This window comes from Rhinolophus hipposideros (genome assembly GCF_964194185.1).
Source record: "Rhinolophus hipposideros genome assembly, chromosome: 1".
Lineage (NCBI taxonomy): Eukaryota > Metazoa > Chordata > Mammalia > Chiroptera > Rhinolophidae > Rhinolophus > Rhinolophus hipposideros.
The window spans coordinates 30,680,281-30,802,176 of NC_138047.1; the positions used below are offsets into that span (position 1 = coordinate 30,680,281).

At 38.7% G+C, this 121,896-nt stretch overlaps 4 protein-coding genes across 10 annotated transcripts in view; 1 reads left to right on the plus strand and 3 right to left on the minus strand.

Moving 5' to 3' along the window:
- FRYL (FRY like transcription coactivator) overlaps positions 1–617 on the plus strand; it is a 241,985-nt gene extending 241,368 nt beyond the window's left edge. For all 7 annotated transcript variants that reach the window (XM_081049753.1, XM_081049752.1, XM_081049754.1 and 4 more), the window contains one exon: positions 1–617. This exon is cut by the window's left edge and continues 1,512 nt beyond it. The gene's annotated coding sequence lies outside the window, so the exon portion shown is untranslated.
- Positions 618–3,761: 3,144 nt separating this feature from the next.
- On the minus strand, positions 3,762–7,801 carry ZAR1 (zygote arrest 1; the record flags this gene model as incomplete). The annotated part of the gene is made up of 4 exons (XM_081051414.1): positions 3,762–3,905; positions 5,322–5,396; positions 5,480–5,572; positions 6,866–7,801. 4 exons carry the CDS (start codon positions 7,799–7,801, stop codon positions 3,762–3,764), a joined length of 1,248 nt encoding a protein of 415 aa, XP_080907540.1.
- Positions 7,802–8,651: 850 nt separating this feature from the next.
- SLC10A4 (solute carrier family 10 member 4) lies at positions 8,652–14,306 on the minus strand. Its single transcript, XM_081045161.1, has 3 exons — positions 13,456–14,306; positions 12,494–12,704; positions 8,652–9,704 (listed from the first exon to the last, which is right to left on the minus strand). The coding sequence occupies exons 1-3, from the start codon at positions 14,052–14,054 to the stop codon at positions 9,192–9,194; spliced, it is 1,323 nt and encodes a 440-aa protein (XP_080901287.1). The 5' UTR covers positions 14,055–14,306; the 3' UTR covers positions 8,652–9,191.
- A 30,118-nt stretch (positions 14,307–44,424) lies between these two features.
- Positions 44,425–119,031, minus strand: SLAIN2 (SLAIN motif family member 2). The gene is made up of 10 exons (XM_081053952.1): positions 118,363–119,031; positions 88,686–88,834; positions 82,112–82,276; positions 80,092–80,253; positions 76,587–76,946; positions 76,002–76,139; positions 67,370–67,447; positions 48,804–49,122; positions 45,490–47,484; positions 44,425–45,427 (listed from the first exon to the last, which is right to left on the minus strand). The coding sequence occupies exons 1-9, from the start codon at positions 118,749–118,751 to the stop codon at positions 47,418–47,420; spliced, it is 1,827 nt and encodes a 608-aa protein (XP_080910078.1). The 5' UTR covers positions 118,752–119,031; the 3' UTR covers positions 44,425–45,427; positions 45,490–47,417.
- Between the last annotated feature and the right edge of the window lie 2,865 nt (positions 119,032–121,896).

Below are 121,896 nucleotides of genomic sequence, written 5' to 3' on the forward strand. Positions count from 1 at the left end.
AGACTAACTACCAAAACATGCAATATACTTATTCACTGTCTAAGCCTGTAGCATAACATGAACTGGAGTCTCTGTCCTTTTTTAAATAGCATTTTGTAAAAAAAAAAAAAAAAAATGAATGTAGTCCCACAATTCCTCTGATTTGAAAGGAACACCTTGTATTTTTTATATGCATCTCTTATCCACTGTGACCTTTCTTTTGAACTGGGCTCTGCGATTGCAGAGTTTAGAATGTAGACATGAAATGCTTAGCTTTGCCTTTTCCTGGGGGTGTGGACCCTGCCAGAAATGTCATTGTGCTCGAGCGTGTTAACTGAAGGCATTGCACTCGCCGTTGGACTGCTGACTACAGTTCTGTTACCTGTACAATTTGTAACTCGTCACGGCACATTCATAATCACTGTATTTTTGGACCCTGATAAAAACAAGTATTTTGATGGTGTTCCGGTACTGTAAATGGTGTCCTTTAAATTATTTAATAACTTCTGGGTGTGGGGTAGGAAGAGAGGGCTGGTGTCCAGAGATACACCACACTTTACATCCTTTCTTACCATCCCCTATATTCCTCACCCTGCTTCTATCCTTTTTGTTAAAATAAAAAGCATTGTAGCTGTTGGTTTGTGTTGTATTTTAAGAAATGGTGGATGAGTATACTGTGCATCATTCAGAGATTTTCCCTTCATATAATCGTCCCTCAACAGGGGAGAACGAAATTAGTTGACAAACCAAACCTTTCAAACAGTTCAAATCATATTTATTTATATGCAACTAAATCTATTAATTTATTAATATATTAAATACTTATTAAACACCTTATTTAGTTCCAACTCAGAGCCCAGTTTTTGCTCGTACAACCTTTTTCTTTTATCCACTAAATTTTATCATTTTTAAATAGTAAGTTTATAAAAATAACACCAAAAGAGAAGAGATTTAGCAGATTTAGATTTTCCTCACACTGCTTCTAAAATAAAGGCCAAAGGGTTTTTACACACCGTAGAAAATACTTTCTACTTTTGTGATATAAAATAGAGGGTATGGGCACAACCCACAATCTACCTTAGATTAGGAAGCAGTTACATGTTCTCTTGGAACAGGCTCACCAGTGCAAAGTAAGCTTCCCTCCTTTAGGTGGGTGAGAACTGCTTATACACCACACCAGCATGACCTAAATGGAAGAAAACAGGATATTAGAATCAGTGTAATTATTGTTGTGTTTTACGGCTTTATTCAAATCCACTGTCACTTTAGCAAATGTAGGACGTGAAGAAAATTAGAATCACTTCTCTTGTCACCCAAAGATAATAGTAATTTGGAGTATTTCCTTCTAGCCTCTCAATCTCTCGCTCAAAAAAAATTCATTTTATACATTTCTGATTGTACACATACAATTTAACAGTGCTTTTCATTGCTAGAATGTTAACACCATAACTTGTGACAAAGACGATTTTGTGCCACTTTGTCCAGTGTCTGAATGCCTACTAAGTAAACCATAGTTTGATCCTTGCTTTCCTCAACTCTAAAATAAGATTTGCTGTCGTATTAGGAAAATTAATGGCAAGCAGAGTTAAAGAAGGATATAACTACCCGTGTTAATAGCCAGCGAATTTCTGTTAGAACCCATTGCAGTATCTTTCTGTTGTTCCCTCATTCATTCAGCAAATGCTTACTGAGTACAACATACTACACACCACTTGCATGCCATGTGAGTCAAATGAGTGTCCTATTCCTGCCCTTACCCTCAACCAAATAAATCAGTGACAGGTGTCAGAATGAAACACATCACCAACCCCTAGAGTTCTTGTCACTCGTTACTCTGGCCCCACCATTTTATCCGATCTTTGCAAGTCTTACTAGTATATGGGCATCCACTGTACAATGATTATTTCTTTTTAGAGGTGAATCTGTCACTGTCCCCCACCACAGCTTTAAAATCTTTCAGTAGATTCTCACTGATGAGAGATAAAGAGCAGTCCTGAGCAAGGTCTAAGAAGTCCTACTAGACATAACCTACTATCATGTCCACCCCTGTCCTCCAGAGTGTTCTACCACAGGACCTTTGCACATGTTAGTTTAGTCTGGAAAATTTCTCCTTCCTCTCTTCACCTAATTCAACTCATCCAAACTTCAGCTCAGCTGTAGTGTTATTTTTTTAAAGCAAGTCTGACCTCTCCAAGTCAAGTCCTCTATTACAGGCTCTTAACTACCATGTTTCCCCGAAAGTAAGACCCGGCCAGACAATCAGCTCTAAAGCGTCTTTTGGAGCAAAAATGTAAGACCCGGTCTTATATTAATTTTTGCTCCAAAAGACGCATTAGAGCTTTTTGTCCGGTTGGGTCTTATTTTCAGGGAAACACGGTAGCTCTTCAATGTTCACATGGCAGAACCACCATGTTACTTTTTTTCTAAGCAGAAATGAATGGCCATCTACTGCACTGTAAGCTCTGTAAGTGCAGACACCACACCTGTGTTTTTCTATAGTAAGTGTAAAGCTGACTCAACTGCTGGTTTTCACACTTCAAATCCATAAGCAACATCTGGGGTGCTTATTAAATGCTTCAGATAGTGATTTAGTGGTGGTAGGGGCCTAAGAACATGCATTTTTACAAGCACCTTCCTAGGTCCATATGGATGTAGATGGGCCTTTCTCCTTGTTATAAGGGCTCTAAAGACCTCAAACTCGTTTTAGGTTCTTTTATTCCTTGCCTTTATACAAAAGCATCTAAGATGTTACCAGACTTACTTTTATGGCCCCTCTAAGGTAGTAAGGGTTAACAAACAGGATGGTTAGAAAATTGGAAAAGGCATAATTAGCACCTGTCCTATTACGTGGTTTCTGGACCCATTAAACCAATTGTCCTCAACTGATTTCACTGGATCCCCTGAGGCTCTCACTAGTCAGGAAGTGCCTTCCCTGACCAGGAGAGCTCTGGGAATGGGGCCTCAGTGTTTCCTTGGGAGTCATATAGCGAGCTATGAGGTGCAGTTAGGATGAGACTCCCTATGTTAGATGATGCAAAACACTGGCCAGCTACAGAACTGCAAGTTAAAACAAAAGTTAAACCTGTCTGTCAACTCACTTGAAAATCTTTTAGGTATACTTATGCCTATTTTTGAAAAGTTACCACCTGAAGGCCATTTGATGAAGTTATCTAACATCTTAAAGAAGCTGCCCTTAGCCACCTGTTCCAAGCCCCATCTGTGAAATTGTGATTTACTGTTTTATTCAGCTTCCCTCCCCCAGGAGTTTAGTAGTTAAACTAAACAGATCACCGGCAGCACTGAAAGTGCCGGCCACAGCCAGCCAGCCACTCAGGGCTACCCCCAGCTGGCCATCCATGAAGCCATGGCCTTGCCTCCAGCTCCTTCAGAAGCATGATGTTAATGGTCAGATGGCTTCTCTTGCTTATAAGCTGCAGACCCACATAAGCAGTAAACTTTACGTCTAGGACCACCTCTAAATTGTATCTCACGGGATTAATACAGCTCAGAGCCTGGCTGCTCCATAGGTGATGAACGAATTATCAATGAACAGGCCCAGACTGTTAGCACAGGACAAGCTCTCCTAAACCTTTATTTAAAAAAATAAGATTGTGTGAAATCTAACACTTGCTTTGCAATACTTTTATTTAAAGGCTTTGTCAAAAATACAGCCTTTCATGAAGTACTTTGAGAAGGGAGAGGAGGAAAGGAGATGGGGCATGGACAAAAGCTCCCTTGTGTGCTCCACTCGCAGGGTCTGCAGGACGGGTGTTTACACTCATTTAAATGATATATTTGAAGCTGAAAGTGCTATCACAGGACAGGCGTTTGCCTTTGCATCTCCCACACAAATCTTGACGATGGGGCCGTTTAGGGTCAACGTGGCGAAGTTTTACTGAGCAGGAGCATCTAGTCTGTTTACAGCTCTGAAAAATCAAAGTAAAGCACATAAAAAAAAATCCTTGGTGACTTCCTAGAACTTCAAAGGATTTTTCTCATCCATTCAAATACTTAATGCAGTCTAAGCAAGGCCCCTGTGCTAACCTTGCCCGTCTACGTCCCTTCTGATAGGCAAGGCTAGGGTTACAAATGGAGGGTGTGTAACCATCTGGTGGGCCCACATTGCACAGGATTTAGTTCAGAATTGTGAAGTTTCTTTTGAAACACAATTTTCTCATTGCAAGTCTTTTCCTGTACTTCAGAACAAACAAGTAGGGGAGAGGAGTTTAAAAGTACTGAAAACAAGGAAAACCATTATGGGAGGCTAGTGACCAAGAGCAAGCTGTGGGTCAGGCCTGGCATCCATCAATGGCTGACCTTGCCTCCCCACCCCAACCTGCAGCAAATGACCTCAAGCTGAGGCAGAAGGCAAAACAGCAACTGCTGAGCTGAGAGCTGAGTGGTTAAGACATCCTACTTTAGAACCTTACCCTACTCTGTCATGATCTAAGTGAGTCTCAACAGTTTTCCATACTTTCCACCCAACCTATGGCAATAATGTTTTCAACATCCAACTTGAACCAAGTGCGCTGATTAGGCTCTTTCAGCTGGGAAGTCATGCTCCACTAACTGATAACTGGCAAGTTTAGTCACCTCTTTCCTTTGATTATCGAAGCCCCTCAGCATAATTTTTGCTTAATTAATTTTTTTTATTTTTGCTTCATTAGGGCTTATTTTCAGGGAATGTCTTATTTTTTTCATGTACAGCCATCTCTACTCATGTCATCTTCTGGAACATCACCATAAGGTACGAAATGTGTCCGTCTGGCTGAGATCTTAACTGGGGCTTATTTTCGGGGTAGGTCTTACTTTCAGGGAAACACAGTAGTTAATAGTAAACAAGCAACGTTACCCCTTATCCCCATAAGCTGGGAAACTTAGATTTCCTTGAAAACAAACCATCCTCCTTTTATGCGCTGTAAGACAAGACTGAACTTTAAAACTCTGTGCTTATACTTGAACGTGGGTATATGCTTCATGAAAAGCACTTAGGCAAAAATAGGCAAACTTTACCACCTCATGTTAGTAGAAAGGGATTCTATTTTTCATTTTGCTTTCTCTTACATTAGCCTGAGCAGCAGGTAAGGCACACACTCTTCCATATTGCAAGTGAAGTAACAGTCTCTAAAGATGTTACCATGACCAAGATGTGTAAGGGCAGAAAGAAACTGACACCGAGACCCCGTTTCGCAGTTGAGTATTATTTCTAAACTCCCACCAAAAAGCTGTCAAAACCTGGAGGTCACTGAGAACCTAGCCTCGTCTGGGAAATGCATTCAAGAAACTACACCAACACGCCACCACCACCCCATTCAGACACAAAATGAAAACGTGTGACTTACTTGACAGGTAATATCCTCCACTCGGTAAGGGTTGTAAGACTTCTGACAAGTTCTGCAAAACTGCTTGAAATAAACCTATGATGAAAAGAGGAAAAACTTAAAGCAAAACCCTCTTGACCCTTTCGTCAAAAAGATGCAAGTCGTGTGGTATCTCTTACCTTGTTAGTGCCCTGTACACACCACACATAGGCACTTTCCCATCGGATGTTACACTCCTTGCAGTGATAATAGCCATATTTCTGCTCTAAGAACTGAACAAAAGGATACCAGAGTTGAACCAACATGACATCTGAATTATCCTTCATTTCAGAAGCTGGGAAGGATCTATTTGACACTTAAAACTGCCGACTTCATTCCGGGTCATGGAGGGAAGTAGGGTCAGGTTCAAATCAGTCTCTACAAGGTAGTAATCAGGTGAGCTAATAATGACTTAACTAAGCAGATAAGCAGGCATGGGCCCAAAAGAGTTTATAAGTTTATATGCAGATAAACTTGGTTCGTAAAGCAAATTAATTGACAAGTTATTAAGGAGGTGTCTCCGCTCAGATAGGCAAAGGAAAAGCCAAACATCTAGGGTTCTCTAAACCTAGAGATTCTTTAGGGTGGCCTTTTCTCTGTGGGATAAAACCAGATTTTAGAACATACACATATGGAAGTGGTTAAGCTAAAGAAAAGGAATAGCACTCTGCATCCCAAAGTATTTTATGGTGTTCACCCAAGATTAAGTTCTCTGTGCTGCTAAATTTCCACCAAACAGTAATGCTAGGAATCTACATGGTGGATAAGCCACAATTCATGTTTAAGATGAACTAAAGCAGTATTGCTTTATTCTTAAGCTTTCTTCCCTCCCAATGAGAAAAGTTACTAACAAGTTTGGAGAGTTAGGCCTATAGAATTGGAAGGAACTTTGGAGAGCACTCAGAGCAATTTCACAGGTGAGCAAACCCTGACTAGGGGTGCTTTTTAGGAGAAAGGCAAGATCCTGAAAGGCTCTAGTAGCTCCAGCTTCCAGTAGAAGCTTCGGAAATTTGGGCAAGAATCAGGGGTGAGCTGACCAGCACCCCAGAAGTAGATCGTTATGGCTTTTGCCACATTAAATTCAAAAATGTGAGTGGGATCTTTGGGAATGACTCTCCGGCCAGCAAGTTCACGTTCTGACGTTCTGCTTCGTACTCAGCCGGTACCATCCACACGTGCAATCTACGCAACTCCGCACCCACAGTCTGAGTTTTAGACAGCAAACACCCTCGGGATAAGAATGTTAAAAGGGCGTCTCCCTCGCCAAGCTGTGGAGCCCACGTTTTAAAATCGCCGTGAACAACAAGCAGGCCACAGCTAATTCTACTGTTGGAGAAAGAGGACACGTGTAGCGCTCCGCGGTTGCAGGGAGGCACAGCAACGTGGCCGGCCCCGAGGGAAGCCTAGCGCCCCCACGTGCCCGGCCTGAGCAGCCCCAGGGCGAGGGCAGGAACGGGAACCGGAGGAGCCACGTCCCGGGGCCGCTCTGCGCCCCCGGCCGGTTCCCTGGCCCACGGGGACCTCACCTGGAAACGCAGGCGCTCGCTGCCCGGCTCGGGGCTCCGCGGCGACGACCGCTCGCCCCCGTCGTCCTGGGCCCTTCCCGCGGGCGGCGGCTGCTCGGGGCTCCTGGGCGCGCGCCGCACGGCCGCCTCGCCTTCCCGGGCCTCCGGCGGCGGCGGTCCTGGTGCGTCCGCCGGCTGCTCCCTGCTCGCCCGCCCCGCGGCCCGGGCCTCGGCCGCCTCCTCCGGAGACTGCGGCCGTGGGGGCGCCTTCCTCGCCGCCCCCTCCTCCTGCTCCGGGCCTCGAGCCCCCGGACGTGGCGGCCCCGGCTCTGCGCCCGGCGCCCTGGAGCCCTGCTCGCCCGCCGCGGTCTCCGCCCCTTCGAGGACGGTGGTGAGGCGGCGGGAGACCACGGGCGAGTACACGGCGACGGTGCGCGGGAAGCGCGGGGGCCGCGGGCCGCCGCTCGGGGGGCTGCCCTGCGCGGGGCCGGGGCGGGCGGGCTGCGGGCGCGCGGAGCCGCCAGCCGCGCCCTCGGGGCCGGAGCCCGCGGGGCGCCCGGGGGCGCGGGGCCTGCGCGGCAGCGTGCGCCGCCCCAGCGAGCACTGCACCGAGGCGTCGCGGCGCGGGTTCACCTGCACGGCCATGTCCCGACTGCCCGCCCTGCGGGGCCGCGGGGCCAGGCCCGGGCTCACCTGCGACAGGAGGGCCACGAGCTGCGCCCGCTGGTAGCTGTCGAAGTACTCGGCGGCCATCAGCTGCCCGTAGCCCGGGAAGGTCGGGGCGGCCGCGGCCGAGGAGGAAGGCGCGAGAGGGTGGTCCCCGCCGCGGGGCCGCCCGCCGCCCCCGCCCGCCGAGCCCTTACCCTTGGCGGTGGGCGGGTAGGGGTACGCGTACGAGTAGGCGGCGCACGCCGGGAACATGCAGCCGTCCAGCACCTGCTCCCCCGGGGCAGCCATAAGCGCAGGCCCAGCCGCCCCCTCCCGCCGCTGCGCCCTAAATAGGCGGCCCTGCGGGGGCGGCCGGCGCGGCCCCCACCGCCGCTCACCACGCCGAGCTGCCCCCGCACCCTTCCCGCCACGGCTCGTGTCCCCGCGTCCCCGCCGGGAGGGCTGCTCCCCGACCTTCTCTTTGGAAATTCTCTCCACGCGGAGGTCCGCGCAGGGATCTGGAAAGAAAGCTTTCTCGGCGATCCAAGAACTTTTGTAAGTGCACTTGCCCGAGGGAAAAGGGACTCCAACCAGACAGAACTATCTCCGGGATTAGCTGAGCCAGGTGGTCCCTATAACTTGATTGTCCCAGGGTGTGCGCCAGCCGGACGATGAGGCGAGGCTGGGTGCCTCTGGATAGTGAGCAAAAATGCAAAGGTTTGGGGAACTGCTTTGGGTCTGTTACCTATAATCTCAGATTATAGTTTATTTAATTATCTCAGACGGGCCCTGATAAGTCTACCCCTTGCACCCTTTCAGTAAGTGTGCAGGGAAAGCACTCTAGGGCATCCGTATCTAGGCTTAATTGTCTTCTCCTTTGGAGCACGTGCTCACTCCCACACGCGCCCCCACCTCAAAGGGGGATCTGAGGTACTGTTGAGTACCAGGAGCTACTGATGACTATTGCTCTCCTCTGGGGCGGAGAGTAGTTCTACGAATTTTCGTAATCAAATCATCCCTCCAAAAGATAAATTGATTTGGGGTGTGCTAACGTAAATGCAGAAGACCAACTCAGGTCCCAATTGAAAAGGCCTTGTCCACCGGAAATATGGGGGCTGTTCTTTATCAATAGATACCAGATGAAGTAATCAAAGTCGTTAATGTAATTTGTCTCTGATTTGATAAAATTTGACAATAAATTTCTATGTTTCATTGTTTAATTGACCTGCTTTGGAATTTTTCTAAATACAGGTCAAAATTCAACACTGTCAGATATTCATAAGTTGAGTGAGCACACTTTTTTTTCACAATTACATTAAATCAATTATACTTTACAAATATAGCTTGCTTTTACTCATATAAGATAGTGCACCAAAATTCTACATTTCCAAGACCCTGCTTTCTAAGAGTTTACATATTTGAAACAGTCATAGAAATTGGTGATGGTGAAAACCAAATAGCACATCAGGCTTCCCTTTAGCAGCAGTCCAAGTGCGAGTTGTATTATGAAATTGATTTGTAATTTGTAAAAACACTTGGTTACTATACCAAGGCAACCTTATAATGGGAAGATCAAAACTGTTATAAGTATGATAATGTGAGCCAATTGTTATCCTTTATGTAAACCATATATACTACCACAGACCATAAATATGAAGTACTATTTCAGCAAGACAGAAGCTCCTGTGTGTCTCCATGTTTAGACAGAAGTCTGAGTAGTTTCCATCATAATTAAATTATCTGCTTTCACTGTGCCATAGGATGTGTCTGCCATTTCCTCTTCTTTCAGTTTCTTATAAGAAATATCTGTATCTTCATCTTCATCTAGAGGCTCCCGCTTGTGCAATATTTCACTTCCATACATTTTATATATTAAAACAAAAATCCCTGCTTCCGCAGACTGGAAAAGGGCATAAAGCAAGGGAAACATGTACATACTTCCGATGAATCGTGGTGGAAAGGCCAACTTGAGAATGGCAGTACAGAGCTGCACATTTTGGCTACCTGTTTCCAGGCACACAGTCCTCCTGCAATTGGGTGGAAGATGGAAAACAGTAGCTAAGCCGTAGCCTGAGGCATAGCCTGCCAAAGGCATAAAAATTGCTACCACGTAAACAGCTGCAGGAATTGTTGCCAGCAGTTCAGGTCCTAACATAGTGCCGGTCATTATGAATAGGACCACCAGCGTCACTAGCAGAGACCACAGGGAAACCTAGTAACAGAAAATGGATAAACAAGCCATCAAAAATAAGATAGTTGAAGGGGATATCAGGCAAGAGAATCTTAGGCCCTTGGAAGCAGAGACATATCTAGTTTGAACTCCCACACAAAACAGAGATCTTTGCCCTCAAGTCTTTGACAGTATTTCTAAAGGTGGGTAGATCACCTCTTCAGGAGACACAGAGACCCATGTCGCCCAGGGTTAGCCTTTTGGAAGCCTGTTCTTATGTCTAGTGACAATTTGCCTTCTATAACCATGAGTCATTGTCTTGGATAGGCCCTCAGAAGCAACATAGTAGACCAGCTACTCCTGCAAAACAGCCTTCAAAAGTTTACAAAACAGGTACGTAGGGAAGGCTACTCTTCTCCAGGCAGACTGTCCCCAGGCTTTCAGCCTCCATCATATAACAGAGCAGTTAGAATTGAGCCCAATACACCAGGTATTGTCTGATGAATGGAGTGAACAAAAGGACATTCCTTTTCCTGAACAGGACCCCATGTTTTCCATAAGAAATTAGTTCTGGTTTTACACCTGAGATAACAGGCTATTAAAATTTATGAAGCCAAGTGTGTGATATTTTTAACCTTCACAATACTTTATGTCTCAGAATTGTTAGCCCTATCAAAATAATTGCTAACTCTTAGATTATGTAAGAGAAAAAATGTAAATGTCAGATGTGAGCTATTCGTTGCAATTTTGCCACTCCCCCATTTTTCATCTGTCCGTGAGAAACCTGTAAATCTCTAGTGATGTTTAGGAATTATTATATATAATAGATGGGTTTTCGATATAAAATAACTGACTATAAAATATTGTGTCATCATGATATCTGATTGGTACATTTCACTCATTCAAGTAAGACAGGCTGTGTAAATAGCAAAGTAGAAACCTAAAAATTCCTCTTCTAGTTCTCCTTCAGTTTGGTAGTTAGCTTGTTTTTTCTAAATGGGAGGTGAGGGGTATTTGTGAGGGAGACTACAGCTCCAGAATAATAGTTTAAATGTTGCTTCTGGTTCCCAGGGTATCTGGGAGCAAACCCCTTTGGAGTCTGAGGGATTGGCATATACAATACTTTATACTTTTTAAAAATTATTTAAAATTTATCTGGATTGTGAAAAAGGTCACCCTAGAGGATGCTGAAATAATTATTATATAAGATACTCATGCTACCAATGTACAATTGGCAGAAACCAAACCATTATAAATAAAAACTTATATGAAATTTCAAAGTGTGCCCACATCAAAAGCTTTGACAGGAAACCTGATTTTTCACTGTGAAAATATTGGCTCCAAATTATTCTTTGCACTATTTTAAATCATTTGGGTGAGCACTGATATTGAATGCTCATTTTAAAGTTTTCGCAAAAGTGTAAAACAGTTATAAAGCATATCTTATGACTGCGCTGGTTAAGGAATGGGGGAAGTTCAGCTTAAACTCAAAGTTAATCTTATCGAATTGCCTATAATTCAAATATATCTATCTGTTTTTAGCTTATTTGAATGGCTTTCTCTTAGAATCCTAAGGTTTTATAGTAACTACCATCCCATTAATTGTAGTAGCTTAATGATTAAGCATAAATGTTCTTAATGATCTCAAGATTATCTATGGATATGCTATATATATAATATATAAAACATGTGTATTTACATGTACATGTATATTTATTACATTCAGAATATGTGTTTATTATAGAGCACAATTTCTTTTACTCAAGGCTGGATATACATACAGAAAAGAATCCTCTATGTTTCATATTAATAAAGTTAGCCCTTCTGTATAATCAGATTACTTTAGAAAATAAATTAATATAAGTGAAACACAAAAGACTGTCTTATTAAATCTACATAATTGAAAAAGTGGAGTGACTCTTTTTCTCATCATTTGTCTAAGGAATGTGTATGTACATTTTACAATAATTAGTTCTTTATTTTATTTGACCAACTTCCTAAACTGAGAATCCTGTTCATGGTTTACTCTTATTTACTACTCTTTTTGAGTTTTCAAAGAAAGCTTAATTTACAAATATTTAATTATTTTCTCCAGTCACCCACTGCAAAATCTCTCCTAATACAAAAAGCATCCATTTTTAAAAATAAAGCAATATTGGAAATATTGCAAAAATAACAGAAATCTTCATTCTTTCACTACCTTTGGAAACCATATGAAATATTGCAGTGGGGAAGGTAAAAGAACATGCACAAATTTAGAAATGGCAATATATTGCATTATTTATCTAGGACCTAATTTTATTTTATGCTTTAAAGCCCATATTTTGTGCATTCTATTACGTTGTCATGATGTAGCTTTTAAATTACTTTTGGTCTTATTAGTGTCAACTTATTTTTAGAAAATTAATAAAACATTCTAAAGGAACCGTCTGCAGAGTTTCTCAGAATTAGAGTTCCACTTTTAAAAAACTAATGCATTTCTGAAATACTGTACAAATTCTATGAAAATAATTTTATTTCACCTGCGTTTTTGTAATACATGAGTTGTTAGTGGAAAATGTTTCCATTTTATTGCACTGCCATCTTTTCCCCACATGATCTCTCTCCTTCTATGAGTACTGATAGTTCTCTTGTGCTGCTTTTAATTAATCTGTGTCTTGATTAAAGCTATAATTTGCAGCATAAACTTTTTTTAAAAGTTTATCTATGCAAAGGCTGCCACGTCCTTTTCTTCCTCACCCCACTTTCCCAAACTTCTTAGCGTTTCAGCCATGGGTCAGAGGCCAAGGACTCCCAGTCTGCCCACTATATAAAGAGAAAGGTGACCTTACCTTCACGATGTAGTCAGCCACCCGGTTGTATTTATAGCGAATGAAGACGCCCAACCCGATTGGGATGAGAGTACTGCAGAGAGTCAGGGTGACGGCCCCTAGGGGTAGCAATTGCACCAGAGGGGTGTTGATCCAAGCCCGGCTGTAGATCCACAGACACAGGGGCATCAAGACCAGGGCCAGGAGCGTGGAGGAGATGGTCATGATGATGCTGCAGAAAGGGAAGGAACAGAGGTCAGAAGGGGCTGTGCGCCAAAGAGCCTGTCTCGCACCTGGGTACAGGGGGAAGAGGGAAGGTTGCAAGTGTCCCTCCCTTGAAGTCTGGGGAAAACCTACTGCATCTGAGGGGTGTGCCAAGAGAGCAGAGCGTCTAAGCCCAACTGAAACACGAACCCCAGGCAGGGGGAAAAAAAAACTCAGAACTGCTGCCCCTGGCTTTATAAATCCTATGAACTGGCTACAGTCTGGATGATCTTGAAGGCAAGGAACATTTCTGTTTGCTTTTTCAAGCCTCCAAAGCACCCTGTTAGACATGCTAAATACTACTTGTTGGATTGAACTCAATTACATTGCTCTCTGTATGCGATTAATTACTCCTTATTGAGACCAATGGCCCTATTTTGCTTTTGCATTTTCAGCTTGGTTTGCCAGTTGCCTCTGTCTTCCAGTGGCTGAAGCCCTACCCTGGCAGCCCAGCCTTCAGGGAGGATGATGAGCGAGCTGTGGATGACACCCCAAGGCCCTGAGAGCAGCTCTGTGCCCGGCTAGATATTCGCCCACGACACGACCTCGTCACGTCTGCCTTGACTTCTAAAGCCCGGCGTCAACATCTTCCTCCACTTGCTTCTTCCCTCCTCCGTGCGCCTCATTCCCACCACCTCTCCTTCCTCTCTCCTCAGGCGTGAACCCACGGCTGCAAACGCGGTTGGTGGGGATGAGAGAGATAAGAGACGGTTCTGTACCTGAGGTTCATGTCGCCGTCCACCAGCAGGGACATAAGGTTGGAGAGATTCCCCCCGGGACAGCAGCCACACAGGAGCACCGCCACGGCGGCCACCTCGTCCAGCGAGAAGATGAGCGCCAGCAGGAAGGCGAGCAGCGGCAGGAGGCCGAACTGGCAGAGCGCGGCCAGCAGCGCGCCCACGGGCCGCCGCACGTGCGCCCCGAAGTGGTTCACGTCCACGGTGCAGCCCAGGCCCAGCATGGTGATGCACAGGGCGGCGCCCACGAACACGTTCAGCCCGTGGCTGAGCGGCGTGTCCCAAAACGGGTGCTCATAGGGCTCCCAGGGCCGAGGGAACGGGGAAGCGCCCAGGTGAACCCAGTCGCCGTCTGCGAAGCTGCTGGTCGTCGGCTCCGGGGTCGGAGAGGGGCCTGGGCTGCCACCGACGCTGGGACCCGGCGCGAGCCTGAGCCCGGGACTGGGGCCCGCGCGGGAGGCAGGAGTGACAGGTAAGTCCGGGCTGGGGCTCAGGCTGCTAGCGTTGGGCAGCAGGGTGTAGTTGTCCGTCTGCAGAGAGGACGTGGCGAAAGGCAGGGTGACATTGTCCATGCCGAGCATGGCGCGGGCTGCAGGAGGCTTCAGGTCAGGCTCCTGCCCGCGCTGCGGACTGGATTGCTGCTCGCCCCCCGTGCGCGCCTCCCTCCCGTCAGTGGCCGCTGTCCGTCTGTGCGTCCCTCGGTCCGGTTCCCAGTCTCGGCTGAGCGCCGCTGACGTCTCCGCGGCGTCGGGCACGGCGGGTGGGTCCCTGTCTGCCACTTAAGACGGCGCAGCCCCCCGGGGTGAACCCAATCGTGGCGTCCCCGCGCCGGCAGGCCCCGCCCCGCCGCCAGGCCCCGCCCCGCCGCCAGGCCCCGCCCCACCGCCAAGCCCCGCCCCACCGCCAAGCCCCCTCCTTTTAATCACCAGTAAGTGGTTCTGTTCCAGTGCAGCCAGGGGCAGAACAAAGACCTGACAAAGGACAAGAAGAAAAAACCGTGCCTGGCTGCCGATCAAGTTCTCTGATGGGCTCTGCCTCTTTGATAATGAAATCTGGAGGCCCAGGCACACAGGGAGAGAGAGGAGGGGAAAAACTCCGCTTATCTATGCACGCACGCACATAAACCATGTACGCTGCACAAATAGCCTGCAACCCTGAGCATCAAGACGGGGGCCTGACTTAGTACGAGCGGTTCTCTGGTAGGAAGACACACTCACTGCCTGCCTGTAATTTGCAGACAATTTTTAAGGAAGATTTTTATGTTTAGACTTAAAGTAATCACATTGGCGGTTTTTGAGCCAGGTCTTAGGCAAGTGCGCGTGCATTATTTCATCTGGTTCTCACAGCAGAGCCCAGGGAGAGAGACTATTAGGTCGATTTTTACATACAAGGAATCTGAGGAACAGGGAAGTCTTTGTCTCATCAACCAAACCCACAACTACCTGGCTGAATGTGAACCACTATATATCGTTCAGTATACAAGGAAGAGCTCGGCTAAGGAACAGCTCTGTGAAAAATGTGTGTTTTGGAAGTTATTGGCAGATGGGGAGAGGCTATTTCAGGGATCATAGATTTATGAAGTGTTGTGAGGATTGCCCTGGTATGAGGATTAAAGGACTGAAAAGAAATAAAGTGGCGAGATTCCCTGTGTCAGACAGGTGTAATCCCCAAATAAATCAAATGCAGAGTTCTTGGGAATGGAGACTCAACGACTTTAAGTCAGTCACTAAATGCATCATCCATCAACAATGGAAAGGGGCCTCTGTGCATACGGACAAGGCAGAGCCATTCAAGAAGCATCTGGCTGTCCGGAATGACCATAAAGTGATAGCCAGTTGAGTTGTGAAAACCAACGTGGGAATTTCCAGGCTGAAGTCAAGGGTCAGTCTTAGCTCAGGGTCACCCTGCGTGGAGCTGAGATCCTAGAGTGAATTCTTCCTCCTGAGGACTTGTCCCTTCTTCCTTTTCAGACACCAGAGGAGACTGGGTGACTTCCATTTTTCAATGGTGGACTGAGCCCATGCGTGTGTATATTTTCTCTTTCCCCAATTTCATGACAATGACAGAGAATACAAAAAAGACTAAGTTCAGAGCATATTGCATTCTTAATCACAAATAAATTATTTATTTCTGCTTCATGAAACCATAATTTCCACAGGGGCAGTGCTTCTACAAGCATTTAGGAGAACAACGTACTACCCTCACACTTTCCCAAAACACTAAGCCTAAGGCAACAATGCAGTAACATCTATAGAGCTTTGAAGGAAGTGGGTGTGACCAAAAATAGTCTTAAGTTTTCATTTAGGCTTATGTGAGCAAAAGAAACATCTTCAGATATACAGGGAAACATGCTGCTCAAATACCTTCATTAACTGAGTATATCTAAGGGAGACACGTCAAGAAACAGAGGAGATAAGGAGGAGGCTCTGCTGAGCCGCAGGATGAGATAAGCTAAGAACATGAATGGCAGAGGACGAGCAGAAGCCCAGGTCTGCAGGCACCACTCCTATTTGTCCTTCCCTCACGTTAATGATATTAAATCCACAATGAAATTAAATAAGCAGTAATTAGAGGCAGACCAACTCATCCAACTGGCTTCTCTCGGGGTTTGGGGAGGGATTTGGGAGGTGTTTTGTGCAATGGGTGAAGAGTTAAAAGCAGAAAGGGATGCACTTGGACTGTAAATCGGCAGGGCCACCAAACCTGCAGGCATGCGGGCTTCTTGGGGCCGGCAGACCTGTTGTTTCACCTGCTGATGTGGTTACTGCCAATGTGAAGAAAGCAGACGTCCTTGCCTCCCCTCTTCTTTCTGATCTCCTTCACTATTTAGGAGAAAACCCCAGGATCAGGAAAGAGCTCATTCTCTAGGCGTGGTGAGGTTGAGAAACCGCTTGGTTCACTTAGCTTCCCTTTACTCTTGCTGCCACCAAGAGGTCTGGCCCAAGCAGAGGGGAGAGACTGCACTGGAGAGACGACAGCATAGCATCCAGAAAATCTGCTTTGGAGGAAAATGAAGTCAGAGGCTGGTTGGGCATCACATACAAAATCTAATTCCAGATAGGTTAAAGAGTTAATTATAAGAATAAGAAGAATACAACAAGATAACAGAAAAAAAAATATTGGCTAGTATTTGTCTCATCTTTGGATAGGGAAATACTTCCTAAGCAAAAAAGTAACAGAAGAGATCATAATGGGAAGCTCAGTACATATGGCTACATAAAAATTTAAACTTTGCTGTGGTAAAAACAGCATTGAAAAAATCAAAGAATATTACAAAAAGAGAAAAAATATTTGCATCATATGTAAAACCAAGAACTAAGATCATTGAGTTATAAAACAATTTTATAAGTTAATAAGAACAAACAACACTATTGGAAAAAAGGTAAATGATATGAATAAACATTGAAGATCATAAGAAGGAATGCAGTATACTTAAAAAATATATATTTACACTCACTAATAACCAAAGAAATTAACTTGAAATAATTAGATGCCATTTTTTTTCAGTATTTTAGAAATTGAAATAAATGATACTATATTGTGGTGGCAAGGATACCATCAACTGGATACTCTCTCTTCCTGCTAGTGGTATATCCTTTCTAGAAGATAACTTGGTAGGAGATGACAGTATTCCTAAGAATGTGCATCTCCTTTGACCCAGTATTTCTATTTCTGAATGTTTCTCCTAAGGAAACAATCAGGGAATTAGCGAGAGAGAGAGCGAGAGAGAGAGAGAGAGAGAGAGAGAGAGAGAGAGAGAGAGAGAGCGCTACACTGAATGCTTGCTACCATCTTCTAAGGTTATAATCATGGATCATCTCATTTAATCCTTACAGTCGGCTTAACGAGGTTAGAAATTTGCCCAGTCACCCCCTAGTAGGGTAGAGTCAGCATTCAAACCCAAACTTTTTGTATCCAAATCCTATATACTCAATGAGATTTGAAGTGGTTCAATACATTAGAGTGCACTAACACGGGAGACGGCTGTGCAGACACTGTCGTGCTTACAACCAGAGTTCTTAACCTCGAGTCCAAGGATGAGGCCTGCAATGATGCATCAACTTTTCTGTACATGTGCCTTTGTTTTCCCCTGAAAAGTGAGCCCACGGCTTTTCTCAGGTTCCTCAGAGGGTCTAAGGTCTATTTAGAGGAGTATTTAATGGTAAGGTGGAAATTGCTGTGATAAAATCTTAAGTGATGAAACAAATTAAAAAGCTATAAACACACACATTCAGTAAATTCTGGTAAATTTATTAAATTTATATATATTTAGAGGGAATTTTCCCAATGTACGTTATATCTGAGTGGTAGTATTAAACATGATTTTATTTTTTTCTTTGTATTTTACTGTGTTTTCTAAATTTCTGCCATAAATATATTTTATACTCAGAAAAATATAAATGTAATTTTTTAAAGTAGGAAATCCAGAGGAATATTTGGCATGAAAGTCTGAATACTTTAAGTAAGCCAGGGCCTAGACAGTCACTCACAGTGTATTCAAGGCACGTTAAAACCTGCTCAGGTGAGGGTAAAGGGGATCAAATATATGGTGATGGAAGGAGAACTGACTCTGGGTGGTGAACACACAATGGGATTTATAGACGATGTAATACAGAATTGTACACCTGAAATCTATGTAAATTTACTAACAATTGTCACCCCAATAAAATTAATTAAAAAAAAAAAAAAAAACCTGCTCAGGAATGTCTGCGTGGTCAAAGGGACCAGGCAGGTAGAGGTCATATTTATGGAAGCCTTACAGGTAGAGCTTCCTGTATCAAACAAAAGTACAGGATGCCCAGTGAAATTTGAATTTCAGATCAACAACGAATAAGACTTTTCGTCTGGCAACCTTACCTGGAGAAAGATGATGATTAGAGAACTAAAGTCGAGTGGTGGCGTCCAGGACTAAGAGCTCCACGTGGTTAGGAGACAAAGCCTGAACTGCAGGGAATGGACCAGTGGGGAAAGAGGGAGTAGCGTGCACCAGGGATGCAGTGTGGGGTTTGGTGAAGAGACAGTGAGGCCCCGCCTCGCCCCCTGAGGAACTTGGCCAGGTGCTAGGTGGAAAGGACAGCTGAGGTTCCAAGTTCAATATGTTTTGTAGCTGAGTCATAGTTTCATGTGAGTTGAGGGAAGATGCTGATATACACAAACACTATAGCAGCAGTAGTTGGGGAATAAAATGGTTGTAAGGTGGTGGCTCTAAAGGGGACTAGGAAGCCAGAAGTGAGCCATGGGGAGGACCCGAGGAGGGGGGAGGACTCCAAGGGTATCCATCCAAGTGGAGGAAGACGTTTACAAACACGCCAGTGCTACATGAAACTGCTCAGGTCCCTGCACACACTCCAGTGTAGTGGGTCTCGATTGTTTTGCTCCCCAGCGCTCCTCCCCTATTCTCCTGGGAGATGGACCCTTCCTTTGCGGGGAAGTGCACCTTCAACAGCTCTTAATGTGAAATCCAAATGTCCTTTCTAAAGGACCCTACCTCTGAATTGTCAGTGACTGGTTAAGGGATGGCCCCCAAACCCATCTTAATAGAGTTGGGAGTAATCCTAGGCAGGGGTAAGTTTTAATGTCAGTTTGTGAGGAGAAATTCACGTACAGGTAACGCTGTCCTGGAAAATCCTTTAAATAACTATAACAGTATAATTATCTTTTTTTTTTTTCATGAAGAACACGATGACGTCCCTTCTCCCCACCCCTTACTCCCCCATCCCCAACCACCAGTATTGACACAAATGGCTGTTTCTTCAGCTGAGTACCAGATGAAGTGGTGGGCTTGCATTTAGGGGCTGCGTTATATGAAATGACTCCCTGGGCCTTTGCTCCAGGTCCTCAGGTCATGACAAGTACTGGGAGCTGAGCCTGGGCTCCGGAACAGCAGAGTCACACCTCTGGGCTCACACTGTGCTCTCCATCCTCAGAGGCTGGCAGCGTCACCCATGCATATCCATCATCTCTCTCTTGCTTCCCCCCATTTAACTCTCACAGCTGAATTTGTGAAAGTTAAACTATGCATATGATGTGACACCAGGAGCCAATATCCTAAGCTCAGCGACTAATCCAGGGGTGAAGAACCATCCACAACCCAGGCTGATTAGGGTCCTTCTTCTGAAAAGGGCCATGGGGAAAAGCCCTTTTCTGCCTTGCTAAGAAGTTGGCACGTTATGAGCCCAGAAACTGACACTAACCATGGATCCATTTTATGAAATCACCCAACCTGGGAGAATCAAGCCAAAAATAAAAGCCCAAATAAAGCAGCTGAGAGGTGAAGAGAGAAAATGAAGGCAGCACCAAGTCCCTGGTCCGAACCTTCCCCAAACACCCTTCACGTTCCTGGTTATGCGAGCTAATACAGCTTCCCTTCAGCCAAGCTAGTTTAAGTTGCCACTACAGGAGTCCCAAAATAGTAAGACCATTTTCACTAAGTGGGAAAAAATTAAGACTTAGTTAGCCAGTAATTTTACGGATGGTGATTGGGAGTCAAAGTCTATTGTTTTGTTAGTGTTAATGTAACCACATTCCTGGGTTGCAGCCCCAAGCTCATGAGGCCATGGGAAGAATGGGCTACATTAAGTTTTACACAAAAGAAGTAGTTAGTTGTTGACAGGTTAACCTATCATCAAGGCACAGACAGCTTCCCATACCTGGACGTGATCTTACTGAATACAGATAGAGTGCCTTATAATTAACCTAGCTCTTGAAGTGATCTTCGTATCTCAAAGTTAGTTTGTGCAACTGCGGCTTCCAAACCTTTTGCTATATTATTTGAAGCTATGATTCTTGTGTCCTCGCATGACTTCCCTCAGCCTATCCTGCTCCCGGATAACAGTCATCTTTGTAAAAGTACCACATCTCAGCTGCTCTCGAATCACGTGACTGACTCACCTGTGCACTTCCTAGTCCTTACCAGAAAGCATCAGTCAAAATGTTATTTAATCCAAGTCTTCCTTTTGTGTATCTCAAACTATACGAGAGGAGCCCATAGCTTTCCACGCGGCCCTCAACGATTTAATAAGAGTTTGCTTTACGTGAAAAGATTGTTCTCTTTCTCTTTGCTCAGCTAATCTTCTGTCCTTTAATCAAGCCTATCCTTGTTTTCAACGATTCTGTAACTTTCCAATCACTGCCAACTGACCTGAGAAGTGAGGGGTCCATAGCTTTCTTGAAGTTCTAACATTTCAACATGTTTTTGATGTGTGGAAGATGCTAGGATCTTCACATCGCAATCTTTGTATGGCATCAAGGCTTGTACTAGGAGACATGTGTCATCTGATAAACTGAAAAGGAAGAAAACAATACCTACAAAGCTCTAGCAGGATATTAAACCGAGAATTTATTTGATCTAAACATGAAAAAAACTCCAGTGATTTTTTCCAAGGCTCCCACATGAAAAATTACCTCTTGTTAAATAACTAGACAACACAATAAATAGCCAAAGTGAGATGACAAAAAAAAAGTTTTATTAAAATTAGATTCCACTAATTGGTTTGGATTTAGTTTCTTTTAAAAAAATGTTCCGTCACTCCATACAGAGTAGAAAAGGCATTAATATTTTTCAATTTAGGAAGTGTTAGTTTGAAACATTCTTTAAAGCTGGATTTTTTCTTGGAATGATTTAAACTTCTTGCCCATTATACATAAAGCAAATTATAAAATCAACCTCTTGTTCACTCATTAAACCTTGGTAAGTAATGACACGTGTTGGTAGAATAGTAATGAATGCTGGTTTCATATAAGCCTAAGAAAAGACTGAGTTCTGTTAATAATTTTATATTTCATACATTCTTTTCTTACTCTCAATATTGAATGAATATTGCCATTCAATAGATCTGAGAATTATGACCGATTATGACCTCCCAGGCTGCTGTCATTGCTATCCATTGCCCCACGTTGTCTAGAATATTGATTGGGGAATAGTAGACAAGGTCACTGCTTTCCCCCCACCACTTCTACAAAATCATACTGAGAGGACTTAATTGGAGCTGGAGATGGGTGCTTAAAAATTGGTACTAGTATTTTTATCATACTTAGGCTCTCTCTTAACTAGCCAAATATAAATGACTTATCCAAAAATCTGATATTTTGGAATATATATGACACACACACATACATTAGATATATATGTATTTAATATACATATGTATATATACATACTTCTATTACTACAACCTTCAGAGTTGTCTGTAATTAGTAGACATGTATTCCTAAAATTTCAGATTTCTTTTAGTAATATTGTATTATAACAACTTGACTCAACAATGGTGTATTAATCTCCCAGTATCTTGCTAGACAGTAGAAAGATAGAGGTGAATATAAGGTAATGTTTCATGTTCTCAAGGACTTTGCTGCTCCATCGAAGCGTACAGCTAAGTATATACATGCAAGGCATACCGTCACGGACTGTATATATTCAGCTTTAAGCAGAGATGGGGGAGATGAACTCTGGCTGTGGAGTCTGTGCCTCGCTAACCAATGAATACTCGATTTTCAACATGGGAAGGGAGGCAAAGGATGTTTCAAGGAAGCGGAACAGCTTGAACAAAGTCGTGCGAGCATGTTTCTTCCACTGGGGGAGCAGACAGTATACACAAAGTGGCAAGGACAGGAAACAAGATTTGGAGGCTAATTATTTAGGGTCCTTATTGCCACGTAAAGAGTTTGAACTTTATTCTGTTGTCAGCAGAAAGTTAGCTAAGTTTTCTATTCAGGGAAGTGACGTATTCAGATTCAAGACTCAGAAAGACAATTCCAGAAGCTCTGGGAAAATGGATACGAACAGGCACAAAAAACAGCATGGGAGTCAAGCTAAGAGGCTGTTACAATAAAGCCAAAGGAAAACACAGCAGCTCATGTTAGAGAATAAGCACAGAAATGGAGAGGAGACGATATATTTGTGGTGAAGGAGGGAGATGATGCAAAGCAAAATTAGGCTCCAATTTGGAAGACTGTTTGATGGGAACAATATTAACTGAGATACAGAACCTAAGACAAGGAGCAAGTTTAAAACTCAGGTTTTAGATGTGTTGGGTATAGGATGTTTGGAATGTCCAGTTGGTGTCTAACATGCAGATGAACTTTTGTCCTGAAGCTTATGGCAGAGAATTCGGGAAATCGACATAAATTATCTGTCAGATTCAGGGCATTGTTGCACCTCCACTTTCTGGTAATTTTGGTAGGCTGAAAATCCTTCTTTTACAAAAAAATACTCAGATATGAAAATACGCTGCATAAAAAATAACAAACATCCTTTAAAAGATTTAGACAAGTCCCCAATAGTATAAATGGAAAACCTCTACATACATCTAATGAGCATTCCAGAAGGAAAGAATGTACAAGAAGTAATATTTTAAAATGTAATAAGGCTCATAATACCAGCATGGGTCAGGGAGCTGTGTCCTACACAACTAGACTGAGAAACAACGTCTTGAACTGGATTTTTTGAAATGGCCATCAGAGCTGTCATCGTATTACCCTTTGATGTCCTGAATGTCATCAAAATGTCTTCCTTTCAATATTTCCTTTATCTTATGTAAAGAAAGAAGTGTTTGGGGGCCAGATCAGGTGAGTAGGGAGGGTGTTCCAATACAGTTATTTGTTTACTGGCTAAAAACTCCCTCACAGACAGTGCCTTGTGAGCTGGTGCATTGTCGTGATGCAAGAGCCATGAATTGTTGGCGAAAAGTTCAGGTGGTCTAACTTTTTCACTCAGCCTTTTCAGCACTTCCAAATAGTAAGCTTAGTTAACTGTCCAGTTGGTACAAATTCATAATGAATAATCCTTCTGGTATCAAAAAAAATTAGCAACATCGGTGCAACAGTTCGTGAATTTAATTGTCAGACCTCGTATGTGTTTTTTTGGCTAGAAATACATACACTCTTTCCCTTAAAATTTACTTCAAATTTCACTGCCTCCCTTTAACTCCCTTTTTTGTTTTCCCTATTAGATTTAGGTGCTGTCTACTTTGGTTTCCCAGATTACCATTATGGCCCTCTCCCATAGCTGTAAATATTTTTTGAAGCCTACCTTATCCGATAGACTATAGGTATGTTACTAGCAGGAGCTCCACTAGAGCTGTTTTGTTCCCTATGCATGCCTTTGTATGGCTCCTATCCTGAAATAGGCCCACTCTGAATATAATCGAATGAATGGGCAGATGGATTAATGAATGGATATGTCTTATCCAACCAATGCAGAGGGAATCAGGAGTGTGGCTTCAGTGTTGTATCATCATCTGGTGACAATGTTCGCTTCTGTTAAATTGGCTCCGATTCTGGTATTGAAAGTGGAATTATTGCCCAGAGCACACTAACTGTTCTATTTTTTTTTAATTAATTAGATTTATTGGGGTGACAATTGTTAGTAAATTTACATAGATTTCAGGTGTACAATTCTGTATTATATCATCTATAAATCCCATTGTGTGTTCACCACCCAGAGTCAGTCTAACTGTTCTATTTTTTTAATGCTGTTTTTCAGCAGCAGGGTGTTGCCAATCATTTTCATGAAGCAGTCTCAGCAGCTCTGCTCCAGATGACCTGATGTGAAACTGTCTGGGCTGTGGGTTGGAATATTAAATGACATTGTGTTTCTGCAGCTAGCTGAGCTGCTTGAGTCACAGCTGCAGTAAAAACATTTTAACAAAATTAAAATCTCTGTGGAGGAGGGGAAAGCAAGAATAAAGAAGGTTGGGCAGAGTGCTGAGATGAGAGCAGTGAATGGCAAGAGAGACAGACATTAGTGTTGCCTAATTTCTATATTTAATTATAATAGGAAAGTAGATACTAAGACTGAGAGGTCTCCCTTTAGGATTTATAATAGTCTAAAACTCGTTCCCCATTGAATTGAAAAAAAAAAGATTTTTCCGGAAAATACATACACTAAATTGAAAGGGTCTATGGGGCAAAGAAATAAAATCTATCTCCTACGAGAGCAAATTGAAATAGATCAATTACCTCTTGTCCCTTTCTATTTCCAAACTAATGAATTCCTTTTTTAAAAGCTTGGTTCTGTGTGCTACTGGGTTTGACACGAAGAAGGATATTCCTGATGTGTGTCTCACGCAAATGGAAAAATTACTATGATGACAAAGTATTGTTGCTTCTGTAAGGAATCAACATAAATAATTCTTGTTCATATAAAAAAACTAGAACTTGAAAGGCATTTGTGGTAAGTTAGAGCCCCCAGGAGCACATTACATTTTACATTTACTCAAAGGAGTACTTGCAGTGTCACCTTGAGCAAAGAAAAGAAAATGGAATCTAAAAACCCTAAAATATAAGGTAGCTTTCTTTGGTGTGCTCCATTAAGAAAGGAAGAAATAACTTGTCCCACTTCTTTCCAGGCCCTGAGGGCACAAAGGAGAGTTAAGACAAGATCTTTGCAACACAGCCACACATGTAAAAGGATGAGATAGAGCAAAATGTGAGGGTATCCAAGAGCCCAAAGGCAGGAAGAACACGTGGACCCCAGCAGAGATTAGAGAAGGGCACCGAAGGTCAAGAATTGCTTTTCTCCCTGGTTCTTTTCCTACTTCCAGGAAGAGGAACAGCACGTGTGTGGACACAGAATCATGGAAGGTCTGCTGTGTTCAGGTGTGAGGGGACTGGAGTCCTGGAGGGGTGGGAGGAGGAATGACAAGAGGTGTGTGAGAGAAAGAGGGGTAAGCAGAGATGTCTTAACTCTGTACGCTGTGAAGGGCTGAGTATATAAGCAAAGAGGGTGATATTTTAAAGGAAATTCTCTCTGGCAGCAGCAACATGGAGGCCAGCCTAAATCCATGACTCTCAACCCTTTTCCACCATGTCATCGACATTGACATCTTCCCATGTCCTCATGTGTAACTAACATTGGGAATCTCATCCTCAAGAAGGCAGATTGAAATGCAAGTATGAGCATGATTTGGCTCCCAGTCATTTTACACTAAACTTATCACAAGCTTTGGTACTTCAGTCATTGCTAAGTTATTTGCAATGCACCTCATAATTGATACGGAAAGAGTTGTGATGCCATGGTTCAGAACTGCTAGAGCAAGGATGGTCATCTGTGCTGCACAGACACCTGGGGGTTCAGGGGCAGTGTGGGGACTAGGGGTATCTAAGAAGACAGAGTTCTGACCCCCACTCCAACCCCCACCCTTCGACCAGAGCATCTACGCTTTTATTATTATAGGTCTTTCACCAAGATTTTATTTCAATAATATGTTCTACTGCTTAAAAAAAAAACTTGTTTGCAAAAATGGAAAGATATAGGGGAGATTGGAGGCAGATAAATCAAATAGGAGATAATTGTAATAGCCTGTGTGAGAACTAATAATTTCAGCTAAATCTAGTAAGTGCCCTGTGGGTCCCTGACAGTCTCCCTGGTCACCTGCTCTGGGTGCTCCAGGAGTGGCCCCTGTGTTGGTTGTGTGTGCCCTCCTGTTATAGTTGAGCCTTGATTGTTATTGGCACATCAGTGAGTGGGAGTGACCCTCAGGCTGATTGGCTGTGTGGTTTGGCTATATTTACAGCTGACAGGCTGCTGTGTGGGGGGCTTACCCCACTGAGTGGGCTTTGGTCTAGTGGGCTTTGGTGTCTGCTGAGACTGCCCTTTAGGTATGTCACTTGTGGGGCTAATTGGGCAGTGCTTTGCTGTGGTCTGAAGCCAACCTCCAAGTATGTTGGTTCTGGGGCCTCTTAGGAGGGGCTCCAGTGCAGGCCCAGGTCACCTACTGCCTGTGACTGGCCAAAAACTACCTGGTAAGAGCTACAAAGTGATGCATAGTTATCCTCTGCCTGTGCTAAGCCTGGAGGTGTGTGGGAGAGGCCACACTGTGAACTGAGAACGTTTGCCAACAGCTCTGGGCCTGGGGTAGCTCCACAAAAAGCCAGGACACCCAGAGACCTGCTGCCACCTGTTGGCTCCTTTAAGGCTCAGCCACTGATAAAGCCTTGTGTGCTACACAAGTTGGGAGAAGCAGGGTGTCAGGGAGTCACTAGAGTGGGAAGAATTGTGGTCACCACATTAATGTAGACTCTGATTTTCTGCCTGTGCTGAACCTAGTGCTACTCAGCAAAAGTCTCAGAGCACAACGAGGCCAGCTACCACCTGCCTGGGCCCCTGACTTTGATAGTTTTTGAAGAAAGAGTGCAATATGTGTGGGCTGGCTGCTCGCATAGAAAATGCCTCCAGCATTGGGGGAGTTTGGAGGGATGGGGTCCCAGTGAGTCAGCAGGGCGGAAATGCAGAGCTACCAGGCCAATCAGATTCCAATTTGGCCATGTGGGGGTGGGCTCAACACAGGCAAGATGGCGCCTGCCTGCCGGCTGCACAGTAGGAAGTCTCCTCACAGGGAAAATGCCAGCTGTCCTCCAGCCCTTACCTAGAAGCCTCACACCTCAGTCTGCCCACCGTATGCCTCTGATGCACCCCGAGTCACCACCCCTCCGCTGGAGCCCAAGGTGAGTGCCTGCGAGCGAGTGAGTTTGTGTGAGGGCTGTTTAAGAGGATGTCTGGGTTTCCTGCAGCCTTCCTTCTCACCCAGATGGTGTAAATCCCCACTGTTTTTCACAGCCAGATGTTGTGGGGTCTCTTCTTCTCGGCACCAGTACTCCAAGCGGGGGAGGTCTTTGTGGGGGGAACCTCTATGGCCGAGACATCCCTCCCAGTTCTCAACCACCACACACAGGTGTGCGGCCCGTTTCGTGTCTCCGCTTCTCCTACCAGTCTCGACGTGGCTTCTGTTTCACATCCTTAGTTATAAAACTACTGCTCAGCCAGACTTCCGGTGGTGCTCCAGGTTGATTGTTCTATACTTTAGTTGTAATTTTAATGTGTTCACGGAAGGAAGCAGGCACCGTGTTTTTGTGCTCCACCATCTTGGCTCTCTCTGTATGTCTCCTATATGTTTACTTTTTAAACACAAATAAGTTAATTTTAGGTGATTGTAGAATCATATGCTGTAATAAATATTATGAAGAAGAGAAAGTAAAATAACATGACTGAGTATTGGGTGGGGGTGGTTAGGGGAACTTTTTCCCTGAAGGTAACGTTCAAGTTGAGATCTACATAAGGGGAAGGTGGTAGCCATGTAAACATCCAGAGGAAGAGCATTCCAAGCAGAAGGATGGCAATGCAAAAAAAAACATTGGGATTGGAACAAGCTTGGCATGTTTCAGGGACAGAATAAAGGCACTAAGATATGTTTACATTAAATATGTAGATATCAAACATCTAACAGGCATGATTGGGAGCTTCATCAGAATTTGAATTATGGCATTAGCACATTATTAATTGCTTTTCTTTAAATTCAGTGAGTATTAAGTATCCCCCAGGTGGCAGGCTCTATGCTACATGCAGAGAATAAAAGAGCCATCTGAAAGTGTCTGCCCCAAGCAGCTCATAACTGGTGGTAGAGACAGATAGGTAAGTACAGTTAGAGTTATCTTCCTTTTAAGTTACAAGTCTGGAGTAGGAGTGTCCAGAGGGGCTGTGGAGGCTTGGAGAAGAAGGTCTAACTCCTCCAGAAGTGTGACCTTTGAACTGAGCCTTTAAAGATGAATAGGATTTAACAAGATGAATTGTTCCCAGCTATACTGTGGACTAGACCTTCTGAAAAGTCCTCCAGTTACAAAACACCAAAACTGCTGAATTAAATACAATAAATATCCTTTGAAAACCAGGAATGTAGAATGGTGAACTAGTGTTGAGCCCGTGTTCCTAGTCCTGAGAGCTGGAGCAGGTCACATGATGTTAGAAGCAGAAAATACAAGGCATCCTACTCCTTGTGATGCTATTTTTTATGACCACCTGTATGCTCCACCCTGTAGCCCTGGCTGATAATCCAGCTGTGGTCAACCATTCACTTCCCCGAACTCATGCTTTTCCTAAAGTTCCCAGAATGCAATCAATTTCCTAGAATCAAAATTAGTAAAACATCTACACATAAGTAACAAATCCCCATATTGGGGTATAGTGTATAGTGATTAATGATGAAAACACCACTTACTCGGTACCTTATATTTAATACAATTGTTAGAAACAGTTGACTTGTAAGATCCAGCAACATTCAAGCCTTCACAGTGTGCTTTTCAGACCATCCTCACGTCATTTTGATATCTCTCAATGGATTTCGGAAGCAATATGAGACTTTACCTATTTACCATTTTAAGATATTAGATTTGGGGACATAATTTTTTTCTCTACAAACTTCAGCTGAAAAACATTAAGAGGCTGTACTTTGTGAAGTTAAGGTTTTAAAAGCCAAAGGGTCTTCTAACAGGAATATATCACCAGAGAAATGCTCTGGCAGCTGTCTCTTGCCCTGGAAATTTCAGAGCTGAGGGCCAAGCGAGCCTCAGCAAGAGAGAAAGCCCACTACAGTTTTATTGCAGGGAATTTCCACCATCCAAAATAAAGGCTGCCTCTGTGGGGGAGAGGGAATGCTTAATGAGAAATTCAGCCTATCTATCAGTGATTGAAAAACATATCTGGAAAGGATGTTTTCCTCCTTCTTGTCTGATTGGTCAGTCAGAATTTGATGAATCAAAGTAGTTCCAGAAAATAAGATTTATGACGTCAATCTGTGCTGCCATTTGTCTCAGCTGCTCGATTCTTTCCTTATGGTTGGCTGCACTTTGCTGTGTCACAAAAGCAGGTGGGGTCAATTACAGCATAAATTTCACAAGATACCTCCTATTTTAGAGCCAGTACCATTAGAAGAAATTCTGCCAAGAAATTTTACTGCAGTCTTAAAAGAATTAATATGGTTCCGACACACACAATTTATTAACCATTGTTATGCTTCCTGTTGAAAGTTTGCTGAGAAAATAAAGTCCTAGGTGAATTTTTCTATATCTATACTTTCAAAGGTCAAAGTGATTACACAACTGAATTGAATCATGATTTCTAATTGATGCCAACCTATCTTAAATAGCTTAAATAACTGGTTTATTTTTTCAGACTTTTTCATTTGAAACTAAGGAAAATATCTCTTGTCAATATTTTCCTTAATATTTTTCAATTAAAATTATGAAACATTCACTTTGCTATTGCCTGATGATAATAATGGTTTCTTTTTAAATGAAGACTGAGTTGTTTTTTAAACAGTAGCATCGGAAATTGTAAAGTAATAATTCCATCGGGGGAGGGTTGTTCCCATACCACCAAGCAATTTTAGGACCAGCAGGGTGTCCTACAATTTAACTCAGTTCTGACACTGTCTACCTGGAGATAGCATCAGATCCCACAGTTTAAGGGCTCAGTCCTATAAGGCTGTTCGCACCCCACTTCAGATACCAACTGCCAATGGAAAATCCAGGTTATCTGTCCTTCTGACTGACCTACTAGAGATCACAGGTTCCAACCATGTCCCCACCTTGGATTAGATGAATTTGCTAGAGTGGTTCATAGAACTCAGAGAAACATGTTACTTACTGGATCAATGGTTTATTATTAAAAGGATAGAACTCAGGAGCAGCTAAATGGAAGAGATACACAGGGCATGGTGTGGGGAATGGGTGCAGAGGGTCTATGCTCTCTCCTAGCAAGCCACTCTCCCCAAATTTCCACGTGTTCATGAACCCAGAAGTTCTCAGAACCCAGTCCTGTTGGGTTTTTATGGAGGCTTCATTACATAGGCATGATTCACCAACTCACTGGCCATTGATGATTGATTCCACCACCATCCCTTCTTCCCTCACCAGAAATCAGGAAGTACGACTGAAAGTTACAACCCTCTATTCATGGTTGGTTCTCCTGGCAACCAGCCCCCCATCCTTAGATAGAGCCAAACATCACCTCATTAACATAACAAAAGATACCTACTTTACTCTCTCTTTAGGTAATTCCAAGAGTTTTCGGAGCTTGACAAAGAACAAATGTATATTTATTATTATAAATCACAACATCACAGTAGCCATTTGGGGTCCCTACAATGTAGAGAATGTCACCCCTAAGTTTCCTCTTCTTGGGCGGGCCCTGGGTGTTGATTCTGTCTGCTTTGCCACATGAGGCTGGAGAACTCAAGATTGAGTGTTCCTCATCAGCAAACGCCCTCAGCACAAGTGGTTTGGGTGCTCAGATACTTTCCCTTGACTTCTAGGTTGAAGCTTTCCTCTAAAATTTAGCAAGGCAGGTCCCACTATCTTTTCAATTCTTTATTGCTTTTAATGTGGCTAAATATATTATATCCAACACTTGTCATTTTAGAGCAGAGCTGGTCCTTATTACCAGCCCATTGTTAATGGAAATCAAGATCCTGTTTGCATAGGATGTGACAACACACATTCTTTCTGCTTTCTTTTACCATTTAGTCAGCTAGCCCGGTAGTGGAACATCTCAGAACTGCGTACTATGGTAGATCTGCACTTCATCGTCATTTCATCCAACAGGCAATACATTTTCTAAACTTGGCTCCCACGTGCCCAAACCCCAATCATTAAAATAAGCAAACTCAATTGTGAGTTCCTTTGCAAGCATATTCTGGCAGGAAGATCGTACGCAGGGCGGGGTTTCTCTGAAAGCTCCATTCTGAGACGCTTAGAGCTTGCAGAGAAATAAATACAAAGGGCAAGGCAGAGCTAGAACCTGGACTGGGAGTCAGTCCAGCAGGTGATTTTGCTGGAGAAGCAGCCAGTTAGAGGGAGCCCTAGCCATCCAGTGATTAGAGAAGTGAGCTCACTTCAGTTAGAATTGTAGTATTGGTTTCAGTTCAAGCTAGGCTTGTTAAAAGCAGGGGACTTGAATCTTCTTTGAGAAGGAATAAGACATGGAAACAGGGATGTGGGTGTGGTTAAGAGAGCAGAAGCTGGGTCTGCAAGAAATATTTGCTAATCCAGGGGTGGGTATTGGGCACTCCTTTAGGAGTGTTTAGCAGTCGTGTTTTCAGGAGCAGAGGGCCTGGGAATGAGGACATGAATAGCTTAGAGGGCACTGAGGGCTTGATTGGCCAGAACTTTTGCCTGTATTTTGCTTCTGGCAACTTTTCTCACCTGTCAACAGCTTTTCCTCTCCATAGTTTCTGTTTTCCTACCCATATATGTCTCCTTTTAGCTGCTTATTCAAACTGTGGTTCTAGTTAGAGTGAGTCTTCATGGCAGATCCTGATAATTAGTGTGTTCTAGCACCATGCTTCTCAAAGAAAACGCAAATTTCTGCCAGGAGGTAGAGAATGCCACAGGACAAAGAAACACCCTCCTCAAGTTTTACTTTTGTTTGGAAGAGTTGGGAAACAAATCTTTTTCTTTATTCAAAGGAATCATCTACTTTACAGTACTCCGCCACCCACTTTCTTTTCTTTCTCCATACACTTTTCCAGGACCTATCACTGCACAGCCAGGGCTCCAGTTAACAGACATATACAGTTAACTCCCACTCTGCATATACAGCCTGGAAATCTTTCTTGGGCTCCAGGCTCTTACATCTCAAGCGTTACATGTCTAAAATGTATCTTCTTCCCATAGTATACATACATGTTCTTCTCCTGTATTCATTCATTCACTCATTCATTCAAATCGTTATTGGGTTCCAGGTACCACACTCCACTGGGCACAAAAAATAAATCATAATCAAGATATGTAAAGTCCCTGCATTCAAAAAGCTTCTGGTCCAGTGAAGTATCTCTATAAGTAAAGAAGAAAATTTCCCAAAACCAAAGAACATGAATCTCCAAGTTGAAAAGGCCCACTGAGGGCCCAGAATAATGTTTTAAGACCTAACAAAGAAAAAAATATGATGAAATATCCAAACACTTGGGACAAAGAAAAAAAATATGTATATATTTTTACAGAGAGATGTAAAGTCAACATTCAAAGGAATAGAATGACAAAGAGACTTTCAATACCAATGCTAAATATTTGAAGACTAAAGGAATGCCTTCAACATTCTGAGGAACTATGACTTTCAAGGGAGAATCCTATATCCTTCAAACTATTGACTGTGTCTGAGTGTATGAGCTTCTCCTGAGAAACAACCAAAAAAATGTACATTTATATAGAAAGATTTATTTTAAGGAATTGGCTTATGTAATTATGGATGCTGGCAAGTCCAAAATCTGCAGGGTGGGCCAAGGCTGGAGACAGAAGGAAGAGCCAATATTTTAGTTTCAGTCCAAAAGCCATCTGTGGGCAGAATTCCCTCTTGCTCGGGGGGAGGTCAGTCTTTTGTTCTATTTAGGCCTTCAACTGATTGGATGAGACCCACCACATTATGGAGCCCCCATATAAATCTTAATCTCATCCAAATCACAGAAACGTCCAGAATAATGTTTGACGCATATTTGGGCACCATGGACCAGCCAAGATGACACATTAAGTTAACCATCACAATGAGGGAAGAATAAAATATTTTCAAAAATTCAAGGCTTCAGAAAGTTCACCTCTCAGGTTCCCTTTCCTATGAGCCTCTTAGACGCTTCAGCAAAACAAGAGAGTGAACAAAGAAAGAAAGCCCATGAATATAGGAAATGGTTCTAACACAGGCCAGTCTCAGGACAACAGCTATGCAGCAGGCAGAGGAAACAGCCTGGGCAGATGGGAGCAGCTGGGTGGTGTATTCAGAGGGAAGAAAACCAAAAAAACAGATTCTCTGATGTTTTCTGGGAGTCTCTAGGGGATGGTTATTAAAAACACAGACACTGGAGCCACATCATGGATTTCAATCCTGGCTTTGGTTCTTGTAGCTAGGTGCTACTGGGCAAGCTACTTAATCTCCAGTGCTTCAGTTTCTTCACATGTGCCATGGGGAAGATTATTCCATGTTTTGCTTGGAAGGATGGTGGATGGTCAGGATGAGCTACGTGTTGTTGCCCAATCCCCCCAAATCTCAGTGGCTTAAAACCACTAATATGTTGTTCTTTCTCATGCTGTGTGTCCCTGTGGGTAGGCTGGGGTGTGCTGTCCTCACTTAAGCATGAAGCTGAGGGAGTCTCCATCACCTGGCGCGACAGTGTTTTCTGTGGTAGAGGAAAGGAAAAGTAAAGGTGTCTGTCCAGAAATGACATGTCATTTCTGCTCATGTTCCATTGGCTGAAGCAAGGGAGTAGGCAGGGACATGCAAGTACCCCTTATGTCCAGGTGGAGGAGAATCAAATGTGAAGGAAACTCCAAGGGGTAGCAAAACCCTAAGCCCTCCCACCGCCAGAAGGAATCCATGGCTCTAGATAAGAAGTGGAGTGGCGCCATCTGAAGGGCGGAACAGATGGGTCCTGGAGGAGGGAATAAGAAGGCCAGAGGAAAGGAAGGGAACCATGAATCCAGGGACAGTGGTTAGAATTTTGAGAGAGAGAGAGAGAGAGAGAGAGAGAGAGAGAGAGAGAGAGAGAGAGAGAGGAAGAGAGAGAAGAACTGAGAGCGTTCCTGTGAGAAGTGGAGACTTGGAGCGCATGAGAGAAGTGTGAGTAGGATTTGGGGGAACTCTGGCTGGATGATCAGCCACCCCGTAACAACACATATCAGAGAGGAACTCTATAATAATTACTCAAGAAATTGTAATAGACTTTTGCTATGTTTCCTTGAGAAACCAGGGTAAGATAGGCCTCAAGGGAGCCCACACATGTGAGTGAGCAAGAGAACCAAGGACCTTGGCAGTCGCTGCAGCCTTCCCTGCACTCGTCCTGGGAGCCTCGCCTACATCTCCTCTGCGGGTGGGCGCTGGAGCAGCTCAGATAGCAATTTTTAAAAAATATATATTTAAGCATTTTAAATGTATCGAATCCTATTTTATCATTCTTCATATACTTATAGCTCACTTAGCAAAGTCCTTCTTTTCAAAATCCAGTTTGTCCTGCAAATATATTGTTTTTGAAGTATTTTTTATAGTTCTAAAAAGAAATAGAATGGGGATTAGGTTCTGATCTCATCTTTCAAAATGTATTTTTTAATAAGCTTTTTATTTTGGAATAGCTTAGACTTACAGAAAAGTTGCAAAGATAGTAAGTTCAGAGTTCTCACATACTCTATGCCCACTTTCCCCTTTTGTTAACATACAGTGTGTGGTATGTTTGTTAAAGTTAATGAACCAATACTGACACATTATTATTCACTAAAGTCCATATTTTATTCAGAGTTCCTCAGTTTTTGCCTACTATCCTTTTGCTGTTCCAGGATCCTACTCAAGATACCTCGTTACATTTAGTCAGCATGGTATCCTCATTCTATTGTGATAAATATGAAAATGGCATTGTGATTCACTTGTACTGAAAATTTGAAGTACCGGAGGGAGTGCTGGGATTTTTTGAAACATTTCAGGAGAAAACAACATCTCCCTCTAGTGTTTAGAACAGAAAATAGCACCTTGACTTTCCAAGCAGTGCTACCGTAATGTGGAAGAACAAATTGTACTAAAAATGTTTATTTTGGAAATGATAGTAAAAATCATAGTTTAAAAATCAGTAATAATAATACACAGTCAATTACTATCAAAAATAGCAAATAACTGCAACAACAAAATGTCCTTGAGTGGAGAGGGAGCCTCCAACCTGCCAGGTGTTCATTTAAGAAGCCGGCGGCGGTGTTGGGGGGGGTGTGTCTCCCTGCCCAGCGGATTCAGTGTCTCCTCCAGAGCAGGTAATCAAGGCCCGAATGAGCTGTGTCTGTGGCTTTGCACTCTATTCATCAATCAGGATTAATGAATCTATAAGGCAAGGCGTTCAATCCCTGTGTATATTGTTATCCTCAACGGCTGTTACTTCACTGGTCTTTTTTTAAAATTAAATTTATTGTGTGGCAATTACATAGGTTTCAAGTGTACCGTTCTGTAACCATCTATATATCACATTGTGTGTTCACCACCCAGAGTCAGTTCTTCTATCACCATATATTTGACCCCCTTTACCCTCTTCTATCCCCTCTCCCCCCTTACCCTCTGGTAACCACAAAACTGTTGTCTGTGTCTATGAGTTTTGTTTCTTTATTCATTTGTGATGTTCCCTTGTTGCTTTCAGTTTTATATTCCACATATCAGTGAAGTTATATGGTTCTCTGGCTTTTTCTCTCTGCCTTAGCATAAAATTTCAAGGTCCATCCATGTTGTCACAAATGGCACTATTTCATCTTATGGCAGAGTAGCATTCCATACCACTTCTTCATCCATTCATCTATCGAGGGACACCTTGGTTATTTCCATGTCTTGGCCACTGTGACTAAAGCTGCAATGAACATGGGAGTACATCGTACATCTTTACGGATAAATGTTTTCAGATTTTTTGGGTGGATACCCAGGAGAGGGATTGCTGGGTCATATGGTAATTCTGTTCTTTATTTTTTGAAGAACCTCCACACTGCCTTCCATAGCAGCTGCACCAGTCTGCATTCCCACCAACAGTGGATGAGGGTTCCTTTTTCTCCACAGCCTCTCCAACACTTGTTATTTTTATTTTTATTTTGTTAATAGTTAGACATTTATCATTTATATCCCTCACACAGTGATAACCCTCCTCCCCCCATCTACTACCCCTCTGACATCACACACAGCCATTACATTTCCACTGTCTCTATTACTAATGCTGTACTCCGCTTCTCATAAATATGTATATATATAAAATTGTAGTTGACATTCATTACTGTTCATCTCCAGCTTCAGGTGTACAGTGCAGTGATCAGGCATCTACATCATCCCTGAGGTGGTCTCCCTAATGAGACAAGTGTCCATCGGATACCCTACAAAATCTTTACAACATTATTGATTGCATTCCCCAAATTGACTTTAGTTTCCCCATGGCCATCTTGTGGTTACCAGTTGTGCTTTCTAATCCCTTCACCTTCTCCCTCATCCCCACCCCTTTCCCATCTAGCAACCCTCAGTTTTCCCTCTGGGTCTCTGAGACTGTTTCTGATTAGTTCATTCATTTATTCTTTTCTTTAGATTCCACATATAAGTGAGATTATATGGTATTTGTCTTTCTCTGTCTGACTTATTTCACTTAACATAATGTTCTCTAGGTCCATCCATGTTGTTGCAAATGGTAATATTTCCTTCTTCTTTATGGCTGCGTAATACTCGGTTGTATAAATGTACCCCAGTTTCTTAATCCAGTTATTTACCGATGGGCATTTCAGTTGTTTCCATGTCTTGGCTATTGTCCAACACTTGTTACTATTTGTCTTGTTGACGATGACAGTCATTCTAACTGGTGTGAGGTGGTATCTCATTGTGGTTTTTATTTGCATTTCTCTGATGATTAGTGAGGTTGAGCATTTTTTCATATGTCTGTTGGCCATCTGTATGTCCTCTGGAGAAATGTCTATTCAGGTCCTCTGCCCATTTTTCAATTGGATTGTTTGTCTTATTGTTGTTGAGTTATATAAGTTCTTTACATATTTTGGATATTAGCCCCTTATTGGGGGTGTTGTTTGCAAATCTTTTCTCCCATTCTGTTGGTTGCCTCTTTGTTTTGTCGATGGTTTCTTTTGCTGTGCAGAGGCTTTTTAGTTTGATATAGTCCCATTCATTTATTTTAGCTTTTACTTCCCTTGCCTTTGAGGTCAAATTCATAAAATCCTCTTTGAATCCATAAGTTTAGTACCTATGCTTTCTTCTAGGCAGTTTATTGTTTCAGGTCTCATGTTTAGGTCTTTGATCCATTTGGGGTTAATTTTGGTACATGGTGACAGATAGCAGTCCAGTTTCATTCTTTTGCACGTGGCTTTCTAATTCTCCCATCACCATTTATTGAAGAGGCTATCTTTTCTCCATTGTATGTTTTTGGCTCCTTTGTCGAAAATTACCTGTCCATATTTATGTGGTTTACTTCTGGGTTCTCAATTCTATTCCATTGGTCTGTGTGCCTGTTTTTCTGCCAATACCATGCTGTTTTGATTATTGTTGCCCTTTAGTACAAGTTGAAGTCAGGGAGTGTGGTATCTCCAGCAGTGTTCTTTTTTCTTATGATTGCTTTGGCTATTCAAGGTCTTTTGTGGTTCCAAAAAAATTTGATGACTTTTTGTTCTACTTCTTTAAAAAATGCCATTGGGATTTTGATGGGGATTATGTTAAATCTGTATATGGCTTTAGGTAATATGGCCATTTTAACTATGTTGATTCTTCTAATCCATGAACATGAAATGTATTTTCATTTCTGTCTTCTTCAATTTCTTTTAACAATGTCTTATAGTTTTCAGTATACAGGTCCTTCACATCATTTGCTAAGTTTATTCCTAGGTGTTTTTTCTTTTTGTTGCAATTGCAAAAGGAATTTTTAAATTTTTTTCTCTAAAATTTCTGTATTAATATAGGAATTCAATGGATTTTTGTATGTTGATTTCATAGCCAGCAACTTTACTGTATTTGTTTATTGTTTCTAATAGCTATTTGGTGGTTTAGGGTTTTCTAAATAAAGAATCATGTCGGCTGCAAAAAGTGACAATTTAACTTCTTCGTGCCCAATTCGGACACCTTTTATTTCTTTCTCTTGCCTGATTGCTCTGGCGAGGACTTCCAACACTATGTTGAAATGCAGAGGTGATAGGGTACAGCCGTCGTGTTCCTGAACATAGAGCAAAGGGCTTCAGTTTTTCGCCGTTAATTATGAGATTAGCTGAGGGTTTGTCATATCATTTATGTCCTTTATTATGTTAAGGTATTTTCCTTCCATACCCATTTTATTAAGTGTTATAAACATAAATCGATGTTGTATCTTGTCAAATGCTTTTTCTGCATCTATTGATATAATCATATGATTTTTATCTCTTATTTTGTTTATGTGATGTATCACATTGATTGATTTGTGTATGTTGAACCATGCTTATCCCCCGGGGATGAACCCCACTTGATCGGGATGTATAATCTTTTTAGTGCATTGTTGTATTTGATTTGCTAGAACTTTGTTTAGGATTTATGCATCTGTGTTCATCAGAGATATTGGTCTGTAATTTTTTTTGTGTGTGTGTTATCCTTACCAGGTTTTGGTATCAGGGTAATGTTGGTCTCATAAAATGAGTTAGGGAGTATTGCCTCTTCTACTTCACTAGTAGTATTGATGGGCACTATAGTTAGCAGCACTTTTCCCTTCTCCCTCTCCCTCTCCCCAGTTACTGGATATCAGATTTCTGGCTACTAAACCATAAAGAAAAATCAGGAAGCGTGCTGAAAGAGGCCTGTAAAATAACTATCCCAAAGACAGATAAGCAGAAACTAGGCATCCATGTAGAAACAAACATAGTGAAGAACGTAGAACTTACAAGCTATCTTTATCTGGAATCCTAATTATTTAGATTACTTGATTTGGGTCAGCAGAAAAAAAACCCAAGCACATTTGTAAGGATGCTCCGACACTGGCTTTCTGGCAGTAGGCCTGACAACTGGTAGCCAGAGAAGAAACAAATCTACCGAACACAGAACATAGTTATTGATTTCAGTGACATAGTCAATGAGCTTAAATCATCAAGCAACATTCACATCATAATCAGCATCTTCTGCTTATGAAAGCATTGGGAAAAGATTTTCATTAAAAATGATTAAAATTTAAAAAGGTTTTTGGAATTTAGCTAAGTTTCTGTTATTTAGAAAATTCATATATTTGTGACAGACCCTGTTAGTTGCCAATCCAACATCCATTCCCCCCTTTCTTCTATTACTAGAATTTATTTATTTGGGAAGGCAATGTACTCAGCTAAATATTCACTTTCCCAGCTTCTTCTAACTAGGAAATGCTCTGTGACACAATTTTAACCAATGAGACACAAGCACAAATCTTGGCCTTTGGTAAGCTTTTGCTTTCTTGATGAAAGGGAACAGATATCCCTCACCTTGCCTTTCCCCCATATTCCTGCCTTAAGTAAAGATGCGATGGCTGGATCTGCAGCAGTCATATAGAACCATGAGGCAACAAGAATGAAGACAGAATTCAACTATAAAGATGGTGGGGCCTAAAGTTAGAAAGAACCTGGATCTCTTTAATTATTGTTGAATATTGAACCAACACCACCAATAATCTAATTTGCATCTTGCATATTTATATATGCCCCTGAACATTAAGTTTTCTATTACTTGAAGCCCAATATATTATATACTGACCAATTAATGTTACTCCTAAATACTATTTTTAGTGTTTATAATAATTATTAATGTTTACTGAGGCCCAGACACTATGTAAGGCTTTCTGTGCTTCGTCTCTTTTAATCCGAACAGCAAGTTCATGATATACACCTTACCATCAAGCCCTTTCTTTCAAGGCAAAAGAGAGATTCTGAAATGTAATGAAGCAAAGTGACTCAATAAGAGTCGCACAGCTACTAAGTGGTGGAACAAGGACTTCACTCAGGCCTGGTCCTGATGGTCTTATCCACTCTGCCACGTATTTCGTATTTCACACAGCAGTGTTGAAGACCATTTATAATTTTTGTACATGTGTTTTATCTTCAGGATCTAGTTTTCTATGTCTTTTGTCTCAGTTTCACAAATCTTCACTAAAAAAAGAATTACAGCCAGACGTGTACTAGACTTATCCACTTCATAAGATATATAAATGTTTCAGTGCTACGCTGTACATCTGAAACTACCTTGTTTCCCCGAAAATAAGACCTAGCCGGACCATCAGCTCTAATACGTCTTTTCCATTAGAGCTGATGGTCCGGCTAGGTCTTATTTTCGGGGAAACACGGTAATATATCAACTATAACTGAAAAATAAATTTAAATAAATAAAAAACATTGACAAGGAAAAAAGCATCAGATTTTTATAGACCAGATTGGTCTGACAGCTCTTTTTGTTTTCCCATTGGTTCCTGCATGGGTAAAAATTTTTTTTCATTATTCTATTTACCATTTCTCTGTCTCAGCTCATTATATTTCATCCTGAGGATACTGCTGTCATAAAATTTTTATACTCAAGTTAGTGCCTTTGTGTATCAGCAATTGATAGTTCAATGATGGCAGACTTGTAATTACTATTGTTAAATGTTAATAAAGTATAACAATGCTTTTACCCCTGAAACTGGGTGTTTCTACAACTTACTTAGGTCTCACAACTGAATCGATAGCTGCCTGATCAACTCTCTGTTGGGATATCAATGGCTTAAACATAATGTTTCTTTCAATTCTGTCTTAGTATTTTTTCCGCACGAAGCCAACCACCATTCTCTTATTTCATCTTTTCTGCTTGAAACTTTCAACTATAAAGAACAAGTAGCCTGACCTATATAAGCTAAATTTTGCTTGTAAAAGAAAGGAGAAATAATAATAGTATCTGTCTTGTAGAGTTTTGAAATTAAGTGAGACACTGCATGGACATGCCCTGCACGTCCAACGGCTGCTAGTGTATTATCACTCCAGGACCAACCATAGCCTGCATTCTTTTCAGGACTTTGCTCTCTTTTGGACAATGACACCTGAATGGCTGAATTCTGAAAGATCAAAAAGCTTTGACAAATGAAAACAACTAGTAAAAGCCAGGCATCTGTCTGCCCCTACAAATCCTGATGACATCCTCTTGTCTACTTTATGACCAGGAGGGTTTTCAGTCCTGCAATAGAGTGAAAACAATTTCTCCTGTATCTGACAGTCTGTTTGTATGACTTATACTGAGCCCACTTGGAATGTTCTAAACATCTGAATTTGTGAAATTGCTACATTATTAAACTTTGCACTCATTTTGATTCCTGATTAATCTACTCTGTTCTTTAGTTAGGAAGTCTACCAAATTGACCTAGAATAGTCAAATGACATTGTTAATTCAGCTTTCTATGAACAAGGGTGACATCTCAATCAATTTTCAGACACACTGTAAACACTCAGGGACACGAATGCCATTTTGAGTTTTGGGGTTTTTACCCTAACACGTGATAGTCTCAGGCTCCTGAGGCTCTTTGGTCTGTTCTCAGAATGAATGAATTCTGTTGATCTCTTGTCAACATCACTGACTTGTGTCATCTTCACAGTGAGCTATTGAGTCCATCTAGCAAATTTTAGTAATTTCACTTATTTTTTCAGTTCTAAAATTTCCATTTGGTTCTTTAAAAAAGCACTACCCTCTTGAGAACTTCTTTCTATCTCAAAAATGTTTTACTTGTAACAGCAGCCTTCAAGTCTCTGATAATTCTAACATCTGGATCTGTGTCGACATTTGTTGTCTTTTTTCTTGAGAATCAATCACATTTTCCTGTTCCTTTTATGTTGAATAACTTTAGATCGTATGCTGGAAGTTTAATAGTATAGATTATAGGTCCTGTGCAAATATTCTGAACAGTGTTGATTTTTGTTTAACATGTGACCCGGATAGGTTCAGACTGTAAGTTCTGTTCCACGTCTGTGGGCTATAGTTCCAAGGTCAGTTCCGTTTACCAGGCTTTGTCACGCTGTGTTGGATCTGACACACGCACTACTCAGTAGTTTGTTTTGTATCATGTTCAGTGCTTTATACAGTTCAGTTTTCAGAGTCTGCTGTGCTGCTTTGGGTCTGTTCTGAGTATGGGCCGCTCAGGAGGGGGCTTGGAGCTTGTGCTAATGACAACAGAATGAGAGGACCCCCTTCTCCAGCTCTCTTCTCTCTCGGTGCCCCCCTTGCCCAACAGTATCCTTTGTCCTCCTCTGACCAGATACATGGGGTTTCTCTTGAAATGTGAGCTCTACCACTACAGCTGTGCAGTTCCCACAACTCAGGACCCCCTCAGGACAGAGAGGAGAAAAATGGGGATTATCCTCACACTCTTCAGACCACAAGGGCTCTTTTCCGATTTCCTGTCTAGAACGCCAGGGTTCTGATCAATTTTAACTGCTGGCATGCTTGCTACCACACTTAGCTGGGAGCTTACCGGTGACACACCATGAAAGAGAGGAAATAAAAATCCTCAACACGCTCTAGCTTCCAGGAGCTCCTTTTTTTCCTGGTCTTTTGGGTTTTTTATTTCATAGGATCTTCCTCACTTTCCTGTGGTTTGACCTGTGAGAGGAGCCACCCCAACAGCTCTCCTGGGTGCCTTCTCCTGGCTCAGGGTCAAGAGAGAAAAGAGGGAAAATGGGAAACGCACTCCTGGATGAGTCTCTTCTCCAGGTTTGACTCTTGTCCCCAATAGGCTGGCTTTTATTTTTCAGTGTCCTCAGGTACTTACCTTTTGCATTTGGTTCAAAATTTTTAGTTGTAAGTGGGAAAGAAAGGCTTTTCGGGGCTTACTCTATTTGACGATGCCTGCAGTCCAAAGCTGCATTATTTTTAAGAGACCCAAAGTGGAAACAAGCCAAGTGTCTTTCAACGTTAGCATGGACAAACTGGGATGTATTTCTCTGACGGGATATAGTGTGGCAGTTAGAACAAACTACAGCAACATCAGCAACGTAAGTGAATCTCACATTACTTTTGTTTGGTGACTGAGTCTGAGAGAAACCCAATATGTAGCTTTTAATCAAAATAAGATAGGTGGGGAAAAATTACAAAATGTATGGTTCCATTTATATAAAGTTCAAAAATAATAATGTTAGAAGTCAGGATCACTGTTATCTTTGAAGAGGAAGGAAGCAGTGACTAGCCGGTGGCATTAGGAGAGCTTCTGGGTGCTATGAACGAACAGTCTGTTTCTTGCCCACATGGTGGTTACACATGTAGTCACAGTAATTCATTGAGCTGAACATTCGTTTCCTACACTTTTCTGCACATGTTAAATGAAACCTATTAAAAAACTGTTTTGAAAAATTAGCCCTTTCTCCTGGGACAAAGGACAAAATCTTAGCTTCAGTCAACCTGCGTACTTAGGGGCACTTATAAGTCTACTGGGGTGAGTCATGGAATTCAGGAATAGGCATGAAACTGGGCCCCATGAACAGCTGAGCCCAGGGCTCAAATACTAATCAGGACCTTTGCTCTCGCTACACGTTCCCTCCAGGAAATGTGACCACTGACAAGAAAGCAGTCATTTTATATCATATATTCTGAGACATCTGTGGTGAGGACCTATCGTTGTTTGCCCAAGACGAGGCCCACCTCCTGGGGGACAGCACCATTTTCAGGAGAAATGGTCTTTCCCTCATTCCATCCATATGATTTCTGTAGGAGCTATGTGGTTTTCACTTCACCCCCATCACTTGGGCACAGGCAGCCCGGGAATGGGCACCTGCTCTGTGCTGGGGAAGCCGATTCCTAGAATTTTAGTTTTCGGACCAGAGTTCTGTTTTTGAACAGTCACACTTGGGATGGGGTGCAGAAATCTGTTTTTCAACAGCCTGTAAGGTGATTCTAAAGTTTGAGAACTCTAGATTATCTCGATTCTTTATTTGGTTGTACCTATTATTTCTTCAAAGGTATTTTGTTTTAAAACTGGAATTGTACACAACCAATACTGTCAATTCACAGCCTGGTAGACTGTGTGTGGGGAAAGTTCAAGTGTTAATAAAAGATACTGTATGAAGAACTACAATAATATATAGATTTGGTAAAGTTTTGGAGTTAGTATTTATACACTCTTCCTGGAACTGCCTTTTTTTTTTTTTTTCTCTATGCCTCATTAGTGAGACTAATTGTAGCATGGAGGACAGTAAAAACTTCCAAAGGAATGTGGGGGAACTAATTAAACATGTACAATTCTTGATTTTTCCCATTCATCCATGAGAGAAAAGATGCATATGATTGACTAAATATTCATATTTGATGGAAAATGTATTCATTTTCCCTCCTGGAAACTCTTATACAATGGCACTTTGCATGTTTCATATATGCTGCCTTTTTCTAACTAGATACGAATTCACAGCAGGTAAAAAGTTCCAGTTACCAATTCTGAATACAAACTATAAATTTACTCCAGATAATCAAAATATCAAGTAAGTAGCACAGAGAGAATGTAACACGATACATTCCAACCTCATGAAGATCAAATCTGAAAGGGCAATATGATTTGGTTTGTGTGTTTTAAAAAATCAACGGAGAAATTTATTAAAACCAATTGTAGACAACTGGCGGCGGAGGTGGAGTGGAGGGGAGAATCTCACCATATCCAAATTAATAAAACACTTGAAAAAACATATAAATTTAATAATAAACATTATGGTCAGGCTGTTTATTAAGGAGGCAACCACACGTACAAGTTCGGCTATCGAAATGTTTGTAAATCAAACTTCATGTGATCTAAAATGACCATGCGTAATGTCAAAACTTGATGCCTGTACATTCAATAAAAAGTTAATTTAAACATACATAGTCTAGATCATTCTAGTTATACAAACATCTGGGGACACATATGTATCTAATTTCCTTTCAAAAAAACTTTTATAAAAGTGATGTATTGAGATAATAATTTTAAAAAGTATCTGACAATTATGAATGGTCCCCAGTTTTACAAAATGTGATTTCCAGGGTATGAAAACTGAAAAAAGTCAACTCTTTAGAGAGTGTTTTATATTACAAACAAGTTTTGTAGAAAAATGATCCAGCAAATGCTTGAGTTAAGAATATTTATATTTTTTCCAATTTTTTACACTTTTATTAACACACAAAAAAATAACATTCAAACACTGAGAAAATTAAATAACTTTGGAAGCAGAGCTCATCTCTTTCTGCTTACATATAAGTGACAATTCTGGGCTGTTGGCACAAAAAAATAACATTCATAAAACCCCTACTACTATATATCAAACATAAGTTAAAATCATAGGCACTAGATTATCAAATCCACATTTCTCCTGTAAGACTAACCACAGTGAATCCTCAGATTTTCCCAAACAGAAAAATTGGCAACACACAAAGGCTTTCTAGTAAAAAGGCAATTTTTCTCTTTAGGAAACTAAAAGCCAATAGTCTGTGGTAGTAAACAGCAGGTAAAATAATACTTTACCCAACTCAGATCCAAATACATTTTTAACAAGTGATGAAATATTTTAATAAAAAAAATAGACATTTTTTTTCTGATGCAGCCATTTAAAAACAAAGTTAAATAACCTGAATACTCCTTTTGAAACTGATAATCTAACTTAAAAATGTAATGGGTGTTTCATGATAGAGTTAAATTTCCTCTTAATTGTTAGATTGCAGCACATATATATATATATATATATATATATATACACACACACACATATATATATATATATATATATATATATATATATATATACATACACATAGTTTTTGCAGTGTTGCACTGAAAACTGAGACCTATTTTGTTTGTGTATATGTGGTTTTAAAAAGCGAAAGTGGCTAGTTATTTCTTTTGCTTAGATTTTTACATGGTATCCCCCCATACCCAAAGCAGATGCTTTATCTTCTTCTGAAAAGCAACATTTTTTTGTTCATCATGTGGAATTCTGGCGCCATCCTTTCCTGACCTACCCCCATCACCCTCAAATTCAAGGATAAAATTTCTTCCTTGCATTATACACCCAAATCCAGTAGCACTGACAGTTTAAATCTCCAGCTGCTTGTGCTGACTGAATGACTCCCTACCTGTCAAGCTAATAGACTACCACGGTGTCAGTTACGGCAGGGGTCTTGGTTTTATCATTCCCTCAACATGTCAACCTCAATGCTACCCGAATATCAGGCTTCCCATTTCTCTCAATTTCTTTTGCCAACTTACAGAATGTCTTGGACTAATGGGAAATGAACTTATGTTCAAATCTCTAAAGTCCTATACGTAACCTGACTGCCAATATGTTAGGGCTGTTCAAATTAAATATTTAAAAACAGACATCTCACTATGAAAAACGAGAAGCCTGATGCAGAAGGACGCTGCAGTCTGGTAATAGTCTAATAAAACCGAAACAAGTGATTCCCAGGGTATACATAAGGGCCATTAGAGAGCAAGTATTTAAACGTTAGTCACATGTAGTAGGTTCCATTTATTACCAAAAATGCAAAAAACGATGTAAGGCAGAATCTAAGTCAAAAGGGACAGTATTTTCAAAGGATGTTTATACAGTTACTCAGTTTAAAGTGGACCAACTTAGGCAGGATTCAGCAGGCTGTTTTCCTACCACATAACAGACCGTTGTGTCATTTAACAGTAACAATATAACTGTCATTGCCAGGGATTTTGTAAGTTAAGTGCATAGATTTCCCCCTGCCTCCCTGTATGGTTTTGTTCCAGGTTATAAGCACTGAGGTGGTGGTGTTTATATCAAGAATAAAGACACATGTTACTTGCTCTTTCCCATCATAGCAACCTGCCAATAAAAACAAGATCTTTTGGTTCTGTACCAGATAACAGCAAGTGGAGAAGTTGGCTTCAATAGCAAAGGCTATCTTTCCTGAGCCAGGAGCTATAAAGTTAGAAAGATTGTACAACTGACATTGAGCCCTTTTGGCAATCAAAACAAACACAGAAGTCCGATGTGTCGATGCAACGTGACGGATGCAGGCGGTAAGGCGACCTGCTGGTGGTGACGTGGGAGCCACACCCAAAACTTACGATTAAACAAAATGACAATTTTTCTAATGAGTCTGCAAAAATAATTTATAGGATTGTTCCAAATTTAGGTATCAAGTTTTAAATCTCTAGCCCAGATTTCGTCCCACCCCATCCACCTCCATTTCAGTCTAGTTTCTTAGAGTACCTGTGAAACACTAGTGAAACATTTTAGATAATTAGAATATTAGTTCTCATGAAAACAAGTATTTATTGATACCATTTAAACAGTAAATTACGTTGAATGTGAAGTTTTGGATAGCTTCAATTCACTATTTTCTTGTACACAAAGGTACTCTCTCATTTACAAATGGGCATTTTCTCTTTGGCATACATTAGTTTGTTTGCCCGGATATTGGCGTCTGTCAAATATTAAAAAATCAACTTAGTTTGTATTAAACAAAACTAAAAGTGATTCCATGGAGAGTGATTGTATGATTACCAAACACATCTGATGTTAAATGTCATTAAAGTGCTGCTTGATCATCTCTGTCAGTTTGTGCTAATTAAGACAGAGAGGGCTGGGATTTTATAAATCCCAAGAGTCTTATCTGAACAGTCTGCATATAAAAGTTGTCTTTTAGCCTGGTGAAGGGGTATCCATGACGCTGTGGACCTCTGCTTTCTTGTCTTTGCTGGTCAGTAACAGCCATCTTTCCAACTGTCATCTTTCATGCTACCATAGGTTTTAGGAGCTGGCAAGGATCTGAAATAAAGCAATTTTATAAAGTGATTTGCAAGGCTTTAAGGAAACATTACCATACTACCTTCCAAGTACGTTAACTACTTTGAAGGCAGCATCACAATCCAATGAAGGCGATTCCAAGGACTATTGAGATCAAAGCTCTAAACAGCTATCGGCACGACCATCCCACACCCAGTATTTCCACAACTCTCAAGTTTTACTGGGCTGATATCAGACTTCACTAACCTCTTTTTGTTAAAATAGCTACCAAACAAAAGATTCTCATCTCCTCAAACTGCGTGGATTACCTCTTGCTTTCATTCGAGGGGAAGAGTACTGACTGGTAGTCGAGGCTTAGTGTCACCGTCACTAGACAGGCAGAAGGCAGTAGTGCTTAAAGCACTTGGAAGTCAGACATCCTTGGAACTGAAGGTTTTATTAGTTGTGGCATCTTAGAATTACTTAACCTCACCAAATTTCAATATTCTTCTATGAAAAGTAGGAGGACCAACAGTACTTACATGTTTAATGTTATTGTAAAAATTAATAAGGTACAGATAAGTTACTTAGGACAGTGCATAGCAAAAAACTGTTGTACACTACTACTGAATTCAGAAATGTAACATGTTTATCTTAGAATAAAAAGCAATTCAGTCTAAATACTTGTGGGATGAAAGCATTATTTTAATGCAAATAAAGTTTAATTTTATTTGACACCTAAATTTACTGATAGTGGTAATCACATTCCTGAAAGGTAGATAAAGATTACAGGTGCATGGTTCCCAACCTGGCTGGGCTCAGAATCACCTTCAGATTAAACAAACAAAAAACAGCATACCCACAGACTTTGGGCTTCTTTGGTGGAAGAACAGGCCTCTATATTTATATAAACTCCACAGGAGATTCTGAATTGTAGCAAGGTTTGCAAAACCACCCTCCTGGATTACAGTCAGACTTGGCAGCTAGAAATTTTATCTTAAATCTTGCTCTAGACTTTAATACTGAATAGTATATTGAATATTATTAACTATTACTATATTCAAAATGAGCAAATATCACAACCAAATTGAGTGGCTCTAATAAATTTTTCTAGGAGTTTTCTGAGATGCTTAATCATGTTAGGCATCTGGGCAAATACAATCAAAACCAAGTAGTATAATATCCTAATGTCACAAGTGAGGTTTCCTTTTAAAACAATAAAGAAATGTTTTATTCAAACTGTACTCAGAGTCTAGTGGGAACGCTCTGATGACACTCTATGTTCGCTACCAATGCAAAGATGAGGGGACTTCCAGGCTTTCCTACGCTCAGCATGTGGACACGGGGCATCTGCCGCTTACCTGCGGACAGGCTGTGCAAGTTTGCTGCGAGGCACTGGTATCCCCCCAGCAGAAGGGGCGCTGGGTCTGGGCAAGCCACTTCTCATCACGGCTGTCCCTGCAGGTCTGGTTAGAGTGGCGCTGTTGATGTTGCTGGGAGAATTTGCTGGGGCCGTGTTCTGAACCAGGGGAGGCCCAGGTGACGAGGTGGTTTGTGTGAGTTGTGTTGTTTCCTGGCTACCAGGAGAACCAGAGCCATGGTTACTAAATGCTTTCACTGGCTGCCGGAGAGCCAAAGGAGATGGTGCTGCAGGGGAGCGGAATTTGCCTGGAGAAGGTACTGCAGAATGGCAAAGAAAAATCCGTCTTTTCAGTAGAAACCAAGTATAAGTTGAAACCACTGCTTTAAATGACATTTGATATCTGGACACAGTACACCTGTATTCACGAAAGCCCACTCTATAGAAATGCAAGGAATGAGGACTATTTCTGGACTAATTAAAAAAAAAAGGAGAACTGGTGCACCCTACGTAACCCCGTCCTTACTCAGAGGCCAGTCACCATCCTTGACAAGAGCACAGTAACTGGGCCAGCTAGGAACCCACAATACAGCAGGGAAAAGGCACTGCGTTGTCTGCTCCACGAAGCACTAACCTGGGCCACATTCTAGAGGTGGAAACAGAGGTAGGCCACCAGATGGTTGGCTAGACTTTGAAGCACTTTCCCCTCAACATGGACCAGGTATCTGGTGGGTGGCTATTCCTCCAAGTCTTATACCACCTGTAGTGTAACTTAAAATTTAGAAACTAAAAGTTATTTTTAAAAATCCAAAAAGACCTGACTGCTTCTATTGTTGTGCTTCAGCAAGCAGGGAAGTTACTAATCTAGGGGCACAGCTGGAGGTACATGAAGTCACATGATAAAGAGAGTTCATTTCTCTGAAATGTCAATTCTACTAAGCAGTAAGTCAAAACACTTTCATATTAAAATACTAATACGTGAAAGAATAAAATGTAGAATGTGCACGAATTTTTAAGCCAAACTAAATTCAAATGAATTTTACTGTGGCGGTCCCTTAGCATTGTTAGTTCAGATCTCCTGGGGGACAGACATATTCATCCTTCCCTGTTTACTCTGTTTGGATAAACAACCTCTGGAAGGGCATCCGTTTTAGTTTTTTTAAATGCCCATGGATGGCTACACACAATGTAAACAAAAACTATTACCTTAACGTGCTTTACCTAACAAAGAACTCTGGAGTGGGGTTCAGAGAGAATGAGGGAAGGGGAAGAAACGGATCAGAAAGAGGTCACCCTATTCTCTCTCAGCCTCTATTACTTCGGGGAGAGTATGAGTGAAGAGAAAGCTTGGACCAGGGCTTGGTCCTAAGACAGTAAAATGGAACGTTCATTCTATACTTCATCCTTCTCACTTTTACTAATCCGTCTAAAGGATATAAATAACAGTAAGGTCTAGCACGGTAGTGGGTAAGAGAGAAAAGAATGGATGGGTCTGGTCACTTTTCATCTGGTGTCTGGGAGTAAGACGAGAGGTTAAGCCTTAGTTTCAAAACTCCAAAATAGGGGAAATCCATCTCCTACCTTCCATTAAGTTACCTTCCACTTTTGTACATCGCCTCTTTCCTTCCCAGCGGATCTTCCCTGCCTCTGTCTGATCAGAGTCCCAAATGGCAGCGTCTCTGAACTTAAGATATACTAGGCCTCAGTACTTGATGTGGTCAAATTATCTCTGTCTGGCTCCAAAAACTCAAGAGCCAAGCAAGATTCTCAAACTTGACTGTGTGTCTGAATCCCAAGGAGCTTTTTTTTTTTTTTTAAAGCTTTTTTTAAGTGACTAAGTATGTAAGCCCTGGCACCACCCCCAGAAAATCTAATCTAGAATAGAACTCAGATATTTATTTTAAAACCATCATAGAAGCTTCCTGCCACGACGGCAAACTGGGAAGGGGCTTAATTCCCTGCTATAAACACCTATAAAACTGGACAAAATATATAAAAGTTTTCAAATATTGGACGACAGGCAGTACGGGGTTGTAACCCTGCAAGAAAGGAAATAAATGTGTGCCCTGGGAGCAGCCTGGTCTTTTTGGTTTTGTTTTTTTTGAGGGGAATCTGGAGACACTTTTTGGACTGTAGAGCAAGGAGGAGGTGCCGAGCAGATCCAAGTTATCTTGTTGAGCTGAGATGACAAACACTGGAATCTGAGGGGCAGAGCACTTTAGAGGAGGCCACTGCTCCAGGAGACTACAGCTCAGCTTAGGGGTCGGCCTCAATCTTTGGCTGAATAGTGTGAGCTGTGCGTGTACCGAGCGGAGCTCCATGCACCTGGGTAAAGAAGGACCGAGTACTGTAAACAATTTGCAAAGCTCATAGAAGACTAGGAAACATCTGAGTTTCAACCAGTTAGAGTAGAGAATCCTTGCCGAACACCTAGAGCAATCAGGAGACACTCCACAAGAAATAAGCCAGCCCTAGACTAAAGCTGCTCTAAATCCATTCTAACAAATGTTGAAAACAAGCCTTCAAAGCAGGGCTCAGCAAACTACTAGGCATGAGCAAGTGAAATTTCTGTAAGGGAAGCTGCCTGAGGACACGGCAACACCATGTTTTATATGTTGTGTATGGCTGCTCTCTTGCTGCAGGAGCACAACAGAGACCACATTACTAACCACTGTCACCCCAATAAATTTTAGTTAAAAAACAACCACAAAAAACCGAGATCATATCATGCAGCGTCCTAAAATATTTACTATCTGGCTCTGAGAAAATGCTTGCCGATCCCTGCTACAGCAGATCAAACTGATCCACAACGAAGTCCAGCGTTATCTAAAAGCAGGTACAAAATCCAACACGGAACAACGTAAAACTTCACAATGTCCATTATCCAATAAAACGTAGTAGACATATAATGAAGTAGAAAATGATAACCAAACGAGAATAAAAATTAGTCAATAGAAATAGACCAAAAAGTCACAGGGATGACAATTAGCAGGCAAGGCCTTTAAAAGAATATGCTTAAGGATATAAAGAAAAATGTAAACATAATGAGGTGAGAAACAAAAGATTTTTAAAAGAACTAGATATAACTTTTAAAGATGAAAACCTTATATCCAAAATGCTAATTTCAGTGAGTGGGAATAGTTTCGATGTTGCAGAAGAGGCACCTGAAGACATAACAATAATATTTAACCAAACTGAAGCATACAGAGAATAAAAAGACTAAAAAAATAAAATAATAAAGCTTCAATAACTTACAGGTCAATTATCACGTGGTCTCACAGATGGATGTAGGGTGAGTGGGGCAGAAAAAGATTTTAAGAAAGAATGGAGGAAAATCTTCCAAATTTGATGAAAACTATAAACTCACATATCTAAGTAGTTTAAAAAATACCCAATCAGGGCAAAAAAATCATGGAACACCACACCATAATTATATTTCTAAAAATGAATCATAAATATAAAAATCTTAAAAGACCTTTAAAAACAGACAGAGGAATGAAGATAAAGTACAGCCATAGCTGGGAATACGGTTCTCGAAGCAATTGTGTGTCCGGGTTCCTAGCGACTGCCTAGCTACCCAGCCTCTTCTGCAGAAATCGGAAGGTGTCCACAGGGTCCAAGTACCGCTGAACTGCAAATTTCACGGCCTTCACGGAAGGTTTTTTTTTTTTTTTACTTTACATAATGCATCTTCCCCTCTCTATAGGTGACTATCAAAGTGTTTTCTCACTTCCATTCTCTATAGTCCTCTCTTTGTCTCCCTTGCCAGACCAGTCTCTACCCAAGTAATTTCACCGTCTTCCTGGAGGCTCACTGGATAACCGAGGCTCTACATCTCTAATTCCTCTACTCACTACCTAAGGGTGGGGATTGGACCTATTCCTTCCAGTACCAACTCCAGAAAAGCCATTTTCAGTTCTAGCTTTTACCACAGTTGGGAGTCTTTTCACCAGAATTGTTTTGGTGGGAACACAGGTTTAAGATAGTAAAGTTTAGAGGAGGTTGATGGGTTCCAAAAAGTAATTTGCAAAAGTCCGGGGGGTTGGAGATAGATGGAAATGAGGTCAGATTAAGAGATGTGCTAAGACACTGTGAACGACAAATCTGGTAGATGGAGGAGTCCTGGGCTTCCTTCTGATGGTGACTGACGTAAAGGGGATGGTGAAATGAGGCTGAGCATTGATGAGGCGGAGAGTGCTGCATTTCTACATGACAGCCTTAAATATATTGGAATATATTTATAATGTTTTGACTATCTTATTCAAATCTTATCTTAAAAATAAGCTTTGTGAAAAGCATCTTTCCTCTGGAAAAATTTCTGACTACCATTTTACTATTTTACTATTAATAGCTATGCCAGGGAAATGGTTGTCTCCTGAAATTTTTTAAAAATATAAATCTAAAATACACACACACACACACACACACACACACACACACACACACACACATAAATCTCAGACATCCGTTTGGGAAAATGAAATAGATGTATTTTTCCCTATTTCTCCCACTATGTATAATTTAAAACATTGGGCATTACCTATAAAACAGACATATTGAAGACTCTGAAAAGCAGAGAGAAGAAAAGCTGCCTAAGAACCTTGAAACCTGACGGATGACGTGGTAATGAGTTCCCAGGGTTTTCTTTCTGCCTCTTACATCTCAGATTGGAGCTGAAGAAGCTGGCAAACTGGTAAAGCCAGTGGGTATGACAGACCAAAACAGCCTGCTCTCTCTAGCCAAAGGATTAGGAAAGAAAACTTTTAGATAATAACTTTCGACTGCAGGCACACAACACAGAAGGAACTGTGGTCCTACTCCCATCCCTGCCAGTAAAGGACAGCAGGAAGCCTAGACTTCTGTGTTTGTGAGGCTTAACAAGGCACTGTAACGCCTTCTCCAGGGAGGGGTCAGAGAAGGCAGTAATGAGGTATTCTTCCCCCTCCCCTTGTGTTGGTATAAGAGGAAGCCTAGTGGAGAGTCAGGACTTGTATGACTGTTCGTGGTAACAAGGCTACCCCTACCACAGTGTGAGCTGAGACAACGTGGGGAGCAAGAACTCCTACCTCCACCAAGCCAGCACCTCCTCCTTGGGTGTCAACAGAGCCTGAGCAGAGAACCTGGGTTTCTATATCCAACTAGAAGTAACGAAATGTCCCTGCTCCCCATCCACTAAATACCTGTGTGGTATCAGAGAAAGACATAAAAGAGAAGGCTTAAATGAGATCCAGAATCAAGTAACATAAAACAAAATGTCCAGATTTCAATCACAAACAACTCATCATACTAAGAACCAGGAAGATCTTAAGCTGAATGAAAAAATAATAATAATAGATGTTAATACCAAGAAGACAGAGATGTTAGAATTATCTGACAAAGATTTTAAAGTAGTCATCATGAACATTTGAAATCTGCAAAAACAGAAAGTCTCAGCAAAAGAAAAAAAAAAGAAGAATCAAATGGAAATTTTAAAACTGAAAATAGTAACCAAAATTAAAAAAACCTCAATGGATGTGCTCAACATCAAAATGGAGAGGACAGAGGAAAGAATCAGTCAATTGGAAGATAGAACAAAAAAATATTACCCAATCTGAACAACAGAGAGAAAATGGACTGAACAAAAAAAATAAAGAGAGCTTCAGGGACCTACAGAACTCTTGACAAAAGACCTGACATTTGCAAGTCATCAGAGTTCTAAAAGGAAAGGATAAAGAGAGAGAGAGGACAAATCATATGCTGAGAAATAATGACTGAATACTTCCCATATCTGGCAAAGGACATAAATCGACAGATTCAAGAAGCTTAGTAAACACCAAACAAGATAAATACAAAAGAAATCCATGCCACGACACATAGTCAAACTTATGAAAACTAGTAACAAGAAAAAAACTTGAAATCAGAGAGAGAAATAACAACTAATCTGTAGGGGAAAAAATTCTAACCATAGTGGGTTTCTCATCATAACACATGGAGGCCAGAAGAATTGGCACGATATTTTTCAATCTGAAAGAAATATCAACCCAGAATACTATACCCACAAAAAATGTCCTACAAGAATTAAGAGGAAACCAAGACATTCTCAGACCAAAAATAAAACAAAACAAACCCCAAACCCAACACCAACAAAAAAACCCAAGAGAATTTGTGGCCAGCAGACCTATCCTAAAGAATGGTTAAATATGTTCTCTGAACAGAAAGGAAATGATAAAAAGAAGGAACCTTGGAATATCAGAAAGCAAAAAGATGGGCAAATACAACAGGCTTTTCCTCTCCTTGAGCTTTCAAAATTATATGTAAAGGTTAAAGAAAAAATTGTAACACTGAAGTGGGTGAAAATGTATGTAGAGGAAATATTTAAGACAATTATAAATGGGTCAAAGTAAAGGGACATGAAGGAAAGTAAAGTTTATATACTTGAGTTGAACTGGTAAAATGATGACACCAACAGACTGTGATATACATAACATCATATTATATATACATAATGTAAGATAATGCAACCATTACAATAACTGTGCAAATGTACACACTCAAAAACACTACAAGTCAAAGTGGATTCTAAAGAATGTTCAAGTAACCCACAGGAAGGCAGGGAATAGAAAATAGAGAAATGAGAAACAGAAAACAACAAATAACATGGGGGAACTAAGAAAATAGTTATGTGAAATGTAAATGGTCTACTTACACCAATTATAAGACAGAGATTTGGCAGAGTGCATTAAAAACCATGACCTAAATTTATGCTGTCTACAAGAAACTTACTTCAAATATAACGACATAGAGAGACTGAAAGTAAAAGGGTGAAAAAAAAATGTATCATGCAAACAACACAAAAGGAAAGCATGAGTAGCTATGTCAGCATCAGATAATTAAAAAGAAAATAATGAGGGACAACGAGAGATAATACATAATGATAACAGCCAAACTACCAAGCAGACATGACAATCTTAAATGTGTATGTACTAAACAACAAAGCTATAAATATATGAAGGAAAAACTTAATAGAACTGAAAGGAGAAATAAACAAGTTTTCAACATCCCCTTCTCAGCAACTGGTAGAACTAGACAGAAAATCAGCATGGATCTGGGGGACTCAGTGTCACCATCATCACAAGGTCTAACTGACATTTATAGAACAGTCCACTCAACAACAGCAGATACACATCCTTCTCAAGTGTCCAAAGAATATACACCAAGATAGACTGTATCCTGGGCCATAAAGCAATCCCCCCAAAATTCAAAAAGAAGTGGAAGAATACTTTCTCTGATCATAATATAATTAAACTAAAAACCAATAATTAAAAGATAACAAAAAGATATATACTTCTCAACAATATACTTTTCAATGGAAATTAAAAAGTACATGGAATGGAATACAAATTAAAATACCAAATATCAAAATTTGTGTGTCATAATTTGGAAGAAAAGTCTTAAGTTACTAATAAGTTCCTACTTCAAAAACCCAAAAAACTGAGCAAAATAATATCAAAGCAAACAGAAGAAAATAATAAAGAACAGAAATTAATAAAATTGAATATAGAAAACTGGAGAAAATAATCAATGAAACAAAGCTGGTTCTTTCAAAAGGACAATAAAATCAACTAGCTTGATGAAGGAAAAAAGAGAGAAAACACAAATTACCAGTAATGAAATGGGATATCACTACAGACCCTGAAGACATCAAAGGGATCATAAGGATTACATTCCTACAGACATTAATTTGACAATTTAGATAAAACCGACCAATTTCTCAAAACACGCAAACTACCACAACTCATCTGATATGCAATAGATAAGTTCAGCGGCCACATAATCGGCCACATAATTAAGGAAATTGATTTTTGTAATTAAAAATGCCTCCAAAAAAGAAATATACAGGCTTTGATGGTTTCACTGAGAAATTCTAACAAATGTTTAAAGAAGAATTAACACCAATTCTACATACTCTCTACCAGAAAATACAATAGGCGGGAACACATGTCAATTCATTTTATGAAGCTACTATTATCCTGATATCAAAACCAGAAAAAGACAGTTTCAAAAAAGAAAACTACAGACCAATATCCCTCATTAATAAAGACGCAGAACTCCTTCACAAGATATTAACAAATAGAAGTGATATGTAAAAAAATATGTAGAACATGATCAAATGAGATTTATTCCAGGATGCAAAGTTGGTTCAGTATTTGAAAATCAATTAATGTAATCCACCACAAAACAGGCTAAGGAAGAAAAATCACATGATCGTATCTATTGATGCAAGAAAGCATCAGACAAAATCCAAACATATTCATGATAAAATTCTTAAGAAAATAGGAATAAGGGGAACGTCAACTTGATTAAGAGCATCTACAAAAAAATCTACAGGCAATATTATACTTAATGATAAAAGACTGAATGATTCCCTTTTAAGATCGGAACAAGGCAATGATATACGTTCTCCCCACTGTTATTCAACATAGTACTGAAGTTCTAGACAGTGCAATAAACAAGAAAAGGAAATAAAAGGCATATAGATTAGGAAGAAGGAAACTGTCTCCATGATTGTTTATGTAGAAAATCCCCAAGAACCTACAAAAATCAACTGGAAATATTCAGTTCAATAAAATCAAAGGATGGAAGATTAACATACAAAAATTGACTGTATTTTTATATACCAGCAATAAATATATGAAAATCAAAATAAAAAAGTACTAATTATTTGCGTTGCCCCCCCAAAAGAGAAAAGAAATATTTAGATGTAAGTTAATTAAAACAAAGCTCAGCAAATATCATAGGTTAATTGTGAAATGAACTGAGTAGTCGTGTAAATTGTTGGTAACTGTAAAATATTACACAAATTATAAGGCATATCATATCCATGCCTTATCTAAGGAATATGGCTGGCACCTTTTTGCCTGTTGCCGCTGAATTTTCTGGAAAGATACTCAATAGTGCCCCTCAGAACAGTCTCCTAAGCTGTCCTTATAAATTAACTAAAATATAGGGGTTAAGTAAATTAGGCTCTATTGCCTAAATTATGACAGGTTATAGTTTCTCTTCACTCATTTTTGGATATTGAGAATTACACTTGAATCAGGGCATAAAATGAAGGAGTGTTATCTGCTCTGGGCAAGAATTAGAACTCTCTTTATAACACTGACATGTGACTAAGAGTGCTGACCTTAGTGTCTAAGTTACGTCATCTCTAAAATGCAACGGGGGGGATATGAGGACTTATATTTTTAAAATATTCATTTTTGTCTTTTAATAAAAGCATTTAATAAAGATCCTAAGTTTGTTTTCTAATTAAGCTTTAGATAGTTTAACAGATACTTTAAAAAATGCTAAAATGGAGAAACTGAGTAAATTAAAAACTGTTTTTTAGCCTGATATTCACTGAATCTATAATGTTTTATAAATATATGCTACATGTATCTAGCAATATAAAAATTAGAACTCCAAGTGGTTTCCTTCACAGTGATGTCTCCACCAAACTATAAATTACATTAATTGTATAATTTTTAAAAATATGCAAATATCCCATATATAGTTTACAATAAAAATACACATGTCAAACATGGGCCACTGTGACTAATGGGGAGGATAACATTTATTAAAATACACATGCCATTCAATTATTTAACAAATAAAGAATAAGGACAAAAATACTTCCTTGTCAACTCTCCTTACTGTATCAAGTTACATCATCCCACTTACTCAATGGTCTACGTACTGTCACTGATACTAATAGGTTACTGACATAATAGGGACTTAAAAATAAATTCTGATTATGAAAGACCACAGAGATGAAGTAAATATGATTCTCTCATTACAAAGTTAAGAAATCCTTGTTAAAAGTTACCAGCGACTATTTACTCCAAACTTTTTTCTCTGCAGAGAAGGAAAATTACCACAACCACAGAGATCAATTGAGTAAATAACCAGGAAAGTCAGAACTTGAACCCAGGTCCCCCAATTAGTATTCTTTACAGGGAACCAAAAGAGAAACACATCAGAGGGTAGAAATTAAATTGTTATTTTTACCATTTTAATTTTCAACTACACTCTGAAAGTTTATGGCTACTATCCCCCAGTCAGGTTTCATTAGATAGAACATCAAGGCATGTTAAATTTGTAATGGCTGACAAATAATCATAAAAAAATAAGGCATAGAAGCCTTTGATTTCTTCTTCCGTTAGTGTACATAACTCAGCATCATTTTTGTAAGCAGATAGTTATCAAAGAAAATTTATTAAACATAAGGAACATGAAGAAACCCCTGGAAATGGGCTTTACTAGGTTTTCTTACATACATACATACAAAAGACTGATAGATATGAATAAGCTGCCAGAAAATATCTGCACCATTATTCACAATAAGCAAAAAATAGAAACAACTCAAATGTCCACCAACTGATGAATAGATAAACAAAATTTGGTATATCTATACAATGGAATATTATTTGGCAATAAAAAGGAACAAAGTACTAATAGATGCTACAATATGATAAGCTTTGGTAACATTATGCTAAGCGAAAGAAGCCAATCACAAAGATCATATGTCGTATGACTCCACTTACATGAAACGTCCAGCAGAGGCAAATCCATAGAGACAAAAAGATGCGTGGTTGCCGGGGCTGGATGGAGTAGGGAATGGGGAGTTACTGCTAATGGGGACAGTGTTTCTTACGGAGGTGATGAAAATCCCTAAAATCAGACGGTGGTTAATAGCTGCTCAACTCGAAATATACTAAAAAACACTGACTGGTATACTTTCAAAGGCTGAATTTAAAAGCAGGGGAGGGAATAAAGGCAAGAAATCTCAGAAAATAAGCAGCAGTAGTTTTAAACAATTTTCCAAAACAACAGAAGAGGGAGCTCTAGGGTCATAAAATTGGAAAATTTGAAATCAAGCTTTTTTTTTCTAAACTGTTTATAAAAACCAATTTCACAGAAAAAGGAGCACAAAAAAGGACTGAGGCCAAATCTCACATAAAGTTTTTATAAGAGAAAAGAGAAAAAAATCAGAATACCACTGTTGGAGGAGGTCATCAAGAAGATGTTACCATCAATTGACCCACACGCTGGACCCAGGCATTTGCAGGCCCCTCACCCCCTCTGTCCTTGGAACGCGCATTCTGCTTGCCTTTCCTGCTCTCAGCAGCTGCTCCTAGGATGCAGCCTTGAGACAGAAATGTGGTGTTGAGACTACATGACTGAATCCAGTTACGGCCCCCTGAATACACGCCTGACCCCTCAGTTACGGCCACTCTATAAACTTGTAAGATTCTGGTAGGCAGGTGTAGAGATCTACTTGTCTTACATTCCACCAGAGACCAGCCTCGTAAGTCCCTGCCACCTACCAGTCTGGTGTGGTTTCCCTCTTTCTTTGAGCTCTCCCTGTCTTCTGTCTTCCACATGAGGGGGCCAGTTTCAGATTACATGTGGGAAGCTCAAGAGGTTGCAAACCAACACACTTCTACTAATGGTGGGACCTCGCCAGGAATCATCGCCACCGTGCACACACATTAAAAAGGTGAAAGTTATAATCTAGTATTTCAAATTCTAAAAGCCTTTAAGAAAATGATGCAAGGTAGGAAAGAACATTGTAAATTAGGATGGGAAACACGAAAAAATGAGGTGAAGGAACACAGAAAAGAATCAGAAATCATTTCAAAACAAAGTCTAAGGTAGGAGGAACACAAGAGTCACCACACATAATAGATCTCGCTCTGAGAGAAACAATGAAAATAAACTTTGGTAGAACAAGAATAAAATACGAAAGATGAAAAGGATTAAAGAGAATGCAACAGATATAGAAGACAGGCAAAGAACATCCAAAATGTATACAAGAATGCCCATAAAAAAGAAAAAGCAAGAGAACAACACTGAGCGATTAATTGAAAAGAACTGGTCTGCAATTGAAGAACACTTCTAACTCCATATTGAAAGAACACGTCACATATCTGGGGAAATCAACTCAGGATGACCACCACCAAGACATACATTCTCATAAATTATTGAACTTTAAAAGGAAAAGAAAGCATCTTTTGGACATCCAGATAAAAAGACCAAATGACTGTAACAGAAAGAATTCTTTATTCCCAACAAAAATGGAGTAAAATATTTAAGATACTCAGGGAAAGAAAATGTGAGCCAAAGATTTCATATCTAGCTAATGACTTTCAAATATAAAAACAACAGGCAAGCTGTCATCAACATGTAAAAATTGAGGGAATGGATACTGCTCCCGTGACTTTTTCTTGGGGAATCTACTAGAGAATGAGCTTTAACCAAGAAAAATGCCTAGTGAGACAATAACATACAGACTGATGGTAAGCACAAATATATATATTTAAATGCAGAGCTAAGACTAAAGGAGGCATATAAATGAAAGTATGTAATAATTATTTGACAATGTAAAGACAGTATAACTAAAAAAAGGGAGCAAGTGTATGCAAAAAATTTTATAAACTGTTTTCAGTAATCATATTATATGTTATTATGCTAATGCCACCCCTAGAAGATTTTGTGTATCATGTGGGATAATACAAATTATTAAATGATAGTCTATGTGTTGCTGAGAGATAGGATTCCCAGAGCAGGATAAAGAAGATAAAGATATAAGCTTAAAAAGGTTAAGTAATTACTCTGAAACCCTGAATCTGAATAGGAAGTATCAGCATGAACTCACTAAGACATTTAATCTTAAAAAATACATAGACACAAATAAACCTACACATATATTCTAGCTCTAGTAACTGAAAAGACCTAGAAACAATGACCAGCCCATTTTTTAGCAATGAGGATAGCTAAAACATCAAATTTCAATTCTGAAATACCGTTTGCTACCAAAAGACACCAAGACTTTTTGAGGAAATGACTAAATCCAAGTCTAGGGCAAAAAATGTATAAGATGAGTTTATCTTGTCATGCCAGTTAGCAAGAAGTTATCCAAGACGATGAGGGTTGTGTCAAAAAGACTTGAAAGCCAACTGGAAGCTTCCCCCAAAGTTCGGAAAATATCCAGAATGGATTGAAACACATAAAAAAATGTTTAAATCTGTAAGTTCATAATGACATACTTAAGAAAAATATTGGCCACCTTTGGAGGACGATAGGTTGCCAATGTTTTTATGTTGTAAACTTGTAAATAAAAGGAAAAAACAGGCATTTATTCTGAATTTTCTAATGGAACTGTGCCACTGGATTTCCAAAGAGTAAGGAAAAGTTTCTCTTCACACAGGTATTTTTTTTTTCTTTTTTTACTTTTTATTTTGATCAAATTTCAGACTTGCAAATAAAACTGCAAAAATAATACAAAAAATTTCAAATACCCCTCACCAAGCTTTCCTTTATATTAACATCAAATACCAAAACCAAGAAATTAACATTTGTACAATTCAAATTTTACCAATATTTCCACTAATGTTATTTTTCTACTCCAGGATCTTATCCAGGATCTAACATTATATTTATTTATTAATTCTTCATGGTCTCCTCTATCTTGCAGAATCTCAATTTTTCCTTGTATTTTATGGCCTGAACACTTTTGTAAAAATAAACTTTTTAGTTTAAACAGTTTTAGATTTACAGAGAATTTGCAAAGATAGTACTGAGAGTTCCCATGAACATCATACCCAGTTTCTCTTACTGTTTTCGTATCTTACATTAGTATGGTATATTTGTTACAATTAATGAACCCATACTGATAAATTATTATTAACTAAAGTCCATGCTTTAGTCAGAGTTACTTAGTTTTTACCTCATGTCCTTTTTCCATTCTAGAATCCCATCCAGGATACCATATGACCTTTGTTGTCATGTTTCCTTTGGCTCTTGGCTATAAGTTTCTCAGATTTTCCTTATATTTGATGATTTTTAACAGCAGTCAGGTATTTTGTAGAATATCCCTAATTTGGGATCTGTTTGATAGTTTTCTCATTATTAGACCACGGTTATGTGTTTTTGGCAAGAAGACCATAGCGATAAAGTGCCATTTTCATCACATAATATCAGCGGTACACAACATCCACATGACTTATCCTTGTTGTTGTACTGGGACACCTGGCTAAAGTGGTATTTGTCAGCTTTCTCCACTGTAAAGTTATTTTTTCTCCCATTCGTATTGTGCTTTTTGTAAGGAAGTCATTATTCACAGCCCACGTTTAAAAAGTGAGACGTTATATTCTATCACTGAGAGGGTGGAACATCTACAGAGGATGCCAAAAAAATGTACACACATTTTAAGAAAGGAAAAAACTGTATTAAAATTATGCTGATGGTAAACACTCTGAGCACCTCTTGTACTTGCACAAGTCAAATGTCACACAGGTATTTTGACAAGAAATAGAATGCTAGAATTGGAAGGACCCAATTTTGCAATGCAGTCAGTAGTCCCCTCCCTTATCTGTGGTTCTATTTCTTGAGGTTTCAGTTACCTGTGGTCCTAAAATATTAAATGGAAAATTCCAAAAAAAGACCCCCACTTCCTAAGCTTTAAGTTGCAGGCCGTTCTGGGTGGCGTGAGGAAATCTTGTATTGTCCCGCTCTGTCCCACCCAGGACATGAGTCATCCCTCTGTCCAGTGTCCCTGCCGTACACGCTGCCGCCCAGTAGTGACTTAGTAGTTGTCTCAGTAATCAGATCGGGTATCCGAGGGAGACCACATTCATATAACTTTTATTACAGTATAGTTTTGTTTTATTATGAGTTACTATTGTTAATCTCTTACTGTGCCTAATTTATGTGTAGGAAAAAATAGTGTTTACATAGGGTTTGTTCTATCTGCGGTTTCAGGCATTCACTGTGGGTCTTGGAACTTGTCCCCCACAGGTAAGGGAAGACCATTGGATCAAATAAAGTAAAGATACAGGTATTAAGCATCAATGACTGCTAACATCACAATACAGAGGCAACCCTACCTTATGCATCTTTGCTTGAAGAAGCACCAGCACCTATAAAGTAGTTTTGCCAGAAATAACAAAACTGAATCTAATTAAGCATCTAGATCCAACCACCAGTTTATAGGAAATACGGAGGAACCTGCTAAATGACATCATGGGAAAGACATTAGGTTGGTGCAAAAGTAATTGTGGTTTTTGCAATTTATTAACCTTTTAAACCGCAATTACTTTTGCACCAACCTAAAATCAACAAAACCCAGCTTGTGAGAATATCTATAGGACAAATGATCTGAAGGTTTCTTCGAACAATAAGGGGAAATAAAGAGTTAAGACATTTACTCCTAACTATAAATTAAGAGAAACTTAAAAAGATACATATTAAAGAAACAAAATTACAGTTTTATTGCTTGGATGATAAAAATCATACTGAGAAGGAAGTGACTGCTATAAAAATTCAGAAGAATGATTGACTACCTTTGGGAGAAGGGTTAAGAGTGGACTGTTTGGAAGCAGACAAGTAGAGAGTGTTTGAGGTAGCAAGTTCTAGTCTCTTGATAATGATGGTGGTTAGAAGGAGGTTGCCTTAGAAGAATTCATTAAGCTCTCCCCGTAATACGGTTTTCTGATTTCGTATTATATTTTAAAATAAAGTTTAAAAAGGATTTATGAGTTAGAAATTCTTTTAAATTTATTCATCCTTAAGCTCTTATTAGATAAATAAATGCACAAGAGTCTATGAAAGAATAAGTAAAAAAGTTCTATAATCTCAAGATACGGAGAGGAATACTTTAATAAGGTTAATATATAAGTTGAGAAAAAAACCAGAGAGAATATGAAGAGCTACAATTTTACTATTGTAAAAAAAAAAATGTTTCCTCTAATGGCAGCAGCATTTTGCCTTATCTATAAACTTGGGGGCTAGGGAGGAATGAAAATATAATGACGTTAATTGGAATTTGGTGATCTTTAAAGACCTTATAGCTGTAACTTTAATATTGAAAAATGCAGTTATTATTTAATCATTTAATCAGGAAAGTCCAGGCACAAATTTCAGAGGAAATTTTGATCTAGGACTTTCTCTGTAAATAAAATTGATAAAGGTAGTCAAGATTTAAGAAAAAAAAAGGATCTTGGAAAATCATAAAAGCCTTATCAATCCTAAATGTAAATAAAATCTCAATTACCATTCTACAAATAGCACGAAATAGTCTAACAGGAATTTGTGTGTTTGGAGGGAGCCCCAAGAATAGCCCCCAAGCTCTCTCCCATTCTCCCAATTTTACGTAACAAAGTTATGGGAAGGGGAGCAACTCCTATCATTTTAACTGTATCTAAAAAACATATATGGCACAGGCTGGCTTGGACTACAACTAACAGAAAAGAAAAGGTAAAGAGGGGCTAGAATAGAAAAAAATGAAAGGAAAGGATATATGAGTATATCTTGTTTATAATACACATTCAATAAATACTTGTTAGTTGATAGAAAAAGGAACACAAGATATTTTAAATTTTTGATCCAGGGTAATGACAAAATTCCTATGTTCTCCGTTTTCAGATAATCTAACATCAAACAGATTTTAAACTCATATCAAAGCTTCATATAAATACTGTTTATCTCACCTTGAATATATCAAAATATTGTGAATTAAAGCAGCATTAGATAATTATCATCACTAACTCCTCCTTTGTTGCTGTTTTCCTTCTAAATAAAAGTATGTATTTATATTTTAATTGGTCCTAATCTCTGCATTCACTTTTTCGAACTAGTCTTCATTTTCTCCTCCTGACTTGGTGAGGTCTCTACTCTATTTACTTCCACTTCACCGAGCTCCCAGCAACTGGGAATGAATAGTATCTCTTTGTCAAGGCAGTTTAAGCAGTCACTTTCTATGAATCCCTAAAAACACAACGGATTCTTTTCCTCAAAGAGAAGGACAGGCTGAAGAAATACAAAAATTCCTTGCAAGAAGAAAATACAAAAAGGAATGTGTCTAGCCTTTCATGAGTTAGTGACATGATTGTGTTCATTTGACAAACGTCCATGGTGTGTCTCTTTGTGCCAGGCAACAGTTCTTACTTCCCTTCCCATCTCCTAACTCCAGTTACTACTAAATGCAACTAAAATCAAAGTGACTGTATTTCCAGTTGTTAAGGGAACCATCTTCTTCCTCTTCCCATAATCCTGTGAGCCCTTCAAGTAAGTACATCAGCTTTCTAGAAAGTGTTCTAGACTCATTCTCAGAATGGGACGATTTATGTGACAATTTACTATCTAGTCCATATTTCCCTACTGGACATGGTTAATGTGCCAAAGGTACCTGTAAACACGCGGCATCTGAATCCTGTCTGCCTGACATCCCTACAAGAGCAGAGAGTTCCCCAGTCCAATGCAGACCCCTCCCTCTCTCTCCCAGTCTAGCAATGAGGGGGAAATAAGAAAATCCATTTTGGCTGTGGATCCAAGAGGTATTCTCCATTCAGCTTTACCAGTAATTAAGCTAAGATTTTAAATCTTATGGTACACCTGTGTCCATTTGTTCGACTGGTTCGGAATTTGCAGTGTAAAAGGATAATCCCCAAGCCGCAATACCAACCAGAAAGTATGACTCTGGATTAAATTAAATGAGATTGAACAAAATGAAACAAAACAGAACTGCAACACCAAACACACACACATACAAACTTTTCTTTCTTTACTAAGTCGACTAGACAGTTATAGTATCAGGAATTATGAGACTGGGTCTCTAATTTTATAATTTCTTTAAATTATACTTAACCCATCAAATAATTGCTAAAACATTTGCATCAATGAACTCGCTAAAATATCTATTTTAGTACTTTTGTAACCATATTAATAAAATCTTTTTTTCAACAAAGCAAATCTCAAAGCCTCCTCTTTCCAAAAATGTCCTTTAGTGCTTTATCCTCCTTATATATCTTTGCTATTTATTGAGTTCTGAAGCTATTAGGAAACTGTATGTCCTGGATAGAAGTATTTTCCCTTATTACCTATATTTGTTCTGTCTTGTTTCCTCTGAGGGTTCTATTTATTCTTATTACTGCTGGTCTAGCCAATCCCACGGTATTTCCCCCAATTCTACTTCTTTTTAGCTACTCATTCATCCAATCTTTGGAATCAACATATTAGCTTTCGTGTCCAATCTTCATATAATTCTTCAACTTCGTTTTTACAAAAGCTACCACTCCATAAATATTCCAAACATTATTAGGTAACCACAATGACTTGCGATTTAACATCAATCGACTTCTAACGTGAAAGCATTCCCATTTCATCCTACAGAAGTAAATCCAAAAATCAGTCAGAAAAAAAAAAGCATTACATACAGAATGTCTGGCATTTGGTTCATTTTGAAGCATTTATTAGTTCATCTAACATTAAGTTAAACAATGACCTTCAGTTTTAGGTTGGTAAGAAAAATGATAAATTCCCTATATATCATTTATTCCTTTTGGAATAGCATCCCAATACATACCTCTATAAAAAATGAGTTTCTTCTGGATTTATCCAAGTAACAGAGGATGAATCAATATTATTTTATTTTTTAAAGAAAGACCTGCAGACATCACTGACTCAGTATGCCAAAAGGTGTAAGATTTAATTAATCTGACCATTTGCTGAAACTTAGAAACTTAAAACTTAGTAAGAGGCTGTAGTTACCTCTTTTTGTAGATGAAGTTTGAAGCAACTGTTTGGTTTTGAGGGAAGTACGAGGCAAATTTTTCAGCCTTTGCGAAGCTGTTGAAAAATAAGGAACTGTAATATTTGCCTGGAAGGACAAGATAAAGGCTATAGCTTCTGTAAACTTGAATATTTTAACACAAACTTGAAAATTTATCAAGGAACAGAAACCATAAGCCAAAAATATGTTAGAATCCTAGAAGCAAAGGAATTTTAAAGTGATGCTTAGTGCATTAAGTTGGAAAGGAAAGGAAATGAAAAATCTTAGTACAAAGTGCATACTTTCAGAAATCGTTTCTTATAGATGAGAGAAATCTACATCATGTAAAGTGATCAAAATACAAAGAGAAAACAAACCACCAGCAAACATGCTACGGGATGCAAAGAATATAAAGCTAATTAAGTAAAAGTGATGAACACAAGCACACAGTATAGAAGGAAATAAATGTAGTACTTGTTCAACGCAAAAAAGCAGACTTTGGCAAAGCAGTAACTGTTAGATGAATCTCCCTAACATGAGATAGTAATCCCCATACTCAAAAAGAAGAAGAAAACTCAGAACCAGGCAGGTCCTCAAGTGAGTCACAATCTAGTGCCTTTCATATGTTCAACGTCATTCCTGTTGTAGAATACAACTCATCTGTGCTTCAGATTTTGGGTAGCAACACGTCTGGGCTGTGCACATGTATATGCAAATGTGGTAGGCAGGGATGCGCGTGTGGGTTGAGGGGTTTGGAGGTGTCAGAGCATCTGCTTTTTAAAGGGATCAGTCAGTCAGGAGTTCTAAGCTTTCTCCAAAATTCCTAATCTATTCATTGCAATGAAATTCTCAAAACTGGCCAGCAGGCAGCAGCCAGAGCCATCCACACTTAAAGCTCACTATGGTTGCAGGGAGCTTATGAGTCCTTCCTTCACCTACCAGTGCAGTCACCTATTTAAGTGGCTCTAAAATTTCACTATAACAATTTGAAAGTCAAACTTCATATACCTCTAAGATACATATGCCCCTCCCTCACCTCACCCCCCAAAAGAGATCGCACAACCATAAATCTGGCCAGAATGTAAACAATCATTGGGTCGATAAAGGGATACTTGATACAACATCAAAGAGAATTAAGAATTTCATTTTCACTCTATTGCTTAACCCCATCCATCAACACTCTGATAGTAAACATTTTTAAAAAGTAACAAATGTGTTTGATTTTAAATTTTACAGCACTCCACATATTACTGTAGCTAAATAATATTTTATGCCAACTTAATTAACTACTTCCAGGCAGACTAATAAGAAATTCTCAAAACCTTTAAAAAAAAAATTCAATTTTATAAAGGATTATCATGTCTATCCCACAGAAATACAGGAGGCTATCATCCTTGAATATTTGTCATTTACTTATTAATACATACTTTCAACCATTCATATTTTCATTCATTCACTCATCCATTCATTCCTGCTTTCTTTCATTCCTTCAAATAGTTGGTTACTTACTTTATCCCTGGTAGTATTTTAGGTACAATGGATTCAGTAACTAAATAGAGACAAAGTTGGTACTTTCACAGAGCTAACATTCTAGGAAAGGGGAAACAGACAATAAACAAAGTAAAATATATGGCCGCTAGATGATAGCTGTTACAGAGAAAATTAAGTAGGAAAGGGGGACAGGAAGTAGGAGATTTAAGTTGCAATTATAAACAGGGTGATCAGGAAAGATTTCCCTAAGGTGACATTTGTGCAAGATCTAAAGGAAGAGAAAAAGTTAGCCATATAGATATCTGGGGAAAGCATTCGAGACAGAAGGAAAAGCAATGGTAAAGGACCTGAGCCAGGAATGTGCCTATTATGTTGACAGAATGGGAATTGGGTCACGGTGATTGCAGTGGAGTAAATGAGGACAAAGGTGACCAACTATACGTATTCTGGCAACCCACCCCATCTATTAACCATTACATTGTTCAAATGAGGCCTTAATATTAATTATCATTTTTAATCAACTGTTTTGGAAAGGTCCTATTTAAAATTAATAGCTATGATGACTCCAACACATCTTATTATCCCTCAAGTTTCATGGCTGATGTCACAATGGCATCTGTACACAACTGAAAACAGTTTATAGTAATGCAAAGAATCAAACTGCAGACAGAACCAGGCAGTATACTTTAAATTTGCCTGATACAGACAAAATGAAATGAATAATTTTCATAGGATACCACACAGTCACATGTTATCCAAATAAGAACAAAAAACTCAAGTTTATCTGAATTACAGTCTTAATTTGATCAATTTTCTAAACACAAAATCATTTTTTAAGTGACAAAGTATAACAGTTAAACCGAAAGTCTTCACATCTTTCCAAAATTCAGTTAGCTGTCTTAAAATATTTATGGTTTCCCTAGTTTCTCTTTTAATATTCATATAATTCCAAATTAGAAGACCCCACTGTGAGAAGCAAAGATGGTACAGTGAAAATATTCTCTCACGCTACCATTATGTAGGCTAATGTCTTCCTCTATGAACAACATCCAAAAACCTCTGTGTTTCTGTTCAACATATACTACCGTGTTCCAAGACATTCTAGCTCAAAGTTTTCTTAGTCTAAAGTTCATTTACTCCCCCCTGTAGTTCTAGAGACCTATCCATCCCTTCCTTTATAGGCCATTGTCTCCTAAATACATAACTCAGACCTTTGTCACCCTAGTTTTGGACTAGAACTGTATCTTTTTGGGTCTTCCTACATCCAATCCACTCATTTCATTCAAGTACATCAAGAGAGAGGTTGTGCACGTGCTGCCCTAACTCCTTCCCCCCACCTCCAAGTGCAGGCAATAAATGAGTATATTGTCTGTAGGGAAATTCAGAAACAAAAATAAAACCAGAGTGTTCTGTTTTTGTTTTGTTTTTTTAATCATCATGTCCCAGCAATAATAATCAATGTCAGTGATAAAATGTACCTCCCTAAAGAAAACAGTTTGTAGGCCTAAAATATAAACAATTGCTGCAGGTACTGTTGAGTTTTAACAACAGAAACGTAAGCTTTAAATGAGCACATTTTAATATGCATCCTTGAATAAACAATGCATTTCATGCGAAAGGTAATTAGGAGAACTCCCAATTAGAGTCTCTCCTGACAGAGAGTTAAATTCCTAGCAATGTGAAACCACTCCGGCAGAGTATCTGCCTCCAACCCCTGTGGTGCAAGGCACATTCCTATATTTAAACAGATTAGAAATAAACTGATGGTACAGTGATTATAAAATCAATGAAAACAGAATGTGAATTACTTCAATTCTGTCATCGTATGTAACTTGGAGAACATAGTTAAAGTATTTCAACTGTGAAGACATTTAAAAATCATTAGACTTGATCCCCAAAGGAATGAAAACATAGCAATTTCTGGAATTTACTGTAAACTGGGATTTTATGAATCTGCCAAACTTATACTTATGTTGAAGATTTTCCCCATTTCTATAGTAATGGCTTCGTGAAAACAAAACAAAACCAAAACCTTTCAGAATTAAAAATTGAAGACAGTTCTTCAACCAGTATGACTGAAGATAAGCTGATAAATCTGTCCATAGTGTGTACTGAGCCTGCATATACAAAGATCGATGCTGAAAAAATTATTGACAAATTTTAGAAGCTAAAGCCATAATAGTCATTATGGTGATAGACCGATATGTAAAAATATTTTTTCCCTTAAAAACTGACTAATGTAATCTAAAAATATTATCCCATTATCTTTTTTGGGGTACTGTATGTTGGTTTTATTATTTATTTTTTTATTGATACAGTTATAAAATAGAAAGTTCAATAAAAGAATGTTTTCATGGTTCATGGTTTACCTTTTTTCCTAGCCATTACCACATCTCATCACCACCCCGCCACCCACCCACTGCCTTTGTTCAGGTCATTTCTTGCCAGACTATGCAGCCGTCTCCTAAGTGGTTTCTAGTCTCTCCTCAACTTTAATCCATTCTCTCCATCACTACCACATTGAATTTTCTACATACCCTTGACTAAAAGCCTACTGTGTGTGGTACCTTCCCCGTGCTCACAGGATGAAATCCAAACTTCTTAATATGAAATTTAGAAACTCCTGCAATCTGTCCCCTACCTGCATCTCTCATCCTACATGTCTACACCCATTAACCACCTTCACCCTACACTTTGTATAGTCATACAAACTATAACCAGGGTGCCACTCTTAAGACTTCATTACTGATCTTACTGTTGGGAAAACTGTATCTCCTTTTTTCATGTGGCAAATCATAAGCTCCTCCCGAGCTGGCTGAAATGTCTTTCAATATCTTTCCTGAAAAAGTTCTTCACATTGTGGACTTCAAATGCCTCTCTGTTCCCACAAAGGTTCCTGCCCATTAGTCACTGCTACTGAAGGGCTCTGCTGTCTCATTCACATTTATATGCTGAGTGCTTGGAACAAAACATACACCCAAAATAAATACCTGTTGAATAATTAAGAAACACATGAGTGACTGGCAACTGGATTAAATTCAGAGATCTAAATGAAGCATTAAAAATCCTCCACAGTTGAGTTCTAATCCAGTGACTCTTAAACTTGAAAATGCCCCAGAATCAGCTGAGAGACACTTCTAAAATATAGAGATTTTGGTCCCCGTCCCAGATGTAGTCAATCAAAAATTCCAGAAGCAAGGTCCAGAAAAACTACACTTAAAAAATCTCTTCATGATTAGATAACTGACCCAGCATCACTGCACTATTTGTTTAAACAGAAGTTTTACAAATATTTTGTGCATTCTTTTATTAACCCATTACACAGATTTATCAGGACTTATTTCAATTTATGTTTTATAATTATATACAATTCAAGTATAACCTTTTAGTGTTTTGGTTCCAAGTGCAATCTGGATGAGAATTTCCTCCCCTTGGGCCTCAGTGCAGTCTGGCTCTGTGTAAAGCCGACAAGTGCCCGTGGACATTCCCTCTTCAATGAGAGGTCCAGAGAAGAATACTGATCCTATATACCTTTTTTCTGGGAGTATACTCTGTATCATACATGTGGACAAAAAAGCGGCCGCATACTAAACCTGACAAGCTCAGGGGAGGCCTGCACGAGGGCCTAAAAGCAGGTTATGGCAGGTAGTCATATCCTAGGCCTGCAGCTTCCTTGACAAAAGTCATTTTTAACCTTAAGTGAGCTTGTCTACATCTTCAATCTAAGATAACATACCCTTGGAATGTCAGAGTAATCACTTCCCACCCACAGCCCTCAGGGCGCACCCACCACACCACAGCACAGACCACAGAACCGCTCATTATTACCTTGTTCCCAGAATACCATCTCTACCTGCTGTAACTGTTAATTGTTAACTATCCTGTACCCACCAATGGAAAAGAAGTATGTGTTTCTCCGTTGTACTTTCTATCCAGTCCCAGAGATTTCCCTGCTTTGCTTTCTCAAATCATGCTCCCACGGGGTTATCTAAGAACATTTTCCAAGATGCCTACACAGTTTGTTCAGCATGATGTAATCCAAATGATGACTGAGAGGAAATCAAGAGACTCAGGGAGGAGGGAGTAATGTGGCTTGGTTTTGCCACTTTTCTAGTTATATGATGTTGTGCATATAATTTATATGGATCTCTGCTCTCTCTCCATAAAAATAAGAAATGGTTTGTTGTGAGGTTCAAATAAGATAATACGTGGGAAAGTAAACATTTTAAAATACTAACCAAAGTTTTTTAAATCAGCGGATTGTCTTGGGTTTTTCTCCCTTCTTTTTCATTATTTCTGAATAAATAATTCCTATATCCTTTTTGAAAACTAAACTTTCTACTAAACCTGTGCTCTAGTCGTCTTAGAAAGCATGGCACTAGTCTTTTGCAAAACTATGTCCATGACAAACATTCCTTCCTTTAACTGGAGAAACTGAGAAAATGACATGTATCTATGACCTCTGCAATGCTCTGGTTTTCTTAAACTTTTTAAGTTACTCACATTTTCCAAATATAAAAGTAAAAAATTGGTAATACTATAAAACTGAAAATATATTAGAACTTTAATAATACTCATATTTGAATGCCAGCATCCACAATAATGCAGCCACAGCAAATAAGCATATAAAAATAGTGATTGGCATAGTTATAAGGCAAAAGAAATGGTCCCTTAGGTGAAAATAACAGCAACCTTGCAAAGTTAGGTTCATGCAGACCAGCAAGTAAGAACCAAAGCTTTACCACTTAAGAGCTGGAAAAATAAATACTTAAAAGAAAACAGAACGCAACATCTATTATGCTAACTGGTTTATACAAAAAATGAAAGATACTAATTCATGTATAAAGTATATAAAACTTGCTATTTGTACATAATTATATATCAAAACTAAAAGGCTATTATGAAAACAGTATATAATATACACATTAATTAAAAGAACACACATATACACTTATGTATCAAAAGTATATGTAAAATTTTAAGATATATAGGTAACATTATAGTTTGCTTCACGATGTATTAACTTTAAACAAGAAGATTTATTTTTATAAAATAAACTGTAAATTTTAAATTTGCTAATATTCTGATTTACTGCTTTACAAATAATGTTTGTGAATAGTGGGATTGTACACTAAAATATTTGTGCCATTACAATTATAAATAAGCTTCACTATAGCTACAAATATAAAAATAAACAAGTATACGCAATTTTAAATAAAGTATGGTACCCTACTTTCTCTTCTGCCTTTACATTATTCAAATATTGAAATAAACCATTATGAAACTGTATACTTATTTTCCACTTAAAAGTAAATTAGTGATTACAATCTAATTATGTGTCGTTCTATATTTTCCTTAATTATCAACTTCTGGGGGGAAAAAAGGAAAAATAATTCACGTACAGAAAACAATTGTAGGGCATCAGCAGGTGATTATACCATGTATGCGTACATATGAGTATCCCAATGACACTCTTAATTACACAGTTCACAAGACCTAGAATACTAAGTTTAAATTTTAATTTGGTACAAAACATGTTTTTGCATATATCCAGCTGAATAAACAAGGTACACAAATCTCTATGTAACAATTTTCCATAGTGCCTTACATTTTAGAGTTTATCTTAGAAAAAACCAGAAACAATATTTCTGGATAATGTTTCTGTCTTCGATCTAAATTAGGATGTGACACCTCTCTGGGTGGACTCGGGCTGGTGAGTAGGATCAACATGGGTTTGAATCCTAACTTGCCACTTATAAACTCTATGAGCATAGATAAGTTAATTTAACCATTAAAAGCTTCAATTTACTAATTTATAAAATGTGTTGCTAACTGTACCTACTTCATAGAATTATTCTGAGGATTAAAGAGGATTATGCATGTATAATACAGTACAAGAGTTTCTGTAATATAAATATCATATGCAATTGGTAAGTAAGGAAATTTATCAATAACATCACAAAAGTCATTTTGGTTCAAATGTGTGTTTTCCTGGCCTGTTGATTTTTGAGCTGCCTACTACGTGACAGCAGCTTAACACAAAGTACACAAAGTCAGCTAAACACAACAGAACCAAGGAAGAGTGCAAGGGAGTTAAAAAAGAATCGAATGCTTCCAAAGTTGTATTACTCAATAAACAAGCTATAAATGAACAATCGATAACCTCATGTTTGTACCTTCTTCCTCACAGCTTTGGGAAATGAAGGAACACATCACAGCTGCCACTTAAACCACTGATGGTAACGTGCTACAAAGGAACCGAGTGCGCCAGACTGGCTACAGGACTGATGAGAGGTGTGGGACACAAGGTATGTAGACTGAGCATTTCTAAGGGCATAGAAATAACTGTGATAGTTTGCTTAAAACGGGCTTGACTACATGCTTATGTGTATATATATATATAGATATATATATACATATCTATATATCTATATATATACATATCTATATATATCTCCTAGTTAATAAGCAATACTTTTTGAAAAGTGTTTCACTCGTTTGTGATCAGCTGGCTCAGTAAAGCATACAGTGCCCACCTTACTCCCACGTCACTTCTCGGCTCCGTTTGACCACTCTTTCTTAGAAGTTCTTTCTGCATGATTCTCTTTGATCTTTGTTTATGTGGCACATGTCTCCTTAATTCAACAGTCTCAACCCTTCTTTTCCATCAAGTTACCCTCAACTTTAAAAAAAAAAATGAAGTTCTATATTTGCTGGAGTATTTATTTATGAAGAATTTAACATGCCTTTAATTGTACTAGTATTTTCATAGGATTATTATTGTTTGTATTAATGCTCTAGTAGAAAAGCTGCTTGGGTTTTAAGTTGTCTGTCCCAGGAATCCTGTCATTTTTAAAGTACAGTATTGCAGAAGTGAGGTTTTTAAGGAATATATATTTACAGACTAAATAGCTAGACTTTGCATATTTTAAAATTCTGGAGACTAGAATTCATACAAACAAAAGCGCTGATACAATTGGTTATCTTACAGGGACAACTTTTAAATTTTAATATAGCTATAATTATAGAAACTAATAATTGCTACATTTTACTATATAGTTTAATAGAGCTATTCAGCACCAAATTAATACCTTTAATTTTCATTTTCCTTTGAATAACTGATACATGAAAGATACTTACTGGCTGAAGCCTGAGGTTGCATGCGAGGTATTCCTCCATTTGGCACTTGAAAATTTGAGTCACTTCTGCTGCTTTTCACTGAGTCAACTTGTGTATTAGATGTTCGGGACAAATTTGGAAGACTGCGTCTTAGTTTTTCTATGACAAAATAATTTTAATAAAAAAAAAAAAATCAAACCATTTTTTCTAGATAAAGAAAGAATTAAAATAGTAATTAGCATTCAAAAATCAAATTCTTTATCTAAGCATTCTACATGCTTTAGAAGGGCTAAAAGTACTCATCTTATAAAAATAAAAAACTCAACCCAGATTCAATAAATAAGTAGAGTAAGAGAACCTTTAAAAAGAGCCATAAATTTATTCAATTTAAAATCTATATCCAGGTTACCTCATGAATAGAACAAAGCAAAACTGACATAATCAAGTAAAATTAAATTCACTTTCTCTATTTTTGTATGGATTCACTATTAATAAAATAGTAAACTAAATTCTTGATGTATTTATCTGAAGTACAAAACCTTGGTAAAACTGTTACTTTCATAGTGAAACATGAAGGGCAATTTTTTCCGGAAACATTCCAATTACCTTCATTTTTAACATTGCTTGTCTGTAAATCTGTGGGATGGCCTTGAAGTGAAAGGCGAGGTTGCTGTAAGCGGCTAATCATAGGCTGCGGGGACACTCTACTATATTCTATTCCCCGAGCAGGAGACCGTGACCGAGGTGAGTTTCTGGGTGACTGCTTAGGTGATGGTCGAGGTGAATTGCGTGGTGATGGTGAAAACCTGTTAACAGCAGGGTATACTGCATGATGCATACTGTCATCTTCATCATCTAAACTTTGTGCATCAAGTTCCTGATCACTAAAAGTACCCCGTCTTGTAGAATTGCAAGATGAACCAGAACTGCGCCGAGATGTGGTGGCTGCATATTCTTGCCGGAGACCTGACGATAATGAATGTGTTATTTTATTTCTTTAGTTATATTTTTAAACATTCAAATATTTTAAGGTTTAAAAGCAAAAAAAATTGTCATTGAGAAATTCAAATAGGGTGTAAAAGTGTGAAGGATAACTCTCCCCTTGAATCATCTCAGACATCCTCCCATATAAAGAAGGATATATAAACCACATCTAAAAAGTTATTTTTCAATTGAAATTTTATAAACCTTTGCCCAATTTCAACATTTCTTCTTGAATCTGAAATCTATACTACAAGTATAACCATATTTAGAAATATTTCTACTCCTAAAGATAGTAATCCAACTTTGAGATTAACATTAAAGGAATATTGAGAGAAAATAATTAGTGTCCAACCAGTAAAAAGAATACAAAGTGAGTAAATAAACTCCCTGGATACTAAATCGTTGAGTTAATCTTATTCAAGATGATGAAGGAAACTCCTATGCCACTCTCAGGAATTCAATACTTGGGAATAAATGGTATTTCAACTGCTTCATAACCCAAGAGACTTCAATAAAACAACCTTAAATTCTTAACCATCAAGCAAGAATTTTCAAAGGATTCCCCTGTGTATCTTGGTACCTCTGGAAACACCCAAGCAACTTTAGAAGCCCTTCAAATAGTATAAAAACTTCTAAAATAAAAAGAATTGTTGATACATATTGAGAAAAAAATTACAATTCAAAAAAGCATAGAATTTAGATAATATTTTGAGCAAGTCCTGCTAACAATTGGCAGTCTAGTCTAAAAATTCTATTATAGAGTAGTAGTCAATCTTTTAAGTTATATATTCATACAGTAGTCCCCTTTTATCCACGGTTTCAATTATCCAGTCAACCACAGTCTGAAAATATTAAATGGAAAATTCCAGAAATAATTCATAAATTTTAAATTGTACACTGTTCTGAGTAGCGTGATGAAATCTCACGCTGTCCCACTCCAGTCCCTCCTGAGACATGAATCACTCCTTTGTCCAGCATATACACTGTTATACAGTATAATATGATATTTTGAGAAACAGACAACATTCATATAACTTTCATTAGAGTACATTGCTATAATTGTCCTATTTTATTCACAGTTATTGTTAATCTCTTCTGTGTTTAATTTATAAATTAAACTTTACCCTAGGTATGTATGCATGATAAAACACATTATATAACGGCTTTCAGGCATCCACTGGGGTCTTTGAAAATATCCCCATGGAAAGGGGGACTACTGTACAAAAAAGTTCTATCAATATGGTTCTTCAAAGTAGTGAATGAGAATCACACCATGGTACCTATAAAACTAGATTCCTGGGGCCCATATGCCCTGCAGTCAGGTTTGGAACCCCTATAGTAACTGACAAATTACTTAGTGTCTTGTTATCGCAAATATGGCACTGAAGTTACCTAATGAAAGACAACAGACCAGTGAAAAGAACACTGTTTTAGAAAGGAAAAGCCCAGATCCTGCTGGAGGCTCTCCACTAACATGGGGAACCTAAGGAAGTCACAATCATTACGGGATTGTATGTTTCTCATCCTAAAAATGAGGGGGCTTATTAATCAGGTTAACAGTCCAAATCTGTAATTCTATGTTTCTGTTACCAAAAAACTGGAGAAACAACGTTGTAAAAAGGAAAATCATTCTCTTAAAAAACACACACACACAAAAATGGCCTTTTCAAGGAGGTATCACACTTTTTTAGCATCTTTTTTTATTCATCAGGAAAATAAATATTTGTGTATGTAGATGGCTTAAAAAATTATTACAGTAAGACTAAAATTTCTTTCTTCTCTTTTCTTTTTTTGTTACCAAAGCACAGTATGAAAGCTACAACAAATGGTTGTATTTGTAACAAAATACCAGAGTCTAAAAAGTTAGGGTTCAAAAAAGAAATTAGTGAGTTTATTCTAAGTTACAGTTAGGCAGCATTCTTTGTTCTTCCACATCCATGACAATAACTAGCCCCGCACTAGTTGACAATACCAGTCTGAGTGTAGTGTTATATGAAATTACAGAAGAAGAGAGTACCATGTTACTAGTTTCTAAGGCTAAAGATAAATAAAGCAAGCAAGCACCAACTCTTCCTATCTTTCTAAGGGAAGTTGTGTAAAAATGGGAAATGAATCAGCAGAGTAAGAAGCATTTTGCAGTTTCCTAATAAGTGTTATAGCTTGATAAAACTTCCTATACATTTACATTAAGAAAAAGGGTCTAAAACAAAGTTTTTGAACTAAATTATAGCAATGCTCCATTACCTTCAGCCAACTGTCACTTTGAAATGTGTGTTTCAAGGATCTTTTTATTGTAAAGGTTAGAGGGACCACTTTAGAGAAATTACTTCACAGTTAAGCTCATGACATCTACAATAAAATGTGCAGGCAAGAATGATACATTCAGGTAAGAGCCAGGGACGCTTGAAATAGTATGAAAAAGTGTGTGCACATATACATTCTGGGGATGACAGGGAACATCATTTTTATGGGATTTTCAAACGTGTCTGTGACCTAAAAAGTTGCAAGGGCCACTTTGCAAAGCAATACTGCATGCTTCACTTAAAGTCAATTCCAATTTTCTCAAAAATGTCTTTTTTATATTCTATACCATACATTCTAAGGGAGGTGATATTTGCCCCGAAGGGGGTAAAAACTGGTTCGTGGGGTGTGAAAAAAACTTAAGATATCACAATAGTTTGTGGACCTCATTGTACATAGAGACTTAGAGTATATCTGTGGTATTAAAATTTCATGGAGGCAAAAAGGAAAAAAATATCTAAAAAGGTTCCTTAGGGAGGCAATAATGAAAAAAAGGTGAAGAAACACTGGTCTACACTAAGAAAACACAGAGTACTAGAGTAATCATTATACTAGTGAGTTCCAGTGCAGAGTCACACGCAGGGTATGGTGCAGTCATAGAAGCAGAGCGAAACCTGCCTGCCTTTCTGGCACAGCAAACTACTCTACATAAAATGAACTCCAAAACCCAGTTAACAAAAAAGCCCGTATATTCAATAAGCCTCTAAAATTGCAACATTTCTATTCTCACTACATTACTATTCCACACCACTTTAAGACATATTTAATACCCATGACAAAACTGTGTAGTATGAAAGACCTCAACTTTAACAATTAAAATACTTACTTTCTTCCTGCATCCGAGCTAGAATCTGTACATCGGTTACATCGTTTAGCTTATAATTGGATCCAATTGAATCTTCATCTAATTCTGAAGCACTTAACTCACTGTCTATAGAGGATTGAGGACTGAGTGGAGGATTTCTGTCTGATGAGTTTTTCAAATTACCTTAATAAAGAAAAAGATTCAAACTATGGTGAAACAAAAATTGAGTCAACATCTATTGCAATTAACTTGATATATCTTTTGATTCAGTTCATTATTACCCTGCCTTTTCTATTTGTAAAATTTCCAAATACTGAAATTAAAAGTCGACCTTATTAAAAATAAAGAGGGCTATAGACTCCTTCACATATTATGGCATAAACACAAAACAGTTTCATTTAACTACAACTTATGAAACAGTGAGGCTTTCAACAGAGTTCCTGGCAAGTAGTTAGGGTTCAATAATACATAGTTTCACAAGATAGCTAATTAAAACGCTCTATAAATAGATACATTTATGATGTAGTGTTTTCTCCTCCCAAATTCAGTCATTAGCAAACACTATCATCTTTTCCCCTGAATAAAAGCATCTATTTTTTCTAAATCAGAAAACTATAATTTGAGGAAAATCAAGATTCCTTAGAAACTTATAAACAAACCAAAAAAAGAACACTAGCTCATTTCTCCTACATTATGCCATGTTTACAAAATTCCTTTGCAAAACTATGATCCAAGGAGTTCTCTGAAATTTAGTAGTGAAGTACAAAGATGGGATGAAGAAAACGACTAGACACAAAAGGTATTTTATAGCTCTAATCCAAAAGGGGAATAGAAAACAGGTCAGGGGAATAAAGGAAATGTACAGAGAGTGCCAAAAAAAAAAGAGTATAAACATTTTAAGAAAGGAAAAAATTGCATTAAAATTGTAACACTCAATATATGTTGATAACAAAAGATAAATACAAGTCATGTGTATACGTCTTTTTGGCACCCCCGGTATATCCAAAAGAGCCTAACTTGTTTCTAATAAAATGCTTTCATCAGATCATCATCACCTTCTAGTGGAGAATAATGAAACCCCAACACTGTTACTACTATTTCTAATATGATTTATTTGAAACGCTTGTTTTCCAGAATTCTTTACTGTAAGAATCAGCTCCAACATGAAAGGCACATAAAAGCAAGAATACAAAAAAGTTAATGTTTACATTATCAAGAAGAGTGCAGTGCACACGATAGGAAAAGTACTACAAAGTCAAGCTCAACCGGTGCCTGAATAAAATCCGTTAAACAAATACAGCAGTTAAACTTTTCAGTATGTCAGTCACGGGTGAAATAAGTACGTATAGCAAGTAACAACCTATGTACAGAGCAAAGAGCAGGGTCAATAAACTCATTAGACTAGGGAGCACTCAGGTAAAAAATGTGAGCTGGTTAACAATAATTTTTAAGGAACATATAATAATTAGCAATGACAACAGCAGCAGTGAGAGTAACTGAATGAGTGATTCATAAAGAACAGTAAGCTACAGAGTAACACCACAGTCACAGAACCGCAGCAGAACATTCTTTCCCCAGTTTACAGCCATCTGTCCCTCCCATGTCATTTAGGGCTCTAAACACTCGTTCAGCCCTTTACATATAACCTTATATTATGTGTTAAGTGCAATTATCAAAGCTTATTAAAATTCTATAAAAAAAAAGTTTTTTAACTCTGTAGCTTTTACAACCCAAGCAAACTATTCAATAAGCATCTATTGGTTAAAATAATCAAGCTTGGGACACTATTTAATGAAGCCAGATTAAAAAACTTTAAAGTACACGCTAAAGAAAACTTCATGGATGTAAACTGGCTTATCTGAATCCCTGGTACCTAGTATATAGGGCCTGGTGCCAACTAGCTCCTCAATGATATTTCCTCTAACCAGTTAAAAGTTTCATAAATGAAAGAACTTGAACTACTGATGAATATGGTATTTTCTGAGGTAGGCCAGTAAGTTAAAAACCATTCTTTAATCACTCCATTTCATTTTTTCCTTACCTGAATTTCCAGGAAGTATTAGCTGTTTGACTATAGGAGGTCGTACGGGGGTTGAGGACGGAGAATTGAAACCACTGCTGTATGGGCTACTTGTATTTGGACTGTAAGGACTTGTGTAACTCATGGAGTTGAAAGGATTATTATACAAATTCTGCCTCTTTAGAGCTGCATAAATGAGAAGGGGGAAATCAAATTTAATAACTGGAAAACAATTAACATTTTATTACAAAAGTTTTCCTATTAGGAAATTCATTAAGTCATTATTTATCTTAAGTTCAATACAGAAACATTCTTACAGTAGTGGGAGAAAAACATCCTATTAATAATCCCAACAAAATATTCTCATTATTTTAAATTATGCTATGCAAGTAAAACAGTAGACACACCAAACAGCAAAAATAATATCATAGGAAGAATATCTCAACAAATTATTAGCCATTAAATTAATTTACTTCTATCTTATTAAAAAGTTTATTACAACTGTATCAATCCCGAATGGTCTTTAAAAATAAAATAAATCTAAAAGCATATTTGTATTTTCTCATTTTCCTATACTAACTGTATTGCTTTAAAAAACTGTGAAATGATTTTTAAAAATAGCCTTTACAAAGTCTGAAATTTTGGGGCAAAAAAAGTAATATTGACTATTTGGGAGAGGTTAAGGTGAGAATTCCCTTTTTAAAAAGAGAAAAGCCTCCGCGCGCCCCCCCACCATAATCCCCTCCCCAGTTTTCTGGCACAAAAATACTTAGGCCAAAACAAGGAAAAGATATTTGTGCTATTTGGTACTGAATAGGGCTAAGTACCAAATAGGGCTAAGATGTCAAGTACAATTATACACAAGAAAAATTAATACTTAAAATAGTATTTCTTCCACCTTATTCTAAAATCCAGTTTATTCAATATTTATAACCATCAGCAAAGCACTGTGAGAATATAAAGACAAATGTGACATGGTGCTTTTTCTCAAGAGGCTTACAGCCAAGTAGTGTAGGCAGAAAAAAACAATGATTTCAAGGCCAGATGAAATGAGTACTATCATAAAGGTGCAAATGTTTGCGGAAATGATGAGATAGGAACAATTCATCACAATTGAGAGAAACTAGGTAAGATTTTTTGGAAGGAGAGGCACTGAAGCAGTCTTGAGAGGATGAGTAATAATTTGATAAGCCACTAAAAGTGGGGAAAGTATGTGCTTTCATCTGTGTTTATAACATGAACAAAACACAGTCTGTTCAGGGGATAAGAGCGAGTAATCTAGAAAGGGCAGCACGTGGTGAGAGACAAAACAGGAAAAACCAGCTGGGCCCAGGTCAGGGAGGTCTGCTCATCAGGCTCAGGAGCCTGAACTTGAACTCGGTTGGTTGCAGCGACAATGTCATCGCGGTTTTTTAACAAGATTAATAGGATCCAATCAGTGTAGGAAAAACATTTGATGGAAATTTTGATGCTGAATAGATCAGACTGAACTAGGTGGTAGAGGTGACAAATAAAAAAAGGGAAAAAGGAGATACTAAAAATTGGAGGGCCGGCCCGGTGGCTCAGGCGGTTGGATCTCTGTGCTCCTGGCTCTGGGGGCTGCCGGTTCGATTCCCACATGGGCCAGTGGGCTCTCAACCACAAGGTTGCCGGTTCAACTCCTCCACTCCCGCAAGGGATGGTGGGATCCGCCCCCTGCAACTAAGATTGAACACGGCACCTTGAGCTGAGCTGCCGCTGAGCTCTGGGATGGCTCAGTTGGTTGGAGTGCGTCCTCTCAACCACAAGGTTGCCAGGTTCAACTCCCGCAAGAGATGGTCGGCTGCGCCCCCTGCAACTGGCAGCGGTGGCTGGACCTAGGGCTGGGCTGTGCCCTCCGCGGTTGGGACTGAAAGGACAACAACTTGATAGCTGAATGTCACCCTCCACAGCTAAGATTGAGAGGGCAACAACTTGGTTTGGAGGGGAAGTCCTGGAAGTGCACGCTGTTCCCCAGTAGAGTCCTGTTCCCCTTCCCCAATTAAAAAAAAAAAGTCTTTAAAAAAATTGGATAGATTAAAGGAAAAAAAAATAAGATGACCGAATTTTCTGGTTTAAATATTAGCAAAGTAGTGGTTTTGGGAGGAGGAATATATGTTTTGTTTAGTTCTTGTTTCGTTGGATAGTGTCGGAAGTTGGACAGAATAGTTTTATATAATATATTTACTGTGAGACAAGACACAACATTTTATACATAATTAGTAGGTAACATGATCTCAGAAATATCAATCTGAGCAGAAATGGAGTTGCTAATTTCTTCCTATCTCTTTACTCTTCAATCTCCTTTGAAGCTTCTTCTCTTTTACTTGGTTATTTAATCACTAGCATTTCAAGTCCTTAGCCCTTTTATCTTCTCACTTTATACCGTAATCTTTTTCCTGAAAATTTCATTCATACCCATGACATTAGCTATTATCTACATGCCTTAAATCCTCCCATTATTTCTATCTCCAGTGCTAAGTTTTCCTGAGCTGCAGTCCCACACACAGCAACCATTCAGTCTCCCCTGTGGGTCTGGCAAAAGTGCCCCAGAGCCAACATGTCCAAATCCAAACTCATAATTTTCCTGCTAAAACTGAATTCTCTACCTACGGTCCCGATCACAAAACGATAACATTCATCTGGTAACACAGCTGGAAACATAGAAACCACTGTTGATACCTTCCTTTCCGTCATTTCCTCCTATTTGTTCGGTTCATTCCCTTTTACTTCCAAATCTTTTCATCTCCACTACCACCCTTCCCCCATAACACACTACCCAGCTATGATCACCAACCCTCTCAAAAGCATCCTCCGCACATTCCTTTTTGGCCCTCTCTCATCTACTCTCCACACTACAGCTAAGGAAGACCTCATCCAAATGCGAGTGTCCTCTTCCTCCCCCCACACACCATGCCCTTGAATAAAAGCCTTTAATATTAATATCTTCCAGTTGCATTTAGAATAAAGCCCCAAACCTTTCACATGGTCCCTCAGGCCTTGCAGATAGTGTGGCTCCTACACGTCCTGCTGACCTTGCCTCACGTCACCCTCTGCCTGATTCTTCTCCAGCCACCCCGCTTGTGCCGGCTCCTCATGTTTGCCCTCTCTCTCCCACACGCTCCCTCAGGCCACCCTGGAGCCTGTGCACATGTTGTGCTCTACCCGGGACATCCTACACCTCCTTTCACCTTTCCCCTCAGCCCACTTCAATTTCCCTGAATCTTTAGGATTCAGGTCAAACATCACTTCCTGAGGTAAAACTCCTATTTCTCAAAGCTCAAGGCAGTCTACCATTCCTTTATTACATATCACTACTTAAAAAACAACAACAAAGGATTTGTAGTAATGCTTCCCCTACTAGATGATAAACTTCATGAGTGTTAGATTGTGTTAGTTTTTCCCCATCATACGTCATCCACCCTTTCCCCAAAGCCTGATACAGAACTGGCTCTCAATAACTATTAAGTGAATATATACATGAATGAATGAGATTATTTGAATAGAGATACTGAATACCATATGAATGGATGAAATAATCAAAACAGAGAGAAGTGGGGCAAAAGAGAGACCTGGGGGACCCTAAACTTAAAAGATGGGCAGATGGGAGGCAGGGGGAATGTGAAGTTTAATGGGTCCGGAATTTTAGTACGGGACGATGAAACAGTTCTGGGGACGGACAGTGGTGACAGATGCATGGCAGTGTGGGTGCACTTAATGCCACTGAACTGGGTATCTAAACATGGGTCAAGTGGGAATGTCATATAAAGTTTACCCCCATAGAAGGTGGACAGAGAAGGAAGAAGCTTCAGAGAAGACTGAAAACAGCAGGGCGGGTAGAAGGTACAAAAGACAATGCGCTATCAGGATATAAACAAGATGCACCTAAGCCAACACCACCACCGAGAAGACCATCAGGAGCAATGGCAGTGCACTACAGAGAAACTGAGAATGACGGAGCGGATACTGTTCTGCTAAAATACAATAGCTCAATTCCCAAGAAGCTTTCTTTGCCTTATCAAAAAATACATTTAAGAAATAATCTCCAACTTGGGAAACAGGAGTTTAGGACTACAAGGTTCGAAGTTGTAATAGCCAAGTTACTTTTCCTGTAAATATACATTATGTTTATAGCTAGCTATTGGTCTGTGCATATAGCTATAAAATCTAATCACTGTTGAATAGATCCAGTACTTGATTACACCTAGTTTTTGGTTCAAGAGTAACAGATTCTCTTACACATTCCTACTATCTTTAATACCCTTGTTACAATAAAGCAAAAAGCCACTCACTCAAACTGCTATTGTTGAGGTGCAACAGCCTTGGTTTTCTCCTGAAGTCTAAGTTGCTAATTACCAATTGCTAACAGTTCCCAGTCCTGATGGTGTTTTAAACCAGCGGTTAATAAGCTGTCACCTATGAGCCAAATCCAGCCCACCACCTGTTTTTGTAAACAAAGTTTTACTGGAACACTGCCATGCCTGTTTTTTTATGTGTTATCGATGGCTGCTTGCGGGCAAAGCTGAGTTATTAATTTAATTGTAAAATATACTCACATTATTTCTTTTTTTTAAATATTTTTTATTGGGGAAGGGGAACAGGACTTTATTGGGGAACAGTGTGTACTTCCAGGACTTTCTTCCAAGTCAAGTTGTTGTCCTTTCAATCTGAGTTGTGGAGGGTGCCGTTCAGCTTCAAGTTGTTGTCCTTTCAGTCTTAGGTGTGGAGGGCGCAGCTCAGCTCCAGGTCCAGTTGCCGTTTTCTAGTTGCAGGGGGCGCAGCTCACCATCCCTTGAGGGAGTCGAACCAGCAACCTTGTGGTTGAGAGGACACGTTCCAACCAACTGAGCCATCCTGGAGCGGCAGCTCAGCTCAAGGTGCCATGTTCAATTTTAGTTGCAGGGGGAGCTGCCCACCATCCCTTGCGGGAGTCGAGGAATCGAACTGGCAACCTTGTGGTTGAGAGGATGCGCTCCAACCAACTGAGGCATCCGGGAGCTCAGTGGCAGCTCAGCTCAAGGTACTGTGTTCAATTTTAGTTGCAAGGGGCACTGCCCCCATCCCTTGTGGGACTCGAGGAATTGAACTGGCAACCTTGTAGTTGATAGCCTACTGGCCCATGTGGGAATCGAACCGGCAGCCTTCATAGTTGGGAGCATGGAGCTCTAACCACCTGAGCCACCGGGCCGGCCCCCCGCATTATTTCTAAGGTGAGATAGAGTGCTGAAAAATTTGTCCTAAAAGTACTTTTAATAAATGTCTAAATAATATCATCTAACTGAAATGAGTTAGAAATTTTCCAGTTATTTCAAATTGTGAAATACTAACTTATCTACTAGCTCTACATAACCTTTCTAATAATCTCCAATGAATATGTTAATAATATAATCTCCAGGATATATTTCTAAAAACACTTGATATTCAGACAACCACATATTTAAAATCACATACAGGCTTTTGCTTTTTAAAAAGGGATTCTCTATACAGAGGAAAAGTACTTTAGTGTCCAGACAGACTCAGAAGCTCTGTAATCACATCCGACCTGGTATTTTCATATAATCATCATTACCCCTTGCAGCCAACTAAACTCACTTTACTGTACGCCAGTTTAACTGTTTGGTCTCCTCTTTGCCTCTCCTGACCATTTTCAGCTTACACTCTAACAAGAGAGCACATAGCCTCATAATAAAGCCAAAATAAGCAATTACATGGCTGTCAGGTAAACACAAAGCAAAAAACCAAAACAAAAAGCCTATTTAGTATTAGTAATCATGCATCAATTCTTCACTACATGAGTATTCCAGAAAACAGTCACATTCTTAAAGAGATTGAGAGAAATTCCATGAAAGAATATTTCCTACATTTCTACCCACACTGGCATGCTACATTAAATGCCATAGATAGTCACAGACACACTTTGTCAGCTTTGTGAATGCTATTAAACAAAAGAGCATAAAAGCAATTTAAACCTAAAATGCCAAGTTAAAAGAGAAAAAAAAATACAACAAGGAAGGGAAATGAATACATTTACTAAGTACTTACTATGAGCCAGAAAAACATGCTAGGCTCTTTCATAAACATTATCATTTAAACCTTAAAATAACCTTACAAGGTTCATCATTCTTATGAGAAACTGAGCTCACAAAAATTAAATAATGAGCAGAATCACACAGTAACTAAGTGCTAAAGTGAGAACAAGGTCTGTTTGGTTCTCAACCAGAATTTCCCCAAGGTGGTGAGATAATGTTAGATGATACCAGACAAACATTTTTTAAATAGTTATTTGTTTTACTTGCTTTAGAAAAAAGCCTATCACATAACACTCATTATTTCTTGATATTATTCTTTAAAATGAAGCTAAATAAAAATGAGGAGATTGAAAAAAAATTGAAGTGAATAACAGAACAAGGGAATGTGCATATAGCAAAAACTCATACGGCATGCACAATGGGATTTGAAAAACACTACCAAGCAAAGAATTGCCTTCCTTAAAACAGACTTCAACATACATATCTGTCTTTTTTTCTTAACTAAAGAAAGCAAAGAGATGAATTTAGAAGTAAAATTATAGACATACCTGACATAGTTTGATCAAGTTTGTGGATAAGAGACTTTTTAGCACATTCAACATCAGGACTTGGGTAATCCAAAACTTGCCTGCACCAAACTAATGGACTAACTGATTTCTGCATTGGTGTAAGTTTTTTCTTTGGTGATGAATATAGCCTAGAAGAAAACAAAAACGAAAGGTTAACATTCATTACTAAGCACAAGGTTAAAAGATAGTGATCCTTTGGGATAGATTTAAATGGAAGAGGGGAGTAAAAAGTAATGGAGTATGTTTAAAATCACCCACATTTACTTTGTGCACAGAAAGAAAATGACACTATACCCATCAATGTAAATGTAAATCTCAAATATTAAATGAACTCAAATGAGGTCAACTGTCCAATCCTAAAATGTGTCTTACTTATCTCCTTAATCTCTTTACAAAAACTACAAGGAAACAACTGTCTTTAAAATAATTCATTCTGTTTTCAATAGTACATGACTATCTCCCCAATATAATCATATCATTAAGTCTTGTCTAAAGGCAGAATGAGATAAATACCTTGTTTTCTACTTCTCAGGTCCCTTCCTACCACAAGTCATGCAAAAATCCACCATTAGTAATTCTTTCGTTTTTAGTTAAGCAGTACCCACTCTGTAGCCCTCTTTTCAAATGATGATGTAAGAGAAAAGCAATACTTTAAGTCCTTTGTTACTTAATATGAATCAATTCATAATATTACATCAATCTCAGGAAAGGGGAAAGGGGCTTTTATAAGCTCCTGGGTAAGTTATACAAAGAGAGAAAGGGCAGAAGATAGAGCTAGGGTGTCTTTAAATTTCCTCCTTCATAGTTTTCCCTTAGGTTAGTCCCAATTATTTTTTTTATCAATTTTTAATTTAATTATAGTTGGTATTATATTGGTTAGTTTCAGGTGTACAATACAGTGATTCAACATTTTTACACCTAACAATGTGATCACCTCACTAATTCTAGTAATTATCTGTTACCTTGTAAACTTATCACAATATTATTGACTATATTCCCCTTCACCTTTTTCATCCATCCCCCTCTGGTAACAATCCCTTTGGTCTTTGTTGCTAAGTCTCTTTTTGGTGTTTTTTTCTGTTCATTTGTTTTGTTGTTTTATATTCCACATATAAATGAAACCATACAGTATTTGTCTTTCTCTGCCTGACTTATTTCACTTAGTACAATACCCTCTATATCCATCCATGTTTTCGCAAATGACAAGATTTCATTTTTTTACTGCTGCATAGTATTCCATTGTATATACCGAGGGTGCCAAAAAAATGTATACAAGTGGACTTTGGTCAATGTTGCTCAAACAGTCGCTCGCCGTAATCAGAACTGTCTGGACACTGATGGTAACCACTTTGAGCACCTCTTGTAATTGCAGAAGTCAAACATGACTTGTATTCATCTTTTGTTATCAGTATACATACAGTATTACAATTTTCATACAGTTTTCCTTTCTTAAAATGTGTATACATTTTTTGGCCACCCTCTGTATATACCACATCTTCTTTAACCATTCATCTGTTGATGGACACCTAGGTTACTTCCGTATCTTGGCTATTGCAAATAATGCTGCAATGAACATGTTATGTCTTTTCGAATTAGTGTTTTTGTCTTCTTTGAATACTCAGAAGTGGAATTGCTATGTCATATGGTATATCTATTTTTAGTTTTTGAAGAATCTCTGTATTCCAAAGTGGCTGCACCAGTTTGAAATCCCACCAATAGTACACAAGGGTTCGCTTTTCTCCACATGCTCACTAACATGTTACTTGTGATTTTTTATAATAGCCATTCTGATGGTGTGAGGGAGATTAGTCCCAATTATGTCAATTAACATTACTTTATTTCAAATGTGACTGTATAAAATGGATGAAGTTACTTGAATTCTAACCAGAGTGCTTTCTAAATTAAGACGTTTTAAATGGAATTTATGAAGTAAACAAAATCATACTTTGATATTTCTATATAAATGTCTCAATAAGGCGAGGAGTTAATAATTTTCACATTTTACACAAATAAAGTTAGAGCGATAAAATGAAGTGTATTCTGGTATAAATATATCTCTACAGTACCAGAATCGACAAACTACTTTCTAATGGCAACATGTACTTTTTCTATCCCTTTTCTCCTCTCCCCTCTCCATAACTTAGGTCTGTCCCTCACATCAATTACTTCATTCTGATCAAGATGACCAAGACTAATAGGGTAAATCCATATATCGATTTGGATAAAAATGACACAGACTCCATTTATGAAGTAGCTTATTAACAATTCAAAATAAAAGTGAAACCAGTGGGGTTCATTCTCTTTCCAACTTAAATACCACAAATGTCTCATAACAAATCTCTACTTCAGTATCCCAACTTTAATTGTGATAACTATCATATACTGATATTCTATGATAGCAAATATTTAGCAAGCAAAATCTCTATAGATGAATAACAAACATTAATAAAGACACTTTATGATATTATCATCACTCTTTCAATACGTAACTTCCCTGCACTGACTGGTTTCACACAATTTACCCACTTGACTCACATGTATTTAGCATGTTCCTCTACTATTAGCTATAAAACTCATTTTAAAAAGTGCAAGAAACATGAATGAGCCTAAAAACACGCTCAGTGAAAGACACAAAAGAAAACATAGTATATGGTTCCATTTATAAGAAACACCTAGAAAAAAACATGGAGCAGAAGGTAGATTAGTTGTTGCCTAGGGCTGGAGGTAGGTAGGAATAGGGATGAGGTTTCTTTTTAGGGTGATACAAATGTTCTAAAATTACAAGGTGGCGATGATTGTGGTAACGATGTCATGACTGCAAATAGACTAAATTCATTGAACTATACATTTTATGGTAAATAAATTACACAGGTATGGGTAGAATTTATAGTATGTAAATTAAATCTTGATAAACTGGTTTATAAAAACATTATAAAGTGCTTTCAGCATCTTGAAAAATACAGAAACTACTATAAGCTAAATTAACTAAGCATCAATAATTCAAAATCAATTAAACTAAAACATCATCTCCTCTATACCCCATATAATTCTTTCAGTTACAAAAGCTAAAAACTTGAAAGTAATTTTGGATTACTCCATCTTTTTTATTTCCTACTGTCACCAAAAATCTGAACAAGTCCTGCTGATCCTACACGGATAAACTACCTTCCCCCCACTATTCCCATATTTATTCCCCTACCTGGCAATAGAGAATGGTCCTTCTTCCATTAATAATTTAAAGTTAATGTACGACCTGTCCATTCCTAGAGTGATGAAAAGGGGGAGGCTGATTTAATAATACTTGGGGTACGCCAACTATCTCCTCTCACTCTATTCTCTTATTTCAGTGCCCCATCACTACCCCCAAGTAAAGTTTGAGGGCTTTGGTCCAATATGGTATTGACAACAAATTATTCTTCAGTCAGGGAAACTTTGGTTGTCTTTTCAAAGTACTTCTACACTTGTCAGAGGACACGAGCTCAGTTTTGCATGTAACAGGATCCTCCTTTTGTAAGACCAAGGTGTTTCAGTCCCTCAATTAAAAAAAAAAAATCCCAAATAAAAGTATCTGCAATAACTGTAACATATGTATCTTCTCCTTTGCTCATTTCTTACAAATACATAAACTTGTTCAAAATAACCATTTTACCTACTAAAAACGTTTTTTCACTCTGATGCTTTCAAATTTCTTCAATAATAATACATGGTTTAATCAAGAGGGATTTATTTCTCACGGACACAGCCAGTTTACTTGATGGCTAAAGGATGAGATTTATCAAGTTTTTACTTGCCAAAATAACTTGAAACACATTACTTCACTACTCTATTTCTGCTAAAATTAAGTCACAGAGGCCCAGTGGGGAGCTGAGCCTCCACCTCTATCCAGCATTAATGAGGCAGAAGGAAGCCATCTCCTTTGTCCCCAACCCTATGTGACAGTAGGTCCCAGCAGGGCACTGATCTTATAGCCCATCCACCTGGAAAGAAGCTGTGCCAGCCACTTTTGCTGAAGTGGTATCAGCAGGGTCTAGCAGAGAGGTGAACATCCACCCCATCCAGGCCCCTATACTGCACCTAAGTAAGGAAACTGTCTACTAATAAAGGAGAAATAATTATGAGTCTCATAACATAATGCCCACAATGGCCAGGATGCAACTGGAAATCGCTCATCATACCAAGAACACAAAGGAGGAACAAAGAACAGAAACAACTGAGTCAAACTGAAAACAAACAAATAAATTTTTAAAAAATAAAATAAAAATGACAGACAAAATCCAACCATGCCAAAATAATAACCAGAGAGTTGGAGTTTAACATATGAAATATTATCAGGGACAAAGAGACACATATGAATAAATCAGAAAGATATTCAAATTAAATGTAAGTATACCTAATAACAGTAGTAAAATTGAAAGGAAAAAGACAATTCAGGAATTTGGTTTGGAGTTTTCAATAGGCCCCTCTCAGTAACTGAAAAGAAGAACTGCATGGAGAATCAGTAAGGATACAGGAGATTTGAACAACACTATCAATCAACTTTACTTACCTAACATTTATGGGACATTCTACCCAATAATAACAGAATACACATTTTTTTTAAGTGCACATGGAACATTCTCCAGGAAAGACCATCATCTAGACCATCATATAAAAAGTCATTCTGAATTTAAAAGAATGGAAATTTTCAGTCTTGTCCTCTGACCACAATGGACTTAGAAATCAACAACAGACAGAAAATTCTGTAAATCCCAAATATTTGGAAATTAAACAACATACTTATAAATAACCACAGGTCAAAGAATACATACAAGGGAAATCAGAAAACATATTGAACTGAAAAAAAAATACTGAACTGAATAAAAACAAAAATATCCCAATAATTATGTGATAAAGCTAATGAAGTACTCATAGGCAAATTTATAATTTTAAACACATATTAGCAAAGAAAAGAGGTCTCAAGTTAACAATCTCAGCATTAAAAAAAAATAATAAGAGGAAATTAAACCCAAGACAGTAAGGAAATCGTAAATATTGGTAGACATCAATAAAATAGAAAAATAGAGAAAAACAAGAAACCAGAGGTTGGTTCTTTGAAAAGATTTTTAAAATTGATAAATCTTTAGTTAGATTTATCTAGAAAAAAAAAGAGAAAACACAAATTACCAAAAAGCAGAAATAAAGAGTGAACACTGCTACAAACTCTATCGATATTAAAAGGATTCTAAGGGAATAATATTATAAGGGAATATTATGAACAACTTTATGCCAACAAAAAAAATAACTTACATAGATTAGACAAATTCCTAGAAAGATACAAATTATCAAATGTAACTCAATAAGAAATAGAGAATCTGAAGACAAAAAAGAAATTGAATTACGTGACAACATGGATGGACCCAGAGGGTATTATGCTAAGTGAAATAAGTCAGACTGAGAAAGATAAATACCATATGATTTCACTTATGTGTGGAATCTAAAGAGCAAAACAAACAAACAAAACAGAAACAAACTCATAGATACAGAGAACAAACTGACGGTTGCCAGAGGGCAGGAGGATTAAGGAGCTGGGTGAAAAAGGTGAAGGGATTAACAAATACAAATTGGTAGGGAATGTAAAGTACAGCATAGGGAATATAGTCAATAATATAACAACTCTGTATAGTGTCAGGTGGGATCACTGCATAAATTATATAAATGTCTAGTCACTATGCTGTCCACCTCAAATTAATATAAAATAATACTTGAATGTCAACTGTAAGTGAAAAAAATAATTTTAAAAATTGAATTAACAATTAGAAACCTTGCTTCAAAGAAAAGCCCAGGCCCAGATATCTTCACTTACTAATTTTATCGATACTTAGAGTGGCCAGTTAGCTCAGTTGGTTAGAGCATGGTGCAATAACACCAGTGTTGCCAGTTCGATCCCTGCATGGGTCACTGTGAGCTGCGCCCTCCTTAAAAAAAATAAAAAAGAAAGAAAAAGAAAAAAAGAATGCCAATCCTATATAAACTCTGTCTAAATAAATAAATAAATAAATAAATAAATAAATAAATAAATAAATCTAATGGTGAAAGACTGAATGCTTTTCCTAAGATTGGGAACAAAGTTTAGGATGTACACTCTCATGATTTCAATTCAGTGCTGTACTGGAGTGTCTAGTCAGTACAGTAAGAAAAAGAAATTAAAAGCATCCATATTGGAAAGAAATAAAATTGTCTTTATTCACAGGCAACATAATCCTGTATACAGAGAATCCTTTGTAGGAATCTACCAAAACAAACCAACAAACTAGAATAAAGGTGTTTAGCAAGGTTACAGGACATAAGATCAATAGGCAAAAAAAAAAATCAATGTATTTCTATGTATTTTTAATGAACAATTTGAATATGAAATATAACAATTTCATTCACAAGAGCATCAAAAATATAAAATACATAGGAATAAATTTATTAAATGATGTGTAAGAATTGTACACTAAAAATGATAAAACATTGCTGAGAGAAATTAACGATGACAAATAAATGGAGAGATGTACCATGTTCATAGATCTGAAGACTCAATATTGTCAAGATGTCAGTTTTTCCAAGTTGGTCTACAGAATCAACACAATGCCTAAAAGTGACCCAGCAGGCATTTTCACAGAAATTGGCAAGCTAACCCTAAAGTTCTGTGAAAAAGTAAAGGGCAAAGAATGGCCAAAACAATTTTGAAAAAGAAAAATCTTTTTTTTTAAATTTAAAAGTCACTGGTCTTGCTCTTTTCCAATCCATTCTATACACTGTAGCCAAGTGTTTTCTAAAATATAAATCTGACTTTATTAATAGTCCCCTGCTAAAAATTCTATGCATTTCCTTTTGCCATTACAATAGTTTTTCCCCAAAAATGGCTCCCACAGCCCTTGAAACACAAGCAATGAAAAAGCTGTTTCTGTACTTTTTTTTGGTCACACCCTCTTCCACCACCCAAAACTAAAATAACAGCCATATGGTACTAATTTTATTTCTGGAAAGACCAACACTTTTGCTTCTAAGGTCATTTGTGCATGCTGTTCTCCTTGAGTAAAACAAACTCAGTTTCCCCTCTTGCTTGCCTCACCTTCATGCTCCCCTACCCAACTTCATCCAGTCCATTCCTACTTTCAACTGAGTCTCAGCTTAAATGTCACTTCTTAAGGAAAACGGTCCTGAAACACCTCTCACAGGACTATTATCAGGTGTCCCCACTATGTGAAACAAGGTGTTTCAACAAAGAATCTCTGCAGCTGCTTAGATATGCCTTATCAAAAAGGAAATTTCCACCTCCCCTCATTCCAATTACAAGAGACTTACTTTATACTTTATTCATTTTTGTCCTGTTTGAATTTTTTGAGATGGTATTTGTAAGTTGAAAAGAGACATTTAAAAAATGTTAGAGGTGATAAAAACGCTACAATATGGAGGAACCTCAAAAAATTATGCTAAGTAAAAGAAGTCAGCCACAGAAGACCACATAGCGTATGATTTCATTTCTATGCCATGTCTAGTACAGGCAAATCTATGAGACAGAAAGTACACTGGTGGTTGCCTAAGGATGGGAGAGGGGGTGGGGAAAAGAGGAATGGGAAGTGACTACTAATAGGTACAAAGTTTCTTTTGCGGATGGTGAAAATATTCTAAAACAAGATTATGGTTATGGTTGTACTATTCAGTAAACATACTAAAAATCACTGAATATTAAAAACCACAGTACTCTTTCAACAGGTGAATTTTTTGATACATAAATTATATTTCAATAAAGCTGTTTCAATAATCTTAGAAATAAATTGGCCCTTCAAGACAGTTTTTTTCCCTTAGAAAAATCGTTACAAAGGAATTAAACACCATTAAATATACTTTATGTATATTGTTAAATACTGAGAGAACTAGTAGAATTGTAAGTAAGCATATGAATTATTATAAAACTGATAATAAAAAATCGTATTTTGTCCCATATATCACACATACCTGTATAGTATGACTGGTGACAAAAGCAACTAAGAATATAACTTTATTATCTTTTAAAAGTGTGACAATTTTCAGTAATACAGAAATATATATAAATGTATGGAGTGCTAGAACCTCTCTCCCCTTACAAGCTCTATCCCCTAAAGTTATTTACAGTTTGGAGTACGTCTCTCCTGACATTTCTACGCACACACACATAGTAGGCATATAATTAAATGAAGGAGCTAGGAAGGGAGGGAGATTGGAGTCACTTTGGTGAATTTATGGTAACCACAGTAATGACTTTTCATATTATATATTCAGCTGAAAGTAGGTTAGTGAAGCTAAGGACAACAAACATTTAACTTAAGGTAAAAAGAAAAGTTGTATTAAAAATTGTGTTGAAATAAATTTCTTTAGATTAGTGTGCAACTTTTTACAGGCCAAGGAAAATCATCTAGGTTTTAATACCTCAAAATCATCCTTTTCTATTTATTGAGTAGGCATATTCAAGGCAAAAGAACAGAGGCCTTGTCTTCAAAAAAGTTTGATGTGTAATCCCTGGCACAGGGATTAACATTTAGAGATGATCAAATATTTGCACCTGAATGAACACTGACTAAAACAACCATGATCACAATGTTTAAAAATACATATGAAAAAATATAAAGAAAACATACCAAAGTAAATAAGATCAAACCAGTCATTCTGAGATTGTACTTTTGTTTTATTTTCATGTTGTTGTTGTTTTTAAACTTTCATCAGTAAGAGTATCTCTTGTTTTACCCACAACTAAATATAATAATTCTATTTCTATCATAGTAAAATATTCTATCAAAGTAAGATACATTGTTTTATAATGATTTAACAAGCTCTCTTAGTCAATGGGATAATAATAAATGATTTTATTTATAGTTTACCAAATGCTTATTACATGTCAGACATGATTTCACTATATCCCCTTTCAATCTTCACAATGATCTTACGAGACAGGTACTATTATAATCCCCGTTTTACAGATGAGGTCAACTGAGACACAGTGAGATAAATGACTAGTCCAAGGTAGCGTAGCCATTAAGTGGCAAAACCAGGATGGTTCCAGAATCTGTGGTCTTAACGATTAAACTTTATCACTTAATACCATTTTTTAAAAGAATGCAAAAGACCCTTGATTTAAAGAGTTCAATAATCATTCTCACAGCCACTGCTGTTTCCTGCTCTCTTTTCCGAAGCCCTACCAACATAAAATACAAAGTTGTAATCAATCCCACTATTGCAACACAAAATCACAACTCAGTGGAAGAAAAATATCTTCAGTCCATATATGTGTCATAAGAGTCTTTCTGAAATTTTAGATTGATCATTATGCCATTTATTATAGTATTTGGCCCACTAGCTGATTTCAAGGCATATAATACTACATTTATATGAAGAAATATAAAACACCCTTCTGTTGTTTAGAGGACTATCATCAGTGTTACCAATAATAATAGTAATTATTAGTAAGACAGATTCATTAATATAGTCTTAGGACCGAGCAGTGTACAAGTACTGAGGTGACATTAGCTGCAGGGTACATGCAAACAGGTATGAGGACAGAACACAACGTGGTGAATCAAAACATAGGGCTGAGCAAGCAGAGTGGACAGAAGAAAAGCGTTCAAGTAGTGAATCCCAAACTTTTAGACAGTGACACTCTGTGCTTCTATTTTCATTTCATGACTTTCTTGATTCTCATTCCAATATAGCTTTTTTTTTTTTTAAGAAAATTAAAACAATTTTGATATTGCCTGAGATGTTATAGAACTGAGGTTGGAAACTGCTTCTCTAGAAAGACAAACTTTCTAGAGAAGTATTGAGGCCTAGCCATGCCCTGCTGGGAAACAATCGTTTCAGTGAGACCAACCTAGGCAGCAATTGGACACTGAGTTGTTTCTTTTTCAGAAAAGACATCAGGAAGCCTGGGAGTCTCAACACCAGACTTTGCAAATTGTGGCAATAGCTGCAAAGCAAGAGACAGTCTGTGTGGATATTAATACGTAGCTTTTCTGACACAGCCACATACAAAGAGAGCAGTTACCACTGAGGGCAGAATTTTTTAGTCCACAAAAAACACACATGGGTGTATGTATATAAACATATGCACACACAGATATATGTTACATATGTGTGTGTGTGTGTGTGTGTAATGCACACTGATTCTTTTAGAGTACCATGCTTAATAGCTAACTTTATCTTTGAAATGCCTTAAACAGGGTCTTACCCTATAGAAGCCATGGCACTTACGGCTAAAAAGTCATAACTTTTAGCAAATAGTATACCCTTCAAATCCCAGATAATAATACATATAGTGGCTTTTAATTGTCAACTAAACTTAGGTTTTAAAAATTAATATATTTTTCTTAATTACTGACCTTTCTGCAGAAATATCTGAGAAAAGGCATGAGCATAAAGTTAGAATCCATAAAACACTAGCAACAAAGGTTTATTGATACAATAAATATTAAACAACTGTCCTCTCAGAGAATTTTCTATTTGCTGTATTCCTACAGGTTCTAAAATTAGTTTCATAAATTATTAGAAATTATTTTATCCATTTTGTGAAAGTGTGAACTAAATGGGAGGAAATCTAAACATATGTATTTAGATATACATATATTTAAATATGTATGTTTAACCTTAACAATAGGTTAGCCTAAAGTATCAGGTAATTGAAGTACTGAAGAAAATTTGGCAATATTTTTATGTTACGTGCCAGAGTAGTAAGAGAGAATGGTACACTGTATTCTGCTTATAGAACTGAAGTTAATATAATATTAAGAACTGTCCAGACATTCTCTTCTCTTTTTCTTTTGAGTTAGAGAGAAAGAAATGTAAGAGTGGGTACATGGGATACCTGAAGTATACTGTATAATGAGATTGTCAGAAAGCATAAAATCCATTTGGGGGAAGGATGGCGTTGTCCTGGAGAGAAAACCCAATCTAGTCCTCCATTGTTAGAGTTTGTAGTTGTGTGTGAATATATACAAATTATATACATATAAAACTATATAATTGTCTCTCATATGGGACTCTAAGCATCTCAAGTTCAGGAATATGAATATTTCACACCATCTCTTATGCCCCACCCTCACCCCCAAAGAAAACTGCCCGGTACCTAGTAGAAAAGGAACTTGATATTGCAGAATGAATGAAGAAGATAATTATGAAGAATTTCTAATAGACCACTGCATTCTTCCTGAAAAATTATAACCGTGGAAATTCTACAGTTATTCTTTAAGTGTACCACTTGGTAACCCCAGTTGTAAGATCAGCAGAACTAAATTTTTCCTATTTTAATTCATATCTCTTCTACCTTATTTGCTGCTTTCAAAATACCCATCAGAGGCAAAATGTAATAATCTATTCTCCAATCCCTTAGCTTTCTTTTTTTTCCCATCAGTTTTTTTTTCATATCACTTATTAAAGTTGAATGACCTAAGCTAGAAATGATGACATGAGGGTCTGAAAAATACGCATTATAAGTGTAAAAACTGAGCTCTTCTATTTTCTCAGTTTCTGTATCATATGATTTTTGTTATTCTATCAACTGCTGCCACAAGACACAACAAGGTATTTGTTCCTACTATTTTATTCTATGCTTATTAGAAACTTTTTTAATTTGAAGAAGTCTTTTTGTTTCATCATAACCAACTATTATTTCTTGGACATACCTGACTTTCTAATAGTTCTAATCTTTCTCCTGGTGTCAGTCACTGAGCTCTACCTAACTACAGACATCCCTCCAAAATAAAATATCCTCAAACAAACCTAAAATGGCACCATTATTTTTCCAGTCAACAAATGAAAATGTTTACATTAACTTGGACTGTTTTCTCTCTCCACATACTCAATACATCCCGTCAATTCATTGACGTCCCTCAAATCCAGCCCTTTCATTTTCACTCACTTCAGTCGAGTCTAGACTCTCATCTCACCCAATATAGATTATTATTATTACAGTAATCTCAACTGGTTTCCCTATACCTACCAGACTTTCATCCTTCCGATCTATCCTCTACCCTCTACCACTCAGCTCTCTAAAAACAGATCAGTATAACATTATTTCACAACGCAAAAACTTTCCCACTGGACATAGTCCCAGCTTAATTTTCAAGATTCTGTGTTACCTGATCCAAAACTACATCCTTTAATCTTCTCTCCCAACTACTCCAGTACAAAACCCTTTTGTCCAAATAAATGTTCACTTCACGCGTCGTGGAGAGTTTAACCACAGATGTCTTTGTCCATAGTTCCTTTTCACGGGGCTGAATGGGGGGTGGGGAGAGTTTTACTTTGCATTTTACTGGTCTAACTCAAGCCTTACTTCAAGACCAATCCAAGACTTACGTTTTCATGAGGTTTGCCACCTCCGCAGTCCTTCTGACTGCTACCTGTCATCCTAACATAGTGCTCTACTCATAGTAGTGCTCAATACATGTTTGAGGTTTACTCCAGGGGTGACTATTCACGCCAGTTTGCCCAGGGAGCCCTAATTGAAGCCTGCTGTTCTGGCATCCTAGCACTCCTCTGACTCACACATAGTGTCCAGGTTTATATAATAAATTACACAACCACTTAAGTTTTCCCTAATTTTTAGAACATTACTATTTTATGACTTAGAAACGTAAATGAAGCAAAGTTACTAGCATATGATACTTACTCCTGAAATATAGCACTGTTTCTCGTTACGCTTCAGACTGTACTGTAAGTACGCTTTAAGATAACATTTAGGGGCGATTTTGCCTGCAGGGAACATCTAGCAATACGGAGGCAGTTCTGTTTGGCCAGGGACGCTGCTCGACACCCTGCAGTGAACAGGGCAGCAGCCCGCCCACCACCGACGGATTATATGGTCCAAAATGCCACTGTTTTCATATGAGTTAATATATTCAAAGTATTTTAAACAATGTGGATGTTTTACAAGAGGAACTAAACAAATTTGATCTTTAATCATTCACTTGATATGATGGTTTTTATGAAATCAATTTTAAGTAGTTGGGATGAAATGGAAAGAATTATCACTACAGACTCAATACTTTGGTCTGAATTCCAGTTTTGCCACATGCTTCATGCACAAGAAGTTGATAAAGCTCAGAGGCTCCGTTTTCTAGCCCCCACAGGTAGCTGTGTCTTCTGTTCCCATCTAAGTACTATGCCACACTGACCATTGCAAAACACAATTTTGTTAATGCTGGAACACTCAAAAAATCTCCTAGATTTCCCATGGTCTTCAATGCAATGATCTAACTTTATTTCTCACTTGCTCCCTAACAAACTTCTCTTAAGTATTTTCACAGGCTTTCTTTACCCTCCTCAAATGCAGCTTTTCCTATGCTATTTGATTCTGACAGAACAGCAAGAAATACCCTTCCATCTGTACCTACATCTTCCATCTGTATCTAAATCTGTACCTAAAACTCCCAACTCTCACATTCAAGTCCGTATAAACCTTTCTTCTATGAACTCTCATTGGTTTCAGAGAGAACCCAATTCCGTGTTCATTCTGTCTCCAATCTAAACTCTAAGCACCTTGAAGGCTTAGTATCAAGCTCCACTCAGTCATTTAAACAGTATTTATGTAGCAGCTACCATTGGCCAGGCCCAGTGCTAGACAGGAATTCAAAGATGTGTTAAGACAAACTAGAATATTATACCTCGCATAGGACTGGTTGTTAGCCTCTCTCGTTCATTGGCTCTATTACCATCAAAACCTACACTGCCCGCTGATCAAGTTCCAAACCTGTAGATTCAGGTTTCTAGGATTCATCAGCTTCATAAACTTTTGTTTCTTAATCCTCTGCAGATCAGTCCAGCTAAAAATAACCAATGGCAAATAAAAATTTCTCTATGACAAGTCAAAACAAGACCTATTATCTCCCTCTTTCAGAGGAAATTAGCAGGCCCACTCAAAAGATATTCACATCCTAAAAATACTAAATTAAAGGGCTCTTTCTGTATCTACTAAATAGTTATTAATAAAGACATACAATCTAAGCTCACTATAATAAAATAGAGTACTAATTAGGCACGAAACACATACTTTAAAAGCTCCTCACTAACGTGATACCATCTATTAAATTCCATTCCTCAAGCTTATCAGACTCACAGGTCACTAACACACTTAGCCTGACCCACCCCTACTTCTTATTCACACCTTTCCAACAAAACAACCCTTAACAGCCAGCCACACATAGTTGGGTACTTTTTCACTCTCCAGAGAGGAGCAGAAGCTCTTGAATGGAGTAGTGGAGAACTGTGTGGGAGGGGTTTCCTTCTAGTAAATTGTAGAAGTGAAAGATAGTTTAATTCATCCTCATAAAATTCTAAACCTCTAATTTTTAACTAGACACTACGTCCCGCTTCATCTTATCTTTCCAAATATTTTCACAAATTTCCTATCAGATATTATGATACTGCATTATCTTGCTTCTATTATTTCTCACATTTCAACCAGATACAATCACTTTTTTATTTTAACTATAGCCTTTTAACATCCTTAAGAAATTTCTATTTTATTCCAGAATTTGAGCCTTTTCCCAGATCAAAGCAAACTACATGTTTTGTATTTTTTGAGCCACACCCAGCTTAAAGACTGAATTTAATAGACTTTCTGTTAAAGTAGCCAATTTGTTCCTAAAGGTGTCCATTTCCTCCACAATTTAGCTCCCCAAATGAAAGAGCCCAGAGGATGTGATTTTGTATAAATGGAACAGGCAAAATAAGAACTTACCTTACTGAAAGCCTTAAACCTACATGATTTTCTAAAAGTTCATTTTTGCTACTAAACTAGCACGATAGGAGCCAATGGGCAGCGCACTTTGGCTAGTGTAAGTCATTACTGTAAGAAACAGGACATTATTGTACCTCAATGTACTTAAATTAAACACTACTTAATTCCGCTATTTACTATCAAATTGTCTCCTTAAAAAAAAACAAACAAAACACAAAAAATGTCAAAAACTAATTTACAGATACAGACATAGTCCTAGCAGAAGGGCGAGGAGGCAGGGCAGTCTGGGTAAGTGGAGGAAGCAGGTCAGGAGCCCTTCCTTTCTGCCCGCAGGGCATGAGCACTAGGTTCCCCAGGAAGCCGGGCACGGAAATGTGCATGTAGGGAATCCAGGGATGGGGCTGAGGGGTGCCGCCACGCAGGGACCCACAGGCTCACAGGATGTGCGCTAGACAGCTCTGGGGCGCCTCATCTGACATTCTTGGAAAATAAAGAAGTTTCGGGGCTCCCCATGCAAAAACAGACGACATACTTTATATAGGTGAATCTGATAAATTTGTCAATATTTACACTTGTGGAATTTCATTTTTAAAATGCAAAGTTAAAAATGAGTAACAATTCATAAGGTCATACACATCAACTGACTTGGACACCAGTTCTATCAAAAATGCATGTCTAAATTTCTGGAACCAAAACGTCTTCGTCTGTGACATATAACCTTACTACCACTAAGTAAGAAGGTAAACATCAAGGGCTTTTTAATGCATCTTTACATTAAGATCCCCATCTATGCAACCATAGGGTAACAAAACTGCCTTAAATCTTATCAATATTTGTGTTCGTAACAGGAAATTTAGAAATCACAAAAAATACAAAGAAGTTTACAAGATGTATGTGTTATCCTACCAGAGAGACATGATTATTTTAATCAACGTTAAAACTGATTTTTAACATCAGACCCTGTATCTAGATGTATTTTCTTCTTTAATTTATCATGGGAGAGGATAGATTCAATACTGCCATTAAGTAGAATATGAGATTACTCATCTGTAACTGGCCTAAGGGTCATGCAAGAAATTTGGTCTCATTTTACAGTTTCACTTCATTTCAACCTAAAATCACTGACAATCAGATTGATTAAATTTAATGTAACTGAACTCTTACGAAATGCAAGATACTGTGAAACATACAAATGAATATGATACTGTCCCTCTGCTTAAATTGCTCACAATCTAGACAAACCAAGGTACAAGTATGTAGTGTTACATATATTCTAAAAAGAATATATAAAAAGTGAATGGTAACATTGAAGAGGAAGTAAGCCAAGTGCGAAATTCAGAATTTCACAAAGGAGAGAGAAAAAGGTGCTCTTTGCATAATGAACACCAAAAGCTCACAGGCATGAATATTCATGGTTTTCTGGCAACAGCAATATAAATCTAGGAAAAAGCTTGAGTTGGACTGCTGAGGATTTTAAATATCTTGCTAACCCATTTTTATTCACTGGGAATAATGACTTTTAATAGTTTTCAGAACTGAAACTGACCCTCAAGAGAAAAAGAATCTGCCATTACTAAGGACATTCACAGAAATGTGCCATAGATTTAGAAGAAAAACATCCCTGATGCTTCCATTGCTGAAGATCTCTCCCACATGTAAGCTTAGCACTTTGTATTCCAAATAGATTGCAATAATTTAATCACAGAAACATGGAATGTAAAAGAATACTTACAAGTAACCTAATTCAACTTTTTCCTCTGTAACATCCCATGTTGCCAACAGGACCATTCAGCAGTCTTCACTGCTAAAAGTTGTGTAAAATACATTTTAAAGGCAGTCCATACCACCTAGAAACAGCTCTATTTGAAAATTCTTCCTTATAATAAATAAAAGTTTGCCTACCTCTAACTTATTATTGTTCTAATAATAATCTCCAGAGTTATACAGAATAAGTCTAATAATCCAATCTTTCAAATATTTGAAGGAAAAATATTCTCTTCTCAGAGTTAAATATTTACAGGTTAAATAAATCAAGGTCAAGTGTTTGGCATTAAGCATGCTTTTCAGGCGTGGTACAAATCTCCATTCACTACACTGGCTATGTGACTGAGTTTTCTGACCTATAAAATGGGGTAACACGACACATGCTACAACACAGATGAACTTTGCTATAGTTCATAGATGAACAATGCTAAGTGAAGTAAGCCAGACACAAACGACAAATACTGATCCCATTTACGTAAAGTCCCTAGAATAGTCAAATTGATAGACACAGAAAGTAGAATGGTGGTTTTCATGGGCTGGGGGCAGGGAGAGTAGGGGAATGGGGAGGAGTTACTGTTTATACAGTTTCAATTTGGAAAGATGAAAACATTCAAAGGTTGGATGGTGGTGATGACCGGGCCACAATGTTAATGTACTTAATATGCCACTGCACACTTAAAAATGGTTACAATTTTTTGTGTTGTATATTTTACCACAATGAAAAAAATGGGAATAACAATAACTACAACTCAAAATTAAATGATTTAACATGCATAAAATGCCCTATACAATACTTGGTATAAAGAACGTGCTCAAACAATAGTGACTGTAATATATCTTACCAACTATGTGGCCAAATTTCACTTTTTTAGCAATCTAGGAACCTGCATTATATCACATTTCTCAGTGTTCCCAACACTGTGCTGCTCACATCACATATAGGGGCTCTAAAACATCTGTTCTCCATTAATTTAAAAAAATTAAAGTCATGTTAGAATCACTGGAAAACTGCTAGGAATGGAATAATACTCTCATCTAGATGTAACTTCTGATTCATTTAACACACACACGCACGCGCGCGCGCGCGCACACACACACACACACACACACACACACCCCATATATTACTTTCAAGTAACATCTCCTTAATACAGTCTAGGAAACAAAACTTCAAGATGTTAATCACTGAATGACTGCTAAACTATTCAAATAAGTGGTCATAATTATATAAAATAAACTGCTTGTTTAACCTAGGCTTATCCTATTAAATTACAGGCAAATTTTACCAATGGCCACCTACAAAAAGCACACATAAAACCAAGAGGTTATGTAATAAAGTCCACTCTCAGAAGTGAAGAGCTATGGGTTAAAAAGCAGTCAATAAAAACTACATACATACCTATCTATCTTTAAGTTGGGGAAATTTATCAATAAAATGTATTGATGAGAAGTCAGTCTGAGTTTAAGTGTCTTCATAAACTTAAGAGAAAACTGATTTAAAGTAAAGAAAAATTTAACAGCATAAGAGGACCTTATCAGATGTCCAATCTCAAAAATTTTAAAGAAATAATCATCTGCCCTGGCCAGCAAGAATATTAAATAGCTTAAAAACAAGAGGCATGACCACTGGATCTCAAAGTCCATTTTTAATTTCATTTTTTATGATTCTGTATTCTGCAAACTTTTCTAGAGGCCCTGAAAAAGTCTGGCAATTCATATCAATTTTCCCTAACATCTCTATTCTCAGTCTGTTGTCTCCATTAACAGATAGAGAAGGTTTTTCAGCAAAAATGGATCTCTCAATGGTAAGAAAATGAGAAAAAATAATGAAACCAAACTTCTGGGTACTAACAACTAATTTTAACAAACACTGATTAGGTAACGCAGTCTCTATAAATATATAGGTAATACTAAAACTCTCATCTACAACAGTGCAACAGATGAATAAACAATCTAAAACTCATTTAGAAAGTATTTTATACACACACCCTTCCTTTTGCCCACATGTATAAATTCCTTTCCAATTAGCACAATTCACAATAGAGATGGAGAAACAAGAGATTTGAAAAGATGGAGAAGTCAATTCCTAACCCTGCTCCTCAACAATGAATATTTTAAATAGTAACGTAGAGATTTTAATGTATGACTATGTATACTTGTTCATTCTTTTATGTGAGGTCTTTGAGAAATTCTAATAAAAACCATTTAAAAAGGATCCTTTTTTTTTTGAGATCCAGGACTGTTTCTTTCCCCACTAAAGGTATACCTGTTTTAGGTCAATTTAATGAAGAAAATGTAGATTTCTGGAAAATTGGACTGAAATTACTTTGTTTTACAAAAATGTAGGAGCCCATGAGTACAAGTAGGCTCAAAGTACAGAGGACTTGATGGATCAAAGTACAGAGACACTAAAACTAAATTTAACTAAAAATGTTCAATTACTATAAATGTAAAAACAAGTGTGGACCCCGAGAAGATTCATTTGATGTTAACCCCAAGAAGGAATTTATCTGCTAAAATGGACTTCCATGGTCCACTGAGGGCCCCAATTTGATGAATAAGAGTTAGGGACCATTTGCTGTCCGGGGCTCCTCACATACTCTGTGTGAAGGGAAGAACTCAGACTGAAGCTTCCCCAACTGGGTCCTGCTTGTTTCAGCACCTGAGTCAACCACCAAAGGGAAGCCCTGGTTTCTCCTTTTGACCAATGGACTGAGACCTGTCCCATCCAATCAGAACTAGACAAACTCATCTATACTGACCAATCAGAACTGCACAGTTTGGAAACCTCATTTACCTGAAATGGACCAAAATGGAAACTGCGGACAGGGAAAATTCTCTGTAAAAGGTGACCTCTCCTTTGTCTTGGCAGAGCACAATTTAGGCTGCTACCTGAATGGGTCTCCTGGGCGGCAGCTTTTCTTTTTTTTTCTCCAACAGATGCTTTTTTATCTTAGTTGCTTACAGACCAATAGGCCAAGGGAGGATATAATGTCACTTACCTAATACAGATTTCAATTCTGGTACAAAGAAAAGATATAAGAGTGATATGGGACCACTTCAAGTATTTAGACATCTGCTGAAAACTTCACCCTGCACACAGCAGAACACATAAAAAATTGATTTGCCTCAACATTTAATATCTTAAAAGGCTGAGGAAGAAATGAGAATTGCACCTGTTCTGACCATCACCAACAAATTAACTCAGGGTATAAAAACGATCAAAATACTGGAAGGAGGAGGCCATTTCATCTTAAATTTGTAACAGAACAGAAAGAAAATTCTAAACATAGACGTGCAAACCAATTTTTAGAAAATCTGATCTAAAAACATTCACAGCACATTTAATACTAAATAATTATTTTTAATTGGGGGTGTGGCACTGATATTGTGAAAATGTTTTAAAAGTCCTTATCATCTGCTACAATATTTAGTAATTAAATGATCTGACACTTGGGATGGAATTGGCTTTAAAATATTCCAGGGGGTTGAGGTTTGAATAGTATAGATGAAAAAAAGAATGGCATCAGTTGGTTAAGTGTTAAAGATGAGTGAAAAGTTAAATGTTCACTCTGCTTTTGTATATGTTTGAAATTTTCCAAAATTAAAATTTTTTGTTTAAGTTCAATGCAAAGATAGACAAGTCTGGAACTAAAGTAGTAAAACAGTGATGATTATGATGATAACAATGATGAAAGCTAACATTTATACATTTAATTTGTGCCAGAAACTGTTCTAAATACTTCACGTTACATTTAATTCTATATGGTTGGTACAATAATGATGCCTGCCGTCATGTGCTGCATAACGACATTTTGGTCAATAACAGACCGCATATAGTAGAAGGTGGTCCCATGAGATTATAATGGAGCTGAAAAATTGCAGTCGTATAGCGATGCCGTTGCTTGGTCCTGTGTAGCACAGCACATTACACAAACACCTCTGCGTTACAGGTGCCTGCAGTATTCTGTGCGGGTAACATGCGGTACAGGTTTGTAGCCTGAGCTGCAGGTGATCCGAATTTGTCATCCTAAAATATGTCTCTTTGGCATAAGGATTAGTTTAGGCTGTTTAATGTTAAGAAACAGCAGATATGAGAGAAGCTCTGAGAGCCAAGGTGAAGTTGTCCTTTGTGAAACACATGTACATTTGTAAGGTAAATCTCCATTTGTCAAGGAAGCTCCCTCAGTGAACCGGAAGAGGGGGATGGCTTTACCTCTAGAACTCTTATCAAAGCAGATGGCAAAGACTTAAATCTGCATTAACTACCTTACCCTTGTTTACTGTGCTTTCCCTGGTAACATCCCATAGCTGACTTTCCTCACCCCAACTTGTTTTGAACTGAAGATGGTATTTAAGGTGGGGGCTTAAGCCATTATGGTCAGTTACTGTTTACCTCGGTCTCTCCCATGTGTACAGAAAGTATACATGTTTTAAACTTTTGTTTTTCTCTTATTAACCTGTCTTTTATTACAGGGATGTCTCGGCCAAGAACCTAGAAGGGTAGAGGAAGAGTTATTTTTTCTCCCCTACAGAGCACTAGGCTATATAGGATAGAGTCTAGGTGTGCAGTAGGCTGCACTGCCTAGTTCGTGTGAGTGTACAAGGAAACCTCTAAAAGTATCCCCATCCTTAAGTGGCAGCACATGACAGTATTTCAGAAATAATAACGAGGTTCAAGCACAGAGATTATGTGGTTTGCTCAAGGTCACACAGTTAACAAGGGTGGGAGCTGGGCTTCCAACTCAGGCTATCCAGTTCCAGGGTCATGGCTTTAACTAAATGTCATCTGACTCCCAGAGGCTCTAACAGCCAAGTTAGTACAAGAATACAGAGTACAAAAAGAGGTCCCCCTATAAACAATAAAACTGTACAAAGAGCTCAGATTATTAAAGACAAATGACAAAAAGAATAGCTAAAGGTGAATGATAGTATAAATCTATTAAGAATAACATAAAAAATAACATAATTAGAATGAGGTAAGGGTTGAAAAATTTTTGATATAGACTCAGACTAACTGGGTTCCAATCCTAGCTCAGCCATATACTTGAGTGACTAAAAGGAAATTATTTAGCCTAAGCTCTAATGTACTCATCTTTAAAAAAGGGGGTTAGTAATAGTCTGACCACATTGAGTTATTAGGAAAACAGTGTATATAAGGGGCTTAGCATAGTATCTGTCATGTTAATACGATAAATAATTGTTAGCTATTATTAAAAATAAAAGTAATAAAAATCATATTGAAAGATGTCCATTCTCACCACTTGTACCCAACATTACACTGGATGTTTTAGCTAGGTCAGTTAGCAAGAAGATAAAATAAAAGGCATCCAGACTGGAAAAGAAGTAAAATTATCTCTATTAGCAGATGACATATTCTTATATATAAAAAATCCTAAGGAATCCACCAAAAAAACCTACCACAGCTAATAAATGACTTCAGCAAGGTTGCAGAATACAGTAACATCAATATACAAAAGTCAACTATTTCTATACAGTAGCAATGAACAATTAAAAAATGAAAATAAGAGTGAAGAAAAACAATTCCATTTACAATAGCATCAATAAAAAGTAACTAGGATAAAATTAACCAAAAAATGCAACTTATACACAAAAATTACAAAACATAGTTGAAAGAAATTAAAGACCTAAGTGGACGGAAAAATATCCAATGCCCATGGATTAAAAAAATGAATATTAAGATCCCAATAGCTAAGATCCCAAAATTCATCTAAAGTATCAATACAATCACTCTCCAAATTCCAGCTGCCTTTTTTGCTGACATTTACAAGCTGATTCTAAAATCCATATCGAAAAACAAGGGACCCTGAATAGACAAAACAATCTCGAAAAAGAACAAAATTGGAGGACTCACAGTTTCCAATTTCAAAACTTATAGAATTAAGGGTCCAGAAATACACTTAAAGGCAACTGATTTTTGACAAGAATCCCAAGATAATTTAATGGGGACAGAAAAGTCTTTTCAACAAACAGAATAGGGACAACTGGGTATCCACATGCAGAAAGAATAAAGTTGGATCCTAACCTCATACTATATAAAAAGTCAAAGTGGATCAAAGAAAATATTGGCAAGGATGTAGAAAAACTGGAACGCTTGTGTTAATGCTGGTCAAATGTAAAATTGTATAACTGCTATGAAACACAGTATAGTGAGTTCTCAAAAAATTAAACATAGAATCACCATTTGATCCAGCAATTCCACTTCTGGGTACATACCCAAAAGAAGTGAGAGCATGGACTTGAACAGATATTTGTATCCCCTGTTCACAGTGGCATTATTCATAATAGACAAGAGGCAGAGGTCATTCAAGTGTCCATCAATAAAATAACTGGACAAAAAAAAACCACGTGACACACAGACATGATCATTATTCAGTCTTTAAAAAGGAAACCATGTCATATGCTACAACATGGATGAACCTTCAGGATATTATGCTAAGTGAAATACGCTAGCCACAAAAAACACATACATGATTCCACTTATGAGGTACCTACAGTGTCAAACTCAGAAAGAAAGTAGAACTGTGACCGCCAGAAGCTGGGGGAGAAGGGGAGGCAGAGTTGCGGTTCTGTGGGTGTAGAATTTCAATCATGCAGGATGGGAGAGTTCTGGAAATCTGTTGTACAATAATGTACATGTGGTTGACAATACTGAACTGTATATTTGGGAGGCTGGGTATTTTTTGCCTCAAAAAAAGCATATACATATAAATTCTATATTTAAATAAACATCACATAAGCTTAGGTTTGGGAACAGTAAGATATAAGTGCTGTTTTCTCTTGCCCATTGAGGATTATGAAATTAAATAAACTTTTAGAGAATTAAAAAAAAAAAGGAAGAAAGGGAATTCTGAGATGTGCTACAACATAAAAGAATATTGAAGACATTGTGGTAAGTGGAATAAGCCAGTCACAAAAGTACAAATACTGTGTCTTCCCAAAAATAAGACCTAGCCGGACAATCAGCCCTAATGCGTCTTTTGGAGCAAAAATTAATATAAGACCCGGTCTTATTTTACTATAAGACCGGATCTTATCTAACATAAGATCGGCTCTCATCTAACATGATATAAGACAGGGTCTTATATTAATGTTTGCTCCAAAAGACGCATTAGGGCTGATTGTCCGGCTAGGTCTTATTTTCGGGGAGACATGGTATTATATGATTCCACATATATGAGTTACCTAGTCAATTACGAGACAGAAAGTAGAATGGTGGTTGTCTGGGACTTGCGGGTGAGGTACTGTTTAATGGTATAGAGTTTCAGTTTGGGAAGATAAAAAAGTTCTAGAAATGGACGGTGGTGATGGCTGCACAATATGAATGTATTTAATGCCACTGAACTATATACTTAAAAATGGTTACCATGGTAAATTTGATGTTATGTATGTTTTACCAGGATAAAATGGATCAAAGACCCAAATGTTAAGAGCTAAAATTATAGAAAACAACAGTAAATCTTAGAAAACTGCAGTAAATCTTAGAAAACAGCAGTAAATCTTACAATCTTGGATTGGACAGAGGTTTCTTAGCTATAACACCAAAAGCACCAGCAATAAAAGAAAAAGATAGACTGAAGTTCATAATAGAAAAACTTTGTACTTCAAAGGACTTCATCAAGAAATTGGAAAAAAAAATACAAAATATGAGAAAATTTTCCCAACACACAATATGAGAAAATAATTGCAAACATCTATTGCAGAAGGGATAGTATCCAAAATATATAAAGAACTCTTACAACTTAACAACATGAAGACAGGTAACCCAATTAGCAAATGGGCAAATGGTTTAAAGAAACATTTCACCAAAGAAGATATAGAAATGGCCAATACATACATGAAAAGATGCTCGCCATCATTAGGAAAATACAAATCAGAACCATAGTGAGATGCCAGCAGATGGCTATATAATAAAAAAGACCATAACTAGTGTGGAGAAATTTGAACCCTGTATATTGCTGGTGGGAATGTAAAATGGTACAGCCAGTGTGCAAAACAGTCTGGCAGTTTCTCAAAAAGTTAAACATGGAGTTACCATTTTACCTAGTAATTCCACTTCTAGGTATATACCCAAGAAAAATGAGAACATACCCAGATAAAAACTTGTAAATAAAAATTCACAGCATAATAGCCACAGGTGGAAACAACCCAAATGCCCATCAACTAATGAGTAGATAAACAAAATGAGGTAATATTATTCAGACATAAATGGGAACCCAAAAATGGCAATGTTCTGATACACACTAAGATATGGATGATCTTCAAAAACATTATACTAAATGAAAGAAGCCAGACACAAAAAGCCACATCATATGATTTCATTTACACGAACTGAGCAGAATAGGCAACTCCATTGACACAGAAAGTGGAGCTGCGGTCCAGGGGAAATGGGAAGTGACTGATAATGTGTTGGTTTTTTGTGGGAATGATAAAAATGTTCTGGAATTAAATAGTTGTAACAGTTGCACAACTTTGTAAATATACTAAAAATCAGTGAATTACACATTTTTAACAGGTGGGTTTTATTGTATGTCAATTATAGCTCAACAAATAAAAACCTAAAGAGAAAAAAAATTACACTGAGAGTAGTAGTACAAAAAAACGGTAGCCCAAAATACTGAAGCAAAATATACAATGATACTAGATGACAATGAGAAGGCAGAAATATTCTTCTTTAGCTCCTGTTTTTCTGCCAATAGTTGGTACAAATGGACATGCTGAATAATCATTCTTGAAAGGAAGCTGAAGTTCACATGAGGCAAGGTGATCGGGACAGTACGCCAGAATGGAGCCTTAAAAAGGCTCAGGCCACCCCTTCAAATAATAAAAGGAATGGAAATTTTATCACTGATTTACTGTCAATCCGAAATATGTCAATCCAGGTATCATGACAGGGTCAAAAGCCTGGATAAGAGAAAATATGGTAATTTCTAAAGAGAAAAATTAGTATCTGGAAATTCCAGATCAAACTTATTCCTTATAAAATTCAAAACTCAATTAACCAAAATGTTTGCAAAGCTAAAAAAGGAATAGGCCAGAGAGGATTCACAATGAACATTCATACCAAATTAAATGCAATCTCTATTTTAATAGGTTTACTTTATTGCAGATAAGAACGCTATAGGTACAGTACAGCTCAATTAAAGCAAACCATTTGGCAAAAGCTTTCATAATATCCATACAAAAAGGCATGTGGGTTTGAAAATAGTAAGTGGAACTAACAGTTACTGAACAACCCACAATGTGTGTCAATGAACTGGTGTTAATCTGGAAGGAGCCTAGTTGACCGGCACATTTCAGAGTCCTTTATTCTGTCACTTTAATATTTTTAACAACTTGAATGAAGACCAGGTAGGCATTCCTACCAAATATGAAAATGAAAAAAAAAAATAAATCAGAAAGAACAAGTAATATTAAATGGCTAGATCAAGACTAACAAAATGGAATATGAAGGCCTAATTTTAAGCTAAAAAAATTCAATACACAAAAACAGGATCAGGGAGACTTAAACAACTATGTACAAAAGATACACGGTGTAATTGACACTACTGGCTCATATTAAGCATAGTAACATAAGTTAAAACTGTTAGTGAAATATTTGGTTTCAAAATAATAGCATTTAGCTCAAGTAATTATAGCTACCACACACTATCTGGTCAGTATCAGCTGAAATGTTCTGTACAGTTCCAGGTACCATGTTTACTGACATTGAGCAACCAGAATTCATTAAGAGAAAAATGACCACATTTGAAGGATTAGAGAATTACATTATCTACACAATGATTAAATAAATTGCTCCGAAAAAGAGGCAAGAATGTTGAAAGAGTGTGGTGGGGAGAAGGGATTAGAGCAGGGGTGTCCAAACTGCGGCCCTCAGGCCAACTGCGCCCAAGATCCATTGTTAATTGGCACGCAGCAAATTCCAAAAATATATTTAGTTACTTAAATAAACCAGGTGAGGCAATACGGTACTTCACCTCGAGTGAGTGGCCCGGCTGTTTGTGTATTTTACTGCATATGGCCCTTGGTAAAAACGTTGAAAAAAGTTTGGACACCCCTGGAGTAGAGGATCATGACAGTAATCTTCAAACACTTTAAGGGGGCCATTCATGTGGAAATGTGATTATACTGGAGAAAAGCAAAGTATAGTGGGAACAGCATAGGCTTTGATGTCACAAAGACCTATATTCAAATCTTGACTCCATCATTTACTGTGTGCTATTTGATGCTTAGAGAGAGATTGCTTCTTAGTACCTAGATAATGTTACCTATCTCATAAATGGATGAAAATTAAATACAATTAAGTGCGAAAATGTTTATAAGCTGCCTGGTCTAGTCTGACACTGATACACAATGTTAGTTCCTTTCTCTGAACTTTCCCTAGTTGTTCTAGAATAGTGTTTCCCAAACTGAGAAATACAATCCATTAATGGGTCACAAAATCAGTTTAGTGGGTTATAACCAGCACATTTTTCTAAAGAAACAGAACAGAATAGAAAATATTGGAGCATACCACGTGTACTAAAAGTAACTATAGTTTTGTGAAACTTTTGTTTCAATTATTCATATTCCTATGTACTAGGCTATGATGTAAAATGTATTTTTATCATGAAGCAACCCCCCCCCCACCCGCACCCTCCCAAAAAAGCTGTGAAAGCCAGGGGTCTAGAGCACTATTTTCTAAGCAGGTTCTATAGATACTAGTTCCTTAGGAGCACAAATAAGTTTAGGAAACAAACCATAGCACTTAGAGATTTACTGTATTCAATACACATTAGCATATCAAAAAGTCCATCATTAAAAAAAAACACATTTATTTTTGTTGACCTTCGATTTTCCCATATACATTTGACCTCAGACCCACCATTATTTTTTTACATAGTATCTACTGACACATTCACTACTAGCATTAGCATTATACGGTATACACTTGGGGAAAAATATTACTCTAAATGAAAAAGATACAATGGATGTAAATTACAGAAAGACAATTTTTAGCTTGCTAAGAAAAAACTCGACTTTTTTAATCTTCCCATGCCATTAACAGCCATCCCTTCCAACTTATACTCCAAACACATATCCCAAAGCATTTTAAATATATTTATCAAACTTTCACTTCACACAATTTTTTCAGAACAAGTACAGAACATCTATAGTATCAAGATATTAGCTAGGATCAAAGCAGCAAGCAGGAATCATCTGGTCAAAAGAAACTCCTGACATGGTATTTAAGACTTGTTTTACTTTAACAAACCATATACTCAGAAACCATAGAAGCTTCTCCAAGTGGAGTCAATGTGTTCTAATAATACATAATCTAAAATGGGCTGATGAGTGCAGCTAATCCTCGTTATTAGAGCATCATAATCATTACTTGGAATAGGCATGTGATGATATTTGGATGATTCTGGGTTCTTTTTAAGTGTATACATGCCCAAAATTCCTTTGGAAGGACGTGATTTCACACTAATATGAAAAACTGTCATTATCGTAGTCAGTTCTAATAATACCTGGTATCACTTGACAATAAAATAAAGGTTTGACATCATATATTCAAGGGTATCTCTGTAATTCAAACCTCCTAACTGGGAGTTACAAATATCTCTGACTCTGCTCTAGCAGTTGTCAGAGCATAAAATTCCCTTCCCACTCTTGCTTCCCCCAAAGCTTTAAAAGTTTGTCTCAATTACACTATTCTTCCAAATTTCTGAGCACTCTCAGTACTTTTAGTCATACCACTCCTGTTGGCAATTCACTGAATAAGTCCTAGCTGATTTAACTGCATAAAACTTGGCTCCCAGCAAGTCTGTAACTGCCTTCATGAACAGGGATCAACTTTTAAGAATCTTTAGAATCTCTCCACAAGATCTTTTAGGAGCTCAATAAGTATTTCTTGATTTAAATCACTAAGCTCAAGAGTAATAGCAGGTAGTCTATATATACGCCAGACTCAGAGCTAAAAGGATACATCGATTATTTCAGTCTTCAGAACACCAAAGAGATAAGAACTATTATTTTTCTCCGTCAAATAGAGGAAGAAAACGAGGCTGAGCGTAACTTGTCCAAGGTCATACAACTAGTAAGTGGCAGAGCCAGAGCCCGAATCCAGGCAAAGCTCCTCACTACCTCAGGACACTGTAAAGTTGCAGCCCTGCAATACCAGAGTCCAAGGAGTATTTCCATTTCACTAACTTAGGAGTTACAAGTTTCAATTTCAACAAAGAGTAGGGACATTTTAGCTAAAAGTTAAAACTTTGTAAAGAGGTAAATTAAGAGAAAGCATCTCCCGCAGACATCATTATGCGGTTGCAATAAAAAAAGAGGGAAAACGGTTCCCACGTCCTTTCCATGTATGGAAGTGATATTACGGTGGGGTTCACAATTTTATCAAGAAGTGGCTGATGACAATACAGCTTGGGCTTAGATTTTTAAAGAGCCCTACTTAAAAATGGAAAGGGAAGATGGATGGGGTAACTGTCCAGCTCCAAAAAAAAAAATGCCAGATCTAATTCTTGTTTCACAAAGAAGAGCCAGGGCTCTTGTTCCACCCTTGAGTCTTCACACAAAGCAACACCATCCCCTGCCCTCTCCACACAAAGCAAGCTTCACCCCACTCCCCAAAGGGGAGCGCTGATTCTCACGGTCTCCCCACTGCTGCCTGCGATGCCCCCATCTCCCACTTCTCTCCAAAACACCGACGCCACCACACAGGCGGAGACCACTCTGGCCTGCTCCCCGCTCCGGGTGACCCCGCATCACGCACACCCCTCTTCGACATCCAAAACGCCCGGGCCACCTACCCAAAGCCAGCATTTCATTTCACACGAAGCAGGATCCCTTGCTACAAAGCACTGCCCCACCTCCGCCTCCTCCCACGGCGAGCGGCCCTCCCCAGGCCGCCCGACCCGCAGACCCCAGAGGAGAAGTGCCGGCTACAACCCCCTTTCCGCTCGCACGCGCCGCGAGTCCCCAGCTCGCGCTGCTCCTTCTCCAGCCAAAGCAAGAAAAGCACGAGTCCCCCGTCAGAGAGCGGATCCGACCGCACAAAGCGAGCGGTCCTACCGGGGGACCCTGGGAAGACGCTCTCCGCCCCCGGGCCCGTCCCCGCCCAGCCCCGGCCGGGAGCCCCGCGCTCACCAGCTCTCCTCCTCCTCCTCCCAGCCCGACAGGCGCTCCAGCTCCTCGGGCCGCAGCGGCTCCACCTCGTCCAGCAAGCCGCCCTCGCCCGCCGCCAGCAAGGAGGTGGCGTCCCGCGGCTCCTCGCCACTCGTCCTCCTCGAGCCCGACCCGGCCCCGCCGCCCGACTTGGCGTGGAGGCCCAACGGGAAGCCCCGAGGGGACGCCGAGCCGGAGGAGGGAGCGGACGCGCCGGCCCGAGCCGGGCTGCCGGGCCCGAGGGAGCCGGCGCCCTGCACGGCCCCGGAGCGGCTCCTCAGCTGTTCGTTCTGCTTCTCCAGCTTCTTCACCAGCTCCTGCAGTTTCCGCACCTCCTGGTCCGCGTTCACATTGGAGTTAACGTCCTCCATCCCGGTCCCGCCGCCTCTGCCGTCCGCCACCCGCTCGGCCTCACAGCGACAGGGAACGAGCCCAAGCAAAGAGGCGTCGCCGCGGCTGCCGCGCTCACTCTAGCCGAGGCGCCGGCATAGAGTAGGGCCAGGCCCCACCGCCAGGGTCCCCCCAGCTCGGGTTCCGACGCGCCGCTGGCCCCAGCCGAGCCGCCTCATCTGCGCCGGCTCCAGGATTGGGGGAGGCGGCGCCAATATCCGGCCTCGGCCGCCATCTTTCCTCCGTCCCTCCGCCCCCCGCAGGCCAGCCCCGTCGGTGACCTCAGAGCGTCGAGGGTGGACCCGGCCCGGGCGGGCGCAGCGAAGACCGGGCGCCCAGCTCGCGGCGGGGCGGGGCCGGGGGCGGGGCTTCCGCCGGAAGGGGCGTGTCCGAACTGTCGGCGGAGGCGGGGCACTGCCCCGCTGGCCTGGAGGAGCCGTTCGGGCCTTAGGCGGGGCGGCGTCGTGGAAGGTGGACGCGCATTGGCCGAAGAGGAATGTGGACTTGGCCCGGGTGGGAGCTAAGATCGCGAACCAGGATTCTCTCGTCCCCGCCTGTAGGTGTTGGATGAAGGGAGTGTAGTGCGTTCTCCTCCCCCAAACACGGGCGTGTGGGACCAGCGGGCCGATCCTGTATTCCCTCCCGGCTGGTTCTCGGATGTGCGCTCCGCCGGGCCCCGTGGAGACAGTATGGTTAATGTGTTCTGCAAATATTTTATCCGATGCCTGCTTGAAATAGGAGATGGTCAGGGCTAGCAGGCGCGTCAGAGACCATCTGTGATCCGCGTCTGGAAATGAGAAAACAATCCCACATGGTTAAGAGAGAGCTAAGGTCAGAGTAATAACCATACATTGAGTGCTTACTACAGGCCAGACACGATGCGAAGCCCTTGAAACGCATTATCTCACCGATTCAAAGAGTTTTCCCGACGGAAAGTTGACTGCAGACTGGAAAACCGCTCCCCTCTCCGCGCCTTTGTCCGTGAATGGACGCATAATCTGCTCTCCGGATAAGTTTTCTTCGGGAAAACTTTTTCATCGTGTGTCTTGACTTCTTTAAAAGTGTGTGATAAAAAGTACTTAGGAAACATGTTGACCTAGACTGATGAATGTTGAGAGATGTATGAACGTGAATATCCGCCCTCTGCGGCGCCCGTTTACAATGTGTACTCCGGGCAGCAACACAAAAGACACTTACTGCTTTGTCCTGATCCTGGTTCATTCCTCTTCATTGTCAATTGTGTGCTCGGCTTTTGTTTGCAGATTTCTTCTACTTGCTTCCTCCTCCCTTAGCTAATACTGATCCAGTCCTCGTAAACCTGGGTGTGGACTCAGAGGCCCTGGCTCACTTGCTTCTACCCTTTAGCCTTTCTGTGCCATGTTTTCCTGGAATAGTCTTCCTGCCAAATCTGATTTCTTAAAAACCCTTGCTCACCCACCCAGGAAACCTTTTCCTGACAATTCCACAAAGATCTAGTTGTTCTGTTTACTCTAGCATTACCTGATTACCTAGTTTCCAGCACGTGTTTGCACTTTTTAAAAATTCGCTTCTTTGTCTAAGAAATCTTTGTTTTGTTTGTCTTTGTGTGTAATACTTGATGGAAAAGGACCATTTGTTTTTGTTTTCCGTATCTAGTGTAGTGAGTGGCTGACACAGTGGTCATTCAATACCTGGTTTATTGAAAGTTAGGTATAATGTAAATTCTGACATGTCAAGGACCAGATAGATATTTATTCATAGCAAAAAAGCACTAGGTATTTTGAAAGCTTTTTAACTATAAATAACGATTTTCCTAGCTATGCACACCCAGGCAAACGGTGTCTTTGTCTGCTAACACACAATAATTGTGAAGTAATAAGTATTGGCTGTATAATGCATATCTAAATATCATTGCTGTCTCTGACACGTCTAAACTAGTTGACGGAGGGTTAAACATCATGACTACTTCCATACAGCACTTTTCACTTGTATCTAATGGTTTGTGAAATAGATGCTAACTAGACTGTTTCTGTAATGAGAACACCTCAAATATACTCTTTGAAAGAAATAGTTCACGTGACACTATGAAGTTAAATACTAATATTCTGTTGGGTAAGGAATGGTTAATGTGATCGGGAGTGATGAATTTAGAATCAGAAGGCCTGGTGGCAGATTCCAGCTGTATCACAAATGAATGTGGTACTTGACCTAATCTCTGGTCCTTAAGAAGGTCATGCTGGCTCTATATTCAAAGTATGTCTGAATACCTCCTAACACCTCCACTGCTGAAACTCCAGTTCAAGTTGCCATCTTTTCTTGTTTAGATGACAGTGGTACTCTCCTAATGGACTTTTCCACTTTGCTGCTTGCAATCTGTGATGCATGCAACAACCAGGCGATCCTTTGTGTAAGTCAGATTAGGTCACTTTTCTGCTAGGAATCCTCCATGTGCTTCCCAATGTACTTAAAGTCAAAAGTCCTTTTCTTGCTTATGTGACTGGATACTACAGCAAGTATCACATTGACTACCACTTTTCCACTCCATCATTCTATCCCAGCCACAATGGCCTTCCCGATGTTCTTCAAACATGCCAAGCATGTTTCTACTTTGGAAACTTCGCACTTGCTGTTCCTTCTGTCTAGTAGCCATTCTTCTTCCACATTGGTGCATTACTGACTCTTCATTCTGGTCGCAGCTCAAATATCACTTACGTTCATTATCCTTATTACTACTATCCTCATGAAATACCATCCCTGTCAATCTCCATCCTCTTAGCCTGTTTCATTTTTCCTCAGACACATTTTATATTTCTTCCTTTGTTTATTTCCTATCTCTCCCCAGTGGAATGTGAACTGTGAGAGAACAGGGCTCACTGCTATATCGCTGGTGCCTAGAACAGCGCCTGCTATATGATAGGTGCTCAATAAATGTTGAATGAATGACTGGATTTAGGTCATGTGAAGCCTTCTAAAAGACACCTTCACGTAAACGTATTTGTTGTATCTCAGATCATTAAAGTGGAAATTCCTAATAATGTGGAATGGTCGTTGGTGTTTTAAATTATATTTTCCTCTTCCAGAAGAGCAACATGTCACACTGTATATGTCATCCTCAAAACTAGGTCATTCTTCATTTCCTGGGTGCCA

Excerpts from the sequence above, each read along its gene's own strand:
- SLAIN2 (XM_081053952.1), bottom strand. The coding sequence starts at position 118,751 with ATGGAGGACGTTAACTCCAATGTGAACGCGGACCAGGAGGTGCGGAAA. Across the intron at positions 80,254-82,111 it reads AATACTTCCTGGAAATTCAG|GTAATTTGAAAAACTCATCA; the intron begins GTAAGGAAAAAA and ends TTCTTTATTAAG. Across the intron at positions 47,485-48,803 it reads CTTGCACAGCCTGTCCGCAG|ATCCTTGCCAGCTCCTAAAA; the intron begins GTAAGCGGCAGA and ends GCTTTATTTCAG.
- SLC10A4 (XM_081045161.1), bottom strand. The coding sequence starts at position 14,054 with ATGCTCGGCATGGACAATGTCACCCTGCCTTTCGCCACGTCCTCTCTG. Across the intron at positions 12,705-13,455 it reads GACGGCGACATGAACCTCAG|CATCATCATGACCATCTCCT; the intron begins GTACAGAACCGT and ends CCCTTTCTGCAG. Across the intron at positions 9,705-12,493 it reads TGGCTGACTACATCGTGAAG|GTTTCCCTGTGGTCTCTGCT; the intron begins GTAAGGTCACCT and ends TTCTGTTACTAG.